The sequence below is a fragment of the Dendropsophus ebraccatus genome, chromosome 8 (assembly GCF_027789765.1).
Source record: "Dendropsophus ebraccatus isolate aDenEbr1 chromosome 8, aDenEbr1.pat, whole genome shotgun sequence".
In the NCBI taxonomy this organism is placed as follows: domain Eukaryota; kingdom Metazoa; phylum Chordata; class Amphibia; order Anura; family Hylidae; genus Dendropsophus; species Dendropsophus ebraccatus.
In genome coordinates, this window is record NC_091461.1 from 62,739,285 (window position 1) to 62,883,463 (window position 144,179).

The window sequence follows — 144,179 nt, forward strand, 5'->3', positions numbered from 1 at the left end:
TATGTCTTCTAAAGGAAGGAAGATAGCAAGCAAGCAAGCATTATCTTACACAATAATAAACAGGTATACATGACAATTTTTTACACTTTCCTCATTCTCTTAATAGAAAATAGGTTTATTGATGACAAAGTAATTTTCAGGATACCAATGCATCATGCCCAGAGCAACCAGAAAGAAAAGGATTGAAAAAGAATGGACTGCACATCACAAATAACGCATATCAAATACTATTTATTTCACATAAATGCAAGGGACAAAAAACTATTAAAAACAATTAAAATGCATACATTTCACTGGCCATGATGCGGCCCATGACCCAAACCCACCAATACAATATTCTAAGTAGTGGCCATAATCAATTGGATAATATCACAAAAAATAAATAGATACTAAAAATAAAAAATAATAAACAAAAATGAAAATGCAAAGTGCTAATGAATAAAATTCAAAAATTGTCCAATCAATACTAGTGTAATACCAATGCAAAAGGGTTAAAGTGCAAGTGCAATAAAGAAAGTGCAAATCACACAGTACAACCAGAATGGCCGTCACATGGTGGCTTGAGAGAGAGCATCCTCATGCTCATGCCCAGAGCAAAGCATGGTAAGGATATTCCTGAGGAAAAGTATATGTACTCAATATCCTGGCTGTAGTGGCAGACCATATTAGGTCCAGTTTGGGCAGCCACTTAGGGCCCTGGGCTTCTGGGGGGCACATGGACGGCCAAAACAGACTCATACTTTCCATGCTGTATTGTCTCTCTACTGCAGTTCGCCCATGATTTGCACAAAACCACATAGTTTGTACATCGATTGTGCACTAATCATGGAAAAAATGCAGCCAGGAGACTACTCATTAACATTAGTGGAAATTCTATAGAACCATAACATGTGACTATGATGTTACCACAGATCTTTTAGAGTCTTTACTATAGAGAAGGAAGACAAAAGTTGCTGATATGTGGGAAAGGGTCAGGGAGAGCAATCAGGGGTGAGAGGGGTACAGGGTGACCAGTCTGGGGTGGGAAGGGGGAAGGGGAATCACTAAAAGGGCAGACTAGATGGACCAAGTGGTCTTTTTCTGCTGACAATCTTCTATGTTTTTATGTTTGGGGTGGGGGATACAGGGTGACCAGTCTGAGGTGAGAGAACAATCACTTAAAGAAGAGGATCATGGGGGTCTTGTGGCCTAATTTAGGGTGTGAATTATTTTGAGTCCAATGTCTGTATTTAGGGGTCTGGTTAAGGCCATTTTGAATTTGGAGCAGAAATATCTTAATGGAGTCACCATTGTCTCTGCTCCCCACTGTTGGTAACAGTGCATTAGGAGATGGTGTTTCCTGCTCTCCATAGCACCCAGCCTTGGAGGAGGAGGGTTGTGATATCAGGGAGTCAGTAAGTGCAGTAAATTACATTTACTAAAACTGCACACTGAACAATTTTACCATAAAGTGTGCAACCCCTTTAAGGGTATTTATTTTAGACTGCCTTGTTTTCGAGCTAGATTAAAGCTGCTCCAGTCTCCCATGTAGAGATCACGGGAGCTCCTGCTGTAACTACCAGGAGCAGAGAAACCTCTGCTCCTGGTACATTAACCTCTTACATGCTGAGATCAAATCCTGACTTTGATATACAAGAGGCTGCTGATAAGTCTTTGGCTTTGTGTTCTTTGTGTTTCTATGGTAACAAATGTTATATCACATGAGAGCCTTACGTATCTAACATATGTTTTAAAAATGTTGCGTTTGTAGCTTATAGCAACAGTGATCTAGGCATGCGAGAATCAGCGAATTTCAGCTAAAGGAATAGCAGACATCATGGGAATTTCTCGTAAACATGTTTGTGTCATTATCCATGAACATTTGAACATGAATAAGCTATCTGCAAAGTAGGTCCCTAAATCACAGAAAAATGCAACAGCTCACCTCAACAGCAAGATACAGACCCACCATAGACATGAAAATAATTAAAAGCAGCCCCCCCAACTGCCCCAAAAATTCCCACAAAAATAATGAGTCTCTTGGTTACTATTTGCAAACAGCGTAAACTGCCTCACCACGATAAGGTGGACTCATGTCGAGGCAGACCCTACACTGTATGTACACTATGGCCTCTCCATGGCGTATAATACGCCTATGCTCTGGGCATGCAAGATCCGTCTAATACCTGCAAAAATAATTGCATCACCTGGGTGAGACAGGTGGAGTGCACGACCAAATAGAGGCAGCCACTCCCCCAACTGGAAAACAGAAAAAAAAAGAAAAAAATTGGTCAGCTCTCCTAGAACACTGTTCACACTAGGCAGGAGCACGTTGCCATGGCTGAAATTGCAAACACACAAAAACACAGAAAGCTGTTGCATTTTTCTGTGTTTTTGTGTGTTCTAGGAGAGCTGACCAATTTTTTCCTTTTTTTTTCTAGGTCCCTAAATGTTTGACAAGTGAAAACTTCCCGGTCCATTTGTCAGTGTTTTTGGACTGATAAGAACTTCCTAGATCGACTGGTCAATATGGATGAGACCTGGATTTATTTGTATGATCCTAAATCAAGGAGCAGTCAAAAGACTGGAGGCATAATGGTTCTTTCTTGTTCTTGGAAGACAACACCTGCACAAGTGACCACGAAAAAACTGGTGGGACTAGGATCCCATCTGGTTGACAACCCAGCTTATTCACCAGATCTATCTCCCTCCGATTATCATCTGTTTCTAAACCTGAAAAAACACCTCAAGGGTACCAAATTTCAAACCATTTCTGATGCCATGGCTGCTACGGATGACTGGTTTGAGGCATAACCAAAATCCTTCTTTTTGCTTGGTTTACAGAACTTGGAATACCGATGTAAGAAGTGTGTTGACATCAGTGGAGAGTATGTGGAATAAATGTAAAGTTTCATCTTCCGATCTCGTTTCTTTCTGGGTAAAACCAAAGACTTATCAGCAGCCCCTCGTATATAGAATCTGTGTGTGTCGTTCAACCCATCAGATTAAAATTTATCCCACAACAGAGGTAGTATAGCACACTACATAAATACCATAGCATCTAAAAAAATATACAGCATTTTTGGTTTATGAGACACATTTTTAGCTGGAAGATATCTTGCTAAAGACATCTTATGTTCAATAGAGAAGGTGGCCCTGACTGCTCCCCTAATGGTCAGGAAAAGCGTTAATTCAGCACTGTGACTGCTGAGTGACCTGTGCAGTGAGTGATAGCAAGGCAGGGGAGGAATCTGGATGTGATGTGAATCCCATCAAGATTCCTACATGGAAAGCCCCATTGGAAACTCACCAACAACTGAGCTTAAAGTGACACTGTCACCCTCATTATTCATTTTTCAATCTATAAAGATGTGTGTAACCTGCATATAGCTCTCTGCATACCTGTTAGTTTTTTTTTTTTCATCTTGCGTCTTGCATGTGCGGGTCCGTCATGTGCCGCGCAGGCGCAGAAGGTGACCACCGGGTCACCCACAGTCGGGCTGTGTGTGCGGATTACACCAGCCGCACAGTCCCTTGTTGTTGTGATCGCTCCGGAGTCCTCGCTGCGGCTGTGAAACCCTCCTCCTGCTGGCTGTGAGGAGGGTTTCACGCACGCGCAAGACGCCGGGGGATGTGGATGCACACGTCCCCGACGTCAGAGTCCTCAAAACTGTGAGCGGTGGCCGGGACATATGATGTGCCCAAGGGGGCGGGCCAACAGTGCTGTAATGGGCGGGGATATGTGGCGCTTCAGGGACTAAGCCCCGCCCAGTGGTGCTAGAAGAAGCTCACCGAAGTTTCAATTTCACAGAAACCCGCCTCATCAAAAAAAAAAACAACTAACAGGTATGCAGAGAGCTATATGCGGGTTACACACATCTTTATAGATTGAAAAATGAATAATGAGGGTGACAGTGTCACTTTAAGGACCTGCAGGACCTTCGGTGATGTCACAGTCATTGAGTAGTCAGATGACTGGAAAAAGGGCTCTATGTAAATACTGTAAGTAGGGACAATCTGTATTAAATTATTTTGTGTGTGTGTGTGTGTCTGTGTGTATGTAGCAGTACTGTTTGTGTATGGTGATGCAGCAGAGGTGTGTCTTTCTGTCTGTCTGTGTGCAGAGATGTTTGTGTATAGTAAATGTTAAAGTGGCCCTGTCATTTAAATATAGTTTCACCCCCTCACTGCATTAACCCCTAGTGGTGTGTCAGGAGCAGCAATCTGGAAAACACAGAGCAATAGATTTATGATGGACAGATTACAAAAAGATATCCACACAATAGCAAAAAAAAGTAGGCAATGCCATAAGAGAGTACAGGATGAACCATAGTCACAACGACTATGATGTAATGTAACTAAAGAGTCATCTAAACAAAGCTAGGCAAACAGTGTACTAAGTGTGTCAATGTACCTGTACAGACCGGACTTATGTGGCAGCCAGGAGGAATGGAAGGAACAACAACAACATCAGTACATACATCAACCCCGAAGTGACACTTTTTAATCAGCAGGCGCCACCTCATTGAGACGTCATCGCTAGGTTGTAAAGGCAACTTGTAGACCACAACATAGCGCTATCAGCAGACTACATACAATGCTATGTAGTGTGACAGAAGGGTAGAAATGCCAGAGAATAGCCCAGTGAGAAAGGTAGATGTGTGTCAGGAGCTGTTCCTGTTAGTGTCCACACACACCCATGTTTAAAACCACATGCAGTATGCTAACAAGAGGTGTGGGCCTTGACTTGTGCAATTGATCTGCAGGAGTGAGCATACATACATCGATGCACATGGTAAATGGTACATCCCAAGTGTTAATGGGTAACGTTTCCATGGGGTAAAAGAGGTCTGAAAAGGGGAATAAAATCTATCATGAGGTACAGTATATAAAAACATTGCACTGGTTTGTAACTGTACATACATTGATGAACTGCGTAAACCCATAATGGGTGATTCTCTGACCATGGGGCTTAAAGGGAACTAATCAGCATGATTGTGCTGATATGGTTCCCAGCTGCACAGAATAGATCTACTGTTCTGCTCCCTTAGGCTACCAGCCATGTCTGCAGGTGTGCCTTTACATTGGGGAAAAAGTAGTTTTATTCTGGCCTGCAAGGACGAGAGAGGGGCAGCAACTAGTCATCTGGGCGGGGAGCCACCTGTGATTAGTCACAACTCTCTGCTTGTCAGCGCGTAGTACGGGGATGAATGACAGACAGAGAGACCTTTTAGCCAAGACCAGTTGTGGATTGCACAGACGCAGCTTCTGTGCCTGTGTCATCCTGCATCATAAATTAACGTCTCTGCAGCCTCAGGCATAAGCTTCAGCAACGTTAATTTACTGTGCAGCGGTGGGAGGGGGTTAAGCAGTGGCTTAGCTACCATAGAAGCAGGGTAGGCAGCTGCTATGGGGCCCATGGGGGAGGGGGCCCGAGGATGCACAGGGAAGATAAGAGCCTCCTGTGTCCTTCAGCTTAACCCCTTACGTACTGCTGTGTGTAAGTGACCCAATATTTACTTACATGCTGCAACACAAAAAAGAGTTAACAAGCAGAAGACAAATAGATCTCTGCTTCACTGCTCTGATAACCCCTGTCCTCTGTTCTCTGGATGCCTGCACAATCAAGTATGAAAATATGCGAGTTCCATGCAGAGGTCAGGGGTTATCAGTGCACCAGCAGTAAAGCAAATATCTCCTTGTCTTCTAACCATCCTGGCCAGCAACATGGTGGATTGAGACTGGTCCTAAGGAGGACCATGGGAAGTGCAAACCACGTATATTAACATTGGTAATATATAGAAACATATAGAAACTTACTACAGTTACAATAGATAAATCAAAACCCTGTATGTGTGATGTGATCAGTTTATATGTAATATGCAAAAAATCTATAAGCAAAGTCAAGTAAGAAAAATAGCATATACATAACAAAATTGTAATTTACAGCACAAAAAAATTGAACGGGTAACATCAAACAAATGTCAGAATGATGCAAGTAAGTAAACTATTTCAGTTCCACATTGAGACCCCTCAGATAAAGGGTATCAAGTCTGTGTATCTTGATTTTTTTTTGTTTCAAGAGTCTCTGTTGATCGCTTCCTCTTCTCAGGGGTAGAACGTGGTGAATGACGCTGAAGGAAAGTTGGCTTATATTATGGTTGTGTTTGTGGAAATTCTTTGGTATAGGTAGATCATAGAGGCCCTTCCTAATGGTGCTCTTATGTCTGCTAATGCATAATTTGACCTGCATAGTGGTTTCAGCAGGGGCAGGTAATTATATAAATCTGGGCTAGGCTAGGTTTACACTGCGTTTTCAGCATCCGTTTTTAACGGATCGTTTTTTTTTTGCAAAAAACGGATGCATTTGTGTGCATCCTTTTTAGATCCGTTTTTTCATTGACTTCCATTATAAAAAAAACTGATCAAAACGGATGCGTTTTTTTTTGACGCACAATAAAGTACTGTTGACACTACTTTTTTGACCGATAAAAAAAGGATCCGTTAAATTAAACGGATGCTGAAAATGCAGTGTGAACCCAGCCTTACAAGTAAATCTGTTGTTAATAGGGATTCTCTGGCCAGTGTGTGGGTGTGTAGAAGAATTCTCTTATAAAATGTTACCACAGGTAGAGCAGCCGAAGCAAGGGAAATTCCCTTTTCTGGGGGAAGCAAAAAAGTCTAAATTGGTCCTTTGGGGGGGGGCTCTAAGTAGCTCACCTACCATCTTACTGTATCCACCATAGGTGAACACAAAGGGCAACCTATCTAAGACAGTTTTGGGTCATTTTAGAAACATCTCCTGATGGTCAGTGTGTTGTATTCAGGTCAGATGTTGTGTGATAATATGTTGAAGATACCCACGGTTCAGGAATTTCGGGAACATTTCAGTAAGTCTTGTGTCCACAATGTCCGGGCCATTCACTATTCTTTTAACTCGGAGCAATTGGCAGGGAGTAAGGGAGTAGATCATGGGGGGGGGGGGGGGATTTGCTATCACAGATCAATAGGTTGTCCCAATCTGTTGGCTTGACAGAAGAAATTGTACTTGTGTGGAGTGCACAAGAGTGAATCTTAACTTGGGGTGTAGTCCGTTAAGGTGCGCTTGAAAAGTTACAAGTCATAGAATATCCCTGTTCACACCAAAAAGATGTCATCAATATATCTTAGCTACATCTGAATGTGCGTTGTATGTTCTGATATGTGTCCCTTCGAGGGCAGCCATGTAAATGTTAGCATACTTAGGCGCAATGTTTGAGCCCATAATTATCCCTTAAGCTGCCTATAGTGCTGTCCCCTGAATTCAAAGTAGTTATAGTGATGAATGTATTCCAGTAGCATGATCAGAAAGAATAAGCAAGAGGGGGTCATGTTAGATGTCTGAAGACTACGTTCCTTAACCCCTTAGTGACCGCCGATACGGCTTTCTACGGCGGTCACTAATGGGCCTTATTCTGCTGCCATCAGCTTTTTACGGCGATGGCAGAGAATAAGGCTGCGGGGCCGGGACGGCCCCCACCCCATCCCCCCGGCTACCGGAGGTAGCTGAGGGGTTGGGGCAGTGTGTGAGGTCCGTCCCGGCCCCCCCCCCTTACCGACGATCGCCGCTATTAACGTTATAGCGGCGACCGTCGGTAAATGAGAGTACCGGTGCCGCCTCCACCTTTCATCTCCCCCCGCCGTGAATCTACGGCGGGGGGAGATGAAATAAGTATCCCCCAGACCTCAGATCAGCCCCCCCTAGTGCCCCGATAACTAACCCCCCTCCCCCGGCGGCCATCATTTCCAAGATGGCCGCCGCTATCGCTGTGAACCGACTAACGTCGGTTCACAGCGATTAAAAGGTTAAAATGAATGAAAGCCCCATGCTCTCCGCCACCGGAGGTAGCGGAGAGCATGGGGCAGTCATCGGGGACCCGTGGGGTCCCGGTACAAGCGATCAGCGGTATATACTATATACCGCTGATCGCTTGTGCCATGTGCTCCCGGCACTTTTTATCCCCTGTCACCATGAATGATTGGTGACAGGGGATAAAAAGTGATGTCCCCCCACCCCCCAAGTCGCCCCCCACCCCCCCCTGTCACCCCCGTCCCCCAGTCACCCCCCCCCTTCCCCATATACTCACCGGATCGACGGAGCTCCTTCCTCCTCGACGTCCTGGCTGGTTATGAAGTGCGCATGCGCTTCACAACCAGCCAACTCTGAAAATTTAAAGTGACAGAGACCAATTTGGTCTCTGTCACTGAACTATGATTACTGAGATAGAAAATATCACAGTAATCATAGTAATACAGTGAAAATGAATATGTAAAGTACAAAAAGTGACAAACATACAAAAAAATAAAACACACACTTTTTATTATAGTAATAATTGCAGTTTACTCCCAAATTACCCCTAACCCCTCCCCAGATTACCCGTAACCACCGCACGTTGCCCGTAACCACCGCACGTTGTCCGTAACCACCGCACGTTGCCCGTAACCACCGCACGTTGTCCTTAACCACCGCACGTTGCCCGTAACCACCGCACTTTGTCCGTAACCACCGCACGTTGCCCGTAACCACCGCACGTTGCCCGTAACCACCGCACGTTGCCCGTAACCACCGCAAATTGCCAGTGACCCCCTCCAGATTGCCCGTAACCACCCCAAATTACATGTACCCACCCCAGATTACCTATAAGCACTTCAGTTTATCAGTAACAATCCCAGATTGTCTGTAACCCTTCCAGGTTGCACATAACCCCCCCAGGTTCCCCGTAATCATGCCAGATTACATGTAACCCCCCCAGATTGCACGTAACCACTGCGCGTTGCCTCTGACCACGCCACAATGCCTCTGACCACGCCACGATGCCTCTGACCACGCCACGATGCCTCTGAACACGCCACAATGCCTCTGACCACCGCACGTCGCCTCTGACCACCGCACGTCGCCTCTGACCACCGCACCTTGCCTCTGACCACCCCAAATTGCCAATGACCCCCTCCAGATTGCGGTGCCCATGTCAGATTACAGGTACCCACCCCAGATTGCCTATAAGAACTTCAGTTTATCCGTAACCACCCCACATTGCCCGTAACCACCCCACGTTGCCCGTAACCACCCCAGATTGTCAGTAAGCACTGCAGGTTGCGCGTAACCACCCCACGTTGCCCGTATCCACCTCAGATTGTCTGTAAGCACTGCAGGTTGCCCGTAACCAGCCAACGTTGCCTGTAACCACCCCAGATTGTCTGTAAGCATTGCAGGTTGCCCGTAACCACCCCACGTTGCCCGTATCCACCCCAGATTGTCTGTAAGCACTGCAGGTTGCCCGTAACCACCCCACGTTTCCCGTAACCATCCCAGATTGTCTGTAAGCACAGCAGGTTGCCCGTAACCAGCCCACGTTGCCCGTTACCAGCCCACGTTGCCTGTAACCAGCCCACGTTGCCTGTAACCAGCCCACGATGCCTGTAACCACCCCACGTTGCCTGTAACCACCCCACGTTGCCGTAACCACAGCAGGTTGCCCGTGACCACCACACGTTGCCCATAACCACCACACATTGCCCGTAACCACCCCGCGTTGCCTGTAACCACCCCACGTTGCCTGTAACCACCCCAGGTTGCTGTAATCACAGCAGGTTGCCCGTGACCACCCCATGTTGTCCGTAACCACCCCAGATTACCTGTAACCACCTCAGGTTGCCCATAACCACCCCTGGTTGCCCGTAACCACCCCACATTACCTGTAATCTAATTTTTTTTATCTTATTTTAGTAACTGCGCTATTCTAATAACCATTACTAGCTGCGGTTTTGCTCCTGTAAATCGGCGCTCCTTCCCTTCTGAGCCCTGCTGTGTGCCCATACAGTGGTTTATGCCCACATATGGGGTACCGTTGTACTCAGGAGAACCTGCGTTACAGATTTTGGGGTACGTTTTCTCTCCTGTTCCTCGTCAAATTGAGAAATTTCAAACTAAACCAACATATTATTGGAAAAATTCGAGTTTTTCATTTTTACTGGCCAATTTTGAATACTTTCCTCTAATACCTGTGGGGTAAAAATGGTCACCACACCCCAAGATGAATTCTTTGAGGGGTGCTCTTTCCAAGATGTGGTGACTTTTGGGGGGAATCTATTCTGCTGACACTACAGGGGCTCAGCAAACGCACCTGGCGCTCAGAAACTTCTTCAGAAAAATCTGCACTGAAAATGCTAATTGGCGCTCCTTCCCTTCTGAGCCCGGCTGTGTGCCCATGCAGTGGTTTATGCCCACATATGGGGTACCGTTCTACTCAGGAGAACCTGTGTTACATATATTGGGGTGACATTTCTCTCCTGTTCCTCGTGAAATTGAGAAATTTCAAACTAAAGGAACATATTATTGGAAAAATTCGAGTTTTTCATTTTTACTGTCTACTTTTGAATACTTTCCTCAAATACCTGTGGGGTCAAAATGCTCACCACACCCCAAAATAAATTCTATGAGGGGTGCACTTTCCAAAATGGAGTGACTTATGGCGAGATTTTACTCCGCTAGCACTACAGGGGCGCTGCAAACGCACCTGGCGCTCAGAAACTTCTTCAGCAAAATCTGCATTGAAAAAGCTAATTGGCGCTCCTTCCATTTTGAGCCCTCCTGAGTGCCCATGCAGTGGTTTACGCCCACATATGGGGTACCATTGTACTCAGGAGAACCTGCGTTACAAATTTTGTGGTACTTTTTTCCTCTTGTTCCTCGTGAAATTGAGAAATTTCAAACTAAAAGAACATAATATTGGAAAAATTTGAGTTTTTCATTTTTACTGTCTACTTTTGAATACTTTCCTCTAATACCTGTGGGGTCAAAATGGTCACCACACACCAAGATGAATACTTTGAGGGGTGCACTTTCCAAAATGGAGTGACTTTTGGGGGGGTTCTATTCTGCAGACATTACAGGGGCTCTGCAAACGCACCTGGCGCTCGGAAACTTCTGCAGGAAAATCTGCATTGAAAAAGCTAATTGGCGCTCCTTCCCTTCTGAGCCCTCCTGTGTGCCCATGCAGTGGTTTATGCCCACATATGGGGTACCATTGTACTCAGGAGAACCTGCGTTACAAATTTTGGGGTACTTTTTTCCTCTTGTTCCTCGTGAAATTGAGAAATTTCAAACTAAACGAACATATTATTGGAAGAATTCAAGTTTTTCATTTTTACTGTCTTCTTTTGAATACTTTCCTGTAATACCTGTGGGGTCAAAATGGTCACCACACACCAAGATGAATTCTTTGAGGGGTGTACTTTCCAAAATGGGGTGACTTATGGGGGGTTTTCTCTCTGCTGACACTACAGGGGCTCTGCAAACGCACCTGGCGCTCAGAAACTTCTTCAGCAAAATCTGCATTGGAAAAGCTAATTGGCGCTCCCTTCCTTCTGAGCCCTGCTGTGTGCCCATACAGTGGTTTACGCCCACATATGGGGTACCGTTGTACTCAAGAGAACCTGCATTACAAATTTTGGGGTGCTTTTTGTCTCATATTCCTTTTGAAAATGAGAAACTTTAATCTAAACGTATATATTATTGGAAAATTTAAATTTTCAATTGTTTTACTGCCTAATTGTGAATACTTTCCTCCAGCCCCTGTAGGGTTAAAATGCTCATTATACCCCTAGATTAATTCTTTAAGGTGTGTAGTTTCCAAAATGGGGTCACTTATGGGGGTTTTCAGGATACCAGACTTCTAAATCCATTTAAAAAAAGAACTGGTCCCTAAAAAAATCAGTTTCACGAAAATGTGATAATTTGCTGATAAATTTCTAAGCCCCATAACACCCTAAAAAAGTAAAATATGTTTACCAAATTATGCCAGAATAAAGAAGACATATTGGTAATGTGACTTAGTAACTAATTTATGTGCTACGACTTTCTTTTTTTAGAAGCAGAGAATTTCAAAGTTCATAAAATGCAAATTTTTTAAATTTTTCATGATATTTTGATGTTTTTCACAAAAAACACACAAAGTAGTGACCAAATTTTGCCACTAACATAAAGTGCCATATGTCACGAAAAAACAATCTCAGAATCGCTAGCATACGTTAAAGCATCACTGAGCTATGAGAGCATAAAGTGAGACAGGTCAGATTTTGAAAAATTAGCCTGGTCATTAAGGCCCAAACTAGCTGCAGCACAAAGGGGTTAATGCCAAGGTTGTTTTCAATAGAAGTATAAAGTGAGACCATGTGTAAGGGTGCAAGTATGGTATTGGGCCCAACTGTGAGGTTGTCACTTTTGGACAGGAAATCTGTAGTGTCTAGTACATAGGAACGTGCGGAGGTGGCGTATTCCTCAAGCATTCATTTTAGAAAAAAGGCTGTGTTAAATAAGGAACCCTTCTCTGAGACAATGCAATGTTCAGGTGGGTTAGATAGATCCTTATGGATTTTTGGCAGGGTGTACAGGACTAGGATGATGGGATGTAAAGGGATTAAAAAAAAACTTAAGCTTGTCGTCCCCTAAGTTGTCATGATTTACTGAGTTCCTTTGTATATTGTTCTGTGGGGTTGGAAGGGAGTGTTTCATATACACTATTGTCTGTCATTTTATTCAGTATCTTCTGTATGTACTGGGTGGTGTTCATGATAACCAGTGCTCCGCCCTTGTCCGCTGGTTTAATTGTAATATCACTGTTAAACATAAGATTAGTAGACAAAGTATGTTCATGTTTGGTCAAGTTGATAGTCACCTGCCTGTGCTATTCCCCTCTCTTGAGGTCACTAATTTAATTGGGAAAGAGTTTGATAAATGCCTCCACACATGGGAAGTACAGTATGTGTGTGTGTATGGGGTCAGTATGGGGTGGTTGCAAAGTGCTATTTGCCTTAAGTTAAGCCTCAAGCTACAAAAAAAATTTGAAGTTCAGATTCTAGTTGATACCAGTCAGTAGCAGATGTGGGGCAAACACTTGACACACTTAGTGCATTGTTTTCCTAGCTTTGTTTAAATGACTCTTCAGTTACATTAAATCATACTAAAGGAGGCTATGGTTCAACCTGTACTGTCTTATGCAATTTCCTACTTTTTTTTCCCTATTGTGTGGATATTTGTATACATCTTCATGTAACCAATCCATCAGGTGTCCATTGCTCTATGTTTTCCAGTTTGCTGCTCCTATAAAATTTCCCTTTTCACTGATTTGTTTGTACTATGTCCCCTATATACACACCAGTCTGCAAGACAAAGAACCTTTGGCTTGAAATGTTGCTGTGCTTTGCTTGGTTATAGAATAAATAGCAGATACCTTCATTGGATGGCGTTGGACTAATTCTTCTGTTATGTCCATTGGTCAGTATTGGGATAGGTGACCGTCCAGCGTGCACCCCCATTATTACCCAGCTCACTATGCGGCACAGGAGGGGGCAGACTGGGCAGCATGGGAGGGGGGACTGGGCTTGCTGAGGGTGTTGCTGCGGGCCGCCCACTATGCATATTCATATTTGCATAGTGAGCGGCACTAGAGAGGGTGGCAAGGGAGGGGGCAGACTGGGCGGGCCGAATTGGTGCTCCAGGTGTCGGGTGACACCCCAAATGCTCCTAAGCCCCTGATTAGCATGGGGGAAATTAGCGAATATACTAAGAATGCGAGAAGAGGAGAATCGTTAACTGCCCTGCAGTCATCAGGTAAAGAACGTCTGCGGCATATCAGCAAGTTCATTGGGGAGCACCTGCTCATAATGGCACTTTAAGGACACACCCAAAGAACAATCAGTCCCTACACTAGAGTAATGTACCAACAGCCACCATTGCAAACAGGGGCAAAACAGCGAAAGGATGTCCATAATTTAAACCCCAAAATGACGGAGGCCATTTTAAACGGAAAGAAAAGAAAACTTGTGTGAACATAGCCTAATCTATGTTCCCACACAGTATTTTTGCTCAGTATTTTGGTTAGTATTTTGCAACCAAGAGTGGATTAAAAACACAGAAAGGCTATGTTTACACACTGTTGAAATTTCTTGGATGGCCACCATTAAATGGAAAATAATATCCATTATTTTAAAACAGCAGCTGTTTTTGCTTTATGATGGCCATTTACTAAATTTCAACAGTGTGTGAACATGGCCTTTCTGTGTTCTCAATCCACTCCTGATTTTGTTTGAAAAAATACTGACTAAAATACTGAGCAACAATACCTATTTTGGTATTTATTACCCACAAACACTGAAGCCAGTGTCCTCTGTCAGATAATTATAGATCATACAATGCAGCTGAGAGAGAAACACTGGATCAATACAACTTTCTATTCTTCTCTACATATGTGATGTTTTCCTATTTCACCTTTTAGAACTTCTGCTGTTTTCCTTCCATATTGATGGCAGAAAGAGAGGAAAAACCCTGAGCTAGGAGCCGGATGACACAATGATAGATTACTTGTAACTCTACCTGACACTGAAATTAGGGATTTTAATGATGGGATGACTATCTGTGGATGTTCAAATTCAAATGCTCTCCAAAGCCTTCCTACAGCCATCAGTCCTTACATGCAGTTGTAGACGCCACACACAGGTACTTTGTCTCTGTCACCGCTGAAAGGACATTGTTATTACCAACAACTCTTTGTATTAACCAGTCTCCTACCTAATAGACAACACTTTTCGTTCTGCACCGTTACCCACTCTGGACTGAAAGGCACATTGCTCTCTCGTTCTCTCTCCCCCCAATTTCCCCTGGGGCTATGAGAAAACTGCATTTAAAAATAGTCAAAATTGTAGGGAGAAAATCTCCATTATTTTCCAAATGAATTTCAGAGAACATGATATGAAAAGGAAACTGTGTGGGTTATGTTTTGCTTGTACGTTTTAATACTGAAAGCTGCAATTTAAACGCCACAGAATCTGTGAAAATGATTAGTTTTATGCACTACAGAGAAATTCTCATTATATAAACACTTTTATATTTGTGGTGGACGCCATTAACTGTAGTATAGATATTATTGGACCAACTGTTCTTAATATATATATATATATAGTTTAATACCTAGAAATGGGTCACACCATCAGTAAATCCACATTGCAAATAATTCCCTACCGAGCTTTATCACCTGATCAGCCTACATGGCAGATTGGAATAATACATGCGCATCTAGCTTATTGTCATTGTGTCGTTATTAGATACATTTATTCCAAAAGTACATTTTTGGCAGAAAATTTTACCTTTAAAATTCTAAAAATGTATTTTAATTAGACACCAAGGTGGTACTATAATGCTTATGAAACAAAATTATACAGCAATTTTCAATGAAAAGTATAATGTTTTGGTTAAATAGAGCACCTGAATAATTAGGAACATAAATCTGTAAGACATCTGGGGTTAGGGAATGAGATAGGGTAAAGATTAGGTTGACAAATTAACCAAACTTGTTAAGTTTCTGTCTGTCCTGAGTCAGGCTTTTACGATACGGTGAATGGTGCAAGTCGGATGGTTTTGGATTATAAGCCTAGCCAAGTTTTAAAGCTTTTATAGCTAAGTCATTGATTTACAAGGTGGCTAGGTAAGTTTAAGGTAAGTTAATTTGCATATTCCCATGACGCTTTGCCTGTAAGAATCTATATACACCAATTATGTACAGTGCCCCCTAGAGGCGCCTTATTCAGCCCAACAATACCCTGCTTTCCACTATAGCAGGGCAAGAACCCAGAAAACAAAAACCTGTCTATAGATTTGTGTCTGGATTAGGTGACATTCCTAGTCATGTAATACACATGGATACAAAGGTGAAAATCAAAATTAATAATTGAATGGCTATATCTGTTCACAGTGGAAAACAATGTTATCTACATGGAGTGAGACTTCTTTTACACAGATAGGTAACCCATATAAGCTGATTAGAGATGAGTGAACCGGGTTCGGGTTCGAGTCGATCCGAACCCGAACGTTCGGTATTTGATTAGCTGGGGCTGCTGAAGTTGGATAAAGCTCTAAGGTTGTCTGGAAAACATGGATACAGCCAATGACTATATCCATGTTTTCCACATAGCCTTAGGGCTTTATCTAAGTTCAGCAGCCACCGCTAATCAAATGCCGAAAGTTCGGGTTCGGATCGACTCGAGCATGCTCAAGGTTCGCTCATCTCTAAAGCTGATCAACTAAAGAATGTACATGTTGATCAGCACTTAATAAAAGGATCCTTTGCACGGCCTTACTACTTGGAGTCAATTGTCATCAGCACATCCATCATTGGCAGCAGCTCCTGTTGACTAAGAATAATGTTTAAGGGCCGCACAATCTATGTGATCAGCCAGCAATTGAGTGTTTGCTTGTTTGTCGACTGATTGCTGGACATTTTACACATGGCAATAATTGGATTATAATCATGCAATGTAAAAGCCTTTTAAAGCTTATAGGCCAATCCAAGTATACTGGGCCACTTGTTCTACTAAACGTATAACTATTAAAAATAACAGAACCCCTAAAGGGCCATAAGAGATTGGGCTGCTTATAGCATTACTTTATTTATGCAATTTTATAACTTTCATGTTAGGTAATTATTATGCCAACTTAAAATTCAAACCATGAGGCATGTAACATACTGTATGTTTTACTACAGACTACCAAACAGGTATTATCTGCTTATAGTTGCTGCTTAATGATGACTGTTCTGTAACTAAATATTTATATAGTTATTGAGATCCATATAGAGCATTTGCATGGGGGGGGGGGGGCGGTGTAGAAATAAAAAAATATGGTACAGTTGAAGCAGACTAACCCAATGCTTCAACACATTTGCCCCCAAAACATTATTGCCTCCACTGGGTCCGTATCTTTTTTCCATAAAAAAAAAAAAAGTAAACTCTTTATAAATAATTTTTTTTTTTTTTTTCAGAAGGTGTATAATACAACCATGTACGTTGCTTGGCTTAATTGAAACCATTCTGCTAGCAGATTAGTCTGAGCCTAGGCCTAAAAAAAGAGCTGTACCTGTGATTTTACACTCCAGATTGAATTCAGTGATAATAAAACATTTTTCTGTTGGCATATAAGGTTTGTATGGCCAATTCTAGGGTAATAATGAGAGAAGAGAGAAGAATTTATTTTTTCCATGAGCAAACATTGTAACATAAGTGAAATACATTGCCATATATCAACACATCTCTAAACTACAATGTAACCAATAAGGTAACTATTAACATTGGGTTAGGCACTACGAGAAACAAAATCATATCAAACATACACACAGAGCTTAAACACCTTTGTTGCCAAAATAAATGCTGGACGTAAAATTAAAGTCATTGCCCTGAAATTTAATGTGACAGTCAGAAATTCATGATATAGAGAGTGCAATGAATGTGTCAGCTGATGCTCTCGACCTGGCAGCAGTCTAGACCAACATTGGCATGTTTTTTATTTAGTTTCTCTTGGCTCCAGGTATTGTTAATACGAAATAAATAGAAATAGGGAAAAGCAGCATAAAATACTTCCCATACCTATTTCCCCTAAGGGTTCCTGTGTATGACTAACCTGTGACCTGCGTACTTGACACACCTAATAGATCTGATTCAGATGGTATGTTTTACACGATTTTGCAGATTGGCGTGACCAACAAGCTTACAGCTTTCCCATTCTCTCTAAAATAACTGAGTAGCCAAAATAACTGGACATAAAAATCACAGCCAAAGCATTCATGCACTCCCTTAGTTTCCCAAGCCAGACATAACCTTCTCCTCCGCATTTCAAAACCGTACAATACAGCTCCTGCCCATGTTTCATGCACGGGTCTGGTGTTTGCACGCATGAAGCCAAGAGCTTAGAGAACAATATACCAGCATTTTCCCATATCTCTCAGCCAAAAGAGCCTAATATGAGGGGTGTGCCAGCATGACTACCTTTGGATAAGTAAACCACAAGCTATGCAGCCATTTAATTGATGAGCAACCTTTTGGAAAGCACATAAAGATGTATAATAGTGACTCTAGCAGATATTTTGATGCACAAAACAGAACAGAATTTAGGCCTATGAGATGGAAACTGAAAAAATAAAGAATAATACAAGGTGTAACGTGTATAATACATTTACTTGCGTGTTGAGGTCTATTACAGGGATCAGGCCCACCCAAAATATGTAACACTGATAAAATGATCTTTCATGGACTGTGATCAGTTCTCTTGAAATTACCATATTTAGTGCACATCGCCAGCATCGATTCTTTTTGGACTCCATCCAGTGAGCTCAGCTCTAATAGTCGTAATGATTATAAGCTATATGTTGGAAATAATATGAGATCAATATTAACCATGACATTGACAAAGAGCCAATTGGAGGAGCATATTACTAAAAGAATGAAGCACAGGTTAAAAAAAAAAAAATCCTGTGTTGGTCTTAATGAAGTAATGAAAGAAAGAGTATATGTCAAGTTAGCGAAGTATATTATAAGCGCCAAGGTTAACCATCACCTGCAATGATTTTTGCTGTATGAAAAATATATGCGTTGTGAGATGCGATATCAATAGGAAGGTGGGGAATTATTTAGGAAATTCCTGACATTTAAATAAACCATGTTATTTCCCCAAACCAATATGTTTCATAGGTTTATAAATCACTTCTTCATTCCACGTCGCTATACAATGGAGATCTTTCTCCATTCCAAAAAACATTAATTTGTGTTATGTATACAGTACTCGGTCCACTCTGCATAGACTCGCTGCTGGTGGCACATAAATTGCTTTGAAGGTGATGCTGTGAGAGCGTAGATCTTGTGAAAAGCAAGGAAAAGAAGACGGATTCGCTGATCTGCTCATAGCTGGAAGCCGCAAACAGTTGTTCTGGGTTTATTCACTTCTCAGTCCAAGCAAACAGACACTGCTGGAGTTTTGTATGGCAGTCGAAGGACATCGCTCTGAGTAAACTCATGCTGACAAACTCGCAGCTGGCACCCATAAGGTACTAATGAAAGAGAGCTCACGTTGATACTGCACTAGCTGTCACAGGGTTGGGCACTGGCTTGAAAAAGTTCAAATGGGAAATGCCCTGCTTGTTATTGAATGGTCACTGCTACTAAAAAAAAAAAGTCACGCCATCATAAACTCAACATAACATATCACCTGGAATATTCTGCCATAAAGCCACATGTATTAAAGAAATTTTAAGGTTTCAAAGAAAATATTAACAGGAAAAAATGACGGCAAGAAAAAGAAAGCTCGCGAATAAAAGGAAACACGAAAAAAAAATCCCTGAAATATTCAAAGTAGAAAGTGATATTACAGAAAACTGCAGGCAGCATGCTTGAGTGCATTCAAATTTATTCAAACTCTGTGTTTGACATTGATGAATGCAACGGCTTTTTCCACAATATGTAGAATGCATCGGGCATTAAGGTTTGCAGCATCCGTTTTCATTCTGCTTATGGATCTCAAAACAGCTCTCCTCAGCACCCCTAAAAACGCAATTTCCCCAAATCTCCACTTTCTACATCATAGCAGCCATAATATAGGATCTATTTTCTCCATTATTGAGAAATATAAATAAAAGCTGGAGACTTTTTTGAGCTTGAAAACATAGTGAACAAGTAGCAGTGCCAAGCAGAGATGAAAAAAATCTTTATTGTTTTAAAACAATAGGATTTGCCGTTATACATTTAGGTAGCATGTAATCATTCTTGGTTCTGTCCTTGGTCCTGAAGATTATGACAATGATTCTTCTGATATGTAAATGCTGCACACTAACATAAAGTGCAGATCACACCACAGGTACTCTTGTAATATCGTTAATCCATATACTAATAAATGTTCCATCTTATAGATAAGCCATTCTGTATTGGGTCCAAACTGAAATAAATGCAATATAGAATAAAGATGAAAAATACAGGATCTTTTTTCTCATCTTAAATCCCATTGACAGTTTCAAGTTTTGGTAACTTTGCTAAAAGAAGGGAGCGTTTAGTTTTGCAGTTTTCAGTTGAGGAGCTGCCACACCATGACACTGAAGGTAAATTCCCATGAGGCAGAAATGGTGGGGATTTTTTTGCAGATCTAGGCCATGTTCACATGGCGTATAACACTGGCCGTTCTATAATCGGCCAGATCACAGAACGGCTGGTATTACTAAAGATTATTCCGCCCGGTACTGATCTTTATTTCTGCTAAATTCGAATGCGGACGCACCAGTGTGTGCCCGCATCCGAATTCACCGCTGCACGCTCTATTAAGTGAACTGACAGTTTCTCTGCCGCCGCTATTCAATGAAAAGCCGGATGGAAACCCGGCAGGAGCGTATACACACAGTATACCCAGAAAAAAGGCACACACACAGTGTACGCTCCGCTTGGGATTCCATTCATTTACAGACAATGTATGTTTGTATAAATCACGGCCGTTGTTGTAAATTGCAACAACGGCTGTGATTTATACAAACCATACGTTGTGTGAACATAGCCCTACTGTGTTTTTGCAGAGAAATCTTCAGGTTAAAAGCTGTAAATAAGATCTCAAACCTGATTCACATTGATGCTACTGTAATATGCTATAGATTTTCTACACATGAATCCATGCAAAGTTTGCAGTATATTCTTCTTATGTGAACATACCCTGGGTTTATATACTCCTTTTAGTTTTAATCAGTTTCCCTTGTATGCTGCTCTTTCCTGCTTCCCATGATGTCCCACTCTTGCAAGAACTGCCTACTTTGCCAACCACTGGCCAAAGCAGTGACCTGCATCAACCACACCTTCTGCATACCATCACTACTCTCAAAAGCAACACAAAAAAACAAATACACACTAAAGAAAAGGCCTCTGACAGCAATGCCCTTAGCTTTGGGCATAGCTGCCTTAATGACAGCAAAATCACCATGCTGCAAGGGGTGTTGTCTGGAGACAAAGAGCAGCCCAAGATCAAGGAGGGAAAGTACTACAGGCTGTTATCTGTTGTTAAGGGTTGATGCAGTAGCAGTTGTAACAAGGCCTGTAAGCTAGGGGAGGTTGTGGGCCCCTTCTTCACACTAAGGGCCCTATTCCACCGGACGATTATCATTCAGATTATCGTTAAATCGTTTGAATCTAAACAATAATCATTCGGTTGAAATGCAGTTAACGATTAACGACCGGACGAGAAATCGTTGATCGCTTTATAAGACCAGGACCTATTGTTATCATTGCTCGTTCGCAAAACGTTCACAAATCGTGTGCATTGAATAAGACATCGTTCGGTCGTTCGCAATACATACGAACGCAATAGCGAATAAATAGCGAAGAAAAAACGATCGCAATTACGATCATAAGTAAGGATTATCAATCCATGGAAATGAGTCTTTCGCAATAGCGGTAGTTTGAGATCGTTAATCTTTAACGATTATGCAAACGATAATCGTCCGGTGGAATAGGGCCCTAACACTGACTGTCCCATTGGGCACAATGATCCTGAATCACTGATTATTGAGAGAATTGTAGGACTGCTCAGCCCCTTCTAGCTCCCCTCTGCACACATTTCTGTGCATTGAAGAAACTTGTGGCTAAAGCCAGTACAATGCTAGTGCCTGGAGAGGAAAGTAAGGGTCTTATTAGAGAAAGCGATTTTTAACACTTAACGATAAATGAGTGCAAATTAGAGTTTTTGGGAATGACCTTGAATCATCCACCATAACACACAGAACGATAGTCGTTAGATACGATTGTTACTACGATCGTTTACTCCTTTAGACCTTAGCAAAACAACTAACAGTGTGTACATTTAGCGAACATTTAACGAACATTAAAACAAACGATAAGCAAATGATTAATGATCATTTTATGATCAGCTTAAAAGATGTGATCAACAACACACGAACGATTTTACGATCATTGCCTGCATACACATGGAATGATTATTGTTTAAATTCGATATTACAATTTTTCACACGATAATTGTCCTGTGTAATAGGGCCCTAACTACTGGACCCCAGGTATGCAGAATTAGAATCACTGGACATGCTGACGTAAACCACGTAATTGCTGTAGACCACTGGGTAAGCTGGAATAACTACCCTAGATCCGCAAGCATTAAATCTCCTCACTATCCTAGAAGCAATATGCTAACATTAGCAGGTACACTGCTCTAGGATGATCAGGTATGCTAACAACAACACCTTTGATGCTCTAGGGCCCTAGCACAATTACTACTCAACCAGGCCTATATCGGCCATTGTAATAGGGCTAGTTAATAGGCAAGAATTTAGCAAATGCTAAACACTTAGTTCTTGCCTGTCAAAAAAAACCATCGTCCATCCCTATGTAATAGTAGATGCATTTCCAACAAATAACCGCAGTAAAGGGCTGTACAAATATACAAGCATTTTTTCATGTCCCTCCCATGCACCAAATTAACTTTTATATATATTGTCTGGTTCATTCTGCTCTTCACTGCCATGGATCTGCTCTGGTCTCAGCACACTTCTCCTGATTTTTAAGGGTGCCTTCACACAGAGTATCCGCAGTGTCCTTGCATCTAAATGGGCTGACATACTCACATTGGGATTGATTGTCATCCCGTTGCAAGTGTATTAAATGTAATCCCAGCAGCCCCATGTCATCCCGCTATGAGTATGTCAGCACTTTTAAATGCACGGACAAGTATGCAAAGCGGATTTCGCAGCGAGAAATCCGCTGCGGATATGCTGTGTGTGAAGGCACCCTAAAGGGTCACTGGACACTATTTTTTCCCTTCCCATCACCTGCTATATCAAGCAGCCACACCTGCTTCACCTTGCCTAAAGCTTTCACTAACTTCAAGTAAAGGTGTACATGTGGGATTTTTTTTAATGTACAACCTTAACCTGTTGCCTTTTTTCCTGATTCACTGTACTGTATTGCCTCTCCTGTATATGACCTGGCCTGTTTGCCTATTCCTTACTATGTTTATCCAGTCTAAGACCTTGGTCTATGTCTGAGCTTGCTTCTGCTTGACAGCTGAGTGCTTTGTATATGTGCCATTCGGTCTGCTAGGCAAGCCACCAGCTAAAAAGGTGAAAACCTAAGGGCTACTCATATAATGCTCTTAAGAGACACCCAAAGCCGTACCGGTTGGGTGGCTCTACAACCCGTCACATGTTGCTCCATATTGAGCGTCTTAGAGGGAACAGTGTGCAGATCCTTAACTGCTCCACTCACTGTCTCCAATATATAAACACTTAGGATTTATCCCTGCATGAGAGCTACTGTATGGAAAGCGCTTTATCTGTTTGCTTTGCCTTAAGGTCCCCATACACTTTAGACTTGCTCACTGTGGATTTGGCCACTGGTATGCGATGTGTGGGGCTTTCCCTACCATGCACCTACAGATGATGTAGTTGTAAATAAGGGTCAGATAACTTACAGCCAAACGATGAAGGTGTATGGCCAGCTTTAATATAAAAACATGTATAGTTTAGTGTTATCAGTAACACTAGGTACTCAATAGTCCAAATAATCCTTAGCAATATAACTAACAAAAACAGAAAAAGGATATGCTTAAATCAAGGGTATTTATTCAGGTGACACCTTCACCAATATATACAAATATTTACAAAAGGGTTCAGTTATAAGCAATAATGCACGTTGTTGTGCTTATAAGCAATAATGCACGTTGTTGTGCCAACGTGCATTATTGCTTATAAGCACAACAACGTGCATTATTGCTTATAACTGAACCCTTTTGTAAATATTTGTATATATTGGTAAAGGTGTCACCTGAATAAATACCCTTGATTTAAGCATATCCTTTTTCTGTTTTTGTCAGCTTTAATATAAGCCTCAAGTAGTACAATAGATCAATCCTCTATCATTAAAAGGGTTCATCAACATCAGAGACACTATACAGCTATTGAACGATGAGTACAGACATAGTTTCACCTGCACAGGATGATCTGGATTTAGCCAATTTCTAGTTGTACATCCTGGAACAGACTCTGTTTCTGCTGTACACTCTATCTCCCTCCCACTAAACCTTCTTGACAATAATGCTGCCAACTACAGCCATAGGAGCCTCCCAAATAATAGGAGGAAGATAGAGTTGGCTAAATTCCCAGTAAAGTGTGCAGCAGGAACAGGAAGTCTGGTACAGGAACACAGGAAGTAGGGCAGTAAAGACTATAGAGCAGACAGTTTGCATCAGAAACAAAAGGAAATGAAATATATTACATTTACTTACTAATACGTGTTTATTTATTAGTTAAATATAGGGTTCATAATTGGAAAACCCTTTTAAGTCCTCACATAAATCTCTGCTCATTCTAGGCCAAGTAGCCATGTGGGCAGTCCTACTATGTGATTGACAGCTATCTAGATATATAAGCATACCTGGAGAGAGAGAGAGAGAGAGAGAGAGAGAGAGAGAGAGAGCTGTAAGACAACACACTTGACTACTTTCGAATTCAGGGCTAAGTAGTCAACTAGTACTACTTAAACATTGACAGCTTTCCACATGCACACTTATACATTTACATAACTGTCAATCGCTAAGTGGGCTACTTGGCTCAGAATATGCAGAGATTTATATGAACAAACATGAATACTGTTTTTTTCACATAAAATGTCAATCTGCTCAGCCCCTTCTGCCCTATAACATGCTGCCATAAGATTGGACTGCACTTTCTATGTGACAGATTCCCTTTTAGGGCGTGGAGTATATTGGCCTTTAGAAAACAGCTCCATTTTCCAAATTAGACATGCCTTTTTTAGGTGGTAATACATTTGTGATGCTTTTACTTATTTAAGTGAATCTGCAAAAATTCTTTATTTTTGTGTCACCATTAGTGATGAGCGAATACTGTTTGATCGAATAGATATTCGATCGAATAGTAAGGTAATGTCTTGTTCCTATAGACTTTAATGGGATCGAATATTCGATCGAATAGTCGAATATTAGGGAGATATTCGTACGAATATCGAATATTTGAATATTTCACTTTTCTCTCATCAGTAGTCACCATGTTTTTTTGTGTGTGTGTGTCAATGAAACTGTGGGAGGTCTTGTATTTTCTGCTGGTTGTTATCAGTACTATTTCGAGGTGCATCATATCTCATTCGAATCACTTTTATTACATTTTTAGGGAAAGTGAGATAAAATTTTTAATTTGCATCATCAAATTAAAATCAATGTTGCTCATTTCTTGAATCGAGCATTTGAGCATTGAAAAGTGCTCGATCAACTCTGTGCAGTATCAATGAAATGTTAGCTTAAGGCTATGTTCACACAATACATATAAATTTTATTGTTAAAAATATAACATAATAATGATAATAGTTCACAGTAATTTAAATGACCAAGTAATGAAACAGGGCTGAAAAGAATGTTAAAAACAGCAAAAAACAGGGGTGGGGGCAGCCGGTGGACACTTGGATCTTTCACCACTGATGGTATTATACTTTGTTCATTACTATTGTACTCTTTATGTCTGTAAATTATGGACTTGGTTACACAGTACTAGGATCTTCCTTATTACTTATAGCACTTTGACTTTTTTACGATACATGATCTTTTTCATACTTTCACTGTGTTCTTATTAAAATTATTTATTTATTTATTCATTCACTGTGTCCACCTGCAGCAGCCCCCTTGTGTATGTTTTTTTGCTGTTTTTAACATTCTTTTCTTTAACATTCTGTTTTTATATGTGTTGTAATACATTAGAGGCTCAGTTGTTTCTTTATTGGTGCATATTTGTAACTAGAATCCAAGTTCCTTATTATTCTAACATTTATTCCCCATATATTAGAATGGTATAGGTAGTCTCTTGTATGGTGGAGTTCTGCATATCTTGTATATGTGTTATTTATGTTCACACAATGTTTGGCTGTTTGGCACTCAAAAACAACGGGCAGTTTATTAAGTGTTAAACAACGATCGTCAATGCACAACGGACAGAAATAACTGACATGTCCTTTGTTCAATACATTGTTGTATGCATTGACTTCAATGCAACCCATTTCACTAGGAAAAGAATGATCATTGTTTTAATTGAAAACAACAACCGTTCCTTTCATAAAAAGTAAGTTGTGTGAACATAGCCTTAGGGCCCTATTACACCAACAGATTATCTGACAGATTTTTTTTAAGCCAAATCCAGGAATGGACTTGAAAAGAGGAAAAATCTCTGTCTTTCCTTTGTTACCTGTTCTCTGTTTATAGTCTATTCCTGGCTCTGGCTCAAAAAAATCTGTCAGATAATCTTTTGGTGTAATAGGGCTCTTACTCTGCAAGTCAGTACAGTTATGATAATACCATATTTACCATATTTGTTGGTAGGAGGGATGTGTACAAATAAAAGTTTACCACTTCATAAAAAAAATAAAAATAAATAATAGTGATGATAATAATAATAATAATAATAATAATAATAATAATAATAATAATAATAATAATAAAAATTCTATGCTGCATTCTTTTAATGCTGCAAGGTGTCAAGTCTATTTATTCCCATTAAGTACACCAATTGAAAGATCAGTTCAGGAAGGGTAGCCAAAGAGAATACAGCAGTTAAGATGATATATTTAGTAAGATTTTTGAACACCAAAAATTGTAAAGAAGATCTTATATCACCACTAATTTTGTAATATTACCGTTCATGCTGAAAGGGGCATTTCAGTATGTTAACCTGCAATAAAAAGACTGAAATATCATCATCTTTATGTAGGCACATGCACTGAAACAGAATGAAAGATAAGTTGTAATATGTACTTTGTAAAAAGCAAATATTGTAAAGTAACAAAAGAACCTTTTCATTGATGGATATAAAGAATATTTCCAGTCGAAATGTGGAGTAGTCTATTACTTTTTCACAAATCAATAGTATTGACCTAAGAAACACTTGCCATTTTATTATTTTTAAATTAAATCTCCAAGTAATGTCATCTGTTTGTGCAATGAGGAATGTTTCTGTGCAGGATCCCATTTTTTTCCCATAATTAGGAAAAGTGTATGTTTCTTGAACCATAATACTTCTTGGACCATGACTCTATCTTTTGTTCATAGATGACAATCTAGGAGTTGAATAGCACTCACAGTAAGAAAAGAGTCCACATTATCTTCTATATGACCATAAAATAATAATAATAATAATAATAATAATAATAATAATAATAATAATAATAATAACCAAAGTCTTTAATATGTACATTGAACATTATCCTGTTTTATATCTCCTTGAACTTTGTATACAGTAGTAACTAATAATCCTTAAATTTCACAAATTATATTATGCAGTGTATATTTATTAACTTTCAAAGTATTTCTTCCAAATTTTCTAGGGCATGCAAGACTTATAAATGCAGATAATCTTAGAACAACATATCAAGAAAAAAATAATACCATAGTATTGCATTAAAGTGTGTAATCAGGAAAAAAGTGAAAATGTCCTTCTAGGAATGAACATACTGTACAACCCCCAAGATATATACATATGTTTGACAGAACCAATAACAATATGAAACCTTAGTATACTGGGACACAAGGTCACCATTTCCCATGTGGGGAAATCATACCAAGGTACAGTAAAAAGAACACAAAAAGACATCCACAGGAGAAAATGTGGAAATGTCAGACCATCACACCAGTCCATCTCAGCCAACAGTAGAGATAACCTCCGGGGCAAAATAAAAAAAAATTGTTTTTAAGATCCTTTTTATGTCCTTGCCATAAAAGCATAGTAAGAGAGTATTACTGCCATAAAGACCATAGGGGAGATTTGTGAAACATGGTGTAAAGTGAAACTGGCTCAGTTGCCCCTAGCAACCAATCAGATTTTACTTTTTATTCCACAGAGACTCTTTGGAAAATGTAAGGTGGAATCTGATTGGTTGCTAGGGGCAACTGTGCCAGTGCCACTTTACACCATGTTTGATAAATCTCCCTCCATGTTTTCATATAAAAAAATGTGCACAGTTCTGTACCAAAGACCCACATTTTTCATTCAATAATTCATAGGCACATAGGCACTGCCGTTTCGGTAAACTTTGCATAGACCAGTATAAATGTATGTAAGGAAAATGCCATATAGAAGGTTAATAGTGGGCAAATATTGTTCTGGTGTTCGAGAGAGGACCTGGGAGGACCTGCTCAATGACATAAGGGAAACTGGGATCACAGTCTCAAAGATTACCATAACACACTATGCTGTCATGGATTAAAATCCTGCATCTACTGTATCATCCTGTATCTACTCCACTTTCTGTGTTTGGAGGAAGAAGGATGAGTACAACCCCCAAGAACACAAAGAGGATGAGTACAATCTCAATCGTCAAGCAAGAGAGTGAAAACATTATACTTTGGGGGTGCTTTCCTACAAAGGGGACAGGACAACTGAAACGTATTGAAGGGAGGAAGGGGCCAAGAACCGCAAGATTTTGGCCAACAACCTACTTGCCTCAGTAAGAATATTTTAGATGGGTCATGGCTGGGTCTTCCAGCATGAAAATGACCTAAAACACCCAGCCAGTGCAACTAAGGAGTGGGTCCATAAGAAGCATTTGAAGGTCCTGGAGTTGCCTAGCCAGTTCCCAGACCTTAACCCCAGGAAAAATCTTTGGAGGGAGATGAAACTCAATGTTGCCCAGCAACAGCCCTGAAACCAGAAAGATCTGGAGAAGATCTGTATTGAGAAAGTGGAACAAAATCCCTGCTGACCTCTGTAATAAAATGCAAAATTATTTAAAAATCAAACAATTTGATTTTCTGGATTTTTTATTATAGATTCTGTCTCTCATGGTTGAAGTACCTTCAATAAAAATTACAGACCTCTCCATTCTTAGTAGGTGGGAAAACTTGGCAAGTACTTTTTTTCCCCACTGTAGCTTTACTACAGAAGAAAGATTATGCAGATTATTTTTTTTTTCTGTTGAAAAGAAACTTACAAGGGGTGCCTGTCAGGAATGTGCACTGAGCCTGCTGTGAACTGGGCATGTTTTGCCTTTTGTCTGACACACCTGCTTTCCTTTCAGCCTCCTGGCAGTGCAAGGGTTACACTACTCACTACTGGCCTTGATTGTTGCAGCTGAGCAGTGTTCTTTGACTGACAGATTCCTCTACCTGTCTGAAGCTTGGGAGATCAGAGCACTGGTCCAATGAGGATCCAGACCGGGCTCTTGGTCTGCATAAAACAAAGCTGAGGCAGTGTCTCAGCACTGGCTATTTAGGTTAATACCCAGCTCCCCCTTGTTTATTCCTGCGATCCCCGTCCTAACTCCCTCTGCTTTCTTGACTGTGTTACCTGACCTCTGGCTTTGACTTTTAACTATCCGATTGTTACTTGTTTTGAACTGCGATGTCCGTTTGGTTTTGACCCTGCCTGTTTGACTATCCTATATTGTGTTTGTCCATCTGTCTTGTTCTGTGTTTTACGTACTCAGTATAGAGAACGTCTTCGTGGTTGTCCACGGCCACCTAGGGCCTATTGAGGCAAGTAGGTAGGGACAGAGGGTGGGTTCAGACCTAGGGACCACTGTCGTGTTTTGTCCCTAACCCTTTGAGAACCAGGCCCAAAATGACCCAGTGGATCACCCAAATTTTGACCTTAGTGTTTTCTTTTTTTCCTCCTTCCCTTCTAAGAGCTCTAGCACTTTCAGTTTTCTATCTACGGGCTGTGTAAGGGCTTGTTTTTTACAGGAGTAGTTGTACTTTGTAATGGCGCCTTCCATTCTACCATAACATGTATGACAGAATTCCAAAAAGTATTTTTTCTGAAGATATAAATTGGTGAACACGTAAAAAAAAATGCAATATTGTAACTTTTGGGGGGTTCCTGTGTCTACGTAATGCACTATATGGTAAAAGCGACATGATACTATTATTCTATAGGTCAGCCCGAACACAACCATATGCAGGTTTACACAGATTCTGTAATGTTAGATATTTTATTTATGAAATGCTTTTTTTGGGCAATTAATTATTAATAAAATGGGCCTATTGCGACGCTTATAGCCGTTTTATTTTTTCACCTACAGGGGTTTATGGGGCGTCAGTTTTTCTGCCATGATCTCTAGTTTTCATTAATACCATATTTGTGAAGATCAGACGTTTTGATCACTTTTTATAATTTTTTTTTAAATATAATGTAACATCAAATCGGTAAGTGTAATAGTGATTTTTACTTTTTTTTTTTTTCACATTTGAAGTCCCTTTGGGGGACTTTTACATTCATTTGTTTGATTATTTCACACTGATCATTGCTATGCCATAGGCATAGCATTGGTCAGTGTGATAGGCAATCTGCTCATTGAGCCTGCCTGTCCGGAACGCACGGAGGAAGGTGAGAGACCTCCGGTGGTCCGTTTCAACGATTGGGACCCCCGCAGTCACACTGTCACTTACACTTCAAAGTGAGCTTCATAGCAGGAGAAGCACCCTAGACGTAAAGTTACGCCCAGGGTCGTCTGGTGACAGACTTCCATGGCGTAACTGTACGTCCAGGGTCGTCTATGGGTTAAAAATTTTCAAATAATGTATTAAAATGAGCTCTCTTTTTTTATTATTATTATTTTGATATACAATATATGTAATCTTGGATGAATAAGGCTGGGTTCACACTACGTAAAAACATGTCCGTATTTTAATGTCAAGGCCGTATTTGTGCAAACAACAGCCATTTTAAAAAAAATAATGGCCGTTATTTGTGAAAATAAGTCAGTTTTTATGAAATACGGACGGGTTTTCTTTACGTAGTGTGAACATAGCCTAAGGTAGACATGGTAATGTTTTGAGTCAGTGTGGGTGGTATTCTCTTTCTTTTATTTACATTTGATAGTAAGATGTTTTAAAATTATATTTTATTTATTTATTTTTGCATAACATGCTACATAGGGACAATTTGTTTTATTCTGCAGTTTTTGCTAACTAAGGGTATGCGCACATGATGGATTCCAAGTGGAGAGCTTCAAGTGGATTCCGCCGCATGCCCCCTCTTGAAGTCCTGTCCCTCCCATAGGATCCATTCTATGCTCAGGCAGATTCTGCAGTGCCCCCAATAAATTGATATGTCACGCTTCAAGTGGAGGTGTGCAGTGGAATCCGCTTGAAGTTTTCCACTCGGAATCTGTACTGTGCACATACCCAAACTGAGGCATCCACACCAGCACTGATATTGCATATACGAACTGCTCAACCAATCACAGTGCTTAGTGAGTAGTTGCTGTCTGCACACTTTATCACCAGAATTAGTAGGACTAAGGTTGCACTTGGGACTGGATTCTCAGAAAATAGACAGGGATGGGGATCAGGCCAGGCAACCATACCTCTTTGTCATGTTCCTTGCAGCTTGAGCCACATACTGATAAGACAACCCCTTTAATGTTACATTATTACCATTGCTGCTATCTCTTTTCACTACATACTACTCATTGAAAGGAGTGTAAATCAAAGCTGATGGGCACCAGGGCTAAATCATGTTACCATGAAGAATTGTTACTTACCAACCTCAAAAGGTATATATTTGCATGGAACCATAACCAATGTAGGAGAATAAAGAAAAAAAGAGAGAAAATAGTATGTCTTCTGCACAGATATTTAAGCAGCATATGAATTTGCACAATGCCATTGTTTCAGTTTAGAAACTAATGTTGAGAGTCCTGTGCTCAGCCTGGTAATTGTTAACGGAAAGCAGCCAGTTTCTAAATTTTCTTCACGCTTGTTAGAGGAGAAAAACACTAGATTTAGTGGGCTTTTGGGTCTTCATTCAAGGGCCGGTGCTTCACACTTCAGACAAGTGAGAGGTAAAGCAGCAGTGTGGCTGTGCAGTCTCCTGTGCGGCATATAGATAATCAGAGGCCTTAACTTGAGACTTCATCGAATACCAACGAACTCGAACGAGACGGTACCTGCTGGATGTTAGAAATACGCTTTGCATTCGATGCAGCGGCACAGCCGAGCGTAAAAGGCTGGAGAGAAAAAAAAAGGGAATTTTTATTTATTTATTTTTTTGGGGGAGGATTTTTTTTAAACGATTTAGTTTGATGAAGTGTGCAGAGCTATGCTGTGTGGGAAAGGAGGGGGGCAGGCGAGTATTGGGGTTTATTGAAAGACTTTCTCACTCTCCCTCTCTTTAGATCATCGTCATGGTGTAAACAAACAAGCTAAACTCCCTGAGATTTACAGTGCCCGGCGTCCGTGACTTCCTCTACCGCGCTGTGAGATATTTCTGTACAGGCAGCCTAAGCACTTTCCATTTTATACCTCAACGGCTTTATAGCATCTTAAGGATTTCTCTATATGCCTGGCTTCACTCCCAGGGAAAAATCTAGCTTGTAAATAAATACTAAATATATATGAACAAAAAGGACAGACAGACAGTGTGCATAGTCTTTCCATATCCTGCTCATGTGGAAAGAGTGCACCTGAGGCCTGCATTTGGTTTATAGTCTAATACTGAGTATATTGGATTGTTTTAACCCCTTACGCCCATTGCTTGGCAAGGAATAACATTCATTAAGGGAACTCGAAATTTATTCATAAGGCCAAAATAAATTCCTAGTTGAGAAAATTAATACTTGTGTGCCATATTTTCACCTCTGCTGTTATAGAAATTCATTGCCAGGTCTCTTTTTTAATTATTCAGTACCATTTGCTCTGAAAAGCCTTCTATCTCTCTCATTCTTCTGACCGATTCTGTGCCCCTAGATCTGTCTATGCTAATAGGTCTCCCACCTCCTTCACACCCCACTACCTCTCCTACCAGCATGAAACAGCTGTGTGAAAAAGAACCATAAATCCATCCCATTTCTTCAAGTACAAGCTTTATGGCTATTTGTTGTTTCCAATTTCAACAAACTTTGGTCCTATAATCATGGCGATTAATCCTTATTTAGACGTGCCCACTGAAATTAAGGTCACTCTGTGCTGTATCTCTTGTTTTTTGCTGTGATTGTAACAAATGATATATGCAGATAAGGCTAATCTCGTCTGGTTTATCGAAGATGGGAAAGACTATGCAAAGTATCCTTACTTAAACATATTCTGTGTCTTGTCTGTTCAGGAAGCACAATCCTAGGATAAAGGCCGGATTTTCTAAGTACAGAATCCTGTTGTTTAAAACATAACTTTTTCCCAAGATTTGTTAAAACCCATAATGTATCAATAGAGTAAGTCTTACATAGAACAAGAGAACTTCAAAACTCAGTTATTAGGTCCCAAAGATGAGTAAAAATATACAGCCCCCCAACAGGTCTAGAGTTCCCCTAATTATGTACATAAAGCATAACACAACCCCTGCATAAATAGTTAGTCCCTACATGTTTCTCCCAATGCATAGCGGGATCATCAGGTATATTGCATAGGGAACAAAAAAAACAAACAAAGATTATTGTATTAGTAAATGTCAGAGAATGATAGTGATAATGTTCAGTAAATCCTGAATCATTGACTGACTATGGGGCCACTTTACAAAGTGTTCATCACTTATATAACTGACAATTTAGACATAGCAACATATGTTTTTACAAATACAAAAAGGCTGAGCTCGCAAGCAGTATTTTGGCATTTGGTCAGTATATGGAAATCAAAGGTACATAAATCCCCATGTATAATATTACCGCTATACTATGACTCTATACCATGATAAGGTGAAATTACATTACTTTGATTAATAAGTTTTCAATGTTTAGGCTGGATTTTTCCTGGATTTCTTATGGTGGTCTCCATCATCCCATAATTTCATAGTAATGTTTTACGCATACTGATGGAAAGTGATACCGTCATGTCACATTCAAGGGTATTCTGAAGAAACTTAGAAAATTCAGCAATGCAGACAGTGAAAGCCAGAGAATGCTTTTTATTGTAGGTATATCTTTTATTTTAGACAAAATACCCAGAAAACCCCTTTAACAGAAAGTTTCTTCAATCATTAGGACAAACTCTGTCTATAGTGTCTTTAAGGGTCTCAATGTACCAATAAGTAACATATAGTGGATCCCTCACTGCGCTGTATCTTTCAAAAACAGAAGGAACTAAAACCCCTAAATATTTGGTATCATCGGGGCGCTATTGATTTGACTCCCACAAAAGAGATATTAACGCCTTCATGACCGAGGTCATTTGTGCCAGGATGTCTGGGTCAAATTAATGCAGTGTTCTGCTCCACCTTCTAAGAACCATAGTGTTTATTTTTCCACCTACAGGGCTGGTTGGGGTGTAATTTTTTGTGCCATGAAAAAAATTTGCATCACTTTTCATAAATTTTTTTCTGATATATAATTTTAAAAAAGCAGCAATCTTGTTTTTTTTTTTTTTTTCAGTTTACGCTAGAGATTGGTACTCATTCGAGTATAAGGGTACTCGATGGTATTCGTTACTTGGATTAGCATCTCCCAATACTTGAGACAATGCCATCTTCCCCTTTCTGCATGTTTGGCGGCTTTTTTTCAGCCCATCATCATGCAGGAGAGTCTTTGGGAGCTCGTAGTATCACGTGGGAACCCTACATGTTGTTAGCAGCAATTGGCTGGCCAGATCAGATGACCTGGGCATATAAGGATCAGGTCCCGCGATGCTCACTTCAGATACCGGCTGGATGAGCATAGGGAGAGAGCTGCTGTCTGTCAGGGAGAGTGTTAGGCAGGGAATTAGTGTGCAGTTAGGCAGGAATACGACACAAAGAACCCAACAGTCCTTCTAAGGGCTTAAAATTTTCAAAACATATTTTTTTTTGTTACTCTTGGCTGCTGGCTTGGACTTGTAGTACGGCTGTCAGTAGCCAATTTGTCCTGTTGCTGTCATAACCTTGGCTGGCTGGGATCTGTAGTTCAGCTATACCTATCCTCACTGTGCAGTGTCCTGTGCAATGGGTGCCTTAAAAAAAGAACCAACACCAGTTACACACATACTCTATACGTCTACCCCCAAAACTCCTGTCAGTAATCAATTTGTCTTGTTGCTGGCATTCTCTTGGCTGGCTGGGATCTGTAGTTCAGCTATACCTATCCTCACTATGCTGTGTCCTGTGCATGCGGTGAGAGAGATAAGGATCAGCGAAAAACAGCTACTGCATCAGTGTGTCCAAGGCTGTACATTGACCCCTGATAAACATCAATAAACTCAGGAGATTACTGGCCAACAGTGAACAGAAGTTGGAGCGATGAAGGAGATACAGGAACATGGGGGAGAAAGCCCATAATTTGGCGTAATGTTGTGATTAGCCAGCCCCAGAGGCATCCATGCGTGCTAACCCTGCTGTTTCCTGTCCATTTACATGTTGTTTCCATCATTTTTTGAGGTTTCCAGGTTTTTACGCAACCTTCCCTGTGCCGAGCTTTGGTCCCCTGCAAAAATACTCGAGTTTCCTATTTACTTCAATGGGGTTCGTTACTTGAAACGAGCATCCAAGCATCGGGAAATATTCGTCTTGAGTATTGAGCACCCAAACATTTTAGTACTCACTCAACTCTAGTTTACGCCATTCAACGTGCGGGAACAATAATGTTATACTTTAATAGATTGGTCAATTCCGCACTCTACTATATATAATATGTTTCTTTCTTTATTTTTGTACATATTTTTATTTTACACTTATATTTTACTGTAAAACATGCAATCATTAGATTGCATATACTGATCTATGCTATGCCATAGCATAGCATAGATCAATGTCATCAGCAATCTGTGCATAGAGCCTGCCTGAGAGCAGACTCTATGCACAGATGGACAATCTGACAGGATGGAGGTAAGTGGCTTACCCCCACCCGTCGGTACAAGCGATCAGGGGTCTCAATCAGTCAGTGACAGGTGCTTGTCCTGTCACTGACTACCTTTTTTTTTTCCCTTTTACTTTTTATTACATCAAGAAAAGATATAGAAGCAAGTATTCTCAATAAAAACAATAACAGCAGAATATCTAAACAAATAACTCAAACAAGCCCCCCCACCCCCCCATCCCCACAGAGAACATCTTTCCAGTTAAACCCATGAGCCAATACAAACCCTCTTTTTCCCATGGAGCCAATCCCGCGGGACATCATATAGTAATCCTCAAATTACGAAGTGTCTCAACTCTGTCTCTCACTTCCACCTCCCACTAACTTGTTTAAGTAGCTTTTTTATTCTATCTGCCCGCACGTGCAAGGACCGCGCCCCAGGCCAGGCCGAACAGACCACTCCACAAAAAAAATACAAAAAAAACCTTTCAGAAGTTAACTGCTATAGCTATTCATACATTTGACCTATCTTCATCAGACCAAGATTTTGTCACACTGGCGCTAGTCCTCCCCAGTATCACTGTGGAGGTATCACGCTTGATTTAATTAGTGTCCTATAAATTCCTACAATAGGTTATATAAAACAGGACTTGTTAGGGTTTTTTAAAATAACAAACAAAAAACAATTGTGCCCTTTATTCTACCAAGCAGTAAAAAAATATATGTGTTTAGTCTCTTTTTCAACCATCCGAAGACCAAAGGCCCTATTACATGGGCCAATATTAAAGGAGCAAGCGAGCGCAGACCTGCGTTTGCTTCTCGTTCCTCGTTCACTGTAGGCGCTATAGCACTTGCCAACAGTGAGTGGGTAAGAGCTTAGTGGAGGGGGGCACAGAAAGCTGCAGGAGGGTGGGCTAAAGATCGTCCTGGTGGCCCAAAGGAGAGAATGGCTGCCCCTGCTCCTATTATACAGAGCGATGACCAGAAGACCATCACTATTGGTAGAGATGAGCGAATAACTCGGAAATTTTTTTGTGAAGTTCACGAATATTCGTGCAAATTTGCGTATATGTGTAGATCGCATACAAATGAATTTTTATTAAAACAGGCAAACTATAAAAGCTACAACAGTTTAACTATTACATAGTAGCGATTTTTTTCAACACTTTTGCTGTGACAGTGTCAACATTGGAAAATGTCAATTTAAAAAAAAAAAATGTCAATTAGCCTGTCATCATTCAATTTCCACCATGGACAGTAGTGGATGTTGGTGGATTAGTGGTGTGATCTCAGTTTCTTCCCAGGATAGCAGTGGACATTGTCAATGTGCACCCAGTGAGATGGACACTGTGTTCACTGTGACTTCCTATAATGCACACCCAGAACCCAGTTACTTCCCACAATGCACAGGCAGCACGCAGTGACTTTCTGTAAGGCACACCCAGTACCCAGTGACTTTTTATAATGCACACCCAGCACCCAGTGACTTCCTATAATGCACACCCAGCACCCAGTGACTTCCTATAATGCACACCCAGCACCCAGTTACATGGTATACTGTACAATGGCTCAACTGTTCCCATAGAAAACAACCCACAATCCACCCTGCTATCCTCTCCTCTCTGTTGCTATCTCTTTGTATTTCTCTCCCTGCTCTATACACAGCAGACTGGCCACCTCCAGGAAGCCAACATCACAGTGGGGTTTGCAGCTGATTGGACAAGTACAAGGGATAAATTAATGCCTGATTAGCTGTGAGTCAGAAATTCATCAGATTCGATTGGCTCATCTCTAGCTATCGGTATCATTTGCCTTCAATGTGTTAAAACGCGTTGCCTTTTAACACTACCTATTACACTGAGCAATTGTCTACCCTAATACTTAATAATCAGCCAAATAATTGCTTGGTGTAATAGGGCCTTAAAAAGCTGCCTCCAGGAGACTGGACCTGGATTTCTGGTAAGTATAGCTTACATAGCAATATAGCATGATAACACTGATATCCTCTCCTCAGGTCATGCAGCCAGAGGGGACAGGTGTCACCAAGAGGAGGGGACATTGGTACACTGCGGGTGCAGGGCCCGCCTCCAGCGCATAGAACAGCCCTATTTACACATCCCAAACTGGTGCAGATGGCAGAAACCAGGCAGCGATATAAGAAATGGATTATGCCACAGAGATCAACAAACCGATGTGGACCAGGTCATGTAAAAAAAAAAAATGTACGTAGCAAAGTGATACATTCGCTTTAAGGATTTTAACTTTAACCAAAGTGGATGGGGACAAAAGGAATTTAAAACCTTTTCTCTGTCTGATATTAGGAATCAGTAGATGGTCTTGTAAAACAAAAAATGGCATACTAATACTTGTTTTAAAGATTATAATAATATATCCTTCTGTAATACTTACCACCTCCAGTAGATAATATATAATTTGGAATTGCAATAAACCCTTATCTAAAATGCACTTTTAGCTCACTATACAAGTGTATTTTAGATAACATTGTGTTCTCAAGTAAAACATTTATATGAAAGAAAACTGTGAATTTCTTCTGATCTTCTGGACAGACCTTTAAAAATCTCAGTCTGCTTGTAAAAACTTCCCATTCCTCACTTCATAAACTTCTCACTAGATCCTAAATCCTTCTACATTAGCTGCAAATCATATTTACAAGATGCTTTAGGTATTGAAATCATCACATCCCACGTGTTTTCTGATTTACGATTTTGTGCATGTGATAAAAGAGGCAGCAGTCTTCTTGGTGGTCCAGGTTTGGGTGTGAAATGACACAGGGCATCCTGGCTTTAGGATGCTTCATTTAATAGTCAGGGGACAGGTTCCATGTCCTCTGGGAGGTAAGTGGCTCATACTTTATGCTGATAAAGATGTAAAGTGTAAGATATGGAACAAGATCTTCAAAACTCAAAGTGGCTTATATGTGAACATGCAACTTTCAGATTTCTCTTGTGGTACAAAGGGCTTCGATGGGGGGACCTCGACCATTGCAAAAGGTACCATAGGACTCTGTCCATACCGAGATGCTTTCCTAATACAACCTTCGTATGTCTGTCAGGGCCACTTTAACCAGAGGGCACATGGTGCACGTGCACCGGGCCCACTGGTTAAAGGGGCCCACCCTGAGCAGGGCCGGCCTTTGCTCTGTGCGACCATTGCGGTCGCACAGGGCTCCAGCCACCAGCCTGCCAGGAGGGCGCCATCGGGATGGGTAAGTTACCCATCCATGGCGCCCCCTGCAGGCCCCCCCCTGCGGCGCTCTGTACTGTAGCTATGAGTGCTCAAACGAGCGGTCATAGGTACAGGTAGCAGCAACGGCACTGACAGGTTGGGAGCCTGTCAGTCATCCTTGTGACCGCAGGCAGTGCTTTAACTGCTGACGTCACTCAGCGCTGACACCGCGAGAGGGGAAAGCGGCCTCTTGTGACTGCAGGTAAAGTACTTCCTGCGGCCATAAGAGTGAGGTGAGGTGAAGAGAAGAGGACCCAGGTGAGTATAAAGTGTTTATTTTTTGTTACTTGCTATATGGGAGGGGGAAGCACAAAGGGGGGCTATATAACGGGGGGTAGCAAACAGGGGGGGCCTATATACTACTGGGGGGGGCACACAGGAGGTATATTTTAATTGGGGAGCGCACAGTGACAGGGGGGATTATATAAAAGGTGGTGCACAGGGGTATATATATATATCTGGAGGCACACAGGGGGTATATATATATCTGGGGGCACACAGGGGGTATATATATAACTACTAAATAGGGGCACAGAGGGGGTTAACTACTATATAGGGGTACATAGGGGGGTAACTACTATATAGAGGTACAGAGGGGTGTAACTATTATATAGGGGCACAGAGGGGTGTAACTACTTTATAGGAGCACAGAGCAGTGTAACTACTATATAGGGGCACAAAGGGGTGTAACTACTATATAGGGGCACAGAGGGGGGTGACTACTGTATAGGGGTACAGGGGACCTTACTACTGTATGTGTTGGAGCCTAAAATGTTTCTCTGGCAGATTCTGAAGAGAAGATTCACAGCCGGGGGAAGACTTAAAGGTGGCCCAGGCAGAATGGAGTGAAAGAAAAGGTGAAAGACTCTGATTAGAGAAGACGCCCCCTGTAAGTAAATGGATGTAGCTGTTATAGGGTCTGTAGTGATAGTGGTCATGGTGTGGCGGTATTATGGAAAGGTATCATTGGTGATATCTTTATAAGGTTATAAGGTAACTACCGTATGTATTGGGGCTCCTAATGAAGTGTGGGGGCATTCAGGGCATTACACTGTGTGTGGAGCTCCGATTCTGATAACGCTGGGTTGGGGGGGGGGGGCACTATTGAGGGCTGTGCACTGGGCCCACCAATGTATTAAAACGGCGCCGATGTCTGTAACACCAAAGGGCTACCATCGCACAATACCACACAACAGTTTGCTGCTCCTACCAGCTGCTATTAGACCCCGAGAGACTGTTAAATTGAAACTCCTTGCAGTGGAATTGCAGGAAATAGAGGGACCTGGTGGCCAAGACTTCCGAGATATTTTACTGAGGCAAAGAGTCACTATTGGCAAATTAAAAGGTGGTCAGAAATGTTAGGACTCTCAAGTTGTTTGAAATAGCAATGACCATTTAAGATAGTATAGTATAGCTCTTGGCGTACCAATTAAAACAACACAAAATTAATATAGATATTATTTTATTTTATTACTTAAATTAAACTTTTGTATAAAAATGCCATATTCTGAACCCTACAACTTTTTTTTATATTTTAGTCTGTGAAGTTGTGTGAGAGCTCATTTCGCCAACAAGATCTGTAGTTTTTGTCAGTTTAACATTTGCATGTATGTTTTTTGATCACTTTTGATTCCATTTTTTCCTGGGGTGTCATGTGACCAAAATGTTGGATTTTGGAATTACCAGATTTTTCATTTTATAAGATGCACCTGTTGATAAGATGCACTAAGGTTTTAGAGGAGGAAAAATGGGGAAATCTGTTCAATGCCGCACTACACAGTGAAGGAAGTTTGTCTCTGTTCATTGTGTAGCGGTGGTGATGTTTATCTCCAGCTCAGCTCCCATTCAAGTGAATAGGAGCTGAGCTGCAGTTCCTACAGTTACAGCTACAGCCAAAATGTATCAGGCTGCTCAGGTTGTTCTGGGAACAGTGGTGCCAGGGAGTTAACCCTCAATGAACCGTAAAAGGCTACAGCTCTTTGAGGGTTAACTCCCTGGCACCACTGCTCCCAGAACATCCTTAGCAACCTGATGCAGGGGGCCACTTGTACTGGCTAACTTGCTAGAGGGTGGGATGGGAGGAGGGACTCCACAGTGCTGTGTGGCTGCATCTCAGGTCGGCAAGAGAAGAAAGAGTGGCAGTGCTAAGATATGGGAGAAGAAAATTGTTAGCTGAAGCAGCAGCCGCCAACAGATCATTGAAGCTGCTGCAGGACATCCACTCACCCTCTGCGGAGACCTGTCAGTGGCTGCTGCTTCAGCTGACACTTGTCTTCTCCCATATCTGTGCACTGCTGCTCTCTCAATTTGCTGCAGTTTGGGGGTTTTCAGGGCCGTGTGTACAGCTGAAACAACTTATAAGAATGTTCCATCTTGATAATAATCACTTTGTTTAAAACCCAATCAAACAAAACTGCAAAGAGACCGGCTTCTCTAATACAGTAGTGAGCATGAGAGAGGGGGCCTGGACTGAAGATTGGTGACATACAGTATGAGAGATATAGCCAGGACAGTAGATGGGTGACATACAGCATGAGAGATATAGCCAGGACTGGAGATGGCTGACATACAGTAGTGAGAGATGGAGCCAATGAATATCCAATCCCATTATAGTCTATGGGAGAAAATTACTTGGGACCTGAAAATCAATATTCAACCACTAGGAGGTCACCAAGCGCACAATGACACCTCAGGAAATGATGTCAACACTTCTGGAATGCATATAGGACAGCAGGGGAAGCATGTCTGGCTGCATCTAACACTTGTGATCAGCGAACATCCCAATTTTCCCAAGTGTACGCCGAAGATTTACAAACAAATTATGAATGTAAAGTAGAAGCGTACGTATCAGGTCAGGTGCTGTGTAAAATACGTAATAACGAAAATAACAATAACTACAAATCAGTAGTTGCACAAACAAATTCACAGACAAATTATGAATGTAAAGTAGAAGCGTACGTTTCAGTCTAGCAGTACGCACTTGCGTACCTATCAGGTCAGGTGCAGTGTAAAATACGTAATAACGAAAATTAACGATAACTACAAATCAGTAGTTGCAAGATAAAAGGTATTATCCCACACTCACAGTATACAGCCATATACCTGATATATAATTGTTTTTACAACAATAAAATTAAAGGGCTGGTCAACTCTTTCACAGGACGCAGACTGCACAAATCAGTAGTAGCAAGATAACAGGTATTTTCCTGCAATCACAGTATACAGCCGTATACACTAACAGTAGATGTCTGAACACACTGCCTGTCCCAAAATAGATTCTAAATCTCAGTTTTTTAGGCTTTTAGCCCTAACAAGGGCTTTAGGGGGTCCCTCCCTACCTAACTTTATCTAAAAGCTTTCTCTCCCTGGTATACAGTCTGTCCCTCTCTAGCTCCAACCAGGAAGTGACACGAATCTGAAATCACTATTCTTATATTCAGGAGTTAACGTAGTTTAGCCAGCCAATTACAGTTAGAGTTTTTTTTTAAGTTCTTCCTATCCCTAGTGCCTGTCCCTCCTCCTGCATGTTTATTGGCTGTCAAAAGCGCCAGGGGGGTGGGAGGTCGAATAAAATTTTTTCTGTGTTTTTGTTCGAATATTCAAATGCAATCAAATAGCATGAAGAGCGTGCTATTTGATCAAATAGCTGTTGGATCGAATACTATTCGTTCATCACTAGTGACATACAGTAGTGAGAGATGAAGCCAGGACTGTAGATGGGTGACATACAGTAGTGAGAGATGGAGCCAGGATTGGACATGGGTGACATACAGTAGTGAGAGATGGAGCCAGGACTGGAGATGGGTGACATACCGTAGTGAGAGATGGAGCCAGGACTGGAGATGGGTGACATACAGTAGTGAGAGATGGAGCCAGGACTGGAGATGGGTGACATACAGTAGTGAGAGATGGAGCCAGGACTGGAGATGGGTGACATACAGTAGTGAGTTTAAAAAACGGAGCCAGGACTATATGTCACCCATATCTGCCTCTCTCTCCTCTGGCTGAACAAAGTGTCTGATGCTAAGCTGTGCAGGAGGTAGTAGCAGCAGCTTCTTGAATTTGGTGGTGGCTGCATCTGGGGAAAGGCTCCTCAAGCTTAGGTAGGCCAGCTGCAGTGTACCCCTGTAGGGGGAAGAAACAAGAGTGAAGAATGAATCTTGGCACCTGGGTATGTCAGATGAATCGGGGAATGGTGGCTGGTGCTTGAGGCCAATCAACGGCAACCTGAAGAAGGCTCCCTGGCCTGCTGCTGTCTTCCACTATGGGAAGACAAAAGAGCGGCATGCCAGCCTTTGGCTTTGAGGTGAAAAAAATGTTTCTTATAAAAAAAAAATACAGTAATTTCTATCTCCAATCAACACTCATACAGCACTATTTTAGTCCTTTTTCAGATGCTGCATTCTTCATTCTACCACTGCACGGGTAGAGAAAACATGCAACAAGTTACATACATTTAACAGAATTAGCCACAAAGTTAACTAACTTTAGTGGACATAATCAGCATTAAAATAATGAATGACAACTGAATGTGGAGGATGTAGGCAGCAGAGTAATGCAGACAGTGTGATAAAAAATGGCAGTGTGAATAGGCACAACAAAAAATAATGGAAAAAATACACAGGAAATGACAAAGACAGTTACAGATGGAGGCTATGTTCACACACCATCAAAATAATGATTGTTATTTGCCATTGAATGACTGCCATACAATAAAAACTGCCATCATTTGAACGGTGTGTGAACATAGCTGTAAACTGGTACAATATTATATATACATCCTAGCAGCTATAAGAAATAAAAACACAAAGGGCATATATATCTAGCTACCAAGTAGAATGTGTAAGAATATTAATATTTATTACCAGCCCTGTAAAAAGTGCAAGTCTCACCTTTACAGTCCACATACAGTGCGCCCTCACCTCACCCCAACATAGCGAATAAGGACAGGTGCAGTTTAGAGGCGATACACACCTTTGGATTTACACCGACATATGTTTCATCCCTCTTCTTCAGGGAAAGCATTGGGCCATGTAAAAGGACCCTCAGGCTTTGTTCATACACTATTGAAAATTCTGGTTGTTTTTATTGGACGGCCATTATTTTTTAATCAATTGTTTATTTTCAAATTTTTGAAACACAGTTTAAAACAGTTTAACAGTTTCGGCTATCAACAGCCGAATTGGGATACATATATATATCACAATAAACAGCATGTAAATAGTGTAGTAGGTAATCCAATCAAAGAAATATAACAGGTCAACAGGTTGGCGAGAACTAGTCATACACTGCACCTATGAAAGGTCACTATACCCATGACTGCCAACGAATGCACAACCGCATCAAAGAAGATTGGCAGTTAACTATGTTATGTCAAAATAGACGGGGGGGGAGAGACGAGAAAATCACTCACAAGACCAGGGACCAACAAAGGACACAGGGAGAGAAGGACAGCCATCATTTAATGACAAACAACAGTGGTTCTTTTATGGCAACGTCCGTTGTTTGTGTAATAACGCAGCTGTTATAAGATAAGAGCGGTTATTTGTCAGTAAATGAAGGCTATTCATAGTAGTGGATTATAATAGGTCTGTTTCAGGCGTTAGCCCGGGGCCCTGAGTTCCTGTAGGGCCCAAGGCCACCCAAACAGACTTATACTTTCAGTGGAGTATTGTCCCTGGGTACAGTTTTGCTATTATTAGCAAAAAATGTCTGTTTTTTTTTTGCCACTATTATCTATCCTGTACTACGAACACCACGCTAGTGCTAACATATGTAGAGTAGTGTAAAGGGGGCCAGGATTGGTGAACAGTCCAGAGCCTATGGTAAAGTTAATCCACCCCTGGCTATTCAATAAAAACAGCTATCATTTTGACAGTGTGTGGACATAGCCTTATAAACATACTCCTTCCTTGTACAGGGAGATGGTGCATACAGGGCTCTGTATATCATTTAGGAAAAAGTTATTAAGTATGTGTTTGCCATACCGTGGGCCAGTATGTATTAGGGGTATCTTTGCCTTACCTGTGTAGCGAAGTATAATGAAATATACTATTCAATGTGACCATCGATATGCGAATAATAAATGCATATTTCTTTTTGGTGTAATTCAGGGACATAACATTTAACTGTATTTATAAGTATTTGTCTTTAGATGCTGTTAATGTATGGTAATTTTAGAAGCCATATTGTGTGAGTCAAGGAGTCTAGGTGGATAACTTCTATGTCGACAATTTATTTTCATATTTACCCTGCAAACCCTGTGAAATTGGGATTTAGGGGTAAACTGTTTCATGTAGAAGAGATGACAGCTGGAATGGCAGAGGAGGCTACTACAGTCAATGGGTTTTGTATATAGATACATTGCTCTAAAAGTCTTAAAATCTTTGATTACCCAAGTGTTCAGAAAGCTCATATTTTATGTGCCATTATAGACTGTAGTGAAAATAGGTGGTCAAAGGTTTTAGGGTATTCCTATGATACCATGTTCATATTTAATAGAATTATATAAACTTTTTTGGGGAGATTTATCAAACTGGTGTAAAGTAGAATTGCTTTAGTTGCAACCAATCAGATTCCACTTTTCATTCCTCACAGATTTAAAAAAAAATAAAAGGTGGGATCTGATTAGTTTCCGGGGGCAACTAAGACAATTCTACTTTATACCAATTTGATAACTCTCCCCCTTTGTGCCTAGTGTTACTAAGATGCCACCAGGTGGAAATGGGCCTAGGCTTCTGCTCTAGTGTGGAAAATAGTATGTATCTGAAAGAAAGGACTTGGTGATGTTAATTTATAGGTCTAGGCTTTTCCAAATAAATCAATAATAATGATAGGATTGAGTCAGTGGTGGCCACTATGGGGCGACCTACCAATTAACCAATTTATATGTTTTATATTTCTATGCAACCAGAGTCACTATACAGTATGTTGGATGGTTAGAAATTCTGTTTGTAAAGCATAACACCACTCTTGTAAAATGTTTCTAGAGTGTTTTGGATCTATGGTGGGATTTTTTTTTAGATGTATGTATATCTGTCATTGAGCTGTGTCTGGAGTTCTGCTACATAGTAGAACAGTGATGCAAAACCTTCGGCACTCCAGCTATTGCAAAACTTCAATTCCCAACATAACTGCGCAGCTGAAGCCACATCACTGGTTGTCCAGGCATGATAAGAGCTGTAGTTTTCTGGATGTTCACCATTACTGGTTCATCATTACAATGGCTTCACCATTCACCCATTATATGCTGTTGCAAGCATTGCTTAATCAACAAGTATTAAGGTTACAGCAGCCAATAGTGTGAGATTTTATATATTTTGTAATCAAAAGACTTGAAAATAACTTCTTATTGAGTACTGTAGTTCATGTATGTATACCGGTGAGTATGGAATGTTTTATCATACACACTTGTGGCATGTCAAAAACTATAGTAGTGTTTCTTACACACATGCCCACTTTTTCTCCTCACCTATGCCCCCACTCTCTGGTGCCTTCTGTTATATCCATAGCTATTTTTCACAATATTCAAGAGTAACCATGTAAACAGGATCTCAGAGATATTTATTGCATATGATTTTTATATGCCATAGTATGTTACAGGAATGGGGAACCTTCGGCCATCAAGCTGCTTCAAAACTACAGTTTGTATCATGCCAGGACAGCCAAAGCAAAAGCTTTGGCTCCCCAGGCATGTTGGGAATTGTAGTTTTGCAACAGCTAGAGGGCTGAAGGTTCCCCATCCTTGGTATATTTGATAGATTAATATCTTCAAAAAAAAAAATAAAAAAATTCATAGGCATAAAATGTTTCAGAAAATTTGCAGGACAAGGGGTTAAAACGTTAACAATAGTATTTTATAAAGCTTAAGTGGATTATAAGGTCTACCAATGAAAGCCCCCTCCTCCCTGTGCCTCCAGGTTATTTTGTGTGTCTTCTTGGATGGAAGCCTTCATACCTCTCCCTGGAGCCAAGATTCGGGGGACCCTACAATCTCTCATCATTTTCCTTTCCATCGATAGCTGCTTTCCCCACTCAGATATTAAGTATTCAAACCTCATTTACATCCTTATTTTTCAATTTGCTGCCACAGTAGTTTAATTTATTCGATATAATTTCTTTTTCTGAGGGGACATTAATCATTGCCCTGTGCTTTTTGGCGCCTGTGGGATATGTGTGTGTGTTTTTTTTTAAATCAATAAAATAAAGCAACTCTCCTCCTCCCCCCAACCCTTTGCCACAGGAGAAAAATATAATTTCTCCCTCACTTTTTCCTTGTTTCCTTTATAAAGAACATGGGCTAATTTGTCCTTATTTCTAACACGGCGCAATGTCTATTTCATATTAAATCAAAGCACTGCAGTATATTTCAGCGGGTTTTTTTTTCTTGCTCGTAGAATACGAATAGGTTATGTAGATATTACAAAGTATATTCATTTATCTGTCACAATATTTCTTATATATTAAGTTCAAATGTACCTGTGGTTTAGATTATTTACCAATCACATCACAACAGAAATTCTTTATACATTGATATTAAAGAAACTCTCAGCAAATTAACGACCAAGACAGGCGTAGCCGGGAAGGGCGGGCTACCCAACCTTTGCCAAGGGTGAAGGAAGGAAGAAGAATAGCTAAATCTTTGGAAAATAGTGGATTCTTATAAAACATATTGAAGCTGGGGTGTTACACGGACCCTTTGTAGTATGACAAATACATTAAAGTTTACCTTTAATTTCAACAAACTTCTGACATATTATAAAGACTAGAGATGAACAAACTTTGAGCACAGTCGGATTCATCCAAATCCAAGCATGCAGCATTTCATTACTAGTGGCTGAATATGTTGCATGCAGCCCTGAGGCTGCCTGGAAAACATGGATACAGCCATAGGCCTTAGGTAGTATCCATGTTTTACAGGACACCCTAGCTAGGGCTGCATCCAACTTCTTCAGCCACCAGCAATCAAATGCTGCATGCTCACATTTGGATGAACCTAAGTGTGCTTGAGGTTCACTCATCACTAATCATGACATATCAGAAAATGTGATTGGTCAAGATCTGGAGATCCACACTATGTCACTACAGATGTCCACACAGATGTCACTATGACATGTCAAAAGTTTGTTGACATTTTTAGTTAACTTTGTACAGAGAGTTAAAAAGTTCCATACTAAGCCTAATAAAATTCCTACAGCTTGTGCTGAGTGCCGCAAGACTTTTTTTTTTTTTAATGTAACATGTAGTTGGATTTTAAACATTATTAGCTAGCATTGTACAGTAATTTTAAGTGGGGACACCAGACTCACCAGGCCTGAACATTGCCTTAGGGTCCTTGATTGCACCCAGCCCAGTATGGTTTAAAAGAGACTATTGGAGGAGCGGCACCACTTGATTGCATCGAGCCCAGTATGGTTGAGAACAGACTGAGGAGGAGGAGGAGGCAGTACTTTATTGTACGCAGGCCAGTATGGTTGAAAACAGACAATTGACGAGGATGAGGATGTTCAGCCTTGGAGTGGTGGCCTAGGAATCCTCGCATATGATGTTGTTCAGCGCACTTTCCAGAATACAGATGAGTGGGATGATGTTGTTGATCCCATAGTCATGCCTGCTCAAAAACAGAGTCGCGTCCTCAAAAGGGATCAACAATTAGCAGGACATGTTCTCAGAAACCTGTGCACTATGAGGTTTATAACATGTGCCATACAAGGTGTATGACTCAGCCCTCCCTGCTGCACTGCAGAGAAAAGGTTCCTCCTTTGTGGGTTACAACACTTCCCACCGTTAGTTGACCTGGGGTCAGCCATTCATATATCTCTTACCTGATGGTCCGGAGCAGCTCCTGCCCACTGTGGCTACGTTCACCCAGGCTCACAAAATGGAGGACAGCCTGAGACCGCCGGGCCTGACATTTTTTGTAAGACACCTGAGCAGGTTGGACTGCAGTCAAAGTGGTGGATGGTTGCAAGCTGGTGGAGGCAGAACTTTTGCAGAACTGGCCCCCTAAAGCATCATGGAGAAGACTGTGGCAAGAATGGGCTAACTTTCTGGTGGTCTTCTGGGGGAATGTTGACCCAATGGGCAGTAACAGACATGTACTGCCCTTGCCCATAATTAAAGGAATAGACATTTTTCTACACAACTATGCAGGGATTGGACAGCCGATTGGACTTTTTTTTTCTGGGACAGTGATGGGACTTTTTTTGGACTGTCTTTTTTATTTTTATTTTCGCAGCTAAACGGAGTTCTCCTATTTTTTGAACCTTTATTGTAAAGATATGAACTGAGATTTTGACTTAATAAAGTAGATCAGCTTGAACACTGAAGTTGCTTTCATGTGTCTTGGTTGATACTCACAGCTGTCACATTACATTTTTGATTAGGCAGCACCCAGGTATATCTGAGGAGACTAATTCAAGGTCTCACCCTAACAGGGGTGACAGCACACATCTTGATATTCACAGAAAACCAGGATACAAGGGATTATAGGAGTAATAATCCCTTGTATCCTGGTCTATTCTGTGATTTTATTTGTTATTGTTATTTTAATCAGATTTGTTATGAACTTTCTTAAAGTTCGGTTCGGCGCCGAACCGAACTTTTTGCAAAGTTCGTAACGAATCTGGTTTGTTATGGTTCGGTTCGCTCATCCCTAAGTCACGCCTATATAAGCCTAGTTAGTTCCTGGTGGGAGGTATTAGTCTGGAGTTGGAGACAAAGACAAAAGATACAGATTTTCTATGAGAGAGACTTTCCTTAAGATGCAGTACTAAGCGACCTCTAAGGAAACCTTGTCCACGCCAGGGATCCTTCTTCAGATTCTCAGGATAGTTACCAGAGTAAAGGAACTGATCCGCAGTAAGGCAAAAAGCAGAATACCAAAGTTTCTTACTGATTTTACATGGCTATCTTGGGAAAACTCAAGGAGTCTGCTACGCCCAGTTATAAGGCCTGGGGCCTGTACTATACAACCTGGCACTCTCTGAACTGGTTGGGCAGAAGGCGGTCATACATATATGTGTATATGAGAGTACGAGTATTCTCTCTTTCACCTTAAGTACTATTCTCTACACTAATCCCAGCAGAGTACAATTCTACATTGGACAAGGCCCCCAAGACAGTCCCTGTATCTACTCTAGTTACTATCTCACGCACTACTGTCACCTGCACCTTTCAAGTTCTGTGTTTTTTTCCCATCAGCTGTATTGCACTGAAGATTATAAGTAAAAGTCCCTTCTCTTTACGCGTCAAACTCTGTCCTGATTTTTCCGCTTTACCTGCATCTTCACAACTGTGCTACCTTTTACAAGTGCCAGTGCACATGTGTCTGGGGGTAAGCAATATCATTCCTGGCCACCGTGACAAGTGCTCCAGCTGCAAAACAATAAATGCCCACCTGTTGCATAACACCCTCAGCACCCTGGGCCACGGCATAATGTCTTCCATACTTTTGTCTCATTAGAAGAGCTGCTTATATGTATTTGCTTTATTAAGCTAGTTGTGTACATTCTGTACCCCCACTTTCTGGTGTTCGCATTTAAAGTGAATGTACCACCAGGCCCAGGCAGAAACACTGGAGGCGGGCTGACCCACCATTAGTGGGAGGAAACCCTAGCCCCTCTATGATAGGGTTCCATTGATTCTAATGGAGTCACATAATGGAGGGGCTGGGGTTTCCTCCCACTAAGGGTGAGTCGGCCTGCCTCCAATGCTTCTACCTGGGCCTGGTGGTACAGTCACTTTAAGCTAAACTTGCAAGAGAATTACAAAGATACAATATAATATTTCATTACTAGCACAGAAGGAATTGTTGATACTATAGAATTTTGTGCTTTCTTCAATAAAGATTTGCAATGGTTGGTGTGAGCAAAGGGAACACAAATAACTGGCTGTAAAAGGCAAATTGCAGTATATAGCAGAGTGCAGGAATCATGTTTATAGAGGGAACAGAGGAGAATGTTTGTTATCTCAAAGCAAGCACATTCTCTGCATTGGCTGAACCATTTTAGCATGTCCATGTTGAAAGCATTAACACAAGCTTACACAACTTACTACCCATGCTATAAAATGTTATTGCGCACTACAGCATTGTTTATCCTATTTACATTTAGCTCACATGGATAACCACACAAGGTTGTCAGAAAATTAAATTTTTAGGTAGATTTTAGGATTAATGTAGGTCAGGGGTATAAAGCTACTGTTAAAACTTCAGATTGTTTTAAGACCAACTAGGTACTAAGTTGCAACAGAACATAAACAGTGCATACACTTCAGTAAGGCTATATTCCCACTAGGTAGAAATATGGGCAAACAATGTCCATTCCGTTGTTGCAAAACAATGGCTGTTAATTATGATCATTAATTATGGCCGATATTTGCACTTATTTTTACCTTGTGGAAACATAGCCTAATACAAATGTTTTACCAGTGAAATGTCCACTCTGATTGGTTGGATCTTCCCATTAATAGGTGCTACAGATCTGGCCATTATACGTTGAATATAGTTTCAAGTTACAATTACATGTTGAAACTAATGTAACCTGTGGTCATTGTAAGTAGAAGGGTTACTTTAGTATGGAAGTAATCAGGGAAGTTGCTAATAACCTAAAATACACTGACCCTGGATAGATGTTACTGGATGATAGATGATAGAGTGCTTGTTGTATTACCCAGTGCCTCCAAAAGAGGTACCACAGAGATAATAGTAACAAGTGTAATCACCCTAAAATAATATTGCTATACATGTAGTGCCCCCAAAATAATAATGCTGCACAAGCAAGGACTCCTAAAATAAGTAATAATTAATTGTTGACATTTGTGTCAACAAGAGTGCCTAACCCTGTGTCCCCCAACCATGTTCTCATGTTACACACAGAGGTGCAAGCTACAGGTCAGAAAAGATCTGTAGCTTGAGTGGTCTACAGCATTTGCATCATTGCATCTGTGTACATAAGGACTGTTCTCTTTAACCCCTTAATGATGCATGACGGGTATACCCATCATGCGGCCGTTAAGGGTAAGTAGAAAGGGCTCCCGGTGTGAGCCCTCTCTGCAGCCCGGGGTCCCTGCCACTCTTGGCTAATTACCAATTTAAGTGCAGCTGTCAAAGCTGACAGCTGCATTTAAATAGTAGCTGTGCCCCTCTCCCTGGTGTGTAGTGGGGGGATCTCCCCCCCACGATGCGATCGCGGGGGTGGGGGGTGGCAGATCCCTTGTATTGAGCCGGCAGTGGCTCAGCATTGGAATGACGCTGATCTCGGCTCAGCATTCCATGTATCTGGTTCCAGTATAATACTGCACTGATTTGATGGATCATTTCTCTATTACTGTATATACACAGCATTGATCTCTGTGGGAGATCAGTGCTGTGTATATAGAAAACCCCCAGGGGGCTTCTAATTACTGTAAGTAAAAAAAAAAGTTAAAAAGTAAAGTGTTTTTATTAATAAAAAATCCCCTCTCCTAATAAAAGTTTAAATCAACCCCCTTTTTGCATTTTATAAATAAATATATAAATAAATAAACATATTTGGTATTGCTGCATGCTTAACCCTTTCAAGACCAAGCCTATTTGCACCTAAAAGACCAGGCTCATTTTTCAAAATCTGACCTGTCTCACTTTATGCGCTTATAGCTCAGTGATGCTTTAACGTATGCTTGCAATTCTGAGATCGTTTTTTCGTCACATATGGCACTTTAAATAAGTGGCAAAATTTGGTCACTACTTTTTGTGTTTTTTGTGAAAAACATCAAAATATCATGAAAAAATTAAAAAAAATAGCATTTTATGAACTTTGAAATTCTCTGCCTTTAAAAAAAGAAAGTCGTATCACATAAATTAGTTACTAAGTCACTTTACCGATATGTCCTTTTTATTCTGGCTTCATTTCATAAACATATTTTACTTTTTTAGGGTGTTACAGGGCTTAGAAATTTATCAGCAAATTACCACGTTTTCGTGAAAGTTTCCAAAACGGATTTTTTTAGGGACCAGTTCTTTTTTTAAGTTGATTTAGGAGGTTTGTATACTGGAAACCCCCATAAGTGACCCCATTTTGGAAACTTCACACCTTAAAGAATTAATCTAGGGGTATAATGCACATTTTAACCCTACAGGGGCTGGAGGAAAGTATTCACCATTAGGCTCGATTCACACGTTGTAAGAGTGCGGCTGTATTTGCGGCTGTAATTGTGCGGCGGTATTTTTGGTGGTTCGTGTGTATGCTTGGAAGTATAGGATATGCGGCTGCACAGTGCACACTATGTATGAATCTACGGCCCTATCGTAAACGGACCCGTAAAAAATGAACAAGACCATTGTTTGCGGCTGAATATGCGGCCGTGGATTGACAGGCGGTCCGTACGGAGTACTTCAAAAATAGCCGGCAATGATGCCGAATGCCGATGCCTCTAATAGTTAATATATTAAATTAATCAAACACATTTTCTTTGTAATCAAGACACTTTCGTTGATCAATAATTTATTTCTAACGAATCCATCATTTTGCAATTAAATATACTGTTAAAAAAAATAGATATATAAATAAATGTATATTTATCTATATATTTATTTTTTGACAGTATATTGAATTGCACAATGATGGATTCGTTAGAAATAAATTATTGACCAACGAAACTGTATTTATTTCAACGAAAATGTGTTTTTTTAATTAAATATTAATTAGTACAGGAAGCTCTATAAGCCGTTAATTCATATGCCGGCAATAGAGCATTCTGTACTAATCATCACTTTACTTTAATGAAAACATCAAATGTTTCTTCTAATTATGTTATGACAATAGCATTATTAGAAGAAACATTTAGAATTATATGTGCGCTCAGCTGATTGGCTGTTCGGCTGAGCGCACATATAATTAGCGGGTCCGCAGCACAGTGACTTCATTGTGCTGCGGACCAGCGAAGAGGACACATCAGGGTGAGTATAGAGCTCTCCACACCCCCTCCCCAGCACTGCACCCCTCCCAGCAAGGAAGGGGGGGTCAGTTAACCCCTTCCTTGCTGGGATGGGTGCAGTCTGACATCAGTCTGGCCCCCAGGGGGTTAAGGGGGATGCAATACATCCTCCCTTAACCCCTTGGGGGCCAGACTGTAAGCAGCGATCTGTAAAGATGCTGCATACTGTAAGGTGCACAACACCGCTCACAATGATGGGTGTTGTGCTCCTGTTTGTGTGTTTTTGTGTGTTTCTCCCTTTTTGTTTTTCAGATATCGGTATCCTGGGGATTACGTCGGATTCCATGGACTACGTCGATGACCAGCGTTTTTTTAATGTTTTTTTTTAATAAAATGGTCAATGAGGGGTGTGGGGGTGTTTTTATTTGAATAAAAAAATTTGTAAACTTGTGTCTTGTCTTTATTTCTTTACTTTATAGACTTAGTAGTGGAAGCCGTCTAATAGACGGAATCCATTACTAAGTCGGGGCCTAGTGTTAGCCGGTATAAAATGGCTAACACTAACCCCCTATTATTACCCCAGTACCCAATGCCACCAGGGGCACTGGGAAGAGCCGGGTGCCAGTGGTCCTGGAGCGTCAAAATTGGCGCTCCTGGACCGGGCGGCAGCAGGCTGGTAAGATTTAGGCTGGGGAGGGCCTAAACCAATGGCTCTTCCCACCCTGGTGTTACCAGGCTGCTGTCGTTTGGTTTTTAACCCGGCTGGTTATAAAAATAGGGGGGACCCTATGCGTTTTTTTTTAATTATTTATTTATTTAAAAAAAAAAAAACGCATAGGGTCCCCCCTATTTTTATAACCAGCCGGGTTAAAAACCAAACGACAGCAGCCTGGTAACACCAGGGTGGGAAGAGCCATTGGTTTAGGCCCTCCCCAGCCTAAATCTTACCAGCCTGCTGCCGCCCGGTCCAGGAGCGCCAATTTTGACGCTCCAGGACCACTGGCACCCGGCTCTTCCCAGTACCCCTGGTGGCATTGGGTACTGGGGTAATAATAGGGGGTTAGTGTTAGCCATTTTATACCGGCTAACACTAGGCCCCGACTTAGTAATGGATTCCGTCTATTAGACGGCTTCCACTACTAAGTCTATAAAGTAAAGAAATAAAGACAAGACACAAGTTTACAAATTTTTTTATTCAAATAAAAACACCCCCACACCCCTCATTGACCATTTTATTAAAAAAAACATTAAAAAAACGCTGGTCATCGACGTAGTCCATGGAATCCGACGTAATCCCCAGGATACCGATATCTGAAAAACAAAAAGGGAGAAACACACAAAAACACACAAACAGGAGCACAACACCCATCATTGTGAGCGGTGTTGTGCACCTTACAGTATGCAGCATCTTTACAGATCGTTGCTTACAGTCTGACCCCCAAGGGGTTAAGGGAGGATGTATTGCATCCCCCTTAACCCCCTGGGGGCCAGACTGATGTCAGACTGCACCCATCCCAGCAAGGAAGGGGTTAAGTGACCCCCCTTCCTTGCTGGGAGGGGTGCAGTGCTGGGGAGGGGGTGGGGAGAGCTCTATACTCACCCCGATGCGTCCTCTTCGCTGGTCCGCAGCACAATGAAGTCACTGTGCTGCGGACCCGCTAATTATATGTGCGCTCAGCCGATCAGCCAATCAGCTGAGCGCACATATAATTCTAAATGTTTCTTCTAATAATGCTATTGTCATAACATAATTAGAAGAAACATTTGATGTTTTCATTAAAGTTAAGTGATGATTAGTACAGAATGCTCTATTGCCGGCATATGAATTACCGGCTTATGGAGTTTCCTGTACTAATTAATATTTAATTAAGAAAACACATTTTCGTTTAAATAAATTCAGTTTCGTTGGTCAATAATTTAATTCTAACGAATCCATCATTGTGCAATTAAATATACTGTCAAAAAATAAATATATATATAAATATACATTTATTTATATATATATTTATTTTAACAGTATATTTAATTGCAAAATGATGGAATCGTTTACATTTAATTATTGAACAATAAAAGGGACTTTATTAGACAGAAAATGTGTTTTATTAATTCAATATATTAACCATGAGAGACATCGGCTATAGTGCAGAGGATCGCAAACCCCGGTAATAGCGATTCATGTAAACTGTGTTCCCTGCTTTCCCAGATGCATCCAGAGGTGTTTCCATCACTTTCTTAACATTTTATTTGTTATTTTTAGTTGAACCAGATTTCCAAGTAAATGACCGTATGTTTTGAGCCGCATGTCTATTTTTTCCCACGGCCGGAGTTTCACCCGCACATTTACAGCCGCATAAAAAATACAGCCGCACAGTTACAGCGTGTGAATCCAGCCTCAGGCCGTAAAAAATTGAAAAATTAAAATTTTACGGTACCCCATATGTGGGCGTAAACCACTGTATGGGCACACATCAGGGCTGAGAAGGAAGGGAGCGCCAATTAGCTTTTCCACTGCAGATTTTGCTGAAGAAGTTTCTGAGCGCCAGGTGCGTTTGCAGAGCCCCTGTAGTGTCAGCAGAGAGAAAAAAAAAACATAAGTCACCCCATTTTGGAAAGAATTCATCTTGGGGTAGGATAAGCATTTTGACCCCACAGGTGTTAGAGGAAATTATTCAAAATTAGACAGTAAAAATAAAAAACTCGAAATTTTCCAATAATATGTTCGTTTAGTTTAAAATTTCTCAATTTCACAAGGAACAATAGAAAAATCGTACCCCAAAATTTGTAACGCAGGTTCTCCTGAGTAAAAAGGTACCTCATATGTGGGCATAAACCACTGCATGGACACACAGCAGGGCTCAGAAGGAAAGGAGCGCCAATTAGCTTTTTCAATGCAGATTTTGCTGAAGAAGTTTCTGAGCACCAGGTGCGTTTGCAGTGCCCCTGTAGTGCCAGCAGCGTAAAATCTCGCCATAAGTCACCCCATTTTGGAAAGTGCACCCCTCAAGGAATTCATTTTGGGGTGTGGTGAGCATTTTGACCCCACAAGTATTAGAGGAAAGTATTCAAAAGTAGACAGTAAAAATGAAAAACTCAAATTTTTCCAATAATATGTTTCTTTAGTTTGAAATTTCTCAATTTCACGAGGAACAGGGGAAAAAAACTCAACCCAATATATGTAAGGCAGGTTCTCCTGAGTAGAACGGTACCCCATATGTGGGCATAAACCACTGTATGGTCACACAGCAGGGCTCAGAAGGGAAGGAGCTCCAATTAGCATTTTCCGTGCAGATTTTTCTGAAGAAGTTTCTGAGCGCCGGGTGCGTTTGCAGTGCCCCTGTAGTGTCTACAGAATAGAACCCCCCCCCCCAAAAGTCACCCCATTTTAAAAAGTACACCCCTCAAAGAATTCATCTTGGGGTAGGATGAGCATTTTGACCCCACAAGTATTAGAGGAAAGTATTCAAAATTGGCCAGTAATAATGAAAAACTCGATTTTTTTTCCAATAATATGTTGGTTTAGTTTGAAATTTTAAAATTTCACAAGGAACAGGAGAAAAAAATGTACCCCAAAATCTGAAACGCAGGTTCTCCTGAGTAGAAAGGTACCCCATATGTGGGCATAAACCACTGTATGGGCACACAGCGGGGCTCAGAAGGGAAAGAGTGCCAATTTGCTGGAGCAAAACCGTAGCTAGTAATAGTTATTAGAATAGTGCAGTTACTAAAATAAAATAAAAAAAATGAGATTACAGGTAATGTGGGGTGTTTACGGACAGACTGGGGTGGTTATGGGTAATCTGGAGGTGGTTACGGTCAACATGGGGTGGTCACGGGCAACCTGCTGTGGTTACGGCAACCTGGGGTAGTTACAGGCAACCTGGGGTGGTTAGAGGCAACCTGGGGTGGTTGCAAGAAACTTGGGTTAGTTACAGGCAACCTGGGGTGGTTAGAGGAAACCTGGGGTGGTTAGAGGCAACCTGGGGTGGTTACAAGAAACTTGGGTTAGTTACAGGCAACCTGGGGTGGTAACGGGCAACGTGGGGTGGATAAGGACAACCTGCTGTGGTTACGAGAAACATGGGGTGGTTACTGGCAACGTGGGGTGGTTACGGACAATCTGGGGTGGTTACGGACAATGTGGGGTGGTTACAGACAACCTGGGGTGGTTACAAGAAATTTGGGTTACTTACAGGCAACCTGGGGTGGTTAGAGGCAACCTGGGCTGGTTACGGGCAACGTTGGGTGGATACGGACAACCTGCTGTGGTTACAGAGAATCTAGGGTGGTTACAGGCAACTTGCTGTGGTTATGGGAAACATGGGGTGGTTACCGGCAACTTGGGGTGGATACGGACAACCTGCTGTGGTTACAGACAATCTGGGGTGGTTACGGACAATCTGAGGTGGTTATGGACAATCTGGGGTGGTTACTAACAATCTGGGGTGGTTACAGACAATCTGGGGTGGTTTCGGACAATCTGGGGTGGTTACGGACAATCTGGGGTGGTTACGGATAAACTGAAGTCCTTATAGGTAATCTGCTGTTGGTACCTGTAATCTGGCGTGGTTACGGGCAATCTGGAGGGGGTCATTGGCAATTTGGGGTGGTTATAGGCAAGGTGCGGTTGTCAGTGGCAAGGTGCGGTTGTCAGTGGCAAGGTGCGGTTGTCAGTGGCAAGGTGCGGTGGTCAGAGGCGACGTGCGGTGGTCAGAGGCAAGGTGCTGTGGTCAGAGGCGATGTGCGGTGGTCAGAGGCAACCTGCGGTGGTCAGAAGCAACCTGCGGTGGTTGCTTGCAATCTGGGGGGGTTACATGTAATCTGCGGTGGGTACCTGTAATCTGGCGTGGTTACGGGCAATCTGGAGGGGGTCATTGCCAATTTGGGGTGGTTAGAGGCAAGGTGCGGTTGTCAGTGGCAAGGTGCGGTTGTCAGTGGCAAGGTACGGTGGTCAGAGGCGACGTGCGGTTGTCAGAGGCAAGGTGCTGTGGTCAGAGGCGATGTGCGGTGATCAGAGGCAACCTGCGGTTGTTGGGGGGTTACATGTAATCTGGCATGATTACGGGCAAGCTGGAGTGGTTATGCGCAACCTGCGGTGGTAACGGGCAACCTGGGGAGGGTTACAGACAATCTAGGATTGTTACGGATAAACTGAAGTGCTTATAGGTAATCTGGGGTGGGTACATGTAATTTGGGGCGGTTACAGGCAATCTGGAGGGGGTCACTGACAACGTGCGGTGGTTAGAGGCAACATGCCATGGTTAGAGGCAACGAGCGGTAGTTATGGGCAACGTGCGGTGGTTACGGGCAACGTGCGGTGGTTACAGTCAACGTGCCATGGTTACGGTCAACGTGCGGTGGTTGCGGTCAACATGCGGTGGTTACGTGTAATCTGGGGGTTACGTGCAATCTGGCGTGATTACGGACAACCTGGGGTGGTTACGGGCAACCTGCGGTGGTTACGGGTAATCTGGGGGGGTTAGGGGTAATTTGGGAGTAAACTGCAATTATTACTATAATAAAGTGTGTGTTTTATTTTTTTTTATGTTTGTCACTTTTTGTGTTTTGCACATTCATTTTCACTGTATAACTATGATTACTGTGATATTTTCTATCACAGTAATCATAGTTCAGTGACAGAGACCAAATTGGTCTCTGTCACTTTAAATTTTCAGAGTTGGCTGGTTGTGGAGCGCATGCGCACTTTATAACCAGCCAGGACACCGAGGAGGAAGGACCTTCCAGGATCAGGTGAGTATATGGGGTGGGGGGGGGTGACTGGGGGATGGGGGTGACTGGGGGGGGTGGGGAGCGACTTGGGGGACAGACACATCACTTTTTATCCCCTGTCACCAATCATTTATGGTGACAGGGGATAAAAAGTGTCGGCGGCACATGGCACAAGCGATCAGCGGTATATAGTATATACCGCTGATCGCTTGTATGGGGAACCCACAGGGGGTCCCCGATCACTGCTCCATGCTCTCCGCTACCTCCGGTGGTGGAGAGCATGGGGCTTTCATTAATTTTTTCTTTTTGATCACTGTGAACAGACTTAGGTCTGTTCACAGTGATGGCTGCAGCCATCTTAGATCTGATGGCCACCGCGGGGAGGGGGGGGTGACTGGGGCACTAGGGGGGGCTGATTTTACTTATTTCATCTCCCCCCACCGTGGATTCATGGTGGGGGGAGATGAAATACAGCGGCGGCACCGGCCCATTAGTGACCGCCGTATCGGCGGTCACTAAGGGGTTAATGAGGGTCGGCTGCGGAATCGCAGCTGATTCTCATTACCTCCGGTGCTGCAGTCAGGTGAGAGCGGGATCGCTATGTCTGCAGCGATCCCGTTCTCATCATAAAACCCCGTCAGAGCAGGAACATATATATACATTCCTACTGCACGGGGTATGTGCAATAGGAACGTATATATACATGTTACTGACGTGAAGGGGTTTCTCGCCCGAACTATTAAATTGCACCTTTTTTTTCTGGTTTTGCAGGCAGCATATTTTATAGAAAAATTAAGACTGTATTTGCAAAGTATAATTGGTGTTGCAAAAAAAAAAGGCTCATGTGAGTCTGCAGGGGAAAATATGCAAACGCAGTGGCCTTTTAAACTCGAAAGCACAAAAATGAAAACTGCCTCTGCCCTTAAAGAGTTAAGGCAGTTTTATAGGTCTCTATGGTCTAGGAGATGGTAAATGGTGGAACAGGAAGATAATGTTTTCCCAGCTTTGCTGAAGTTGTTAATATCCTTAGGACACAGGTAAAGTTAAAAGTGGCGCTTGGCATGCAATCTATTCAGGACCCACTGGGGATATACAGTCGAGTAGGATCCACAGGTTGCTGAGCCCTGGTTTAGGTATACTGCTGTCTAGCTTTAGAGATAAAGGTTCACAATACAAATTAGGTTTCTTTAGGGCTGTAGACGTTTGAAAACAACAAGAACACATAATATCTGTCCCGTGACTGTCTGCCACTATATTAGAAGATACGGTCTAGTTCCATTCTAGTCACAGAATTTTTAAATATTGGGTAGCCATTGAGAGCCAAAAGTCCAAATTTTACCTGCTGGCTACCCTAAGGTCTCAACCACATGGCAGGTTCATTCTATGTACCATTATAGGATAAAAACATAGGTCATGTAGTCTGCCCTGATATCTTTTCTTTCTTAGGATCTTAGGATAGATATATGTTTATCCCCGACATGTTTCAATTCACTTACTTTAGGTTTACCTACAACATCTGCTGGAAGTTTTTCTCTAAAAATCTACTCTTTTACTGTACCAAAAAGATGCTTTGTTACAGTGCCATGTTTGACCAAAATTTCGCCTATGCACAGTACTCCATATTTTGTGTCTGATGAAACGCGTCTTCTTTCTGTTGGCAAACAAATGTAAAATGCTATCAAATATAAGTTATGTTACCCTACTCTACCAGGCTTTAATAAGCTCTTACTCATAAGGTAAAAAGTGACAACCTTGACAGACATGCTAAAAGCTTTTGTTTCTATCCATGTGACTAAATAAAGGAGAAGCAGAAGAAAACCTAAGACGCCTGAAAGACTCTTGTTTGGCAGGCTATAGTGAGCATACTTTAACTATTCATCTTAATGTAAATCCTAGATTAATAGCTGTAGGTGGGTTACATAAGCGCATCAATGTCCAAAATTAGTCAACAAGACCAAAGACTGCTGTCTTACATAAGCATTAAACCTTGCTTGCATAGTGCTCATTGAAATGTGTAGAACTCAATTACATAATGAATGGTAAAATGGATAAGCCATATGTATTCATGCTTCCAGTTCATAAGATTACATACCAATTAAATAATTATTAATTTGAATTACACTTTCTAATTCCACATGACAAAGAGAAGAAAGGAAAGAAACAATTATGTTGGCCTTAGATTAATGCGCTGTTTAATTGACAACAATTAACAGTCCAATTAGCTCAATTCACGTTAATTAACATTTTCCAATTTCTTCAATGAATAATTATTAAATCAACAAAAACAGGTAAAAGAGATTGCTGGTAAATATGATTTTCATTAATTGGCAACAAAGAAGTGCTAAAAGGCAAATACATTTTGGAACCATTTTTACCTTCACATTATGACCATTCCATCTGCAATTGAAAGGCAATGCAATCAGCTGTCTTATGTAAACCCAAGGCCAATATGCTTTTTTCTAAGGCCTTAAATATAAATAAAATTGGGGATTTGTGGCAGGATCTACACATGGAACTTTAATAATTTTGGTTTCTACTTCATATTAATATTTCAATGACCTCATAATTCATGATACACGGGCAAATGCAACTTCCACTCTTCCTAGTACATTCCGATGTCTACTGTACAAACCTTTTACAACTCTTAGTGTTGAGTGAGCATGCTGGAACGAGCATAGTGCAGCGGGGTGCTTGATGAAGCTTGATGCTCAACTGAGCACCTTGTAGTGCTCGAGGTGCTGACACAAGTCCCCATACACTTTATAATTTATTAGCGGAACCCGCTGCTGGCGGAAGGTTCATCCTTCTTTATATGGTGTATGAAGGTCTTCTGAGATTCAACCAACTGGCTGCGGCTTAAAAGGGTACTCCAGTGAAAACTTTTTCCCAGTAATTGAAACACATTACAAAGTTATATAACTTTGTAATATGCTTCAATAACCTATTTGTCCCCTTCTCTATCTTTCCCCCCTCAATCCCCCACCTGGAAGTGAAGTAAACTCATTCTTACCTAATGACTGTTGACCCCAGGCTGTTTTGTGGAAGCCATTTTGTGACAATGACATCATCAAAAGGGAGGCGGGTCTAAGCCCGGTTAAGCCAGCCTCCCTTTGTCAGATGACTAAGGTTGCTAAGCTCTGATTGGCTGAGCAAGCTGTAAGCCATCTAACAGTTCTACAGAGTGAGTTAGATATCACAGGAGACAAACAGTGGGAAATTCAAACAGAGAAAGACTCAGGAGGGATGGTAAGTGGGAAAACTATGTTTATGGTTGTTTTTTTTTTTTTTATCAGCGCCGGATTACCCCTTTAACCTTCCCCATAGAGAGTGGCCATACTGAACGAAAATGTGTTTGAGGAGTACGAAAGAGATGACAGTTGGTCCCGCAGTCATTAAAGGTGTATGGACACCTTTAGAATAGGAAAGGTTTATCAAACAGCCTGAGACACTGATAAATGTTCAATCTGTATTTACTGAAAACATAAGAAAATAAGAGATGAGCAACAAACAAACATGGCATCATATAGGGGAAGATATCAACATGACGAGTAAAAAAGAGTGATTATACAGAGATGAAATTATATTACCCCAGCATAATAAACCAGTAGTAATCTTAGAGGTCCCATGTTAATTATGGGTACATGCAATAAAAAATGGTAATAGGACCAGAATAAAATAACAGGTCCAGATAAATAACACCAATAAGTAAAAGCAAGTGCCAAAGAATAAAACAATGGTACAAGAAGTAAATTAATTATGTGTGCATGGACCTGGCAATAAGGCGCCAACTATTGTGCAAACCAAGAAGCTGCAGATTATTTTTGTAAGTAAATTAGAAGCCCGGTGGGCAGTCAAGGAGGCATAGCGCCAAGGAGGTGTCCCCTCCGCCTGCCCAAATTTACGACAATTTATGCCTGTAATTTAACCTCTGTCCAACTGCATTTGTTATAGCTTAGAGTCATAGCCAGGGGAAATGAACGGCCGCTCGTTTTACTGGTTAGCTGCTCTCCTGATCCAAATGGTAAAAGGCTCCATAGACTTAACAGAGCATGACTCCTGTATCCAGTTGGGTTGGGCAGCTTGCCAGCATAACAAACAATCGCAGGCAGTTTTAGGATCCAGGACCTGGCGCGATCTTAACTTTTGACATGTCCGAACGTCATCGTAGAAGAATTTTTCCGACCGCATCCTTGACAAAGACCCTGCTAAGTCGAAACGTTGCTATGGTGTATGTTGCTTGAATAAACTTCCATCACTTTATCACCAGCGGATGCTGTCGGAACAATAGTTCTATGATGTTACATGGTCTCTAACTGGGATTGGAGACCCTCTGGCGTGTGTCCTTCTTCTACAATGTAAGAGGCATTTTCTACTAACTCAGGTGATGTTAGACTCTTTGCTGTATGATATGTCCAAACGTCATGTCAAAAGTTAATTTACTGAACCTTACACTAGTTTCATTCTGCCTAAACCACCTGCAGGCTTATCGCAATGTTTATGACTCACTATATATAGCTGTGGCATTAGAGAAGTATCATAGCTGTAACTTCTACCAGGAACAGTGCTCTGCAGTGTTGGGTGGTCTGCTGGCCCTAACTGTCAGATCTCTCCCTATAAGTGTATCTGGGAGATTGTCAGTCTGTACTGGTAGGCTACCTCATTGACATGGAGTTCAGTATCCATTCCAAATAACAAATGTAATTTCTCTAAAAAGTCACAGCCATTCATAAGTGAGTAATATCACTGTGATAAGTGAAATTGTTTCATGCAGCCCATGTTTTGTACAGCATGAAACTAGTGACTCGTTCACTTTAAGTATAAGGATTTGTTAATAGCAGGAATGGCACAGTTTATGAGGACCCTTACTAGCCTTTAGTATCCCCCCCCCCTCCTGTTAACTAGAATAAGGCAGGTTATTTAGTATTTTCCTTCATTTCTTTGTGGAATTGTTGTAGTTTGCTTCCTTTTTAATTTACCGTCCTTGCCTTACATGCCTTGTTGACTCTCTGACAGTTTTGGCTCTTTATGTGCACTGTCCATGGTACTAATATGATATTACACACTGCTGCCTGGAACAATAAAAACTACATAAACAATATGTTTACAGTATCAACCTCCCTCATATCCATAGTTATAGAATTTCTGTCTGTATCCACATGTTGTCCATAAATACCAATGCATCTTGTATGTGATTTAAAAAAGGAAGCATATTCCTATATACACTGCTCAAAAAATAAAGGTAACAATAAAATACCACATCTTAGATGTCAATGAATAAAATATTTTAAGTGCAGATATTGATTACATAATGGTATGCAACCAGTAAAACATAAAAATGATCGATGTAAATAAATTTAATACCGGATGTAATCTGGTAAAATTAAAAAAATATGGTGAACATAATATAGAATGTATATTTACCCATGCCACATCGCCGGCTCCCTGACCCATTACCCCACGCCGTTGTGCTACACCACAACTCGGGTAATAGTACCCGACCCGGCTGATGGAATTCCCACTCAGCCAGTCAGTGACTGGGGTTGGAAACCATCCATCAGCTGGGTCATGATGTTGCAGCAGGAGCTGCAGGAGATGGCGGTGGTCCGGGAGTGGTGATGCAGCGCTGCAAGGCCATGGGAATGGGTAAGTATAAATTGTTTATTGTTTTTCCCCCAGCCCCTGCCTGCTTGGGATTTTTTTTTATTTTCGCCTTTATTATCCCATTAAGGTCTGGATTTGGAATGATACTTAAAATGTGGCAAGTGGAAAATCAAATTACAGGCTGATCCAACTAAAATAAAATTACTAGCTGTTCTCCTAAAGGATCTCCTCCCAGACCTGGATTAAAGCATCGGTCAACTCCAAGACAGTCTGTGACTGCAACTTGGTGTTGGTGGATGGAAGGAGACATGATATCCTAGATATGCTGGATTGGACTCAGGTCTAAGGAATGGACAGGCCATTCCATAGCTTCAATGTCTTTATCATGCAGAAACTGCTGATACACTCCAGCTGCATGAGGCCTAGCATTGTAATGCATCTGTACTGTATATGGTCCCACAATGGGTCTCAGCATCTCTGGATAGCAAATGGAGGGCTGTGCGGTCCTCCAAGGTCATGCTGAAGGATGTTGCAGGCAGTAGAACATGTCACGTCTGTCACATGTGCTCAGTGTGAACCAGCTCTCATTCATGAAGAGCACAGGGCACCAATGTTGAATCTTCCAGTTTTGGTGTTCTCTGGCCAATGCCAATTGCCCTGTATGGTGTTGGGTTGTAAGCACAATCAGACCCTCATACCACCCTCATACCACCCTCATGGAGTCTGTTTCTTTTAGCTGACACATACTGTAGATGTTACTGCCCTGAGGTCATTTTCAGGGCTCTGACACTTCTGTCCCTCTTTGCAAAAAGGAGAAGGTAGCGGAGCACTGTACAAAAAAAAATAAAAAAAGACATGCCCACAATGGAATATTTGCTCTTTATTTGCAGATCACACAGACCTTTAGCATTATAACAAAGCATACTCCTGCCTACTGGATCTTACTCATCAGCCCCACCCAATATGAATTCCATGGGTGATGAATGTGGTTGTACATATGGAAGCATAGAACTTATTTTTACGCATTAAATAAATTCCTAAGTATTGGAACTGCTTACCTACTGCAATCCTCACTGTTAGCATTGGTTAGCACACAGTCCACAGTCCAACATTTCACACTTTGAAATAGGGCACTAATCTGTGTATAAAATTCATGCCCATGAGCTTACATTATCCCTGCCTGGAATGGAAAGTAGGGCTTGTGGACAGTTTGCAATCAAAAACACATTGTAGTTATTACTAGTAGTAGCGTGTGCACTCAAAATATTGACTCCTAGCAATGCTACATTATGAATAGTACTTGCCAGGATGGATTTGCTTAGGTGTGATAGTGATGCCCATAACTGCTGGCTGATTTACAGTAGGTTTCTTGATTATTGACCAACAACCAACACACATTTGTCATGCATGGAACCTCCTACGAAACCTTAGAGGCAATTGAGCCCTGAGCTGTGCTGCCTACACAGTTCCAGGCTATTTGATAACTGTTTTACCGACTGCCTTGCAGTTTAATATATATGCATTACAAAGCTTTAAAGGGAACCAATCACCCAGAAAATCAATGTAAAGACAAGGATATGTGCTGATAGATCACCCAGCACACTTCCCAAATATGCCCCTGTAACCTCTGTGCCCCCCTCAATTAGACAGTAATCTTACTTTGTTCAGGTCACGCGCTGTATGTAAATTTTTGCTAACTAGTCCTGGTGGGCGTATGTAGTCCTGGTGGGCGTATGTAGTCACGGTCCGGGGGCGTATCTAGTCACGGTCCGGGGGCGTATGTAGTCACGGTCCGGGGCTGTAATCACGCCCAGAGGGGCGTGATTCGGAGGCTTGCGGTCCAGTGACGTCATCCGGCGGCTTGCGTTCCGCGTCGCGGCCGCGCTGACGTGTTCGGGAACCCGCGCATGCGCAGTACGGCGGGGGACGACGGTGACGTACTGCGCATGCGCGGGTTCCCGAACACGTCAGCGCGACCGCGACGCGGAACGCAAGCCGCCGGATGACGTCACTGGACCGCAAGCCTCCGAATCACGCCCCTCTGGGCGTGATTACAGCCCCGGACCGTGACTACATACGCCCCCGGACCGTGACTAGATACGCCCCCGGACCGTGACTACATACGCCCACCAGGACTACATACGCCCACCAGGACTAGTTAGCAAAAATTTACATACAGCGTGTGACCTGAACAAAGTAAGATTACTGTCTAATTGAGGGGGGCACAGAGGTTACAGGGGCATATTTGGGAAGTGTGCTGGGTGATCTATCAGCACATATCCTTGTCTTTACATTGATTTTCTGGGTGATTGGTTCCCTTTAAAAACACAGTAGCCTGAACAATTTAGATTTTTTAAAGGAGTAGTCCGGCGGTAAGCAATTATTCACTAAATAACACACATTACAAAGTGTAATGTCGCGTCATCAGCTGCTCAGCCGCGATTGGCTGATCATAACTGTGCTCAGCCAATCACGGCTGAGCAGCTGATGACGCGGCAGAGGGTGGCCGGCACTAGGGACGGCCACCTGCCGCCCGAAGATGACATCATTGTCACAAGATGGCTGACAGGGGTCGACACGAATCAGGTGAGTATAGAAAACTACACTTCCAGGTCTAGCGTTGGTGGGAGGAAACACAGGGAAGGGGGCCATTCACTAACATAACATACATTACAAAGTTGTATAACTTTGTAATGTGTGTTATTTAGTGAATAATTGCTTACTGCCGCACTACCCCTTTAAATCCTGTGTTAAGCCAAACATTTAAGTGCCACTAACTGCTTACATGGCTTCGCTGATACCTTTAGCTAGTTATATTTCTTGTTGTCATAACTTTTGTTTTCTTATATTTAAATAGTAAACCAATTGGAAAGGCCACTTAAATTTTTCAAAAAACAGGTCAGAAGGTTGTAAAATTGTGGGGAAAAAATTGTACTCACCAAACTGATCCTCTGCTGCTCTAATGCTCATAGGTTCCGTTAGTCGAAAGGGTCAAGAAGTGTTAGAAGAGGAGCAACAGGGGGTTGTAAGGGAATTCTTTTAAAATTTTACAGTATTATGTAAAGCCATAAAACCATTGTAAATACTTCTAGGATGTGATAAAGTCATATTCTAAAACACACTCACTTTATTGTGGCTGACTTGTAAATCTAAATCTAGAATTGTTAGCAGGTATGACCTTTAATTGCTTCTGTATGCAGTTCTATCTATAATAAGTTTTGCTCTATATTTTGCAAACCCCCTACCTGCCATTTTAGCTAGAGATGAGCGAACTTTTCAAAAGTTCGTTCCGACCGGACTTCCGGATTTGTTTTAAAGGTTTGGTTTGACCGAATTTCGGATTTCTTCGGATTTCATAGTTCAAAGCATCTATATGATACGGGGGTAGTGTATTTGGTTGAATTTAGGGCTCTACATGTCAGTAACATCATTATCTTTTCAATATCTCAAAGTAAAAAAATTTTTTAGACTTCAATATTCACCATTACAGGGTCTATGCAGGAAACTCACCATTACAGGGTCTAAGCAGGAAAAAGGTCACAAATGCAGTGAAGGAGCAGCAGTAGTCATTGGAGGCCATGCACAAGGTATACATTTGTGTCTCAGGAAAACACGTATGTCATATACACTCTTGCAAGGGTGCATCTATAGCACCTGGATATCTGTATAGCACTTTTTTTAGAGTTTTATTCTACAGACATGCACGAGGTATATAATTGTGTCTCAGGAAACCAGGTATGTCATATACACTCTCGCAAGGGTGCCACTAGAGTACTTTCATATCTGTATAGCACGTTTTTGTTCTGTGCACCCTTTGCTCTCCTATGCCTAATTTATCTATCTATCTATCTATCTATCTGTCTATCTATCTATCTATCTATGTAACAGAAAGTATAAGCAGCACAGCTCACAAATGCATACGGGTGCCAGCGGTCCTGGATCCTGACCACAGATCGTACTCAAATAGCAAATAGATAATCCACGGCACTCACAGGGTTAAACGGTGAAAAAAGTAAGTGATTTATTGCAGCATTCCAAAACAAGACACGACGTTTCGGTAACCTCATGTTACCATCCTCAAGTGTAAAAAGTGAAATACATCTGGGGTGTATATACCCACACACAGCTCAGTGATTGGTTTACAATAATTGCAAATGGTTCACACATGTGATAACTAACATCAGGGTTGTGCAAAACAAAGTTAGGTTGTGCTGATTAGAAGGACTCACATGTATTTGGACACACACGCCCACAGTGGGCAGTGTCCTTCTAATCAGCACAACCTAACTTTGTTTTGCACAACCCTGATGTTTGTTATCACACATGTGAACCATTTGCAATTATTGTAAACCAATCACTGAGCTGTGTGTGGGTATATACACCCTAGATGTATTTCACTTTTTACACTTGAGGATGGTAACGTGAGGTTACCGAAACGTTGTGTCTTGTTTTGGAATGCTGCAATAAATCACTTACTTTTTTCACCGTTTAACCCCTCTATTTGCTATCTATCTATCTATCTATCTATCTATCTATCTATCTATCTATCTATCTACCTATCTATCTTTTGCTCTCTCTAATTTTCTCTCTCAATCACTATATGTTTCTGCTTTCGGCTTTCCTAATAATCTTTTTGGCTTTGCGTTTGTTGAATATCTTCTCAGCACAGTACAGCGATTAACAGGGGTTTTGTCACTGATGAGCTGTGTGCACTGGTAACAGTCTCCTTCGTCTCTCTCTGCAGACTGCGTTGTGCGGTCATGTGACTGCTCCTCTTAAAGCTATACCGACGTCACAGGGGGTGGGCTAGTGCAACATCTCTGCTGATTGGATGTGTTCCGGGAATCATGGGAAAGCGCTTTTCCCACCCGGAACACTTCCTGCTTTCTAAAATGGCGGCTGCCATTTTAGAAAGCAAGAAAAAAAATTCGGAGCGGACTTTCAAAAATCTGAATCCGATCAGACTCTGACTTTTTGGAAAATCCGACCCGGATCCCATCTCTAATTTTAGCCCCTCCACCATTAGTCTGGTTTTAGAGGATCCATTGGTGGGTACAGGCACACAGCACAAGCTCTGTGTAGATGGAGGTCACCTCCCCCCCAATGACATTGCATGGGGACAAGGATGTGCAAGGAGGACATTAAAATAGAAAGATAGATAGATAGATAGATAGATAGATAGATAGATAGATAGATATGAAGAATATGGTGTAAATGTGCAACAGCTGGTGATTGGTGGATAAAATGTCTAAGGATATACATATTTATCAGTTTTTGAGTGGTTTTACAGGAGCAGTCATTGTCCTGTGCAGATTCTTCTTCGTCTACTGTGTGTGTCCAAAGAAGAATCTGTCACAATTAGGAAAAACCAGAAAGAAACTAAAAAGAATAAACTCCGGTCTGCTGACGTCTTTTAAAATGTCTTGCAGGAAGCCAGAAGAGACTAGAGCAGCCTCTCATTGTAATTTCTAAGAAGGATTGTCCTAGCGGTGATATGACACTGATAATTACCCACTGATTAGTAGGTGAGCTCCCCATGAAACTCCAAATTAATGGGGAGGCTGATTGATTGCTTGGGAGCAGGGAGCAAACAAAGAACTTGTGATGGGTTACACAAAGTAGGTCTTCACAGAGTAGGTTTGGCACTGTAGCCAATGAGTTAAGTTTATATCAGTTTTGTAGAACACTTGGAAAATACTTCTTTCTTCTCTTATTTTCTTTCTTTTTTTTTTTTTTTTTTTATTTAATACAATTTTAAGGGTTTTTCTTTTAATTCACGTTAGAATGTAGAATGTTTTTCTAAAGACAACCAGATAATAAAACAATGCTTTATAGTAATGTACCTTACAGTCTGGAGCATCTGCTAATTGTAGCCCATAGAATCCCAACTTTTTAACTTAGCTGCTTGCTAGTTTCATAATTTCTTCTGTTTTGTCCTGAAAATGTAATAAAATAGCATTTATATGCGATGGATGGGTTAAAGAGTCTTCCCATGAAAGTATTTTTTTTTCATATTAGGTTTAGTCATCTTGTTCATCGGGTTTGCTGTATAAGATGATAGAGTTCCAAAAGTAATAACAGCACAGGCATCAGGGATATCAGAGTACTCCAGAATTGCCATCTTGCTTACCCAGAATGTTATGACAGAGTATTATTGTATTATTCTTGGCATAACTTGAACCCTACGCCCATATTCTGCAATAAGTCTAACCAGCTAACACTTGTACTTCACAGCTATTCATAGGCAGGAAAAATATCTTTTGGGCCTAGTCGTTACTGCATCCTCTGCATCTCCTATCTCCTCTTCTGATTATTGTTTCCTATATAGCCAGTGACTTATATAAAGGTAATGTCACATTACATATCACAGATTGCCCCTAATATCCTCCTGTATAAACAGATCCTATTATATAAATATATATATATATATATATATATATATCATACCAAAGATAAAGAAGTCTCCCTGCCATCCCTACCTAAAATTCACCATTGTGTTTAACATAATGTCTCCTGTGCGGATAGTTCCCCTTTCTTTGATCTTAGGAAAGTCTGCAACAGATTGTGATCATTGTAAAGGAACTGGTATCATATTGACCTAGAATTATATTGTATTACTCTTTTCATCATATCTCTGTGGCCTCATGGGGAACGAAAACATATTTATCAACGTCAACAAACCTGCTGGATGTGGAGATCTTTTTTATGGGTTCACTGTATTATATCAAATCGCAGGCCATATATTGTATAATGAGAAAGGAATTTCCAATGCTTGGAAAGGTACTGCGTTCATTTGAATAATGGGCAAAATCAAATTAATTCTACATTAAATAGTTCTGAATAAAGGGTTTAAGTCAGCAGTTTCAAACTTGTTTTCCTTAATTACTTTCCGTGTTTAATGTCATTAAGAAGATTAAAAATTCATTAACAAGAGTACTAAAGTGGCAAATCAGTAAAGCTATCACTCCAGGTTAAAAACTAAGCTGAGGTTGACACTTTATGTACTTCCACACTACCGGCATGCTGTGGAGTGTTCATGGGGAGCAGGAATAAGGATCTTAAAATTAGAAGTATCTAGCAGTACGCTTGAGATAGGAGGGGGGGTAGAACAGCTTGTAGTAAAAACACAGTGTAACCCTTGTGTATTGCATTTGCATAAGCACATTGTAAGCAATCTACGGCTTTTCTATGTAAACCATTACAATTACAGGACATTTATGGCTTGTGACTGCTAATGGAAATATTGCTTTTTTTTTTTCAAGACGACTTCAAGACATAACTTGAAATATTTGAAGATTGGCAACAACAAGTGAGCTAGAAGGTTAACGCTGGCATCAAACTGTGATCCTGCTGGCCAGGATGATTATGGAAGAAGGTGAAGTCTTAATCAAGTACAATTGTGTTCATCTGCTGGAGCTGGAGCATGCGTGGTGGGCTCGGGATGTCACTGTTGTTTCTGGATGTCGGCTTCCTGGAATGGTCCCTGTAACAAACAACAGAATAATATTAGGAAACCAAGCTAAACACAGTCTGGTACCAGTACTGTACTGTATGATCTCTTATTACATATTATGGGTACAAACTCAAGCACTCAAATGGAGGAATACAAGGGTGTGAAGATACTCTGACTACTAATAGTTTAAAGCGTAACTGTCATATTTTTTTTTATTGCAGAAATCAGTAGTATAAGCGATTTTAAGAAACTGTAATAGGTTTCATCAGCCAAAAAAGCCTCCTTCTGTACTCAAGAAGCAATCTCCCAGCCTCCCCCCCTGACTTCTTATCTGTGCATTATCAGGCAAACACGTCTTCATTACAGAGAAGCCAGTGAAGACAGGCTCTGCTCTCTCCATTCTATCTTTATGGAGGGGGGAGGGGCCGAGGGAGATGAGGGAGCACGAAGAGGTGACATGAAGGTCAGCTGTTTCTAGACTGGGCACCTAAAACGCAGGATTCTGGGGTCAGAAAGGTCAGTGCTTATCTTTGAACTTACTGAGAGAAGATTGCAGGGTGTTGTGCTTTGCAGGACTGCTCCGTGCTCAGTCACTACTAACAGCCCCTCCCCTCTCCATAGCCACATAATGTAGCCAGAAATCCTGCTGCTTCTGAAGTGAGGGGGGAGGCTGGGAGATTGCTTTTTCAGTACAAAAGGAAACTCTTTTGGTTTACAAAACCTATTACAGAGTTTCTTAAAATCGCTTGAACTGTTGATATTTAATGTTTAAAAAAAAAATGGCCCTGAAATGACAGTTACGCTTTAAGCTAAAGTAGAAGGCCTTAAATTTGTGTGTGAGTTCTTCTTTCTGTCTCCCCCTCCTCCCCCTCTCTTCTGAGACAGTAATGTAAACATGTCCCTGGCTGGCTTTATCTGCAACATTGTAGCTTCTTTCTACTGGTGGGAGGGATAAACACAGTGGATTCATCAACAACTGGACCTCCCAGCATTACAAAGATGGTACAATGTTACAGATAAAGCCTGCCAGGGAATTGTTTGCATCAGCTGTCTCAGAAGGGAGGGTGGAGGAGGGAAAGACAGAGAGAAAAGCTGACAGCAGACAGCAGCAGCACAGAACAGGGAGGAGACAAAAAATAATAAAAAGTATGGAATGAATTATTAGTCTCACAATGGGCTAGAAGATATCAAAAGATATGTTTGAGTGGAATGCCCCTTTAAGTGAATGGGACTAAACTGCTATGCAGAACAAAACCCATGGCCAGATAGTGTTTTTTTTTTCAAACAAAAAAAGATGCATAAAGGGGTTAATCCAGGATTCATAAAAACATAGCTGCTTTCTTCCAGAAACAGTGCCACTCTTGTCTTCAGGCTGTGTGTGGTATTACAACCTTTCCAGAAGAAAACAGATATGTTTTCTACTGATTCTAATTTGGGCTGATTCTACTATGCTCTGGTTCTTCTAGGATTTCAATAGCAGAGTACTTGACAACTATAGTGAAACAGGTGTTATTACTGTGTTTCTCCGACAGGGTCTTATTTTTATTTTTTTTCATTTCCTCAGAAAAAAGGGCTAGGGCTTATTTTCAGGCTTTTTTTTTGGATAAACACAGTATGCCCCTACCCTGTAGCCCAGCTGTATATGGTAGTCAAACTCCATACTGTATGTTCCACTGTGGTTAGGCTCCTATACTGTAAGTTCCCCTGTAGTTAGGCCTCCATACTATATACCTCCCACACTTTGTGGCTGCGTTCACACTACGTATATTTCAGTCAGTATATTTCAGTCAGTATATTTCAGTCAGTATTGCAACAAAAACCAGGAGTGGATTAAAAACACAGAAAGGCTCTGTCCACACAATGTTGAAATTGAGTGGATGGCCGCCATATAACAGTAAATAACGGCCATTATTTCAATACAACAGCCGTTGTTTTAAAATAACAGCAAATATTTGCCATTAAATGGCGGCCATCCACTCAATTTCAACATTGTGTGAACAGATCCGTTCTGTGTTTTTTATCCACTCCTGGTTTTGGTTGCAATACTGACTGAAATATACTGACTAAAATATACATATACTGACTGAAATATACGTAGTGTGAACGCAGCCTTAGTAAAGTTGTTTCCCCATACTGTTTCCCCATACTATTTCATTGCAATTTTCCATTGTGCAATAATCTACCATTGTGATAATATGCCTATAGTTCATACCACAACAGCTCCCACACCAGGACAGAATACTTATTTACTTGTCCCCATTTTTATACCATATGAGAAAAAAAGCATTGGATAGCCCCTTCCTTGTAATGATTCAGAGCATGTCAGCTAAAAACATTAGCAGCAGAAATCTTTTTCCTCTTATCTTACTTTGTTAAAGAGGTACTCCTGAAGAAGAATGTTTACAAACCAACTGGTGCTAAAAAGTTATACAGATTTTGAAATTACCACTATTTATAAAATGTAAGCCTTCCAGTCCTTATCAACTGCTGTATATCCTGCAGGAAGTGGTGTTTTCTTTCCAGCCTGACACAGTGCTCCCTGCTGCCCCTTTTCCTGTGTCAGGAGCTGTCAAGAGCAGTAGAGGTTTCTATTGGGATCTGCTACTGCTCTAGACAGTTCCTGACATGAACATAAGTGACATCAGAGAGCACAATGTGTTACTGGAAAGAAAACACTACTTCATGCAGCACATACAGCAGTTGATAAGTACTGAGGGAGTTAAACATTTTGAATCAAAGTAATTTACAAATCTGTACATCTTTCTGGCACCAGGTGATTTAAACGTAAAAGTTCCATAAAATTCAAAACAGACAGGCAGGGGGGTGTAGGAACTTAGTAAACAATGTATACTTACCTGTCTCTGTGCTTCTGTAGCGCCACTCCTGTGTCTTGCTAATAGCCGCTGGCTGTCATTTTCAACTGGAATCTAGGCACATCACATACCAGCCTCTTCCATCTGCAACAACCTGGTTGAGCCATTGTCTGACTGGGGCAGTGCAAACAGGTAAGTATAGTTTGTTTATTATTTTCCTGCACCCCCTGCTTTCCTGTTTTTGTATTATTTCACTAAACTTTTCTTGTTGAGCCAATGTTGAGAACTGTCAGTCAAACACTATCAAACCCACACATACATATTCAAGCTTGTTGTGACTGAGCATGCCATAGGTTCTCAGTGAGGATGAGGAGACTCCTCTAGAGGCAAATTTTCTGCTTAGAAACAAAACGATGAGGCAGATCCAACAAAAACATCCTTAATCCTTCTATCCCATGCATAAGTCAGGTGCCCAGCATACACATTTGATGGTTCACTGTTCCTGCTAGAACCATCAGGTTCAGCTCAAACATGAGCATGGCCTGTGTAGGTGTGACAGAATGTGGTCCAGGCTTTATGATACAAGAGGGTGCCTGGATAAAACAATGGTAAAATCTCAGCTGTACGATGTTTAAAGGGACTTTGTCAGCAGCAAATCATGTTACAAACCGCTGACAGTGTTAGATAGATGTTAGGAAAAGGAGACACCGGGTACCCTTCATATATCTGTCTGTGCTTCCATTGCATAGAAAGCTTGCAGCTGATCAAGAGTTTGGGAAAGCCTCTTTGACTTTTTGTACCAGATAAAAGAATAAAGAATAAAAGCATTTCTCTACATTCTGTAAGCACCACTGGATACATGGAAGGTACAGTCTGTCTCCTTGAACTGACAGCTAGCAGTGTCAGCACTTTGGGTAGTGAATTACAGCTAGCAGATTCTCTTTAAGGCCTCCATGGGTTTCAGTCTCTGATTATGAACAAATATTTGCCCTCACTTTCACAGCCAATAGTGATTTTAAATTGAAAATCATAGTACATTAATATATAGTAATTGCCTAATTGTTACATACGTGAGCAGGAGACTGTCTCTTTTTATAGGGGCGAATGATAAATCCACTAGTTTGTATCAAGTATTTGTTACCATGTGCCACTCCCTTTATGCACAGGTTACCAAACCAAGCTATATTAAATATTTACACGTATTCAATTGTATGGGGTATTCTGCTTAAATTAAAGCTTTAATATGTTGCTGCTCTTGGGGAGAGCATAACAAACAGCCTATTCTTACCTGTCCATGCTCCCCCACTGTCCTCCCGTATCATGGGGGAGCGCAGAAAGGTAAGAATAGGCTGTTGGTTATGTTCTCCCAAAGGGCAGCAACATGTTAAAACTTTTTTGAGCGGAATACCTCTTTAATCATGAGTCAATATTTTTGTTAAACTATGTTCACACAACGTCCAAAAAAGGAAAAAGACGCTCCCTTTTTGTTTTAAAAAAGATGCCTGTTATTGCCTAATTTTTAAGTGACTTCAATAAATTGCATTGAAGTCTATGGAATAACAGACGTCTTTTTTGCACAGTGTATTGAATGACAGACACCTTTTGAGGTGGATGTTATTCAATACACTGTGTAAAAAGACGTCCGTTGTTCCATAGACTTCAATGTAATTCATCAAAGTCACTAAAAATTATACAATAATGGATGTCTTTTTTAACACAAAAAGTGGATGCCTTTTTTCCTTTTTTTGGTGTTGTGTGAACATAGCCTTAGACATTCACAGTTTTCATGTCTAGTACATGGATTACCATATTGGTGCAGGAAACAGCAATGAAAATGTTATATACAGACTTGGGCTGCGTTCACACTACGTACTGTATATTTCAGTCAGTATATTTCAGTCAGTATTGCAACCAAAACCAGGAGTGGATTAAAAACACAGAAAGGATCTGTTCACACAATGGTGAAATTGAGTGGATGGCCGCCATATAACATTAAATAACTGCCATTATTTCAATATAACAGCCGTTGTTCTAAAATAAAAATAGAAAAAAAAAGATGGTAGTCAGCTCACCTCGTGTTGGGGTTCGTTTGGATCCTGGTATGTAGGGAGAGGGTGCACGGGTCCGGCTTCGGCTAACAGCCAATTTGTAGGAAAAGTGACAAAGGTGATGGTCCCAGCACTCCGTTTAAAAATAAGCAAAATCTTTATTTCATATAAATATGAAATAAAGATTTTGCTTATTTTTAAACGGAGTGCTGGGACCATCACCTTTGTCGTTGTTCTAAAATAACAGCAAATATTTGCCATTAAATGGCGGCCATCCACTCAATTTCAACATTGTGTGAACAGAGCCTTTCTGTGTTTTTAATCCACTCCTGGTTTTGGTTGCAATACTGACTGAAATATACTGACTGAAATATACATATACTGACTGAACTATACCTAGTGTGAACGCAGCCTAACTCAAAAATTAAAGCAGAAGTCTGGTGAAATTTTTTTTATTAAAGTATTGTATTGCCCCCCAAAAGTTATGCAAATCACCAATATGCACTTATTATGGGAAATGCCAATACAGTGCTTTTTCCCCTGCACTTACTACTGCATCAAGGCTTCACTTCCTGGATAACATGGTGATTTCACGACCCGACTCCCAGAACTGTGCGAGCTGTGGCTGCTGGAGAGGATGATGGCAGAGGGATGCTCAGTGTCCCTCCAGTGCCCTGTGTCCCTCAGTGTCCCTCTGCCACCATCCTCTCCAGCAGCCACAGCCCGCACAGCTCTGGGAGTCGGGTCGTGACATCACCATTTTATCCAGGAAGTGAAGCCTTGATGCAGTAGTAAGTGCAGGGAAAAAAAGCACTTTATAAGCATTTCCCGTAATAAGTGTATATTGGTGATTTGCATAACTTTTGGGGGGCAATACAATACATTAATAAACATTTTCACCATACTTCTCCTTTAACTGTGAATATACTTTGAAAATGCACTTTGCAAATTGAAGAAGTACAGTACTGAGAAAAAATGTAGTAATTTTGCTTCTGTATTTCAGTTATTTTAGAGCTCGGGAATATTGCACAGTGCTTGGCTGATATATATGGAGGGTGCTTGTTTATCCCAGTATTTATATACAACCTCCACAGCCTGTAAGAGTTCATTGTTGTCACCAGTGTTCTGTGATCTGGTTTGGCAGATGTTCCTCCTTTAACACAAAGAACAAGGCAAGGGATTTGATGAATAAAACTATACGCTTGGACTGGAATACCAAGATGCATTTTTTTCCCCCTTGTAATAAGTATGAGCTTACTGAAAATGTTTCAGCCTGTCCCAAGTTTTGAGAAAGAGACCAGACAGGTATAGGTAACCTGGGAGGGGGAGGGAGAGGGCAGAAACTCCTTATACATTTTAATTATTTAAACAGAACTTGAGCTGCCACAGTTGAAACCCTTCTTTTTTCTCTCCAATGTTTCCTGGAGAACAGGGTCATTGTTGCAAAGGTCTGTAATTTATTTTTCACAAGAGATCTAAGGCTGCCTGGATTGTAATCTGATATGAAGCTCCCACAGTCTCTCTACCTCCCAATGCTGCATTCATGAACCTCCCTTTCCAAAACAGAGTGGTGGCCCCGATTGGCTGCGCTCTCGCACTGGGGTCCACAGCTCTATAATTAATACTCTACCTCCACCTTTTTCTGCCCAGGATAATTAAATGCAACAATCATCAATGACAGGGTCTGAGCCACCAATATCCAAGGTCCACCTTAAGGACAAACATGATAAGGTTACAAGGGAGAGCAGCTTGCAAACTGTAACTGCTTTGATGAAATAACATTTCATTATCCACCCAGTGAAAAAGATCTTCTATTGTCTGAACTAATTTGCTCCTTTCAGAGAGTTTTCCAGTTTATGTCTTGGCAGGCTCAGGTTTTAGTTTTTTCACCAACAGACTTAAGCAGCCTGACCAGTTCTTTGATACGTTATCTTCAAGATGCTTCTATTGTTTACTATGTTCAACATCTGTACATAAATAATTTTTTTAATATATTTTTGACCAGTTTGAGGGACCTAGTTTTATGTATTGAAATTTTGGAGATTGGTTGGAGTCCTTTAGGGACGTGGAGAACACAAAAGGTAAAAAGAAGCACCTGTGGCTATATCAGGGATCCAGTGCTTCTTCACATTGACCATCTCCCTAACACCACCAAGTGAGCAAATGGAGCTAGACCTCATAGCTTATAGCTTAACTACTGTATAGTTATGGTTATTGAGAATATACATAAATATGTTACATCGATATGTATCAGTTTACCTAAAATAAATTATGTTATTACTTTGAGTCTTAATGCTTAAATGCTCAATTGTAGTGGATATGCTATACTGTCACTACTGTGGACTATAGGGGTGTATATTAGTCTTGCAAGGACTAAGTCAGGCTATGTTCACACTACAATTAAGGCTAAGACTAAGGCTATGTTCACACTACAATTACACAACTGACGGCCACCTTGCTGCATTTAGGACGTTCCTGCAGCTGATACCTCTGTATCAGCTGCAGGAACGTTCTTTCTTTATCACTGATTTGCAGGCACCGTCGGGTGTGCCCAGAAGTCAATTAGTCCTTAACTTTAATGTAATCTGCAGCCGCCACTGCACATTACATTGTGTGAACAGCTATTATTTACGGACGCCGTTCCGGACTGGGATGAACAGGTTGTTTTGCTATTGAGTTCAGTATGCCTAGTAAGGCTATATTCACAAACCATATATTTTTGTAAAACCACGGCCATCGTAAAACCACGGCCAACGACCGTGATTTATATGGAAATATATGTCCATTTCTGCCTAGGAATCCCGTCCGGAGCGTATACACATAGTATGGGCTCTGGCCGGGATCTCTCGTGGTGCTGCAAACAACTGACATCACTTTTCTGCGGCCGCTATTCAATGAATAGCGGCTGCAGAAAACCATGTCAGTGCACACTATGGAGCGAGCGGAGAGTTCTGATGCGGGCACCAAGGGCATCAAAACCCTGCGGCTGAAAAGTTCATACTGCAGTACCGGCCGGAATGATCTTTTGAGAGACCGGCCATTCCGTGATCCGGCCGGGTCACGGAATGGCCGGACTCTTACTGCATGTGAACATAGCCTAATAGTAAAAGAAAATGCCTTTTTTTGTCCATTTTATGTGTCTTTTTTATAGCCCCAAAAAAGGCAAAAAAAAGTACCCACTTACTGGTACTAGCCAATAGCATGCTCCTAACTGTCCAGTAGAATATGCAATATGAAGTTGTATGAATCCATCATGGTTTTATGGATTTGATTACATGAGATGTAGTGGAAATATATGTGTAAAAACCCAGTGGACCATCCGCCCACAGGTTCTCCGATTGGATAAAGGTCAGGCCTGCTAAACGTACACATCCCTTGGGGCGATGGATGAATCTTTTTACAGTGAGTTCATGGATTGTTTCATTTAAGTTACATAAGGCAAAGCTTATATGCTGCAGACATGATTGTTCTGAATAAAGTAATGAAAAATTATCAAAACAGTTAGCAACTGGAGGTGCTATCCATTTGAAGGCCCCAGGGTGAGTAAAGCCTGATAAGCACACTTTCATTAACTAGGTAAATGCTAAAGGGGACCATACACCTTCAATAACCGCTGGCCAAATATTTGTTGGCCAGCAGTTCTCCCACCCTCTGCCTGTCTTTCCCATACACATGAACATTCGGCATGACCAAAGCGGCATGACTAAAGCTGTCGAGCTGTGATTTTGCATCACACCGACACCTATAGATCTATATCGATCCAGACTCGAATGGCGGATAAGAACGACAAAAGTATAAAGTATATGGGAACCTTAAGAAAAGAGCTGTTTTAGTGATGTATATTTAAATAAGATAAAAAATGTGTTTTCATTCTCATGACTTTAAAGACAATATGTCAGGATTTCTAATATTTGTGTCAGGAACTCACCTGACCTGGCTCCTGCGGCGTCTTCCCCAGCCTCTGCTCCGGCGGCCGGCTCGAGAACGCGCCGGAGCTCCGCCCGCCGGAGCGGAGTGACATCACGGAGACCCGACGGCGTCCCTAGTAACCGGGGACGCCGCGGTCTCACGTGACAGTCAGTCAGCCGGCTGGCACAGCTGATGCGGCTTCATGCAGGCTGAGTGGCAGATCGCTCTGCCACTTGGTCTGCAGCACCGCAGCTGCAGTGATTGCTGGATCAGGAGACCGGACCAATCAGTGTCTGGTCCGGGCTCCTGGTCCAGTATATAAGTTAAGTGAAAGCCAGCTGGTAATTGCTGGCTATTAGTTATTCTGATCCCAGCTCCCCTTGTCCTTCTCCTGCGTATCCCGTCCTAATCCCTTCTGCCTGACTGCTCGTGTTCTGACCTCCGCCTGACCTCCGACTATCCCTTGTGTTCCGACTTTGTACTGCGTTGCCTGTGTGGTTTGACCCGGCTTGTTCTACTATTCTTTATTGTGTTTGTCTGTCCGTGCTGTTCTGTGTTTCACTTGCGCAGCGTAGGGAACGCCTTCGTGGTTGTCCGCGACCGTTTAGGGTCGGCCGAGGCAATTAGGCAGGGTCAGTGGTGGGTTCAGATTCAGGGCCCACTGTCTCTGTCCTGTCTGTTCTTGCCTGTCCTGACAGAATAGCCAGCCATTACCGCCATTTGCCTCATGGACAACCGGACAGCCCTGACTAATATTGTGGACCAAATGCAGCGACTCGCTGAGCTCGCTGTAAGGGTCCAAGAACAGGAGACGGCACTCCGACAGCTCACGGTGACCTCCTCCACACCTCCTGAACCACCTGTTCAACTTCCTGATAAGTTCTCGGGGGACAGGAGGAAATTCCGTGCCTTCAGGGAGGGGTGTAAACTGTATTTTAGGTTACGCCCTACTTTGTCTGGGGATGAGGTTCAGAGGGTAGGCATCATCATGTCCCTCCTCCAAGGACCACCACAGGAGTGGGCATTTTCTCCACCATCTGACTCCCCTCACCTACAGAGCCCCGACCAGTTCTTTTCCGCCTTAGGTCTATTGTATGATGACCCTGACTGTGCAGCTAACGCTGAACGACAGCTGACTGGGTTGAGACAGGGCCGACGTCCAGTAGAGGAGTACTGCTCAGAATTCCGGCAGTGGAGCGGTCTCTCCACGTGGAACGATTCGGCCCTCAGATATCAGTTTCGAGTGGGTCTCTGTGACAGATTGAAGGATATGTTGGTGGCATATCCTACTCCTGACTCGCTTGAGGACAGCATGACACTAGCCATCAGAGTTGACCGATGACTCAGGGACCGACAGAGAGAGAAGGGTACCCCTGACCAGCCTAGAACCCCTGTATCACCGCTCTCACACCCCAAATCCTCTCTCCCAGTCTTACCACCACCCGAAGAGCCGATGCAGGTGGATGCCACCAATGCTAAAGCCCGACGCGCCCATCGCCTGCAGAATAATTTATGTCTTTATTGCGGAATAGCAGGACACCAAGTTCGGCAATGCCCTTCCAGGCCAGGGCCACCGCCGGAAAACTTCAGCGCCTGAGAGATTGTCGAAGGGGGTCTCTCAGGCGCACAGGTAACCTTCAAAAATAAGTTATTGTTGCCAATCTCTTTGTCTGTGGGGAATAAAAGTATTAATGGGTACGCCCAGGTTGATTCTGGATATTCAACCAACTTTGTTAATCCTATGTTTTTTTCTGGTATGGAGGTATGTCCCCTGCTGCTCCAGCGTCCTATTAATGTCACTGGAGCAGATTCTGCCCCTTTTGCCCAGGGAAGTGTACGTTATGTGACACCTTGTCTTGAGGTCAAGGTGGGGTCTGTCCATGTGGAAAGACTCGACTTCTTACTCATGCATAACTTGTCATCTGACGTGATTCTGGGGTTGCCCTGGTTGGAGACTCACAACCCTGTCTTTGACTGGCCCAACAGGGAGCTGGTACGATGGGGGCCTGGATGTGCCTCCCACTGTAATGCTGTGTCTCTTGCGGAATGCTCCTCCGGAGAAGGGGAGGTTCCGGAATTTTTATCAGACTATGTTGATGTGTTTGACGAAAAAGCAGTAGAAGAATTACCACCACACAGACCATATGATTGTGCTATTGAGCTACTTCCTGGTGTCAAATACCCTCGAGGTCGGATTTTCAATCTGTCCTGTCCTGAGAGGGAAGCTATGAGGGAATATATAAAGGATAGCCTGCGTAAAGGTCATATACGCCCATCTTCTTCCCCCATGGGGGCGGGGTTCTTTTTCGTTGGGAAGAAGGACGGGGGTCTCCGTCCCTGTATTGATTACCGGGAGTTGAATAAGATTACGGTCAAGAATCAGCATCCCTTGCCATTAATTCCTGATCTGTTTAACCAAATCATAGGAGCTAATTGGTTTTCCAAGGTAGACCTGAGGGGAGCATACAATTTAATCCGCATCAGGGAAGGTGATGAGTGGAAACCTCATTCAATACCCCAGAGGGCCACTTCGAGTATCTCGTCATGCCCTTTGGGTTATGCAATGCTCCGGCTGTCTTCCAGCATTTTGTCAATGATGTTTTTCGTGAGTATCTGGGACGGTTTGTTGTGGTGTACCTCGATGATATTTTAATCTTTTCCCCAGATTGGTCTTCCCATGTGTTGCACGTCCGTACGGTAATTGAGCTTCTCAGACAAAATAATCTTTATGCCAAGTTGTCGAAATGCCAGTTTGGCCTCCAGGAGGTCTCGTTCTTGGGTTATAATATTACTCCCCATTCGTTTAGTATGGACCCGGGCGAAGGTGGCGGCCATAAAAAATTGGGAAAGACCTAACAACCTGAAGGCCTTACAAAGGTTTTTAGGCTTTGCTAATTATTACAGGAAATTTATTAAGGGGTTTTCTATCATAGCTAGGCCTCTTACCGATTTGACCAAGAAGGGGGCAGACCTTGTACACTGGTCCAAAGAGGCTCTTGAGGCATTCGACACACTTCGGCATTGCTTCTCAGAAGCTCCAGTACTGACTCAGCCAGATTTCGAACGCCCGTTTGTTGTTGAAGTAGACGCGTCCGAGGTGGGGGTAGGGGCGGTCTTGTCACAAGGGTCAGACACCCTTACCCACCTACGGCCGGTTGCATTCTTTTCAAAAAAGTTTTCACAAGCAGAACGCAACTATGATATTGGCAATAGAGAACTGTTGGCCATTAAGATGGCCTTTGATGAATGGAGGCACTTCTTGGAAGGGGCCAAACATAAAGTCACTGTACTCACTGACCACAAGAATTTAGTTTACCTTGATACTGCTAAACGTCTTTCTCCACGGCAGGCCCGGTGGGCACTGTTCTTTTCTAGGTTCGACTTTGAAATCACCTATCGACCCGGTTCTCGTAATATCAGAGCTGACGCCCTCTCCCGCAGCTTTGATTTTGAAGTCATGCCCGAAAACTGTGTCGATACGATACTAAAACCTGGCGTTGTAATATCTGTTTTGCAACCGGACTTAGTGACTCTAGTCACGCAGTCTCAGAGTATGGCCCCCCATAACACTCCTGAGTCTCTCTTGTTTGTACCGCCGAATCTCCGTCTCCGAGTATTGGAAGAGATTCATGGTTCTGTGTTGGCAGGACATCCTGGTATTGCTGGAACTAAATATCTGCTGTCACGTCATTTCTGGTGGCCAACATGGAGCCGAGATGTTAAATCGTTTGTGGAAGCCTGTGAGGTCTGTGCTCGATCCAAGGTTCCCCGTAGCCTACCGGAGGGGTTGTTACACCCTCTGCCGGTCCCTACGAGACCTTGGACGCACTTATCCATGGATTTTATCACGGACCTACCACTATCTAGGGGTAAAACTGTCATTTGGGTGGTGGTGGATCGTTTTTCTAAGATGTGTCATCTTATTCCACTACGTAAACTACCCAGTGCTCGCTTATTAGCCACGCTGTTTGTCAATCATGTGTTACGCTTGCATGGGATCCCGGAAAACATTGTTTCTGACAGGGGTGTTCAATTTGTTGCTAAATTTTGGAGAGAGTTTTGTAGTAAACTGGGGGTCTCATTGTCTTTCTCTTCTGCGTTCCACCCTCAAACGAACGGACAGACCGAGAGGGTCAATCAGTCTTTGGAGCAGTTTCTAAGATGTTTTGTGTCTAATACCCAGGACAAATGGCGTGACTTCATTTCACTCGCTGAGTTTGCCCTAAACAACCATGAGCAGCGCTCTACTAGTATGTCGCCGTTTTTTTGTAATTATGGGTTTAATCCCAGATACTCGTCCGTCCACTCTGCCGAATCTGTAAACCCTTCAGCTGAAGATATATTCTCGAAACTGTGCACAGTTTGGGCCCAAGCTCATCAGAGCTTGGTGAAAGCCCAAGAAACCTATCAAAAGTATGCCAACAGAAGACGCATATCTGGCCATCAATATGTTGTAGGTGAAAAAGTCTGGCTCTCAACAAAAAACCTGAAATTGAGAGTCCAATCAGGAAAACTGGCACCCAAATACATTGGGCCATACACTATCGTAGAGGTTATTAACCCAGTAACTTTCAGGCTTAAACTACCATCGTCCCTAAAGATTCATTCTGTTTTTCATAAAGCCTTGCTGAAAAAATATGTGCCACCAGTGTTTCCGTCACCTCCTCCTGCTCCACTAGTCGTCCAGGGTGAACTGGAGTATGAGGTAGAGAGAATTTTAAACTCTCGGTGGGTACAGGGTTCATTACAATACCTAGTCCACTGGAAGGGTTTTGGACCAGAAGAGCGTACATGGGTGGCAGTTAGAGATATACACGCTCCTCAGTTAATCCGACGATATCATACCCAGAATCCGTCTAAACCCGGTCCAGTGGATAAGGGTCCTGAGGCCCCTCATAAGAGGGGGGGTAATGTCAGGAACTCACCTGACCTGGCCCCTGCGGCGTCTTCCCCGGCCTCTGCTCGAGAACGCGCCGGAGCTCCGCCCGCCGGAGCGGAGTGACGTCACGGAGACCCGACGGCGTCCCTAGTAACCGGGGACGCCGCGGTCTCACGTGACAGTCAGTCAGCCGGCCGGCACAGCTGATGCGGCTTCATGCAGGCTGAGTGGCAGATCGCTCTGCCACTTTGTCTGCAGCACCGCAGCTGCAGTGATTGCTGGATCAGGAGACCGGACCAATCAGTGTCTGGTCTGGGCTCCTGGTCCAGTATATAAGTTAAGTGAAAGCCAGCTGGTAATTGCTGGCTATTAGTTATTCTGATCCCAGCTCCCCTTGTCCTTCTCCTGCGTATCCCGTCCTAATCCCTCCTGCCTGACTGCTCGTGTTCTGACCTCCGCCTGACCTCCGACTATCCCTTGTGTTCCGACTTTGTACTGTGTTGCCTGTGTGGTTTGACCCGGCTTGTTCTACTATTCTTTATTGTGTTTGTCTGTCCGTGCTGTTCTGTGTTTCACTTACGCAGCGTAGGGAACGCCTTCGTGGTTGTCCGCGACCGTTTAGGGTCGGCCGAGGCAATTAGGCAGGGTCAGTGGTGGGTTCAGATTCAGGGCCCACTGTCTCTGTCCTGTCTGTTCTTGCCTGTCCTGACAATTTGTTAATGGAAATATTAGTTATGTTAGTATTTATTCCTGTACACTCTAACACACTTGTTTGACAAAGGGAAGGTAACGCCCTGTTGCCAATTTATTCATGGATTAATGGGAGGAATAATAAAAATATACTCCCAAATTTTTATTTTATGGAAATGTATGTACCTACGTTGTCATGTGAAGATTCTCTATCAGTAATACTCAAAGCTGGAATTACATGGCTGCCAGAAACTACAGGATAAACTAACTAACCCATCCTCTAAACTTTCCTAGACACTTGAAAATCATATTTTTCTATGTAACCTGCCAAGTGGCTCATTCCAATGCTGGTAAGTTGTCATGATTAGTACACAGTAGGTCAAATCTGAGGTAGAACCAGGAGGGCAGAGCCCACCCCATCCAAAATTGATAAAATTATTACAGTCAGGTTGGAATTTTTTCACATTGAATCTACTAACACGAGCAAAAGGAATTTTCTCATCTATACTAATAAAGACACAGGCCAGTGCACAGTTACTAACATCTATTGACCCACCCAAGGGAATGTGAGTACGTCTGCAAATACACCATCTTCATGATCTGCAAATAAGTAATGGCAGAGTGCATCAATTTCACAAGCCAACAGTCTTTGATTTAATGCAGCATGTTGCATTTTAAACCTTGTGTACATTGCATATCCATTGGCAGGAAGATCAATAGTGGCACAAGAGGTCTTGTGAGGCTGGCACCATAGAGCTGCATATACTCTGTACAATAAGCCATATGTACAATGTTATTTCCCATTAAAAATGCTGATGCCAATTTTATCTGTTGGATGTGTGCAGTATGCTTCCATATAAAAATCAAAGGCATACAATACAGTTGCAGGAAGGCCCCAACGTTTTAATATAGCCATGTGCATAAGGCCGGGTCCGCACTATGTTTTTGAAATCCGTTTTTTTTCATCCGTTTTTGCAAAAAAAAGATGGAAAATGGATGGAAAACTGAGGCATTTGTGTGCATCCATTTTGATCTGTTTTTTCCATTGACTTCCATTATAAAAAATGGATCAAAACTAGAGATGAGCGAACCTTGAGCATGCTCGAGTCCATCCGAACCCGAACATTCGGCATTTGATTAGCGGTGGCTGCTGAACTTAGATAAAGCCCTAAGGCTATGTGGAAATCATGGATATAGTCATTGGCTGTATCCATGTTTTCCAGACAACCTTAGAGCTTTATCTAAGTTCAGCAGCCCCAACTAATCAAATGCCGATCTTTCAGGTTTGGATGGACTCGAACCCGAACCCGGTTCGCTCATCTCTAATCAAAATGCATCAGCTTTTTTTTTTAACGTACACAAAAATAAGGTCAAGTACATTTTTTGTGTGCGTTAAAAAAAACTGATGCATTTTGATCCGTTTTTTTTTATTATGGAAGTCAATGGAAAAACGGATGCAAAAAAAAAAAAATGCACAGATGAAAAAATGGATTGCAAAAACGTAGTGTGAACCCAGCCTTAGGCAGTTTTTTTTGTGGCATTTAAAACTAAAATTCTTTTGATTTTTTTTTTTCTTTTCAAGATGATGCAATGTTGTTAATGGACAATTTTGATTTAAAAATTAAAAATTATTTGACATAATTCTGGGATGTTTGTTATATGGCTGAACTATAACTTAACCTTCTTTGTTCAATCTATTGTTTATACATGCAGAAAAAAAGAGCGTGAAAAGGTTCTATTGTTATATATGAAGGAAGTAAACAAAGTTAATTATCTGTGAGACAAAGCCAAGCCCAGTGATCATTTTATAAAGCAAGAGAAATGTTTGGTTTTCTTAATTGCCTGGCCCACCGAGGCCCACCCTTATCTAATGCATTAGGAGGTCCTGTGCTTCGTTGCCCAGTGTAATACTTCCAGCAGAGGTGACTTATATAGATAACAGTCCTCACCTGGAATGCAGCTGAACATTTTCTGTGGTGTTTAATGTATTTGTTTTCCTTCAAAGCAGGTAATAAAACCTAAAAAGGAAAGATCCATGGCATGTTTCAAGAATACTTCCCAATTAGTCAATTTCCATAAAATACTCATTAGCCAATGCCCTGGTCTCAGGAACATCCATTAACATCGTACAAGAAGTAATTATCCTCCCACAATCCATTCCATTGACCTGATAGCTGTTATAGTAAATGATTAGGAGAATGAATAAAATACCAAAATGTTCAGGATCCACAAGAGGCTTCACTGGAAAGTCACTTTCTTCGGTCACATCATTTTTTGAAAACATTTGCTTCAACACAACCTTATTACTTATGGCTTACTTTTTAAAATATATATATATATATATATATATATATATATATATATATATATATATATATATACTGTGGATTATTCACTAATCATTGCAGATATCTCATATATAGTCAGACAATTACATGTTCAATGTGTCATCAGTAGAGATCTGTCACGGCCGCGGCGGCGTCCCGTGCTCCGGACAGCCGCCGCGACCTCTCCATGCAGCTGCCGGGGTCCATGTACAGGGACTAGGCGCTGCTACTAGTTCGGCCCCGGGGGGCACCTTACCTCGCCCCGCTCCTGTCACCCGCTGTGCCGGCCGGCGCGCGCGTCTCCGCCTCCTAGGGCACGCACGCGCCGGCTGTCTCAGATTTAAAGGGCCAGTCCCCTTCCCCTTATTGGAAGGTGCACTAATCACTTCCTATAAATTCCAGCCCTGCCCCACTACAGGTGTTGGAGCCTCTACATGCTTCCCATAGTGTTTGGCCCAGCTCCCTGTTGTTCCTGATTCCTGTCCGCTACCTGGTCCCTAGTCCTTGTTCCTGATTCCTGTCCGCTACCTGGTCCCTAGTCCTTGTTCCTGGTTCCTGGTTCCTGCTCCTCTGTTACACTATTGCTCCTGTGTTCAGCCTGTCACCTGCGATTACGCCTACAGACCTCTGCCTACTGCTCCTGCCACGCCTCGCCTGCCGTCGCTAGCAACCAAGCCAGGGGTAGCGACCTGGGGGTCGCCTGACGCAGCAAGTCCATCCCGCCTTGCGGCGGGCTCTGGTGAAAACCAGCGGCCCCTTAGACTCCGCTCCCTGGTGAGGTTAGTGTCATCGCTAGTGACGGTCCAGTGGATCCACTACTCCAGGCGTTACAGTAGGCTCCAACCATGGATCCCGGTGAGGTGCCTGATATCCGTGAAGTAGCCCGAGTGGTCGCCCTACAGGCCCAACAGATCCAGCAACAGTCACAGCTGATCCAACAACTGACTGCAGCCGTACAGCAGCATACCACAGCTCAGCAGTCATCACCTCCTGCAGCCTCTTCAAAACTACGACTGGCTCTCCCAAGTAAATATGGAGGTGACCCCAAGTTGTGCAGAGGATTCCTGACCCAATGCACTATGCATATTGAACTTTTAAGTAGTCAGTTTTCCACCGAGCGCTCTAAAGTGGCTTTCATCATCAGCCTATTGGAGGGTAGAGCTCTGGCTTGGGCCACGCCGCTGTAGGACCGAGATGACCCTGCTGCTGCCAATCTCCGAACCTTCCTGGCTTTGAGGAACCTGCCCGTGCCTCTTCAGCTGAGACTGCTCTCCTCAACCTCTCTCAAGGGAGCTCCTCTGTTGGTGACTACGCCATCCAGTTCCGCACCCTGGTGGCAGAATTAGACTGGAATGAGGCCGCTCTAATAGCCACCTTCAAGAAGGGCCTGTCCAGTCGGGTGAGAGACGTACTTTCCGCCCGAGACCTACCTACCTCCCTGAACGAACTCATCCTACTGGCCACCAGGGTCGATACTCGTTTTTCTGAGAGAGAGGAGGAGGTCTGGCATGAACGGCGACTAAGCCTGTCCCGTCGCCTGCCTCTACTGCGGTGGTTCGGATCACTTTCGGCTGAGATGTCCCCAACGTCCTCAAGCGTCCGGGAAACGCCAGCACCTAGGTCCGGTGGGAGAGGTCTCCCTAAGTGTGAATGCCACCTCTCCAAGGTTGTCTGTGCCAGTCTCCATCCAGACACCCTCAGGACAAACTCACCAGACTACTGCCTTTCTCGATTCTGGGTCAGCAGGCAGTTTTATTGCAGCTACATTGGTCCAAAGATGGCGGCTACCCGTGACCCCATTAGCCAGACCCCTGACTATCTCTTCGGTCACGGGCGAGATTCTTACCGACCATGTGCACTACCAGACCGCACCTCTAGTCCTCCAGGTGGGCACTTCACATCAGGAGAAGATCTCCTTCTACGTCCTGCCTCATTCTTCTTCCACCATCCTCCTGGGACTCCCTTGGCTGCGATTACATGCCCCTAAGCTGGACTGGAGAACCGGGAAGATTCTTAGTTGGGGTCAGGACTGTTCCAACCAGTGTCTGAGGTCACCTCAGCCCAAGTACTCTATGTTGTCACCCGACCCCGCCAAGCCTCTATCCGGCCTACCGGCGGAATACCAAGACTTGCCTGATGCCTTCTCTGCCACGGAGGCGGACTCTCTACCACCTCATCGGGCGTACGATTGTCCCATAGACCTCCTTCCTGGAACTTCTCCTCCACAAGGTCGGGTGTACCCTCTCTCCGTACCCGAGACTGAGGCCATGTCCTCTTACATCCGGGAGAACTTACAGAAGGGTTTCATCTGCAAATCCACATCCCCTCGCCACATAGGGATGGACTTCATCACTGATTTGCCTCCATCTGCAGGCAAGAAAGAGGGGGAGGCCAAAGGGGGGGGTACTGTCACGGCCGCGGCAGCGTCCCGTGCTCCGGACCGCCGCCGCGACCTCTCCATGCAGCTGCCGGGGTCCATATACAGGGACCCGGCGCTGCTACTAGTTCGGCCCCGGGGGGCGCCTTACCTCGCCCCGCTCCTGTCACCCGCTGTGCCGGCCAGCGCGCGCGTCCCCGCCTCCTAGGGCGCGCGCGCGCCGGCAGTCTCAGATTTAAAGGGCCAGTCCGCCCCTTATTGGAAGGTGCACTAATCCTATAAATTCCAGCCATGCCCCACTACAGGTGTTGGAGCCTCTACATGCTTCCTATAGCGTTTGGCCCAGCTCCCTGTTGTTCCTGATTCCTGTCCGCTACCTGGTCCCTAGTCCTTGTTCCTGATTCCTGTCCGCTACCTGGTCCCTAGTCCTTGTTCCTGGTTCCTGCTCCTCTGTTACACTATTGCTCCTGTGTTCAGCCTGTCACCTGCGATTACGCCTACAGACCTCTGCTTGCACTATCTCCTGCCTACTGCTCCTGCCACGCCTCGCCTGCCGTCGCTAGCAACCAAGCCAGGGGTAGCGACCTGTGGTGTCGCCTGCCGCAGCAAGTCCGTCCCGCCTTGCGGCGGGCTCTGGTGAAAACCGGGGGGCGCCTTAGGCTCCGCTCCCTGGTGAGGTTAGTGTCATCGCTAGTGACGGTCCAGTGGATCCACTACTCCAGAGGTTACAAGATCACACTAAAACAGCTAAATAATTGCAGGTGTTTAGCTGTTTTAGTGTGGTTCAGCTGTTTGCTCATCAATACTTACCTGTCCGTGCTCCCCTGGTGTCCTTGGTCTCTGGTCTCCAATGTCCCCCACATCCATAATTCAACTTAGCCAGCAGGGGCACTACTTTCCTCTACCCTTGGCCCCTAAAGCAACGCATCACAGACTCCAGGACTCCCCTTCCCACAATACCTGAACATGCTGATGGATTGCTCCATCGGCCAATCAGTGACTGCAGCGGTGTCCTGCCCCAATCACTGACTGGCTGAGCGGGAAGTCCATCACCCAGGTCATGATGTTTCGGCTAAAGGAGATCCCGGAGCCCGTGGGGGGCACGGAGCAGCAAAGCAGTGCCACAAAGACTCAGGGAAAGTCACAGGGAGAGGTAAGTAGTGATTATTTCTTATAGTTCCCCAACCTGTCGGCTGACAATTTTTTAAAAATGTCAAACTTCTCTTTTAATATTTTGGCAACATCACAAATGGATGAGAACAATGTCAAATCTAACTCTGTGTTGTTTTTAAACTGTGTCACATTCATCCATCAAGGTGTAAAAAAAAAAACATCTCCAATTGTAATTAGCCTGTAAACCATACTATAACCATATTAACCTCCTAACAAGCAAGCCATTTAAAGGGGTTCTCCTGACTTCTGCCAAAATTACCACATGGCAAAGAATGACGGCCAATAGTTACAGTACATGCAACACATGCAACTGACATCTGAGACCAGTGTTTGGCTACAACATCCTGTGCACAGTGGAATGTCTGCTAGGAATTCTAGAGTCAGGGTATGTGCTCACTGAGGAATTCAGACGGAACCTCAGTTTCGGAATTCCCAGCTCGCGCCCGTTCGCGTACTGCAGCGGGTGCGCGCGTCTCAGCCCGTGTCATAGACTCAATTCTATGCACTGGCGGATTTCTTCCTCCGTTCAAAGAATGAATTCAAAGATCATTCTTTGGACGGAGGGCGGAATCTGCCCGTGCATAGAATTGAGTCTATTACACGGACGGAGATGCGCGCGCTCGCTGCTGTCCGCGAGCGGGCACGAGCTGGGAATTCTACATTGGAGGTTCTGTCTGAATTCCTCAGTGTGCACATACCCTCATATTGATGCTGGATGGGAGGCAAGTGGAGGGGTGAATATGGGCTTTCTTGTGCCTCCTTTCCCTGCCAATGGGCAATTTTAGCACAAGGCCAGAAAAATAGAATATTTTGTAATTAATGGGGTGTTCTGGTGATTGAAATATTCACTAAAATTCACAAAAAAAGGAGTATAAAAAAACATTAAAGCATACAAATGTGTTTAGTATAAAGCCATTACAGTACTATAAACTATACGTACTACAATACCCAGCAGTGCTGCCTTTATTATTTTTGTTTTTCAAGTTGTGTGAAGTTTTCTTCCATGGAACAAGCCCCATTTTATTAACATAGGTAGAAATAATAGCTGCAGTATACAGATATGTATACAGTAACATACATGGAGGAGGCAGCAAGGCCACCATGACAATAAATCCAGGGCAGCCAGGGACAGCACACAGTCTGCTGCAATTTGAAGTAGTGTTGATTTGCATATTGAATTAAAATTAAGAGCTAATTATGCAAATAAATTATGACATTTGGCAGGAGAATTTGCTCCAAGATCATTTATTATCTTCCTTTTTATAACGGTGTGTGCATTTAACGGTCAAAGACAATATTTTAAAGGAGAATTAACAAAGGATTATTAGTCTAAAAACAATTTCCCATTAATGATATGTATTTCATTTCTGCTTCTCACACCTGGTTAGCCGATGAAGCTCTTCCACAGGCAACATTGTGACGGCCTGCATACAAAGACAAGCAATGGTCTATGCCTGTTTGTTTCCTTTGTATCTTAATTTTAACTATACAAATTAGTATTTTAAGCCCAAATTAATTTGAGGGATTTAATCGATTATGGTAAAGTAAATGTATATTATATATGTGCAATTAATAAAGTGCTCAAGGGGTCAAAGTCATTTAAATAGCTGATGTAAATATATTCATAGATAGATCTTTATTGACCAGGAACAGAGGTGGGATCCAGACAGTTCTTCCTGGTTTCTGCAACCAGCTGGTTTGACAACCTGGGGAGAAGAAGTTCCCTAATCCTTCCACACCGTAAATGTCACCAGTGAGGACTGTATGTTGTTTCCCACTAACCGCCTCTATTGCTTTTCTAATAATTCAGCGAGGGGAGGAGACAAGATAGACTATGTCATTACACTGTCTCCTCCTTCCTATAGTCTCTCTTATGCACGTTTTACAAGTATAACCACTTTTTGTAGGTAGAGGCAACTAAAGTTTTCCTTTTTGTTCCCTATCTCTGCACCCACTCCTGGCTTGTATGGCAATACAATGTAATCTTGTAAAACTTTGTCACCTGAAAAATCACTATAAGTCTATGTTCACACTATGTCACGGAATGGCCGGTCTTTCACATAGTGGAAACATAGCCTAAAACTGCATGTAAGAAGCTCAGTATCTGTATAAGGTTCTTCAGTGGTTTGATATTGCTCTTTGTACCCCTAGTGAAAAGACTTGCTGTTCCGCTGAAGTGCTCCCAGCTGCAACACTTCTTGCCCCTGAAATCACTATGCTTCCGTGTCTCCCCCCTCTATCTTAGACTAGTCAGTAGGTTCCATAGAAATCATATGCATATGCCATGTAGTGGTATAGGGTCACCTGTACCATGAGTAAACTAGCATCACTAAGGCCTCACTGCCTTACTATGAGTGCGTGGGATCTAAGGGACTTGCCTTTCTAATCTAAGATGTGGGGTGGGGAGATCTAGAGGGGTAGCAATTTCAAGCGGCAAGATGTGTTGCAGCAAGAAGCACTTCAATGTCTTGGCATGCCTCTTTGACTCTTACGTGGCGGGGACAAAAAGCTAATTTTATCAAGGTGAAGTTATGGAGCATTATGAAGGTATAAGGCCTCTTTCTGCACTGATCATAACGAAGCCGCGTCTGCAATTTCATGGCAATTTTTTTTAAGTGAAAGATTTTCTTTAAGTTGTAAAATATAACACAAACTATATACTTTATATATATTTTTTTTTATTTCTCAATACATCATATATGGCAAAATAGAGGGTGCCAGTAAAAGTACATAACTTCCATATGGTTATATGTAAAAAACAACAAAAAAAAAAACAAAAAACTTTCTCTTCTGGGGGCAGTCTGTGACACTGTCTGCATCCACCACACTCACCAACCACGCTCTGTCTTCAGGCCGCCACGTCTTCTCCAAGAATGATTGACTGCTGGCTCATGTGGAAATCCCATGCAGCCAAAGATTATCTGTCTGTCAATCATTCTCAGAAGAGGTGAGGAAGCCTGGAGACACGTAGTGTCTGGAGAGAGGGGTGGGTACAGGCAGTGTCAAAGACCCTCCTCTGTGACACTGTCAACACATAATAAAGCTTGTGTTTTATAGAGACACCAGAGCAGTGCTAAAGGTACCTACAGGCTGGTAACTGGAAACTGGCAGCATGGATATTTGCATATCCATGCTGTCACTTTCCCTTTAAGGAAGCATCTCCTATTGATAGAATTTTACAGCAGGACGGCTAACAGAAATTGCCTAGTATGTCCATTAACTGCCACATTTTTTGGGCACCTAGGAAGGGTTGTTATACCGTACAATATATCTGGTTGGTCTGTATGGGCGCGGAAACAGCATACAATTCGCTTATGTTATCTGCAGGACACCATGTTAGGAACCAGGATGGCACATGAATTATACCTTTTAATATATAACTAAAAAACTTTTATGCAGCAACTGCTTAGTTTGTTGAATGGCAGGTGAGTTTGTCCCTATATCTGCTGGTGCCCATTGCAATATATATAACTATAGGACACGGACAGATTTTCGGATCAGGTTCATTGAGTAGCACACTAAGAGTTTACATTTTATTTAAATAATAGATCTTAATGTATTATAAGCAAACAGTGTGATGCCTCAAAAGGCAGACCTACTTCTTAAAGGTCCTTGTGATGACCTTTTCCCTGCCATGTGTTAAGCTAGTCATCTGACCCCAGTGGTAAACAAACTATAGCAGTATTAGACCATTGTTGTATATACAATGCTTTGCTACAAAAAAAAAAAAAAAAGTAAGGACATTTTTTTATACTAAAAGTCCTTCTCATCCCGTGGTTAATTTAAAAGGTTTATTTCTTGAAATGAATCCTCTTCATCAAACCTGCGATCCTTGAAAATCTTTGCAACCTGCCTGTGTGGATAATGAATTGATTTGTAATGTAAATTACATAGAGTACCCCTCCCATTCAGCATTTGTGTGTGAGTGTGTTTAATCTAGAACGTTTAAGTCTCAAAATGAGCTTCTCCATCAAAAGTCTCAATTCCATTTACATTTCTTGCATACGAGTCAATTTGTGTCTGACCCAGCGAATAAATCACTGCCAACCACTGCTGGATCTGTAAAAGTCGGCACTTTTTCCCCCTTCCCTCCTCTTCCCTTCCCCCCATAGCCATACACTACATTGAAAAGCTAATTTCAACCTCCATTTGAACACATTAAAAATAAATAAATAAAGATATAAGGGAATGTATGACATGGTGACCAACGGCAGCCACGCTTGTCGCAATTCTTCTCTTAACCGATTCCTCACCAGTCGCTTGTCGTGCCAAATTGACCTGCAGAAGTCTATAATATATAAATGATTCCTAAGGCTATTTTGTTGTTTCCATTACATATCTGAAAGCTGTTTTAAATATGTTATAGAAGGCTTATATATTCACCTACAATAAACTCATTCTATCTATCTATCTATCTATCTATCTATCTATCTATCTATCTATCTATCTATCCACCTAACTATCATCTATCTATCAAATATAACATGATCCAGTTGGGATATAACAAATAACCATAGAGCTTATTGCAAAACTTGGTTTGGGGCTCCAGGTCACCATGATCATGTCGAGCAGCAAGTTTAAGAAACGTTTAGCTTGTTTTTCTCTATATATTGAATAGGAATAATGCACACAGTGATGTCATAGTATGGGAAAACTCTGCACAGTGATGTCACTATCAGTGGTGTAACTAGAAATGACTGGGCCCCATAGCAAACTTTTGATTGGGGCACCCTCCCTTCACTGTACATACACACAAGTACGCTCACTTGTTATGTGGGGGAGCTCTGGTGTGTTCAGTTTTTTTACAGTCACTCCACTTCCCCTGCAGCAGCAGCTGTCTGTGTGCGGCTTCATCCCCCATTCTCCTCTGTTCTGACATGGGAAGGGAACAGGAGGAAGCCTGAGCTCATTGTGAGAAGATGCGGGAAGGGCTGGGGGTTCAGGGGAGGGGGGCCCCCCTCTACACCTTTCTGCATGTCATAATCACTGTCTCTATATAATAAGCAGGTAGTTAGCCAGCTTCCTGTACAGAGCCTGTGAGTGGGAGGACAGGCTTTATAAGATGCACTTTATGGCTATGGTCACACGGCCATGTTGTTTCAACAGCCATGATTTCCACTGAACTTACGTAGTGCTGCAGACTGAAGGGATCCCAGCCAGAGTGTATACACATAGGGGGGGATTTATGAAGACCGGCGTACAAGTAAGTCGGTCTTATATCAGGCCATGCCCCCTTTTCCCCGGCAGGATTTATTAAGAAGCGCACGTCTCTTAGGGAATCCGGCTGGCCGGGCGCCCGAACCTGCGCCCGGCATACTAAATCTACATCTGCTTCCAGCAGGTGTAGATTTGGATCATGATTTATGCACAGTGGGGAGCACGCCTCCTCCCCACGTTGCCATACTGCCCCCAAGCTTCCCCAGCCCGCCCATCGGGCGAGTGGGGCATACGGAAGGCATATGCCAGGGAGAAGGGGCGAATCTGCACCTTCTCCCTGGCGTAGGCCTCAGGCAGTCCCCCACAATATGCACTCCGGCCGGGATCCCTAGCGGCGCCATAGAAAACTGACATGTCAGTTTTCTGCGTCCGCTATTCAGTGAATAGTGGCTACAGAAAACCCTATGGAGCCAACACTATGGAGCCAACTTTCGGTGGCTGCTGCTTTAACTGCCACTTGCATTCTCTTCTCCCATATCTGTTCGCTGCAGCTCTGTCTCCTCTGACTGACCTGAAAAGCTTGAGGGAGGAGCAGCAGTGGCTTTTTGAACTTTGCACCAGAGGCAGGACGATGGAGTCCCATCGGCGGTGGCCTAAAGAATGCTACTTATGGCTGGAGCAGGCCAGCGGTGATGTCTGCTCATAGCCGGGAGAAGCAGGAGCGACTGCAGAAGAAGCAGGAGGTGAATCCTGGCACAGGTGGCTACCTGGTCAAGCATCTTAACCTCCTCTGTCAGCCACAAACAGGCTGGAGGGGGCTGAAAAGCCATCTTTTGTTAAGATGGGAATACCCCATTAAGATGTGGACTCAACTTACAGTTACCCAAATAAACAAAGTTTAAAACTCTATTTCACTATTATAATAACTCCATCACCTTGCTTCTGTGTGTGATATTGCAGTTAGGGTCCTATTACACTGAACAATTTTTAACGATTAACGATAAACGATCGTTTATCGTTAACCTGAAATCGTTCACCGTATTACACAGAACGATAGTCTATAGTTACGATCGTTACTACGATCGTTATTGTGATCATCACTATAATCGTTTATTCCTTCTGATCCCAGCAAAACAATGAGCAATGTGGAATTACATTGAACGATTAGTGAACACATATGGAACTTGAGCGAACGAATGCGGAATTACATCGAACGATTAACGATAATTTTAGGTTCAGATCTAAATCAACGATCAACGACATAGGAACGATTTTTTGATTGTTGCCTGCAATTACACAGAACGTTTGTGGTTTAAATATAACGATTTTTCGCACGATAATCGTCCCGTATAATAGGGCCCTTACTCTCTTTGGCTTAAAATCATAACAGAATACAAGCAGTATACCTGCAAAACTAATACTAATCATTCTCTTAATTGTATGTGTATTACTCATATAGCTCAATAATACCCTGTGTGGTGATTCTAGACAGTGTAATGTCCTTTAATAGCAGCTGGTACAAGAGTGTGTATTTTACATCTTCAAGACCCCCGCTTCTCACCGCTTCTGCCCGCTTCCAAGTCAGGGAGGCAGGGCAGGCAGTAGTGGATTATAATAGGTCCATTTCGGGCGGTAGCCCGGGGCCCTGAGGTCCTGGGGGGCCCATGGCCACCTAAACAGATTTATACTTTCAGTGGTGGATTGTCTCCTGGCTACAGTTCTGCCACGATTTGCAAAAAATTGCTGTTCTTTTTACCACAATTTTTCACCAATCAGGGCATCATGACATGCACTATGAGCACAACGCTAGTGCTGCCATTGTTACAGTGGGCTGGGGGGGCCAAGGCTTGGTAAACAGCCCAGGGCTTATGGTAAAGTTATCTGCCCCGTGGGGCAGGACCTGCTCACTCACACAGTGGTGTCCCGTGTTGGCCAGCAACTGGTTGAACAGGCAGATCCTGCTCTGTCTCCCCAACACAAAAGCAGTGGGTAGTGGGGAACCAGACATCCTTTAAACTGGAGCTTTGGGAAACCAGGATAGGTAAGTACTGCATGTTTTATTTTTATATTATGTCCATCAACATATACATTTTCTTGCTAGAATATTCCTTTTAAAACAAAAACAAAATTTTATATATATATATATATATATATATATATATATATATATATATATAAAGCCATCATTACAAGTACACTTTAAAGCAATCTAGATAAAGGATATATACAAAGTCAGTGTGAAAGCAGTCTACTGTAGCTGGAACAGTTCCTAGCACACTCCTGTTACGGATCAACATTGTACAGATATTGAATATAGTATAATGGCATGCATCTTGGTGACTTTAGGGGTAGTGCGGCGCTAAACAATTATTCACTAAATAACACACATTACAAAGTTATACAACTTTGTAATGTATGTTATGTTAGTGAATGGCCCCCTTCCCCGTGTCCCACCCCCACCCACGCTAGACCTGGAAGTGTGGTGCATTATACTCATCTGATTCGTGTCGACCCCCGTCCGCCATCTTGTGACAATGATGTCATCTTCGGGAGGCCGGCTGAACCGCTCCGACCGTCCCTCATGCCGACCCCCCTCTGCTGCGTCATCAACTGCTCAGCCGCGATTGGCTGAGCATAACTGTGCTCAGCCAATCGAGGCTGAGCAGCTGATGACGCGTGCCGCACCATCAGCTGCTTAGTCAACATTGGCTGGCCATAACTGTGCTCAGCCAATCGTGGCTGAACAGCCGATGACGCGGCAGAGGGGGGCTGGCACGAGGGACGATCGGAGCGGTGCCTCCCGAAGATGACATCATTGTCACAAGATAGCAGACGGGGGTCGACACGAATCAGGTGAGTATAATGCACCACACTTCTGGGCCTAGCGTGGGTGTGTGTGTGTGTGGGGGGGGGGAACACGGGGAAGGGGGCCATTCAAAGAAATGTGACACAATTTTTGTCATGGCATGGAGGCAGCATGGGGGCGCATGTAATGTCATGTAAGGCCTGTGAGGATTTTGTGCGCAGTTATAAAGTCTTAAAGGAGAAGTCCGGTGAACATTTTTATTAAAGTATTGTGTTGCCCCCCAAAAGTTATACAAATCACCAATATACACTTATTATGGGAAATGCTTATAAAGTGTTTTTTCTCTGCACTTACTACTGCATTAAGGCTTCACTTCCTGGATAATATGGTGATGTCACGACCCGACTCCCAGAGCTGTGCGGCTGTGGTTGCTGGAGAGGATGATGGCAGGGGGACACTGAGGGACAAAGGGCACTGGACGGACACTGAGCATCCCCCTGCCATCATCCACTCCAGCAGCCACAGCCCGCACAGGAAGTCGGGTCGTGACATCACTATTCTGTCCAGGATGTGAAGCCTTGATGCAGTAGTAAGTGCAGGGAAAAAACACCTCATAAGCATTTCCTATAATAAGTGTATATTGGGGATTTGTATAACTTTTAGGGGGCAATACAATAGTTTAATGAAAATTTTCACCGCACTTCTTTTTTAATGCAAACCCTCTCCATGCGCATGTGTGGCCATGTGATGAGTCACAATATGCTTCATGTCGCTGTCACTTATTTTTAGCATTTAAACATAGACAGAAACTCAAAATGACTATTGTATGCAAGTGAGGATCTATTATACAGAGGAAGCATAGCTGGACTTGGATTCGCAATACTCCAGACTACAAGCAGCAAAAATTTGGCATAGTCCTTGTTCTTCTGATTCAGAAACGAATAATAATAATAGTAATCATAATCATAATAATAAAAATTTCCATGTGCTCAGCAAGTCTAAAACGGCTTCCACTGGATGGGATTGTAAGAGCCAAGATTTCAAGGACTGACTAAAATGACCCTATTTAGGAGTCTTTATCGCATTTGATTTTATTGAAACAAAATTAACTTTTTATTAAGATTAAATGTGAGTGACATTGTATGGGAAGGAGCCAGATATGAAGCTGGCAGTTACAGTAAAGTAGATTTCCATAAAGCCTTTCCAACACAGATCAGTCATGATTTGCAGGAATATACTGTGAATACGCTGCCCATATGCGGGGCCCAATAATGGCCCCGATTAGTTTTAATTAGGTCACTCAGATCTCTAATAACAAACAAGGCTGTAGGTTGTTTCCTAAATATATTTTCGATCTCTATTTTATGAGCATTTAGGTTAATATTGAAGGCAAGCTATATTGAAAAATTATATCTGCTGTTAATTGTATGTTTTGTGTGGATGATTAAAGCAAGTGGGCTCAAGTGTCTCATAAATGACTACTGATGGAGGATGCTGTAATGCCCCTGTCTGCCAGCGTGTGGCACTGTCCTGCCTAGAGGTAACAGCAAAGCTTATATTATGGGAAAAGCAGAGTAACCACTGTTATTTAGTATTTATGGAGCCCTGACATATTTAACAGCACAGTACATAGGAAATCTTCTTTCACATCACTCCTTGAACCCAGCGGACCTTATAAAGTATCCCAAGCTTGATCGATATCACAATGGGAATGTACTCATTTCAGATAAGCAACTGTACTCGGGGATTGGAGTTGACAAACTCTGCCCTAACTACTAATCCAATTGTGTGCATCCAAATGCCTGTGCAGCTGGATACGTCTGCCATTGACAAAAAATTTTGCACTCAGTTGTATTGAGGAGCACCATGGACTACAATCTTTAAGTTTAGGCTGCCGTATCCTTAAGTATAGTTACTAACATTTGCCACTCATTTGTTTTACATTTGGCTAATGATAATATACAGTATGTGCACATCATACATACTGTACATAAAAAGGTCTGCTGATTCTATTGCCTGGGGAGGGGGGCACCCCAACAATCAACTAATAATGCTAATCCTGTCGATAGGCCATCAATATTATTTCACTGGAAAATCCCTTTAAGATATTACCTGTAAGTAGTAAAGTTGGGTGTTGATGGTTTCAACTTATTTTTCAGCATTCACAGATGATCAATTGAAACTAGATTTGAAAACTTTGGAAACCAAGTTTGCACATCAAACTTTGTAAAATTTCCCAAACTATTCCTGAACTATTCCTAAACCATTATTTTGACATCTGCGGAGACATCGGTTATTTAATACACTGTGTGCATTGCCTGTCATTCCATTGACTTCAATTCATTGTATTGAAGTCAATTAAACTACGGCAAAAACAGACGACTTTCTTTAAGCAGAAATAACTAATTTAAATGTAGTGTAAACATATTATTGTAAAGAAATAATCAATAGTAAAATAGTATTCACTTTATCTGTGATTGGTTTTAAATCGGTTATCCAGGACAAAAAAAAAAAAAAAAAAAAAAAACATAGCTATGTTACTTGCAAAAACAGCACCACACCTGTCCTAAGATAATTGTGGTATTACAACTCTGCTCCATTCACTTCAATGAAAAAGAGCTGTAATACCACACACAAACTGAGGAGAGAGTGGCGTTGTTTTTGAGAGAAATCAGCCATGTTTTATATAATACTGGATAAACCCTGTAGTGTTATTGCTGGGTATTATATATAGTAATTATGGTCATTATATGAAATGGATGCTATAGTAATAACTATGCTTGTAACCTTATTTTAAATATTATATAATTCTTTGCATTAAATAATTAATTGATTGTCATGCATCCATATACAGTATGTTGTTATTTACTGATATAAAAAAAATTCTGCATTTTATTTAGTAATACTGATACATTGTAAGCTCACGGAGCGATAATTCGCCCAATCAATCGTTTAACGATTTCAAAGTAATGATGTGTTTTTTATAACGATCAGCGTTACTGTATATGTCATGCATCCATATACAGTATGTTGTTATTTACTGATATAAAAAAAATTCTGCATTTTATTTAGTAATACTGATACATTGTAAGCTCACGGAGCGATAATTCGCCCAATCAATCGTTTAACGATTTCAAAGTAATGATGTGTTTTTTATAACGATCAGCATTTAGACAGAACGATATATCGTTTGGAAAAATCGTTATTGCGATCGTTTTAAGATCGCTTAAACCCATCTCACACATAGGGTGAATCAGTGGAAGACTGTTTACACAAAGCGATCTGCAAATTTTTAGCGAACGACGATTTGAGAACATGTTGAAAGATGAAAATGAACGATTTCTCGCTTGTCGCTTAATCGTTTGCTGAGTTTACACAAGCCAATTATCGCTCCAATGGGATCGTTATCGCAAAGATTCAAACGATAATCTTTTCGTGTAAACGCACCATTAGTAATGACAACAATCTTTGTAAAGTGCTTCACAAATATGTAGGTATATATGTGAATAAAATAATTATTAGGAGGTAAAAAAAAAGTTTTGCAGAATAGAAAAACTGAATATGTTTTAGGTCAGTGTAATGCCATAGAATATATTGATTGATGTGTCCCTTTAGTTTCTTTAATCAAATATATAGAACAAAAGCTTTAACTATTGTGTGGGTTAAATGTAAAGAATTACTAAACAATAGAGAGATAGACACATATAATAATAATAATAATAATAATAATAATAACATTGTACTTTATTATTTATTATCATATGTAATGTTGCTGATTTCTGAACTTGATATTTTATTTGACAAGAAAAAATGCAGTCGCCTGGCGTTCCCCACGTTATGCAAATTGAATTCATATATATGTGGAAGTGCGAGTTTAGTAACTGAATTATTTCTCTCTTTGCAAGATAAAATCAATAATCCAATAAGAAAACCTACTAAACAAGTTTTGCCCTCTGGTGGAAATCCTCTTATCTGCTTGGCAAGAAGTTTAATGTCATTGAAATGACTTTAGATAAACACAATTTAACCCACAATGGCTCTGCCAGTGGTGAAATCTGTAGGAGAAAATTAGGAAACAGACTACCCATTTTAAAGCTGTTGCGCATATTTCAGGATGACTTCATAATGGGGTTGCTTCACAGGGAATCAATTTCATCCAATACATAACAAAAGAACCCCAACCTGCCTAATTGGGACATTAATTATCCTTACGGAGCTGACACTTTGCATGCAAGAGATGGGACAGTTTTCAAACTACACAAGCTATTCCATCTTTCTTATTGAAATCTCTCATTTTAGTTTTGACACGAGACAAATGTTCTCCATGTAAAGTAAAAATCATCTTGCTCCAGCTTTTAATTTTCACAGTTTATTCTGAAAAGTTGGAAAACGTCCATAAGGCTTATCTGGTGAGAACAGAACTTTGCAGGCAGTCCTATACTAAGCAGAAACTGCTTACAGGCTGCACTCACACTTGCAGTTTTTGAGGCAGTCTCTCTTTTTTTTTTTTTTTCTTGCAATCCACTCCTGGCTGTGGCTTTCCTGCATCTAAAGTAGTTTATAGTAAGGATTAAAATATTTCTCCTATCAATTCAATTTTAATATTTTACATGCAGCAGAAACAAAAGCAGGTGTTGTTTTTACTTATTTTATTTTATTTCTTGTTTACTATTTGTTTTATAATGTTTAGAAGAGAATGTTAGGAGAATGTAAGGAATGTTCAGTGAGTAGTCAAATGCTTAAAGTGAATATTTCAGCATCGGAGACATACTGTTTGCCACACGCAAACACTCACATTCACATTACAGGTCAGCTATAAAGGACTATAAGTAAATATGCAATAACAAATTTGTCGAGAAAGAGGGTTTTTGAGGGTTTAAAAAGGCAAATAGCCAATAAAAACCAATAAGGATAAGCTCCCACCACTGCTGTGGTATAAAGAAAACCTTCTGATAAAAAGTATATGCCAACTAGTGATGAGCGAATAGTGAGATATTCGAATATTCGATATCCGTACGGATATCCTGCGAATATTCGAATATTCGATCCCATTAAAGTCTATGGGAACAAGTATTCGATTAGTGAAAAACATCTATTTGACCATTTGGAGGGTGAAACCGGAAGCTGGGGGATTTGAACGCTTATCGAATATTTATCGAATATTCACGGGATATTCGTACGAATATTGAATATTCGAATATCTCAATATTCGATCGAATATCTATTCGATCAAACAGTATTCGCTCATCACTAATGCCAACAAGCCCATGTACTGTACATTAGTAGCCAAATATGAACCCAGAAGATGTCTTTTCACCATACGTGTGACTAAAAATTGTTGCGATCCTACAGCTCCAACTTCATTTCAAGTAACTGTGAGTGACTGTGGTTACAATATAACTATGTACAAAAAAAAAATGCGGTGAACATTTGTTTTATCAGCAATATGCAACCATGGCTGTAGGTTCAGACCAAATATAAACTTAAATGAAGACAAAATTATGAGACATTACAGAAAAATTGGAATAAATGCTTTTTATGCTCCTCCACTATAAATGAAATCTATTCTAAAAACAAAAACACCCTTTAAATATTTGTCTAGTGATCAATACTTATCAATCAAATGATCAATACAGGATCAGTCACTCTGCTGAAAGACTATCTGATTGTTATCGCTAAAACAGTAAAACTACAAATAATTCAAAGCAGTAAATTATATATTATCTACATGATATATTTTCAATTTCAACAGAAATTTTGGCTCTGTATGGAATGCTATCTGTATAGACATGTTACACATTAAAGATTTTTTTATTTATTTTTTATTTTATTAGAACATGTGTCTAGTCTTATGTTAGACATAGAATATAATAAAGTGATTTCTTTACATCATACTGCAACACATGAACGACGGATCAGATCTGCCATTATAACATGTATACTGTTCCCAAAGTGTTTTATTACAGGTTAAAAATAATAATACATGTCAGTTCCAATTTACAAAAGGGAAAGTATTGAGATATGCCCTCTACAGTTTTTGGATGAAATTCAATGTTTAATGTATATTTAAACAAACAAAAAAATGTTTAGTTTATTATCAGATAATTCTTTAGCTGTTCATTCCGAACTTCTTTAAAACTTTGGAATGGTGTACTATCGCTGACCCAAGAGTCAGGTAAGAGGCTGATAGCAATAACTGATGAAGAGTAGCACTGGCAAACTTCTTTACCCTCTTCTGTCCTTCACAATTTCCTAGAGCCTGCAGTCCCGCTGGCCACTGCTGAGGGTTTAATAAAAAGTGAAACCAACAGTTTATCTGAGCACAGCAGGGTGATGAAGCAGCTTAGAGGGGGGCTTTTGTCAGGCAATGATGAGACAATGTATCCATATGGAGAACAGAAGGAAGGCTGAATTCCGTGTAAGCCAGGCCCCTGTGTTCTGAATGAGCAGTACAGTCAACGCTTCAGGGCAAAGGCTCTTTTAACATAACAACTGAGCAAAAGAGGGTTGAGGGAGGGGGGCATGTTCTCATTACAAACCCAGATTCCGTGAATCATCTGTAGTGTCTCCCAGATACTAAACTCAGGCAAATAAGCTCTCTGGATGTAGGCTACCCAGCTCTCCCGGCTAATAACTTACCCAGCGGAGCTTTTGTCCCTATGCCATTTCAATCTGAAAAGCCTGCCCCTGGGTCTCTTCTGTAAAGACCAATAAAATCAAAACAAATTTCCTTTGGGGAATTAGTCCTTTGTAGTAAGTGCTTAGCTATCAAAATTACATGGGATTCTAAAATATGCTATCCTTAAAAGTCTTCCCAAGAGGATGGGCCAATATCTTGACACAATCTAAATAATGGCTTGGCTTCTACAAATAACATACGCAAATGACAGCTGATTTAGACCAGCTTTTGCATCCTGAAAAGTTCTCTTTTAGTGTTTTTTAGTTCTTTTTTTAAATTTTTTTTTTTTTTTTTTTAAGTTGTTGCAGGGCCCATGCATATGGCTAAGATATAATTATAAATCTTGTATGGCAGGATTTATGTGAAGGAAAGCCATCTGCCTCCCTAGTATGGAGATGCTTGGAGCTGCATACCTTGTGAAACATGCAGTCAGCAATGCATGTAAGAATTACAGGAAGAGTCTGATGGAGCATGCCACTTTTCTGTTGCAGCTGCAGTAGACAAAATATTTGCATACCATTGGAGTCACACAGACATACAGCAAGGCTCCATATGTCATCGCTGGCATCAAAGTACAGCTCCATACAACAGAGCCATATTACAGCCATGTACCAGAAATACATTGGCTTTAAGATTTTCACGTGGATAGAACGGCGCTAGAGCAGGGAAGCTGGTGACACCATCCTTTTTTGAACCGCGTCCCATTTCCTGCATAAAGCGCCGTTCCATTCCTTGGCACCAGCCGGGGGTGAAGCACTGGAGGTGGGTCTCGCCCCTCTATGATGTGGCTCTGTTAGAATCAATACAACCACATCATAGATGGGCGGGGTTTCCTCCCACTGAGGGCAAGCCTACCCATCTCCAATCCTTCACCCCAAGCCGGCGCCTGGGAATAGAAAGGCGCCGTACCCGGGTATTGGGCCGCAGTTTAAAAGAAGGACTGCGGCACCAGCGCCGTTCCATCCATTTGAAAATCTTAAAGCAAATGTACTTTTGGTACATTCGTTTTAAGGCTGGGATAACATTGATATCATGACCTCAGAGTCAGCTCTTCTATATTTCCACTTATGCGTCGAAAACATTGAAGGAATTGGGATTACAGGACAGAATAGAAGAAGAAGAAAAAATAGATAATAGAAGATTCCTGGCCTAAATAGCTTATAGTTGCTGTGTAGGGTGATGTATAGTCACAACAGGACAACAGTTCATGCATTACTCAGGAATCAAAACTATAATGCTTAGAATGCACCAATAATCACCTCGTACAACTAGCACTGCACTTTCTGTGACTTGTAAGGCTCATTTACTTGTATTGAATTTACATACAAACTTTGCACTGTGGAAGTCAGACTCATTCTTTACCATTATCGGATTTGCACAAGAAAAAAGGCTGATTCCTCATAAGATGTTGTGGTCCAGGGTAAAAGTATCATCTCGGTTTTCTCTTCTAGCTAAATAGATAAATCACTTGACCTAGTCTAGAAAGTCTTCTGAGACATAGATATTGCAAACCTGGATTGATCAGCCCTTTCCCTCAGACTCTTCATAATGAGTAAAGGCCATGATGGAAAACAAGAAAAAAATAATTTTATATCAGATAATAATAATAACAATAATAATAATAATTATTATTATTATTATCAGGCCATGTTCACACAACGTATATTTTGATAAAAGTACGGCCGTTGTTGCAATCAGCAACAAAGGCCGGACTTTTTACGTAAATATATGTTGCCTTGCCTTCTATGGAATCCCAGCCGGAGCATATACACATAGGGGGAGATTTATCAAAGGGTGTAAAATTTAGACTGGTGCAAACTGGCCACAGCAACCAATCACAGCTCAGCATTCCTTTCAGCACTGCCTAAAGCTGAGCTGTGATTGGTTGCTGTGGGAAGTTTGCACCAGTCTAAATTGTACACCCTTTGATAAATCTCCCTCATAGTGTATGTGGGATCTCTCGTGGCGCCGTAGAAAACTAATATGTCAGTTTTCTGCGGTCGCTATTCAGTGAATAGCGGCCACAGAAAACCCTGTCAGTGCACACTATAGTGCGAGCAGCTTCAGCCGCATGCTCCATAGTGTGCAGCGGGAGTTCTGATGCGGGCGCGCACGGATGCGCCCGCATCAGAACTTTGCAGCCCTAAAGATCATCTGGTCGGTACTGCAGTACCAGCCGGGATGATCTTTAATGAGACTGACCATTCCGTGACCCGGACAGGTCATGGAACGGCCGGTCTCATACTGTGTATGAACATAGCCTAATAATAAAGATTTTTATTTATTATCATCATCCACATCATCAAGATCACCACAGGCAAACAACTGATGGAGAAGTCATGCAGCTTGGGCCACTCCTACCCACATTGTGGCTCCACAAGGACCAGCTGTTCAGGAGCCACCATGTTCACTTGTTATGATGGGGGGCGGTGGACTGAATACTTGTTTTCCCCCTATAGCCACACAGAAAACAAAGCACTGAATGGCCCTTATTGAAAACAGTTGGTGTCCATATGGCTATAATATTCTCTAGAGCTGAGAGTGGGAATTGAAAGAGATGCCAGACAGGTAACCTGTGTGTTTTTTTTTTATATTAATAGACTATATGAACAGTTATTTTAATGCAGTGTGATTCTGTGCTAATCTAACCAGTCTCTATTACTTCAAAAAGCATGTAGAAAGGGTTGTCTAAAACAGACTATCCCTTTAAGGGTGCGTTCACACCTACAGGATCTGCAGCTGATTTTCTGCAGCAGATTTCAGTTAAATAACTGAACACAGCATCAAATCTGATGCTGTGTTCAGTTATTTAACTGAAATCTGCTGCAGAAAATCAGCTGCAGATCCTGTAGGTGTGAACGCACCATAAAGGGGATTTTTGAAGTGAAGAAACTGAAGCTGATGGACTACAAGTAATTCTTCTACCCTGCATTCCTGGTAAAATAATGTTACCTACTTGCACTAAGAGGATAACTCAGATTGGTATTATGTTGGCTATGCACATTAGATAATGGCCAGGCCAATTTTGGCCACTGCAGGTGACCATTGTCTTTACAATATATGCAAACATATTCACAAAGGCCAAAGTCACATTTATGTCTACCAAAAGTGTCATCTACCATGCTGGATTTTGTCAGCCAACCGAAAACAATAGTGTTGCCACTGTCACTGTGTCTAAGCTCACTAGGGGAGATTTCAAGCAAATGTACTATCAGGTACATACACTTTCAGTGTTGCTCAAGAATAGAAGTGTCATGGCAAGGAAGCCAGTGCTGCAGACCTTTTTTTAGCCCGAGCAGAAGCACTGGAGGCAGGCCGGCCCACCCTCAGTGGGAGGAAACCCCTGCCCCTATATGACTTGATTACATTGATTCTATTAGAGCCGTGTTACAGAGGGGTGGGGATTTCGTCATACTGGGGGTGGGCTGGCCCACTTCCGATGCTTCAGCCCAGGCCGGTGCTCTGTAATAGACCAGTGCAGTGCACGGGAACTGGGCAGCAGTTCAAAAAAAGGACTGCGGCATTGGCTTCACCACGCCGACACAATTCTATTCATGTGCAACACTTAAAGTGAATGTATCTAATAGTCATGAGCCCCGGTAAAATGAAAGCTGAGCTGTGATTGGCTGCTATGGGTAACAAAAAAGGGAGATAGAGGGTGAGTGTGATGGAATTCTACTGCCTGACCTCTTTGTTCTTGGAGAGATAAGCTACTGCCAGAGTTGTGGCTTACCCCTCCCCTTCCCATAGAGAATACAGGAACATTCGGCTGCCAGTTATTGAAGGTGTATGGCCACCTTTAGTTTCTTGCTGTTGCAGTCACCTGTAGACATGCATCGGGGAGATTTATCAAACATGGTGTAAAGTGAAACTGGCTCAGTTGCCCCTAGCAACCAAGCAGATTCCAACTTTCATTCTCCAAAGAGTCTGTGAGGAATGAAAGGTGGAATCTGATTGGTTGCTAGGGACAACTGAGCCAGTTTCACTTTACACCATCTCCCCCCATGATCTCCACTCTCAAACTCATTGGCCTTTGTGGCTCTCTCACAATCTCCGCTTAACGCTGTCCGAGGGCTTCTATTTCCAGGACCTGTGTTACACATCAGCTTCCTGGGTTTCACTGTCCTTTTCAATTACACAGGCAAAACTTAAACTAGGGATGATGGAGAAGATTTGTCTAGCAGTTTTACTGTAAGATTGCCCTTTCTTGCCGATAGCAACCAATCACAACTCAACTTTCGAATAATATTAAATATTTAATGATAAATCTTTCCCTATGTGCCCGTACCTGGCCAATCTGCTGTTCACCGCTGACAAACTTCTCCCATTGATATATGATTATATTCTTTTCAGGGGTCAAATTTGTAGTTGTTCATAGACAATAAGGGCTTTCCATTAGAGTATCTAAGAACCCGTTAATTACTCTCTGATGACTATTGATCACACCACAAAGCACACAGTTGTAATGCACATTAAAGTATCCGACTCATTCGTATACTAAAGACAATTACAATTATTGAGCTGCAATAATTATCATTATGTCCAGCGAAAAGTACAAAAAGGCCCCTCTACACAATAATGCAATAAACATAGCAATGTATTTCACTAATGTATTGACAGTAGTAGTTATCTAATTAATTGTAAATGGACACTCTCGTATAACCAATGATTTTTTTTGCCTTTTTTTTTTCTTATTGCCCACTGACATTAATAAGGAAAAACCAAACTGAATAGACATTATGATATTTGCCTTCATACAGTTACTTCACATGCAGTTATTACATGAAAGTTTGAAGAACATTTTCAAGATCTGAACCTTAAACTCATTATAAATTAAACCTATTTTTTCTTCAAGGTATAACAATTTTATTAGTTTTTACATCTCTGCATTATGAGATCAATACATATACAGTGGTACCTTGGTTTAAGAGTAACTTGGATTAAGAGCGTTTTGCAAGAAGAGCTCAAAGTTTTTCAAAATAGTGACTTGGTTTAAGAGCATTGCTTTGGTTTAAAAGCTCCCTTTACTGGGTGGCCTGCACAGCAGGGTCTACAGCTCTGTACTCTGACCCAGGAAGTCTCCCTCACCTTCCAAATAATGGCAGACCCACTTCAGGATATGGCCTACATCAGGGGACAGGACTGTGAAGGTAATCTCTCCATAGCTGTAACCTCTCTCTACCAGACAGAGAGCGCTGCATTTAAGTGCCCACATCTGCCCTGGTCATTCCTTCATGCTCCCTGCAGTCTCTGTCAGCCCTTGTGTTTCCCATCCTCTCCATTCTTGCTAATGTGCCTGCACTCACACTCAGCCATTCACACTGCTGTATAGAGAGGTTTCTGTCACTGTCCTCCCGCACAGTTCTGTGATTTTCAACTCCTGATTGGTCCACGCTAAACACACCCCTTCCCCATTGCTGTCATGTGACCACACAGACCTCTGACAGCAGCCCAGCTTCTCTTTTCTAGCCTGCTGTACTACCCTACTGCATTATGGTGATCTGCATCTCCATTCTGTATCTACAAACTGCTGTTGTTTTTTCACTTACTATACATTATACTCCACATGCTGATTGCTATACAGTACAGTAACTAATAATATAACATATTCAGCTGTTTCTCATTGTCTGTTTCATCTGTTCACATGTTATTCAGAATAAAAAAATCATTATTTTTGGGGGTGTGGAACTAATTGTCTGCATTTCAGTGATTTATTATGGGAAAATGTGCTTTGGATTTGGATTACAAGCACAATCCCGGAATGAATTATGCTTGTAATCCAAGGCACCACTGTTTGTGTGTCCATATATATATATATATATATATATATATATATATATATACACATATATATACTAGAAAATGTACCCGGCGCTGCCCTGGTATAAAGTGTCAGTGTGTTAATTAGATTTGTTCTAAGGTGCCCAGGAGGCCAAGCTAAAGGTATTGTTTCATCTGAGTTAATCAGTGGAATTAGTTCATACCTGTAGTGTATAGTTGGAGGGGTTCTGTATACCCACAATGTATAGTTTTTAGGGGTCTCGCATATCTGTAGTGCATAGTTGGGGGGGGGCTGCATACCTATAGTGTATAGTTGAGGGGTCCTGTATACCTGTAGTGTGTAGTTGGGGGGGCTGTATACCTGTAGTGTATAGCTCATGGGTCCTTTATACCTGTAGTATGTAGTTGGTGCTGTATACCTGTAATGTATAGTTAGTGGAGGTCTTGTATACCTGTAGTTAATAGTTTGTTAGGGTCCTGGATACCTGTAGTGTATAATTGGTGGAGTTCTTGTATACCTGTAGTATATAGTTCGGGGGTCCTGTATACCTGTAGTGCGTAGTTTGAGGGTCCTGTATAACTGTAGTATAGAGTTGGTGGAGGTCCTGTATACCTGTAGTGTATAGTTTAAGGGTCCTATATACCTGTAGTATATAGTTGGTGGAGTTCCTGTATACCTGTAGTATATAGCTTTGGGGTCCTGTATACCTGTAGTATAGAGTTGGTGAAGGTGCTGTATACCTGTAGTATAGAGTTGGTGTAGGTCCTGTATACCTGTAGTGTATAGTTTTAAGGTCCTGTATACCTGTAGTGTATAGTTTGGGGTCCTATATACCTGTAGTATATAGTTGGTGGAGTTACTGTATACCTGTAGTGTATAGTTTGGGGTCCTGTATACCTGTAGTATATAGTTGGTGGAGGTCCTGTATACCTGAATTATATAGTTGGTGGAGGTCCTGTATACCTGTAGTGTATAGTTTTGGGGTCCTGTATACCTGTAGTGTAAAGTTTGGGGTCCTGTATACCTGTAGTGTAAAGTTTGGGGTCCTGTATACCTGTAGTATATAGTTGGTGGAGGTCCCGTGCACCTGTAGTGTATACTTTTGGGGTCCTGTATACCTGTAGTGTCCTGTATACCTGCAGGGTCGTATTTACCATTAGGCACCCATGGTCTGGTGAGTAGGGTAGCACCTTGCAGAGGGGCAGTACCCTCCCATTCAGACTTGCCAGAAAATCTGGTGTCTTTTCGAGGGGGGTATGGCGGTATTGGTCAGGTCTGGTATAGCGGTGTTATCCAGTGACAGTATGGCGGTATTGGTCAGGTCTGGTATGGCAGTGTTATTTAGTCACAGTGTGTCGGTATTGGTCATGTCTGGTATGGTGGTGTTATCCAGTCATAGTATGGCGGTATTGGTCAGGTCTGGTGTGGCGGTGTTCTCCAGTCACAATGTGGCGGTATTGGTCAGGTCTGGTATAGTGGTGTTATCCAGTCACAGTATGGCGGCATTGGTCAGGTGTGGTATGGCAGTGTTATCCAGTCACAGTATGGCAGTATTGGTCAGGTCTGGTATGGCAGTGTTATACAGTCATAGTATGGCGGTATTGGTCAGGTCTGGTATGGCAGTGTTATCCAGTCACAGTATGGCGGTATTGGTCAGGTCAGGTATAGCAGTTTTTTCCAGTCATAGTATGGTGGTATTGGTCAGGTGTGTTATGACAATGTTACCCAGTCACAGTATGGTAGTATTGGTCAGGTCTGGTGTGGCGGTGTTATCCAGTCATGGTATGGTGGTATTGGTCAGGTCTGGTATAGCGGTGTTATCCAGTCACAGTATGGTGGTATTGGTCAGGTCTGATATGATGGTGTTATCCAGTCATGGTGTGGTGGGATTGGTCAGGTGTGGTATGGCGGTGTTATCCAGTCACAGTATGGTGGTATTGGTCAGGTGGGGTATGACAGTGTTATCCAGCACAATATGGCGGTATTGGTCAGGTCTGGTATGGCAGTGTTATCCAGTCACAGTATGGCCGCTCTTTCCCCTCCCCCTCCCCTCCTGTACATCTGGCGGGGACGGGACCTTCACTAAAACCTTTCCGGGCACCCTATGTATCTGTGTGCCAAATTTGGAGTCAAACGGTTCAGGCGTTCGGAAGTCTATTTGGGACAGACAGACAGACTTTCATTTTTATTATATATATATATATATATATATATATATATATATATATATATACACATTCCTTTCATAACATTAATTTTACCTAACTTAATTTAAAAATGTAATTTTATTTTATTTCTACATTGACTGGCAGCAGTAAGGGACAACACAGCCCCTCTTCTGCCACCAATGGCTGTGTCAGTGACTGCAGGGCTGCACAAGCCCTGGTTTCAGGACAATTACATATTGCTAATTCTGCTGCATGCAGCTCTAGTGCTACTAATCCTCCTCCGATGTCTATACTAATGTCTGTTAGCATTAAACTAGACATTACACTCGGGAACGCAGCCTGTGCACTAGTGCTGCAGCCATAGCATAGTGAAGCACAGTGAGCTGTGATTAACAGCTATACCACAAGATTAAAATAAATAAATAAAAAGAAATTGCAATATATGTAATGTTCTGTTAAGGATCACTGATTTCAGAGTCTATGACATAGCTTCCACTGATACCCACTGGCACCACATGATAGTGATGGAGGGAGGCCTTCTTTCTAAAACCCCTCTATTTCCAATTCCACCCATAAGTACAGTATGTAGCAATGTATTATTACACCTTAGAACAAAAAAAAAATGGTTAAACCACAAGGTCTCACATGGTAATTCTAATAGAGTCTAATCAAATCTCTTATAGCTAAAGTAAAACTAAAATTTGATATGTGATTTTACCATAAGTATTGTACCTAGCTGGGTAGGGAACTGCTATAAGGAAATGCAAACCAGTATAACACAAGTACTTATACACTGTATAAGGGCTCATGTATTGTACATACCCGTAGCGCAGTTTACTACAAGCTTTGGGTTGTATAGAGATTTAATGGTATACCCAAAGACCTTTATGTTACCTTGGTGTTCTGCAAAATTATCTGTTCTTTTGACACAAAATTGAACAGAAAAAAAAAATCACACCATGCTCTATCAGAAGTTGCATTGTGGAAATATAGAAGTTTTTGCTCATAGGGAAGAATATTTTCATACAAAGATGCATAGCGTACCACATTATGTGTACACAGTCACAGGTGATATATGTATAACTATAACTATTCTATCATATTGTGCATAATGCAAAATTCTAATAAAGAAGCAATAATTATCACTCACTACACGTTATTAATACTACAACTTGTCCTATGTGTACACAAATGCAAAACCTTGAACAGCAGCCAGACCAAGAAGAGGACGACTGTTGTGGTAAAACTACTGAACACATATCATTCACTCCAACTTGTTCAAAGGAACAAATGAGTTTAATTATTAGTTACAATCTTGTCAATAATTATCACCCCATCTGTGTGTTACAAATGGCCCCATCTCCAAATATGCATCATTATCTTTTAAGGACACCAATGGGTGCATTAAAATGCTGAAAGAGGCATTGATCTGATGTACAGAGAAAACATTGCCCTCACTGATCAAGACACATGTTCCTGCTCATCCTTGGAAGGTTTTGTACAAAATCTACATAAGGGAAATTATATCTTAATGTCTAACAATTATTATTATTATTATTTTTTTTAAATCTTTGCATAAAGCACTGAGTAGTAATTGGGTTACACAGAATTAACAGCACAGTATTAAGAGATCTAATGAATCCATTGACTTTACCATACAAAGGCGACAAATATTACCAACTATCCCTACAAAATCATTGGTACCCACACTATACCAACTACGGAGTAATCTAAATAACCGTGCGGAATTCATCGGAGATGAAGGTCTTAGTCCACAATTTGGGGAGCATAGGTTTATTTGTTTAGTTGTTTTTTGAGGCAAAAATATAGAGATGTCCTGATCAACCAAGCCTACATTGAAACCAACTAGCTCAACCATTTAAATACTTTAAAGAATAAAAAAAAAAACAACAATAAATAAATAAATATACATTCCTGTGCGGGCATTTTAGGCAGATATCGAAAAAATGCTGTAAAGGATGCTTTTAAAAATACAAGTGTTAATAATTTTGTTTTTATGAATTAACAAAATGGAAAGAGAATGAACAGAAGAGAAATCTAAATAAAATCCTTCTGTGGTAACCCAGGGGCTGCAGGTGTTATGGCAGGAGCTAGGTGTTGCAGAGCCACTGCAGCACTTGTCGTGGAGCTTCCCTTTAAGGCACTTGAGAGGGCTGCATTAGCAGAAAGACTGGAGTAGGATATACTTGAGGTTTTGGAAAGTCTCTTAGAGGATACTTCCGGTGGACTTCTGACAACCTTGGCTTGTGTTGCAACTACTTTAGATATATGGCAGAATAAGCCTACTCGTGGTCAGCAGAACTCCCATCAGGAAGCTTCTCCAACCACTTGGATAGTCCATTTGTAGACTTGCAAAAACATTGAGATGAATAACCTTCTCAGCGTGGACAGACCTAGGTTCCTTGTCAGCAGCATTCACTCCTTGTAGCTTTAGCAGGCCATGGCCTGGCAGGCAATAACTCTGGAACAGGAGAAAATCAGCATTAACTGCAGGAACTACATAAGGCTACTTATAGACTCCTAGGTAGCTCACTATTGGTGGAGAGGAGCCTGAGGTAACTTGACAAATAACTGTGATAGTCCCAGACATAGGGAGGTGGCTGACAAACCTCTTCTTAAGCATGTTAATCCTTCAACATCATGCAGCATATGCTTGCTGTCACTGAAAGTCATCATAGTACAATACACAGATAAATGCAGTTTTTACACTCTGTTCAAAGATTAACCCCTTTAGACTTAAAATAAAAGTTAAAGTGGGCTACATATACATACATTCATCAGCAGTGGACATGGGCTCTGGGACACTGCACTTTTGGCTATTCAGGTAACTGCAAAAAGGCTTGAGCAAAGGCGTAGCTAGCCTTTCCTGCACCTGGGGCAAAGATTAAGAGTGTTTTCTCCCCCCGCCAAATGAAATATAATGATGCGGCAGGAGCGTGACAGGGAGCAGAGGAGATAGACAACCAGGCATCGTGGGGTGGCAATAGAGAATAAATGGACCCACCAGCCACCCACCAACAGAGACCAGCAGCTCCCACTGACTTTATAGGGGTTCTAGTGTACATAATTTCAATCAACTATAACTCAACATAGACAGATGATTGAGATAGATAGATAGATAGATAGATAGATAGATAGATAGATAGAAGGATCATGAGACAGTCATGATATACAGGTCTGGGATGGATATATAAAACTTACTGGGCATTCCTCTTCGTTGCAGTGTGTTGTGGAAACCAGCATATACCCAATATAAGGAGTAATATGTCCCCATGCAGTGCTGAAGTTGTGCATTAGAAGATGCTGCAGACTGGGCACTGAGGAAAAGGGGGGCAACTGTGTTAAACTACAAAACAGGACCCCCTCATGCTCTTTGAAGTATTTAGGCATCCCCACCTCTCATTTACCACAGAGCATACATGGTCTGTTCCTAGAGGACTAGAGAAGGGAAAGCATGCTGCGTATACAAGGAGGAGTAGGAGGAGGGGTGGAGCCTCACACTGCAGGGGGCGAGGCCTCACACTGCTGCTGGCGGGTTTCTGCAGGGGATGGGGCTACCATAGAATATATGCAGGGGATATGGAGGTAGCTGTGAGAGCCGCTCCTGAGCTGCTGTCTGTTGGTTTTCTGTACAGGCAGCAGCTGCAGGACCAGGCTCTCCTGTGTGCTGTGTCCTGCCTGTTAGGTTCAGCTTCCCCCGCGGTCTTCATCCTCACTTCCTTCTCATAATCTTTAGTGCTGATAGGAGGAGAGGAGGGGGCGGACACTAACACTGTGCTTGTAGCCCTGCTCTCTGCTCACACAGACTGTCAGCACTGTCAGTAACAGGGTTGCTGGCGCCCCCCCCCCCCCCCTCAACCTTGCACCCGGGGCAGCTGCCTCCCCTGCTCCCCCCTCCCTACAATTACAGATGATGTTATAAGAAAGTGAAAGAGATGGTAAATGATTTGTGGGCTCTGTATCCTGTATAGGTTAGCTTATGCTCTCTTTGATGGTCTCCGAAAGAAATCAGACTTTTGCTTAACTCCTATAAATGATTTGCTCATCTGTGTCTGTAGAGATCAATATTATTTACTCTCAGGAGTTTCTAATTTGCTTTAATACAGTTATAGTTAGCAGGAGCAAGAAGTAGAACGGACGGGGACACACAAAGCCGTTTGAGAGTCATGCATTTAAGTGGTGTAGGAGCTCAGGGGTTAAGCACTTGTCACTAGGTTTAACATGGCATTTGGACTTAACTTAATGAGATGCACATTCCACCCAAGAGCCCTTTTAGTTTACAGCAATACTGAAGATAAGCGAATATTTTAATGCTGACACAGAAGTGATGGCAATTCTATTATGCCTGGGGACATTCTGTCCATATATATTGTAGCACAACAGTAATAATCAAGGGATTATGACAGCACTCGCCATCTCTACACAATGATATATAACCAATAAGGTGACCAAGGAAATATGCCTTCCATTGTGAAGGCTCAAAGACTCAACTGGCTGAATAAGTTAAGCTTATGAAATGGATTCTTGGCCTTACAAGGCCATTTTATTGTTAATGAAAAGGGGAAGCAGTATATGATATGCAGGATCTTTCAAGTGTCAAGATGGATAAAGACATCTTCCAAAATGTGACTATGGAATTATGTATTAATTCATGCTAGTTCGAGGGCACAAGACTAGAAAATGAAATATGCAGAGACGCAAACTTAGAGATGGCTTTTAATAAGACTCCTTGTGAATACTGTGTAATATAATGCATTTACATAGCAATACAGAGAGCAGGGAACAAGGGAAGTAAACTCAATTCTTTATAGATGGCATGCTAAAATATCCGACAGACTGGTAATTTGGCAAGAACTACAAGTTTTGTAATGTTAAATGACAAAATCACAAATAGCAGCAAACACAAACAATTGAATGGAAAGACGGAATGTTTATCCAAGCATACAAACGTTCTATTCCTTTCCAAACCCCAATTTACTAGAGGTTTCACTATTGAAGGTATCCTACAGCTATATAAAACTTGCCAGTTCATTTGATTTGTTTGATTTTTTTTTAGCTCATGTAAACCTTTGAGACTGAAAAAAATAAAAATAAATAAATAAAAAACCTTTAGTGTCAGGATACTTCCAGAGAAAAAAAGAAAATGGCATTTCTGTAACATGCTATTGGTAAGGTTTGTCCATACTAACTTCCATCTAACTTTGTGGGACAGTTTGTTACACCCCATGGTATATGTATCTAGTGGTTGGATCAAACACATTGCCGCCACTTATAATTCTATTCAAAATTTTTACATTTCAGCTACTATGGGTAAGCCATATTACTACCATTGCTACCATAATTGTTTTTAATGAAGAGTTTTCTACTAACCTTAGTATGAGGCTAAGTGTGCTACAAGTATGAAAGTAAAAATATATGTTTCCCTTAAAAAAATCAGTTGTGGCTAGTTTACTCTACAGGTAGTAGGGAGAACCAAACCAAACCTCTCTCACACTGAGCAAAAGTTTTTTCTTTTACTGGCAGACTTGTTAAAGGAACGGTACAGTATAACTTTAGGAACACATTTAGGCAATGCGGTTTGTGCTCAAGTATGATTGCCAATTCCCTGTAATACCGAAGAAGGTTTTCCTTGAGCTGCAAAAACTCTTAGGTTGTTTTAGGGAGAAGACTTATACAGTAGATACGGGGCTACCTGGGGGGTAGGCAGAACTCTGTTGGGGTGACTTTATTGACTTGACTTTTGATGGAAAAAACCTGTGCTCACTGTTTAGAGAATACTGCCTCTTGCCAGAAGAGATCACAGAGTGCCAGATCCAGGAGCACAGGCCCCCGGGTAGGACATCCAGGTGGAGCTATTCCCTTCAGTTATCCCAAGGAGATCAAGCAATATCATTGAGGGTGCTTCAGCAATGTTAACCCACACACTGGATATAGTTCTGGTCAACAGAAAGACTTCCTGAAGATACTTGAGTAGAGAACAGTAACCCTAGGCTTAGATAGGTCATGGACCCCCTTAATCATAGTTGCCCCACTTGAGAGTAGCTTGAGAAGAAATAAAGTGTTTAGCACAACTGGGCATCTGGTTACAAGGGTCAGATCCTGAGGAAACTATCTGCATCAGCAGCAGTTGCCTTGGTCAGGTACACAAAGACTAAGAACAACTGAGTCCCAGAACTGAGTCCCAGAACTAACCACTACCTGAGCTCATCCCCTATTGGTGGGGGAGATCTGAGGCAATGTGAAATTTGTCTGGCAATCATACTCTGTACAGTATGTGCAAAGTAACACATAACACACATTGCATTAACTCCCATAGCCTTCATTGTGGTGGAAATTACTCAGTGGCGGCATTTTGTGGCAAAAAAATTAAAGATGCAGTTTAGAGAATATAATATAGGAATTTATTTGTAAAATACCTTAGTGTCAACTGAACTAAAGAGTCCGAGTCCGTAAATACCCCACATGTGGACATAAAGCACCATGTGGGCACAGGGCAAGCCTCCGAAGGGAAGGAGCACCATTTGGATTTTGGAGGCTGGATTTGGCCAGAATGGATGATGAACACCATGTCGCATTTACAGAGCCCTCGTGCTGCCAAAACACTGGAAACCCCCCACAAGTGACCCATTCTGGAAACTACACCCCTCAACGAATCTAACAAGGGGTGCAGTAAGCATATGGACCCCACTGGTGATGGGCACAAATGTGGAACAATGTGACGTTAAAGTGAAAACTTTCAGTTTTCACTTTCACGGCACAAATGTGCCCGTCATCAAGGGGTCTATATCCTCACTGCACCACTTGTTAGATTCCCTGAGGGGAGTAGTTTCCAGAATGGGGTCACTTGTGGGGAGTTTCCAGTGTTTTGGTAGCACGAGGGCTCTGTAAATACGACATGGCGTTCATCATCCATTCTGGCCAAATCCAGCCTCCAAAATTTAAATGGCTCTCCTTCCCTTCGGAGGCTTGCCCTGTGCCCACATGGCACTTTATGTCCACATGTGGGGTATTTACGGACTCGGACTCTACACATTTTTTTTCCCTCTTTTAACCCCTTGTAAAAATGAAAAATTTAAGGCTAAACCAACATTATAGTGTAAAAAATGTAATGTTTCATTTACACGCCACATTGTTCCACATTTGTGCCCGTCACCAGTGGGGTCCATATGCTCACTACACCCCTTGTTACATTCCCTGAGGGGTGTAGTTTCCATAATGGGACACTTGTAGGGGTTTCAACTGTCTTGGCAACACAGAGGCCTTTCAAATGCAACAAGGCCCTCAAAATCCATTCCAGCCAAATCCAGCCTCCAAAAGCCAAATGGCGCTTCTTCCCTTTGGAGGCTTACCCTGCACCCGCATGGCGCTTTATGTCCACATGTGGGGTATTTTCGTACTCAGTGGAAATTTCTCTACACATTCTGTGTTTTTTTTATCTTTTAACCACTTGTGAAAATGAAAAAATCAAGACAAGATCAATTATTTAGTATAAAAATTTAATATTTTTTACACTAAATGTTATTCTAGCCTTGATTTTTTCCATTTCCACAAGGGGTTAAAAAGGAAATTAATGTAAAACATGTAGGGTAATTCCCCTGAGTACAAATATGTGGACATAATGTGCCATATGGGCACAGGACAAGCCACCAAAGGGACAGAGCGTCATTTAGAGGCTGGAATGGAGGATGGAGGCCATGTCACAATTACAAAGCTCCTGTGCTGACAGGACAGTGGAACCCCCCACAAGTGACCTCATTCTGGAAACTACACACCACAAGGAATCTAACAAGGTGTGAAGTGAGCATATGGACCCCACTGGTGACGGGCACATATGTAGAACATGTGCCGTGAAAATGAAAAATACAATTTTTTTCATTTTCACGGCACAAATGTGTCCGTCACCAGGGGGCCATATCCCCGCTGCACCCGTTGTTAGATTCCTTATGGGGTTTAGTTTCCAGAATAGGGTTACTTGTGGGGGGTTTCTACTGTCCTGGCAGAACAGAGGCTTTGTAATTGCATCATGGCAAGTCTCTAATGGGAATGGCAGCCATACCTATTTAGTTGGGGTAAAGGGACAATTTTTAATTTATTTGGGGGTATTAGGCCAATTGTTAGTTTATAAGGTTGAAAATGACAGGTGTCCATCAAATTCAACCTGTGTTGATCCAGAGGAAGGCAAAAAACCCTCATAAGGCAGACAACAGTAGCCTCATCACAGGGCAAAAATTCCTTCCCGACTCCATAATGGCAATCATAATAGTCCCCGGATCAACGTGACCCCTGAAATAGGAATAAGGGACAGAATAAAAAAAATGTAGAACTCCATAGACGTGTGGTACCCCTTGAAACGATCCTGTATGCAGAGGCCGGGGTGATCAGGACAGGTGTCACACTAGAAAATGGTGTCCTTCCTGATCCCCCTGTTACGCCACGCTCTGCAGTTCTTCTGGGGTCTCCAATTTCCAGTGTGAGGGACGTCACCTGGAAAATGTTGCCCTGGTGCGATACGGGGTCCTTCATATCCAGAAGCGTAGGGTTCCGCTCCATAGCGGCTAAATATTAGGGCTCTAATTACTACTTCTGATATTTTCGGATTGTCCCACAAGCTACAATAGCTCGGGCAGCGGGGGACCGGAAGAGGGGGTGCTGGTATAAAAGTTATCCCCGTACAGGTGGTAACCTTTTATTTAGCAGTGGGAAGATCAGTTCCCGAGCGATATTCCCACTAACTCGGAGGATGGGGGGGGGGGCATCTGGGGGCTGGATTCGGGTGTCCCTTCCTTCATACACTGTAAGGGTATGTGCACACTGCGGAATGGCAAAGGATAACCCTTTGTGCATTCCGCAGCTGGCACCCGCCGGCGGACTGTTGCGGGCGTGCGTCTCCGCTCGTGTCATAGACTCCATCTAATGCACGAGCGGATTACACCCTCTGTCCAAAGAATGAACGTGTTCATTCTTTGGACGGACGACGGAATCCGCCCAAGCATAGAATGGAGTCTATGACATGGGCGGAGACGCACGCGCCTGCCTCAGTCCGCTGGCGGGTGCCAGCTGCGGAATGCACAAGGGGGTTATTCTTCGCTAATCCGCAGTGTGCACGTACCCTTATAAATCTGTAAGTGTACCCTGAGGTACTCTCACAGAATTTGTAGATTTTCACGTCATACCGTCATCTCTTATTGGGACAGTACTGGCGGAAAATACGTGTCTGGGGGGCAGCGTACGCTACCCTACCCCCAGACACGTCACTGGATGATGAGGATGAGGATGAATGGAGGAAAAAAGGATCCCCACATTCATCCTCACTGGCTGTTTCGGTGTCGGAGGCAATAATAGCGTATGCGTCCTCCACCGAAAATACCCTGGGGGCCATCTTTATACGGGGATTATTATATGGGGTATGTAAATGTGTAATGTAGTGTAGTGTAAAACTTTATTTCATATAGTGTGGTGTAACGTACAGTAGTGTTTTTTACATTTTTTTTTGACAGTAAGAAAAAATATACCTATGCCAAGAAAGAAGTTGCTGATAGATGCTGCACTTACGTGCGGCACTTATCAGCAGACAGTGGCGGTAGGATATAGGGGGGAAAAACGCCCCTACGGCAAAAAGGAGAAGTTGCTGATCAGCAGCGCCCTTACGATGCTGAACAGCTCTCAGCGGCGTTAGGGCGCATAAAAAGAAAAAAAAGATTGAAAAAAAAAAAAACCCTCTCTTTAACCCAAAGCCACTGATCAGTGTATAATATACACTGATTAGCTGCTAGGGGGCAGAACAGTGAAGCTGCCAAAGATTTACAAAGCCCGAAGAGCCGAAGATTTACGAAGTTAGATGACGCGGATCCGACGGAACCCGGAAGTAACTTGACGCAGAGAAGAGGACGCGCGGACCAACGATCTTCACTCCGGACGCCGGGATCAGGTGAGTATAGTGCACTACACTACACACACACCTGTTTTGCACCCCTCAGCTAGCTAGTTGAGGGGTGCAGAACCCGGGGACTCTGTTTTTAACTCGTTGATTGCCGTGATGGGCCGGCTGGTACTAGCCGGCCTATCATGGCGATCATGGGGGTGGCATCGGCGCCATCTTATGGGGGCTCACTAATGGCGATTGGTGCTGTCTCGGACAGCACCAATCGCCATTGCTTTTTTCAGCTAGGGTTGTTTTCAGCTGCTATCGGCTGATCTGTATTGATCAGCCTATAGCAGTGATTGTCTACACGGGAGGGATTAATCACCCCGTATGCCGACAAGCAGAGATACATTATAGCAGGTCATCTTCCCCAATCGCTGTGTGTGTACACACAGCGATCGGGGAAACATCGGGCGTAAATGTACGTCCGTTTGCGTTAAAGCCCACCCTGCGGGTGGCCTACATTTTACACCCGATGTCATTAAGGGGTTAAGGGGGTCAGAGCTTATTATACCTGATTAATGGGCAGTCACAGTGTATTAATGGGGCACAGTGCATTATACCTCATTAAGGAGAGCATCAGTGCATTATACTTCATTGAGGGGAGGGCAGTGCATTATACCTCCTTGGGGGTAGAGTGTATAGGGGGGTTGCAGTGCATTATACCTCATTAATGGGCAGACACAGTGTATTAAGGGGAAACAGTGCATTATAGGGCAACCATGTATTATCATTGGGGGGTACAGTTCCTTATAACCAATTGAGGGGACACAGTGTATATTACAATAAATTGAGGGGGGTTATAGTGTGTATTATAATTAATTTCTTATATTATTATATTTAGTAGGTATGGTGTTCGATATATACAGGGTATGGGTGGCATAGTGTACAGAATCTGGACGCATCTTTTCTTCATTCAGGGTACACTAACAGCTCGGCTTAAAATTGATTTGTTTTTGCAATCAGTGGTATGGCCATTTCTCAAAAGTGTCCCAGGAGCTGACCCCATGTTGTTTGTGCTACCTAAATGTGTTGGCATGGCCTGCAGCATCTTCAGACTTGTCTTTTATGGGGCACATCTAGGATGGCATTGATCAGCAATTGCGAAGGGAGCTGCCAGCAGCGGATCATTCAGTGTTGCCTCAGGCCAGCTCTACTGGCAGAGCAATGATGTAACTGTTTAAAGCAATGCAATAGCATAGCATCGATCAGTGTAAGTCAATGAATGATTATAAAGGTCCCCATAGGCTTAAAAAGTGTAAACTTCAAAAGTTTCAACTAATAAAAGTGCAAATCATTCCTCTTTTTTCCCTTTTATAAATAAAATAAATATAAAAAGCAAGCATATTGGGAATCGCCATGTTTGTAATTGTCCAAACTATTAAAGTATAGCATTAGTGATCCTGCATGGTGGGCAGTGTAAGTGAAAAAAAAATATATATATGAATTGAAATTTTTTTGTCACATAATATATCAGGAAAAATAACAAAAGGCCATCAAAATGTCCAATCTACACAATTTAAGGCTATATTCACACAATGTCATTTTGCGGCTGTCTTTAAGGCTATGTTCACACTACATATATTTTCATAAAACTACGTCCGTTGTTGCCGATTGCAACAATGGCCGCGATTAATACGAAAATATAAGTGACGTTGCCGTCTATAGAATCCCGGCCAGAGTGTACACACATAGGGGGAGATTTATCAAAGGGTGTAAAATTTAGACTGGTGCAAACTACCCACAGCAACCAATCACAGCTCAGCTTTAGGCAGTGCTGAAAGGAAAGCTGAGCTGTGATTGGTTGCTGTGGGCAGTTTGCACCACTCAAAATTTTACACCCTTTGATAAGTCTCCCCCATAGTATCAGAACTACGCAGCGCTAAAGATCATCCAGCCGGGACTGCAGTACCGTCCGGGATGATCTTTTTTGAGAACAGCCATTTCGTGACCCGGCCAGGTCACGGAAAGGCCAGTCTCTTACAAGGTCTGAACATGGCCTAAAGTAGTAATATAATGCAAAATGTATGTAAACATGGATTTCGTTGCAATGAGACTGAGCAGAAACATGTAATTTATACTATGAAGTACACTTTGCAAAAATGAAACCCTGACATTTTGCTGGTGTCACATATAATAAGCCTACATACAGCTTTGTAGATGGAAAAACAAGAAAGAACAAAAAATGAAAACACAAAATTTTTTTTTTTTTTCTTAACCTCATTGATAGCATACGAAGGCATGTAAGTGCATGCATTTCTCTGTGTGGTGCTCAACAACAATACTGATTAAATTAAAGCATTAAAAATATTTTGTTTCCATATTCGTTTGCATATGAATAACATGTCTATCAATCCTGTGATTTACAGAATTCCACAACTTTTTCTTCTTGATTTCATAGTTTTAATATTGATAAGTGTTGTAAACATATGCAGGATGGGCCATCAAGTGACCAAATGTGTCTTGTCTAGTCTGGTGTAGAGCCAAGCCTTAAGTTACTTACAGTATATAGCTATGTTCACACAACGTAAAAGTACGGCCATCGTTGCCAAGACACCCTGCATATTCTTATATGGGAACCTGGCCGGAGCATATACACATAGTATACTGTATGTTCCTTGCGGCGCCGCAAAGAACTGACATGTCAGTTTTCTGCGGCTGCAATTCTTGGAATAGCGGTTGTAGAAAAGCATGTCAGTGCACACTATGAAGCGAGCAGCTCCGGCTGCTTGCTTCATAGTGTGCTACGGGAGTTCTGACACACTACTCTGTGGCCGTAATGATCTTTGCAGATCTCTGCGGCCGTAATGATCTTTGCAGATCTCTGCGGCCTGATGATCTTTGCAGAGAACGGCCGCTCCATGACCCGGCCAGTTCATAGAACGGCCGGTCTGTTCTGATGTGTGAACATGACCTACACATAGAATAGCTTCCCAAGAGCAAAGGGGTTGAGCAGTTGAAATCCAATATGCCTGATCTTTCTCTTCCCACTTTATCTGTCAGCAGTGTAGGAATTAAGTACAAACCAGGGGCAGAACCCTCCTAGTATATGAATGTAGTTGTTAAGACTGTACACCTAGAGTCACAAATAGTAGGACACCTACTGTCCCTGCCTACTTGCCACGGTCTGCCCTAGGTGGTAGTGAGCAACTAGGCAACAGTCCCCAGCCAAGGCAGATGAAACACAAAAGACGCAGACAGACAAACAAACACAATAGGGATGGTCGAAAGTCAAGTAAAAAGTCAGTAAAAAAATAACATAGTCAGAGGACAGGCAAAATGGTCAGGGCAGGTGGACAATAAGAATAATCAAAAGGCAAAGCAGAGGGTCAAAGGATATAAGCGACAAAGATACAGACGCTTAGCATGAGCAGAACTCAATAGCCAGCATCATAGTGGTGAACTGAGGAGACATATATTCACACCAGGGATCTGGTCCTGGTCTGATTGGACCAGGGCCCATGATCCTGATAGAATCACCTGGTAATACAACAGACTTAATGTCAGGAAGACCTGTCAGTAACATAAAAGCCAAGGCAAAAAAAAAGTAACTGAAACTGAGAACTAAAAAGTTTGAGACGGGTGTGGTGGAATCTGCCAATCACAACACAAGTGCTGGAATCAGACAGTGTTGAGACTAAATGCAAATCAAACACAAAACAAGTGCAAATCATGACCAAAAGCACAGTCCCGGTTATACCCTACAAACTAAGAATTTCTAAGGTCCCAATAGGTACATTCATATCAGTAGTAGAAAATTCTCCAAATTCACTTGGTAATGTAAAAGCAAGTCATCTTTTAGTTGGTTAAAACATTTCACACTAGTATACCCTGATGATTCCTCAAATCAACTGGCAGTATCATCATTCATCGGAGGTTGGTAGGCCCCCACACACATCAGCGGGTGATCTTTTGAGGGGAAATAGGGTCTTTAGTTTTACATTATTTAATGTCATCAAATGGAATAGACTTACTAAGGTCCCCTAATCAAATAGCTAAACCTTTGCCAAGTTCAGGTAACAGATTTTAAGGATATCTTCCAGGTTCTCTGAAATACTATATGCCTTACATGTTCCATACTGTATATAGATTATCCACTTAACTATTTAAGGTGGGTTTTACTCTTATATATGTTAAGCACATGCAAGCTTTAAGAAAATGCTGCCTAGAGAGATCGTTTTAATACCTGCCTTAAAGCTAAAAAGCTTAAATTACGAAACGGGTTTGGTGTACATATATCTGAATGCCGGCATTTTTATATTTAATGCCTTAATAAACAATAGCTTTTTCTTTTATTATTCATGATTTTCAGCCTGAAAGAAAAAGTTGGTTCTTTATGCCCTTCCCCGATTCAAACCTATCAGTTTTAGAAAATACCTCACTAAATAAATCGCTGTTGATATTGCAGTATCCATTGCAGTGAATATTCCCCTAGATACGCCAGAGCAATTTCTCCTTTTGTCCTGTTCACAGAACAATCTCGGTGAAATACGGCAGCAGACCTTTTCCTGAGTACTGTACTAAACATCATCCACATCAGAGGCTTAAACATTCCTCTGAACACTACATTAAGCACACACCACATTTAAATATCACAAATAGAATACAGGCCGTCTTTTCTACACTACATTACATGCCCGACGGCCATATTAGATTCCAAAAGCGCTTCTTCTTTTATCCACCTCTGATAAAAAAAAAAAAGACATTTACACCAAACCTTCTTTTACGTGGAAACACCTGATACCATAAAAAAAGGTAATGATTGTTTTTAATCTGGTCCACATTGAACTTACTTAGCATTAGAATTAGTTCTAGGCTAAGGTGAAAATTAATTGAAAGCAGCAACTTCAGATGAGTTTCAAACTGGTTGAAAATGAGTATCCTTCCATCGAGGAGGTGGCAGGCGGTAATTAATGTAATAGGAGTTAATGAACTGGAAGCTTCTCAATCTACCTGGTTGGAAACTCATTTTGCGGAGAAGTTGGAGATCACTTTGTAGCACATTGTTAGAACATTTAAAAGAGAACTCTTCGCATTTTATTCAGATCCCTTATATGTAAATAACCTCATTTGTAATTCTTCTTAAATGTATCTACTTAACGAAGAAATGATCATAAGTTAAATGCAGGTCTAGTATTCAGCGTAAATAGAGCGCTCATGGAGATTCACTAAAGACTGGAATTTCATATGCTATACATAAATCCACTAAAGATTTTTTAAAGAAATGTATTAAAAGGTGCATTGCTCCTAAGACATTTGGGAAAATAAGACTTTTCCTGCACCTGAAATAGAAATATAAGCCAGCAATATGTTTCTGGTACAATTTACACCAGTTTTAAGCGTTAATTTGTTGAGTGATGGGAGGGAGCCATCCATTAGGTTTCACCTACATTTACTTTAAAGAGGTTATCCAAGTTTACAAAAACATAGTTGTATTCTCAAAAAATAGCACCACCCCTGTCACCAGGTTGTGTGAGGTATTACTTAGCTCCAATCACTTAAATGGAACTGAGCTACAATACCACACACAAACTGGGGATAGGTGTGGTGCTGTTTCTGGAGGAAAAAAAAGCAGCTAAGGTTTTCTAATTCTGGATAGCCCTTTTAAGTTACAAAATCTGTGTAAAAATGAAGGAGTCAAACATTTTTGTGTGCATAAAATGCACAAATGTTGCATGCCAAAAAAAACTGGTATGCTAGAATTAATAAATTCCATCCTCGGATTTCGTCAGGCTTGTGATGACTACTCAGGGATGTCACTGAAGCCTTGGAAAGCATAATTTATGTGTGGTCAGCGACTTTAAGAAAGAGAGCTTACTTCTTCATAACTGGAAATGGCTCAGTTGCATATGGCACAAGCAGTTAAAAGATGAACCTATGGAGATTGCACTATAAAGTTCTAGAGGCTGTTCTGCAGTGCACTGCCCTTTGGGTCTGGGGCCCCCAAAGTTCTCATTGAACTTCCACAGGAGGGAGCAAAGATGCTGCCTATTGCCGGTCCTTTCCGTTCCTGGTAGAACCTTTTCTCCATTAACTTTAATTAAAATGAGTTTTAAAACCACACACAAAAAGAAGACAACAATTATGCTGTTTCTGGAAGAAAGCATCCATGTTTTTCTAAGCCTGCATAACCCCTTTGCGTAGACTCTTTCCATTAAGAATTAAACTCTGCTGGTGAGGGCCTATACAGCTTTGGTTTGGTACTCAGAGTTAGAGAAATCTAACCCTGCTGTCATACAAGACCCGTAGGGTACATACAGGAGTACTGGCACTTACTTGGAAGCTGGTAGGAGCTGTCCTTGGCATTAGCCAGAAACAGGAGCGTGGACAGGCAGGTTCCTCAGAGGTAGTCACACCTCAGCTGCCTAGCACCACAAAACAAAATCTGGAGCCCAACAGTCTGAACTCTTCCACCACTGATACTGACTGACTAGACATGACTGACATGGCCCTCCTCACCCCTACACAGAGACTCAAGGGCTGAGTCCCTATTGATGGAGAGAGGCCTAAGGTAACTTGATAGCCCATTAGCTCAGAGAAATGAAGAGACTTTGACTAAGCTGTAATAGGCTAAGAATGAGACAATGACAGACTCACTCCACAAGCAATGACTTAGCATAAATCACAGAAAGAGTTTGGTTTATAGGTTTATATCGGTGGTGTTCTGGCTGTTAAGACCCCCATGATCACTACAACCAGTAGAGAGAAATGTGCAGGTGAGCTGCTAAAGATCTATAGAAGTCTATCTCCTTCCATGAGGACAGAATAGGATCTAAACCATACAGCTTTAAAATACCCATTGCACATACAGCATTTCCATAAAAACATACATGTTTTTAGTAGTGAGTAAGATTTACAATAACATTTGCAGACATACAGACATTAAAGCATGAACCCTTTTTGGGGGGTGCCACACATGCATCAATATTATGGATATGGTTTACAGATAGCTAGTCCAGTGTGACCCTGATTCTACCTTCTTAGAAAATCTGCAATATAAAAATTAAGACATTCCATCTCATGCTGGGTTATGCAGATATCCTCTCTCCCTTAAAGCTACAGGTAAAACTTTAGCGTCTCAAGAAATTAGGAAGGTTGGGTGATACTCTCACATAGGTAAAATTATATTGGGTGACTTCTACTATGATTGTAACATATCAAGTTTTACTTGTAATTCTTTTTGTCCATGTAAATAAATGTAAGCTTCTCCTTCTTCACGTATGACCTTTAACACCATATCGGCAGCTTGTCTTTAAAAAACTTCTATAGATTTGTTAAATCCAACGAGCACTGCTTATTGTAAATTTCCTGCTTAGAGAACCTTAGGGCCGCATTACACTGGGCGATTATCGTTGGAAAAATCGATAGCTCTTTTGAATTTAAACGATGATCGTTTAGTGTAATAACAGGCAACCTATTAAACGACCAACGAGAAATCGTTTATCGTTTGATAGAATCTTGACCTATTTTCATCGTTGATTGTTCACAAATCATTTGATGTAATGACACGTTGTTTGCTCGTTCCCTGGTCTACCAGACAGGAAAGAACAAGCGCAAGAACGACCCTAAGTACCAATTATCGCCCTGTGTAATAGGGTGAATACAAGATTGTTTGTCATAGAGGTCAATTGAGATCATTTATCGTTAACTGCCGAAAAATCGCCCAGTGTAATACCACCCTTAGATTATCTTCGTTATCATTATCCCTAAATGTGCCATCCAAGAATGACTCATGGAGCACATCTAGATTCCAAGCACACGTCTATAACTTTACACAGCCCCCATACTTACAGCAGCACAATTCCCACAGTCTTTCTGAGATGCGTTTTGTTGCAAAACAGGCAATATGTGCTGCCCATAATATCCGGTTATAAAGCATTGTTTGTATTCTACAGGTATGTCATTTGGCGTTGTTAGAATCACTGTGCACAAAAAGACAGCAGTGGATTCATCTCAGAGCGAGTGCTTAAGAGCCAGTGACTCGTCTCTGCTGCTGACAAACAACTAGGAGTCAACCTGTGGTTCTGCTTTCTCCCCAATCCCTCTTGATTTTTTTTCTATTTTATACATTTTTTTAACTAGCAATTTGATGTTTGATCATTTGAGGCAATGAGGCGGAGGGTAATTTACGTTATCAGAGAGGAATAAGGGGTGTTCGGAACCCAGATGTAAGACCCATTCCATTGCTAAAAAGCCATTGTAATGTAATGAGGCTCCAGTCAAGTGCAGATAGTAATGGAGAGGAACATTTTACATTCATCTACCTACCTGAGCCTTCACAGACTCAGGCAATAACTTTAACATAGGGGGGGGGGGACATATCCAAATTGCTGGGCCATCTCTGTATCACTGTCACAGAATCCTTCAGGCAAGAGTGGGAAAAAAGCAAACAGTGGACAACTGAGTTATTATAGCAGATACAATGTCAGCAGGACAAAAGTGTGAGCTCTTCAATTAGGGGAAATAATATAGGATGATAAGAAGCAAAAAAAAAAAGTTTGCTTGCATTAGCAGTATAAACAGACAAGCCGACGTGATTCTCTGATGTCCTATGATAATTTCCGCGGAGCTGAACCTGTTTATACTCCAAGCCAGTAATTGCATCACTAGAAAAAGCATGTTGAGAGGCCATGAGCGTTGAAGCAGTAGCTGTAGGGGCTGGGGTAGTTGAGTATCACTTGTTTTAAATTTTACATTTTTAAAGTTTTCTGCATACCAGCTGTCAGGAGTAGGAGGCACTGTAAATCATTTGGAATAAAAGAGTGCAGAAGTGATTGTGTATAGTAACTTGTCACCCCTGGATGGCTCCCCCAACATCCCCCCACCCACCCCTGGATATGGCCTTCCATTCTTACCCCATCCTGACAGTCCCGCTCCCGATGCTGGTCCCGCTCATCTTCATGCTCAACATGCAAATGAGCAGAGATGAGTCCGATGTCAATAGGAATTCACTAGAGCAGCATTAGAAATGGGAGCAGCAGGATGAAGTAAGTATGGGGGCCACATCCAGGGGTGACAGGTTCACTTTAAGGGACATGTACCTTGCGTGTCCAGGTATTGGTTTTCTGACTACTTATGATCATATTTTACAGCAGTGCTTCTCAAACTTTTTCTACTGGAGCCTCACCCAACAGACCAAGGCAATGCCTGAACCTCACCAGACTGACCAAGAGGGTGTCTGGGTCTCACTATCTGTGGTGAAAGTCCATTTAAAAGCTGAAAATAATGCTAGGGCTACCATTTATCTGTCTCCTCAACTTTATGTACTAATAAATCAAGTACAAAATAAATTAACAATGTTGCTAAAATGGCAATTTTTGCAAACAGCAAAAGGACTGTGCAGATCAGTTACTTTGTGAAAACTGACTCCCCAGCTGGGCCTCACCAACAACTAGGGGGCGCCTCACTGGTGAGAAGCAATGGTTTACAGTGTCTAAAAATCCTATTAGATGCAATGTTGCAAAAAACAAGATCAGAAGAATGGCACTGCACTTGGGACATAATGAACTTGAAATGTTATTGGGCACAAACACATTTCAAGATTGGAACGATCTCTTCTTCAGGTACATGGAAGGTATGTGCAACATTTTTATTATGATCGTCACCTCTCACGTGATGTGTGATGTGATCGGAACACCTCGGAAGGACGCCGGCTAGCCTGGGATCTGCAAGATGAACTTATGAGGTATAAGATATTTCTGTATACCTCTCTTTTGTATTGAACTGCTGGACATTTCTCTTTGGGGTGGGCAAGATGCCCAGAATGGACTGTGAAAGACTTTTTATGATTAGCGTGACCCGGAAGTGGGTTGCGTTTTTCACAATGGTGGCTGAGTATTTGAGTATGTCATTGCTGTTGTAAAGACATGCCTGAGGAAGGCTCTATCATATTTGTGAGCCGAAACGCGTTGCGTCTGTTAATAAATATTATTTGTTATTCTACTATACTGCTTGGAGCTTCTCCTTGGTGGTGTATGGTACACTGGATTTCCCAACACCTGTGCCAGGCCTGTTTGGAAGGTTTTTCCCTATTCCAGTTGGTCCCTGCTGGGAATTTGTTCTATTGCTACTGTCTCCATCTCCCGGTTCATCCGTGAGACACCTGTAGCCGGCTGCAGTGTTGTTTGAGCTATTGATAGTGTTGTGCCTAGACATGCACAACCTGTACAGGTAAGCATACATTCTTTTCACCTTTATTTGAATTTCTTGAGCTGACCTTCAATTACTGCTCTAGAAGGTGCCCCACTTTTTTGTGTTTTGCAACATTTTAAACAAACAAGTTTTGTTTATGTTAAAAATTATAATAATTCATTTCTATGTACCTCAGATTGGTGATATTAAATCTAACAACTTGTCCTGAACAAAACAAGCCGTCATATGTAAATAGGAAAACATGGCTGACTGACTGTGAGATAAAGGTTTTACTGCAGGTCCTTGAATTATAACAAAAAGACAATGCAGTCCTGCGTATCCAATAGGATATATAACCCTAACATAGGTTCAGGGTTACCAATGTGATGCCAATATTATGGTTACATTAAAATATTTATCATATTGTCAGATATAATACATGTTTTTTACTGGTATTTGATCAAATTACTGTAAGAATATTTACTGGTAAATCTGTGTTTTGTATGTCACAGCAGAGAATTGTGGGTAATATTGGATGTGGCAAACCTGACTGAACATTACCAGCCCCTGGAGAATCCATTGTGCAGCTGGCTGCTGTGCTCTGAGAAGAGAGGAAACAGATTTACTGCTCTAAACCCGCACAATATTGCTGAGGTTTATTGCTGGTGTGAGTGTACTGCTATTTCCAAAAATGAAATCCGAATGTGGTGATTGTAGAAAACAAGACATATAGGACCACAGGTTTGAACAGGGAATAGAAATGTGGGTGCGGCATATGAGAAATGGGTGTGGTTTCAAGGTTTCAGTTAAATTTATTAGCATAGTGAGAAAATGATACGCAAATCTATGGTTGCTTATTACAGTAGGCATATATTTCATTTTCTGACTCTTAGACACTCCCAGATGTGTGCTTATTTTATTAATACCACTAATATTTTAGACAGAAGTTGAATAGTTCCTGACCCGCTACAGGGACACTGATCATTAGAGCCAAGAGAAGTGCTTGGCTCAGTGCTTCACTCCTCATCTCCATCTTGTGCAATCTCCATCTTGCTGCAGAAGATCACGAAAGACCTAGACTCCATTCACACTACGGTTTTTCCATCCATTTCACTGTTTCCATATCAGTACCTTTTTTCTAACATACAGAAAAATGTGGTCAACCCCGTTTTTCTGTATGGCAAAAGAAATAATGATTTTTTTTCCAATATAAGTCAATTGGAAACGGATGCTGTATGGCATACAACAGCATATGTTTTTAGGATTCCTTTTTGCATAGTTTGTTATCCTTATAAAGGGACTGTTCAATGTACAGTATTAGGCTATGGTCACATGTACTATGAGACCCGCCGTTCCGTGACCCGGCCGGGTCACGGAACAAATGCTCTCACAAAGGATCATCCCGCATTATGATTTTAGTCTGATTTTAGCTCTATGAGCTACACAGGGAATGGCTGTCAGCAATTACTGTACACTGAATAATCTTACTATAACGTGACCAACCCCTATAACATACATGTTAAACAGACAGCAAAAACACAGTGTGAACCAAACTTTACAATGGAGACCATCTCTTGGAATGAGAGGGAAATGGCAGTAGGCTGGGGAGTGAAGTTCTTAGCCAAGAATTTTTCCCAATTACAGTTCTCCAAGCTCATTAGGACAGTGGGGGTCTGAACACCAAGATTTAAACTGATCAAAACTTTTGACATGTCCCTATGAAAAATGATTAACTCTTTCATACCATTAATTATTTTTTTTTTTTTATTTAGCTTTACCTTCCATGGTTTCTAAAAGCCCTAATTTGTTCCATAAACAGAGCTACGTTAACTTATTTTTTGCAGGACTAAATGTACTTCGTATCAACACTTTTCATGTAAAATTGCAGCTTTTGCCGGTTTCCTTTTGTACTTTACGTAAAACTGACATGCTCTCTTTATTCTGTGGTCACTACAATTAGAGCAATAATCAACATAGATATCTTTTGTGTTTGTTTTTTTATTACTTAAAAATTAAGAAAACATTAAAAAAAAAATACTCAAACTTACTATATACCTTGTTGTTTTTTTATGTCTACAGAGCTGTCCTTTTTTGCACCATAAACTGTAGTTTTTATCTGTACCATTTTGGGGTAGCTAGTGGACGTGGTGTTCAACAAATATCAACAGTTCTGACCTTTTCTTACCCACATATATGTTTTAATCAATAATGTTTAAATCAATAATATTAGATTTGACAAGTTTGGGCATTTTTGCATGCAGCCATACCAAATACAGTATGTTTTTTGGAATTTAGAATTTATTTGCAAAATGACAGAAGTAGGGTGAATTTTAGAGGAGTTTTTTATCCCCTTTTTAAGTCCCCCTAGAGGTTTTTTTTTTTATAAGCAATCATTTGATTGCTTATACATCTCAATGTAGTGCCATTGCATTGCATTAAAGGGAAGCATAACATGAAGGACCATGGCATTTAGGGGGTCAAATGACTGGCATCAGATCTTTAACATTAGAGGTGGGTGTCAAATATTAAGCATTTTTTAAATCAGAAATTGCCCTGGTCCTCATAAATTCCTCTTGAAAACGTATGAATTAATTGACAATTGGGCACAATGATGTGTCAGTACGATGTCAGAATGTGTAGTGACCTGTCTCATTGACATGTGGAATAGTAAATAAATCTATTGATATAATTCCATAAAGAATAACTGAGGAAAAACACAGCTGTTTAAATAAAACTTGCTCAAGAATTGTTATTTCATGGGGAATAAACATTTTAAATAGAACAGACAATTCTGAACAGGGCATTGCCAGTCTTGTTTTTTTTCTTTTTTTTTGCATTTTCTTTAACATGTAGTTCATGTATGTCTGTCCTCTTATGTATCAGAGGGACCATTGGAGTGCCAAACGTATGCACCTGCCCTTGTTGGCTTTTGCTCTTTTATTTCTAAATAAAGATAAATATGTTGCACTATGTACCATATAGACACAGAGAACAGAGTGCTTTCGGAAGCCCCCAAATATGTGTAGTGGGCTTTTATTGCATGTGACTGTATGGCTCCTATACAGTGCTTCTCTTGATGCCGTCACTAATGGAGCTTAGCTGGATTAAGCACTGCTCTACACTTTTGACTAACGGGGAAAAAAAATGACTGCTACCTCTTAAGGGTTCTTATTAATGAAGCACTGAGCAAAGGATTGACTTAGCGCTGCAGCTGAAAGGTAATGGAAGTGAGGTGCATCAATTTCAATTGGCAGCTAATCGTAACTATCCCCTGACCACGTAAAGCTACATCAACCCTTGTTTCTGCTAGAATCTTCCACATTTTTGAAGCCTAGGCTGTGGATCTTTAACAAATACAACACTAAGAAAATTCATTGACATTATCATTGTAGACTAGCTCCCCCTCCTCTGCAAACTCTTCACCCTGTCAGAAGGTGACATTTGCTATTAACCTTATATTGGACCATTTTGTAAATCAATGTCACTTACATTTAATAACAAGTGTAATCAAAGGAATTATGCAAATTTAATTTGATGCTTCTTGAATTATGCAAATCTGCTCCAAATATAATGAGTTCTGACATGTGCCCGGTTGGAAAATGTTTCATTACCTCCTCGGTTATTGCCCTTATTATTATTTTTTGTTCTCAATTATTATTATTTGTTTGCTGGGTTGACATAAGTATTTCTACAGCTTTATTTTCAAACTCACCATATCTGATTCTTAAGGCTTCTTTCCCTTACTGAGCAATAGAACACAATTACAATTTCCACACATATTGCTGGTAGATCATTTTTGCTAACAGGGTCCTAGCAGCAGTATTCCCATTATACGCAAGACATTAGTGTCTGTAACCATACTTTATTTAATCATATGTCCTCAGGGGCCAAGTATCCTCTGATATAACAATATTCTTGTCAGAAACCACAAATAAGGCCTCGTTCAGACAGGCATATTGTACAGCAGGGCAGCATGGCAGCTCAGTGGTAAGCACCAATTGGGACAGGGAGTAATGTTGAGTAATTGCACAGATGTATATGATGCTGCAGAATATGCAATTTAAGCAAAATAAGTAAAGTGTACTCTGTGTTTAACAGGAAACTATGACCAGACATTAGATGCCCTATCTGAGAACAGTATGAGCCTGGTAACAGAAACCCTGATCCTGATTTACCAAAGTAGGTTGATCCTGCTGCTGGTGGTGCATTCAGCTGTGGGTATACAGTGTATACGGTGTCCCGATTCTCCACCAACAGATGATGTTGGTGCAGATAGAGGTTTGGGCTATGTTCACACTACGTAAAACTACGGCTGTTGTTGCCGATGGCAACAACGACCACAGTTTTTGTGCAGCGGAGCACAGCCTATTAAGCAATGGCATCCTGGCCGGAGCGTACACACATCGTATACGCTCCGGCCGGGATCTGTGCGGCCCCGCAAATAACTGACAGGTCCGTTTTCTGCAGCCAGAATTCAGTGAATTCTGGCCGCAGAAAGACCTGTCAGTTCACACAGTGAAGCGAGCGGCTCCGGCATCAGATCTCTGCGGACGGAAAGATCATCCGGCTGGTACTTAAGTGTGAACATAGCCTAAGTATGATTGATTTTAATTTCCTAGTTCTCAGAGAGATAAGCCAGTGCCAGAGCTGTCTGGCTGTGACTTAGGGCCCTATTCCACAGGATGATTATCGTTCGCAAAATCGTTAACGATTAACGATCTCAAACGACCACTATTGCGAAAGGCTTGAAAACGTTTGCTCATTTCCATGGAACGATAATCGTTACTTATGATCGTATTTGCGATCATTTTTTCTTCGCTATTTCTTCGCTATTGCGTTCGTATCTACTGCGAACGACCAAACGACGTCTTATTCAATGTGAACGATTTGCGAATGTTTTGAAAACGAGCAACGATAAAAATAGGTCCAGGTCTTATAAAGCGATCAACGATTTCTTGTTCGGTCATTAATCCTTAACTGCATTTCAACCGAACGATTATCGTTTAGATTCGAACGATTTAACGATAATCTGAACGATAATCGTCCGGTGGAATAGGGCCCTTAGCCCTCCCTTCCCCAAGAGAACAGCCAAATGTTTGATTGTGCTAAACATCTATGTGTATGGGGAGGATGAGAGAGATAACTTTGAGCCTGATGATGTTTATTGAAGGACTAAAGGCTGTCTTTAGAGATACAGTAACTGTATGATGCTGTATGATTGGTTTTGTAAAATAAGTCAAGCAAAAATCCAATAGATAGATATAAAATGTTTTATATGTCTTCTGTCTGTTCAACTCTCTTGGCACATAGTAATTCTGATCCATGAAGAGCTATCCCTCTTCCCTTTTGAGAACAGATTTCCTCTCCTTTGGTAGCCAGCAGCAGTGGACCTCCTCAGGCATGAGAAGTGCTGGTGCAAACACTGGACAAACTGTCCCTGAACTCTCTTCCACTCCTGTCCTCTTGAAATGAATAAAGTCCGGTACTGCAGCATCAGCTCCTATTCATGTGTATAAGAACTAAGGCTACAGTACTCTGGCTTCCCCACTACACTGAGTGTGGAGCCAACTGCTGCTGGTTCCATTCTTGGTGTAGTACTGGCACTGAACAGCTGGTCATCCGGGGGTGTCAGCATACCATTGATCAACTATTGTCTGTTTATCCTGTGGATAGACTATTTATAGTTTTTTTTCTATACAATCTCCTTAAAGATGACCTATTACTCCTATGACCTAGGAAAGTAGTGGGAGATGTAAATATGTTATAATGGAAGAATTCTTGAAGATTTTCTGTATTTGGTGAAAAATGTAGATTAAGAGGAGTATAAAATGATAACCATACCCACCTCTGGTCCTAAGCTGGTCTTCTTTGCTGTTCCATCCCCAAAGGACCTGCCAGATCAGCCAATCTGTGTTCTAGGTGGGACACTGCTGAAGCCACTGATTAGCTAAGCTGAAGTCCTATGGGGTCAGGTGGGTATACAACTTGAAGCGGAGGCCAGTGATCAGGAGTTTTGGCGTGGCAGTTGTAGGAAATCAGAGCAGGTAAGTTTGCCCAGACAACCCCTTAAACCTTACAAGCAGTTGCTTCCTCCTCCTTTAACTGGATGATGAAATACACAGAGAAATGGCTAATAAATAATGTTCTGTTTGAAGCAAACTTCGGGCTTTTGGCAAGAGGTGAAGACATTTTTGTCTGATTAGCATTTTGCTTATTCGCTGCCTATAAGTGAATTATTTCAATAGCTTTGGGATTTCCCTTTGCTGTTTTTTTTTTCCAGAAAATAGGTGATCAATTCTCATTTTTTTTATTCTATGGAATAAAAATACAAATTGATTAGCTCACTCTGAGCATAAGGCTGGGTTCACACTTCACACATTTTTGCAATCCGTTTTTTCCCTCCGTTTTTTTGCATTGACTTCCATTATAAAAAAAAAACATGGATCAAAAAGGATCCCTTTTTTAATGTACACAAAAACGTAGTGAACCTATTTTTTATGTCAGTTAAAAAAAAAAAGGATCCATTTTGATCTGTTTTATATATATATATATATATATATATATATATATATATAATGGAAGTCAATGGAAAAACGTATCAAAACGGATATACACAAATGCATCTGTTTTTTTGCGAAAATAAAAACAGATGACAAAGACGGATTGCAAAAACAGTGTCAACCCAGCTTAAGGCTTTTTTTTGCCATTCAGATGCCATATAGAATCAGATCCCCTTCACATTTGGAGAAGATTCTCAACAAATTTAGTTTTCTCTCTCTACCTATTTCCAGTAATACCGAGTGAAATCCTCAGATTTGCTAATGATTTGTATTTGAGAAAAGTCTTATAGTTTCATACAATTTTTTTCTGAACTGATCTCTGAACTAATATGTCCTTTGTGAAGGGTAACTAACACTTTATTTAAATGGACAGGAAGCCCATAGCCCAAAGCACTATGAGACTTAGGGCAATTATGTAGACCATTGACTTTAGCAGCGGCCTACAGACCTGCCACCAAGTAATAACACTTAACTTTTAAAACCTCTGAAACTGGCATTTTAACAGCTTATACTGTGCTTAGCGTCAATACCCTTAGCGTCTACATCAAGCCCTGCGACCTACCTACCTGTGGCTACGATTCCACAGCCCTGGCTCACAAGTAGCCCACACAATTGGTGAGCTCACCTCCCTCTTTTGCAACACTTTACTAGGCAAACCCTGGAGGAGGCCTTGTGACTCTGAGTGTTCAATGATAATGCAGAAGACCCGCACTATGGCTTCTTCACCAATAACTGCTACTGCCAACAATAACTGCTATAGACAGCCACTTCAGTCTGGCAAGGAAAATGACCTCATGCTCTTAGATACCACATAGGGAAAAAAAAAATTCTCTGGGGGAGGGTGGTATAAGAATGAAAAATATTCACTTTACCGGGTTCTCACAGCTGTGTGTCCAGCTGGCTTGTCCTCCACTTGTGCCCCCTGCTTTCTTTTTCTTGTGATTTGTTGTCTTAGCAGGAACTGCCTGGTTAGCTGGCTACTGGCTGAGGGGGGATAAAACTTTGGCCAGTGATTGGCTGAGTGGGGCCGTTCCTGGGCGGAAAGTAGAGATGAGTGGAGGATTGGGAGCAAAGGACCAACAGCTGTAGGGGATGTGAAAAAGTGAGTATGACAATTTTTTTTCCAATTACACACAAACAAACACACACACACACACACACACAAAGAGAGAGCTAAATATAACAAAATAAAACCCCTTTAAAACTTTTCTGTCTCTCATGCTCAATGTATTTTTGGGAAAATAAAAAACACAGAATATTTATTGGAGTTAAATCAAGTGGATATGTGTGTGCTACTATGTTACTATATTTTAGCAGCTAGTTGGATTTTAAAGGACTTTCAAATTCTTCCATTATATATCTTTTGCTGTTCCACCAGTCATATCATTAAATGCTTTTTTTCCATTTTCTTTTTCCTCAACATATTTTGCTGGAGGGGCAAGAATACAATTCGTTCACTATATATAATATATATGTAGATGAAAAATAAAGTGTATTCTTCTGTCCAGGGCTAATTTGATGTATGACAGTATAAGTAGAGATTTATGCTGACTGCAGTGTGAAGACAAGGGTATGCCATAAGTGGATGGTTTTAAGATGATAGGGGAGAAAAATAAGTGTCTGTCCCCTGCTTTCTGATGCATTGTCATATGATAAATAGAGATTGCTGAATTATCCAGGAAACCAGTTGTAGGTCAACACTCCTATGCTTAAGTTCCCCTTTATTTTGCAGATTCAAGTGGTCTCGGTGGTTAGTCAACAGCTGTTCTCTGCATATATCTCATCTTCTTAATGTATATATTATAACATACCCCACAAAACAGTATTAAGGGAATCTGAAGATAACATGACGCAATGTTATGGTCTTCTGTCCATAATGATTTCCCTGCATCAAGAATCACCATCACTTACCAAATTAGGCTTTGTTTACACACTGTAAAATGGAAAGAAAAAAAACCTATAAAATAGGTATAAAAGCCCCTTTTTAAAAATTAAAAAAATAATAACATGCTCTATGAAAATCTATGGAAAAGCATCCATACACAAATTGTATAAAAATTGCAATTTAGCAGATTCCTTTTTGTTTCATTTTACAGTGTGTGAACCCAGCCTAAGGCTATGTTCACACACAGCAAAAAAAGAAAAAAGTCACCAAAAAATGGTCATAAAAAACAGTGTGAACAGTTTAATCCTTAGGCGACCCTGGACGTACGCTCTGAACCGCCA